This window comes from Oncorhynchus mykiss, chromosome 10 (genome assembly GCF_013265735.2).
Source record: "Oncorhynchus mykiss isolate Arlee chromosome 10, USDA_OmykA_1.1, whole genome shotgun sequence".
Lineage (NCBI taxonomy): Eukaryota > Metazoa > Chordata > Actinopteri > Salmoniformes > Salmonidae > Oncorhynchus > Oncorhynchus mykiss.
The window spans coordinates 62309260-62453438 of NC_048574.1; the positions used below are offsets into that span (position 1 = coordinate 62309260).

Below are 144179 nucleotides of genomic sequence, written 5' to 3' on the forward strand. Positions count from 1 at the left end.
CTCCGGCTCCTGGCTCAGAGAACTTACCAGTATTTCATCAGAGCCAGAGGAAGGATCATTCGTGTGGAGATGGTGATCGTGACACGTTAGACAATGGCAGTGATGATCCGTCTTGTTCTTACGCTACAGAGATGGACCCTGACAACATGCTCTTGGGTTTAGAGACACAGACTGATTTGTCTAGAGGACACTGGAATCAGTACAGTAGTAGTGTATACTCTGAAGGGGGCCTAGATAAGAAAGGGGAGGGTCTGGTCGTAGATGAATTGACTGTGAAAGTGGAGGGCGACGTTCCTCCCACATGGATTGGAGATGGTCACCTTGGAGACGGACACTCACAGGGCAGAGATTTCTTAGATTACAGGGAAAGCTTGGAGACAAATTCACTTGTTGCGACCCACTCCACTTTACAAGCATTCAGGGATCGCGACCTAGTGTCCATGTCGATGGGGCCTTCCGATTCACACAGCCGTGTTCTTTTTGATCAGAAATTGAACTTAAACGACAGGGCTAGAGTCCAGGCTCAGGGAGAGGAAGCCACATCAGAAAATAGTAAAGAGAAACGGTTCCTCTGCATGTTCTGTAACAAAGGCTTCAGCTGCCTCCAGAAGGTGGAGATCCACCAGAGGGTCCACACAGGGGAAAAACCTTTCAGCTGTACCCAGTGTCATATGCGCTTTGCCCAGACTGGTGACCTGAAGAGGCACCAGAGGGTCCACACAGGGGAGAAACCATTTGGCTGCCACCTGTGCCGGGCTAGTTTCTCCCACTCCTCCAGCCTGAAAAGGCACCAGAGGGTCCACACAGGGGAGAAACCTTACAGCTGCCCCCAGTGTGAGAAAAGGTTCTCCCACCAGCACCATTTGAAGATGCACCTGAAGGTCCACACGGGAGAGAGGTCGTTTGCCTGTACGCACTGCGGGAAAAGTTTCTCCGAGAGGAGTTACCTCAGAATACACCAGCAGAAAAAACATTCCACTCTATAACGTAGAAAGTAACCGTTCTACTCGATAGATTCTGAAGTTTATGTCAAACTCTGCATTAAAGACGAAGATGAATTTATTGTTGTCAACCGAAAAGACCCACAGGTGCATTTGGTATATGAGAGTTACAGATTTCACTGTTGAATATTCCTGAGTAGAATATTGCGTCCAGATATTGTGTGATTATATAAGGCATATACACTGCTTTTGGAAAGTATTCAGACCCCTTGACTTTTTCCACATTTTGTTTCATTACAGCCTTATTCTATAATGGATTAAATAAATAAAAAATCCTCAGCAATCTACAAACAATACCCCATAATGCGAAAACAGAAATACCTTATTTACATAAGTATTCAGACCCTTTGCTATGGGAAATTGAGCTCAGGTGCATCATGTTTCAATTAATCATCAAGTTCTACAACTTGATTGGAGTCCACCTATGGTAAAGTAAATTGATTGGACATGATTTGGCAAGGCACACACTTGTCTGTATAAGGTCACACAGTTGACAGAGCATGTCAGAGCAAAACCAAGCCATGAGGTCGAAGGATTTGTCTGTAGAGCTTCAAGACAGGATTATGTCGAGGTGCAGATCTGGGGAAGGGTACCAAAACATTTCTGCAGCATTGAAGGTCTCCAAGAACACAGTGGCCTCCATACTTCTTAATAAATGAAGAAGTTTAAAACCACCAAGACTCTTCCTGGTGCTGGCTGCCTGGCCAACCTGAGGAGAAGGGCCTTGGTCTGGGATATGACCAAAAACGCGATGGTCACTGACAGAGCTATAGAGTTCCTTTGTGGAGATGGGAGAACCTTCCAGAAGGACAACCATCTCTGCAGCACTCCACCAATCAGGCCTTTATGGTAGAATGGCCATCGGAAACCACTCTTCAGTAAAAGGCACATGACAGCCCGCTTGGAGTTTGCCAAAAGGCACCTAAAGACTCTCCGACCAGAAACAAGATTATCTGGTCTGATGAAATTAAAATTGAACTCTTTGGCCTGAATGCCAAGTGTCACGTCTGGAGGAAACCTGGCACCATCCGTACAGTGAAGCATGGTGGTGGCAGCATGCTTTGGGGGTGTTTTTCAGCGGCAGGAACTGGGAGACTAGTCAGGATCGAGGCAAAAATGACTGGAGCAAAGTACAGAGAGATCCTTGATGAAAACCTACTCCAGAGTGCTCAGGACCTCAGATTGGGGCGAAGGTTCACCTTCCAACAGGTCAACGACCCTAAGCACACAGCCAAGACAATGCAGGAGTGGCTTCGGGACAAGTCTCTGAATGTCCTTGGAGTGGTCCAGCCAGAGCCCGGACTTGAACCCGATCGATCATCTATGTAGAAACCTGAAAATAGCTGTGCAGCAACACTCCCCATCCAACCTGACAGAGCTTGAGAGGATCTGCAGAGAAGAATGGGAGAAAATCCCCAAATACGGTGTGCCATGCTTGTAGCGGCATACCCAAGAAGACTCTAGGCTGTAATTGGTGCCAAAAATGCTTCAACAAAGTACTGAGTAAAGGGTCTGAATACTTATGTAAATGTGATATTTCAGTTTTTTATTTTTTATAAATTAGCAAAAATGTTAAACTGTTTTCGCTTTGTAATTTTGGGGTTAAGGGGTCTGAATACTTTCCGAAGGCACTGTAAGCCTAAAAGGTATGTTGCATATTGTGTTTGTACTATAAGCTATATGATGTTCACAAATGCCTGTTTCATTACTTCCATTCAACTATTGTTTTGACACTTTTTAATAAGAAAATTAATGCAATTCATCAAGTTCATGCAGATTTTTTGTTCAAAGCATGTTGGTGTGGTGCATTTAAGACTTGTTGATGTGTAATGTTTGGTCATTCGGACTTACACCCAACAGCGCTTTATAGCCATTATAGACTTACTAAATATACCTACACACACATACACACTAACAAACACCTACGCTTCACTTCAAAATAGTTCAGTCATGTTTGTCTGATGGTGACTTTTGACTTATCATAGCTGACTTATTTTTATCCACAACATCATCTTTACAGCGCCTTCAGTAAGTATTCAGACCCCTTTTACTTTTTCCATATTTTGTTGTGTTAATGGCTGAATTTAAAATGGATTAAATTGAGTTTTCTTGTCACTGGCCTACACACAATACTGCATGATGTCAAAGTGGAATTTTGTTTTTAGAAATATTTACAAAATGAAAAGTCTTGAGTCAATTAGTATTCAACCCCTTTGTTATGGCAAGCCAAAATAAGTTCAGGAGTAAACATTTGCTTAACAAATCACATAAGTTGCATGGACTCACTCTATGCAATAATAGCGTTTAACATGATTTTTGAATTAGTACCTCTCTATACCCAACACATACAGTTATCTGTAATGTCCCTCAGTCGGGCAGTGAATTTCAAACACAGATTAAACCACAAAGATTAGGGAGGTTTTCCAATGCCTCTGAAAGAAGGGAACCTATTGGTAGATGGGTAAAACATTTAAAAAGCAGACATTGAATATCCCTTTCAGCATGGGGAAGTTATTAATTACACTTTTGATGGTGTATCAATACACCCAGTCACTACAATGAGACAGGAAGGAAAATTCTTAATAAATATTTTAATTGGCAACATATACATAACATTTGTATTTTATATGTATAACTTTGCCTATTATCTCTGGTTTCTAACATACAGTAGGCCACCAAATTATTGTCAAAGAAATCTAATCAGATTAAATTAAATGTATTTATAAAGCCCTTCTTACATCAGCTGATATATAAAAGTGCTGTACAGAAACCCAGCCTAAAACCCCAAACAGCAAGCAATGCAGGTGTAGAAGCACGGTGGCTAGGAAAAACTCCCTAGAAAGGCCAGAACCTAGGAAGAAACCTAGAGAGGAACCAGGCTATGAGGGGTGGCCATTCCTCTTCTGGCTGTGCCGGGTGGAGATTATAACAGAACATGGCCAAGATGTTCAAATGTTCATAGATGACCAGCAGGGTCAAATATTAATAATCACAGTGGTTGTCGAGAGTGCAACAGGTCAGCACCTCAGGAGTAAATGTCAGTTGGCTTTTCATAGCATCTCTACCACTCCTGCTGTCTCTAGAGAGTTGAAAACAGCAGGTCTGGGACATGTAGCACGTCCAGTAAACAGGTCAGGGTTCCATAGCCGGAGGCAGAACAGTTGAAACTGGAGCAGCAGCACGGCCAAGTGGACTGGGGACAGCAAGGAGTCATTAGGCCAGGTAGTCCTGAGGCATGGTCCTAGGGCTCAGGTCCCCTGAGTGAGAGAGAGAGAAAGAAAGAAAGAGAGAGAATTAGCGAGAGCATACTTAAATTCACACAGGACCCTGGATAAGACAGGAGAAATACTCCAGATATAACAGACTGACCCTAGACCCCCGACACAAACTACTGCAGCATAAATAATGGAGGCTGAGACAGGAGGGGTTGGGAGACACTGTGGCCCCATCCGACAATACCCCATATCCTTGGACAGGCCCCCACACCACTTGAGGGAAAGCTTCAACCACCAACTTACCATCCAGAGACAAGGCCGAGTATAGCCCACAAAGATCTTCGCCACGGCACAACCCAAGTGGGGGCGCCAACCCAGACAGGAAGATCACGTCAGTGACTCAACCCACTCAAGTGACACACCCCTCCTAGGGATGGCATGGAAGAGCACCAGTAAGCCAGTGACTCAGCCCCTGTAATAGGGTTACAGACAGAGAATCCCAGTGAAGAGAGGGGAACCGGCCAGGCAGAGACAGCAAGGGTGGATCGTTGCTCCAGTGCCTTTCCGTTTACCTTCACACTCCTGGGCCAGACTACACTCAATCATAGGACTTACTGAAGAGATGAGTCTTCAATAAAGACTAAGGTTGAGCCCGAGTCTGCGTCTCTCACATGGGTAGGCAGACCATTCCATAGAAAATGGAGCTCTATAGGAGAAAGCCCTGCCTCTAGCTGTTTGCTTAGAAATTCTAGAGACAATTAGGAGGCCTGCGTCTTGTGACCATAGCATACGTGTAGGCATGTACGGCAGGACCAAATCAGAGAGATAGGTAGGAGCAAGCCCATGTAATGCTTTGTAGGTTAGCAGTAAAACCTTGAAATCAGCCCTTGCCTGAACAGGAAGCCAGTGTAGAGAGGCTAGCACTGGAGTAATATGATCAAATTTTTTGGTTCTAGTCAAGATTCAAGCAGCCATGTTTAGCACTACCTGAAGTTTATTTTGTGCTTTATACGGGCAACCGGAAAGTAGAGCATTGCAGTAGTCTAACCTATAAGTGACAAAAGCATGGATGACTTATTCTGCATCATTTTTGGACAGAAAGTTTCAGATTTTTGCAATGTTACGTACAGTGCCTTGCGAAAGTATTCGGCCCCCTTGAACTTTGCGACCTTTTGCCACATTTCAGGCTTCAAACATAAAGATATAAAACTGTATTTTTTTGTGAAGAATCAACAACAAGTGGGACACAATCATGAAGTGGAACGACATTTATTGGATATTTCAAACTTTTTTAACAAATCAAAAACTGAAAAATTGGGCGTGCAAAATTATTCAGCCCCCTTAAGTTAATACTTTGTAGCGCCACCTTTTGCTGCGATTACAGCTGTAAGTCGCTTGGGGTATGTCTCTATCAGTTTTGCACATCGAGAGACTGACATTTTTTCCCATTCCTCCTTGCAAAACAGCTCGAGCTCAGTGAGGTTGGATGGAGAGCATTTGTGAACAGCAGTTTTCAGTTCTTTCCACAGATTCTCGATTGGATTCAGGTCTGGACTTTGACTTGGCCATTCTAACACCTGGATATGTTTATTTTTGAACCATTCCATTGTAGATTTTGCTTTATGTTTTGGATCATTGTCTTGTTGGAAGACAAATCTCCGTCCCAGTCTCAGGTCTTTTGCAGACTCCATCAGGTTTTCTTCCAGAATGGTCCTGTATTTGGCTCCATCCATCTTCCCATCAATTTTAACCATCTTCCCTGTCCCTGCTGAAGAAAAGCAGGCCCAAACCATGATGCTGCCACCACCATGTTTGACAGTGGGGATGGTGTGTTCAGCTGTGTTGCTTTTACGCCAAACATAACGTTTTGCATTGTTGCCAAAAAGTTACATTTTGGTTTCATCTGACCAGAGCACCTTCTTCCACATGTTTGGTGTGTCTCCCAGGTGGCTTGTGGCAAACTTTAAACAACACTATTTATGGATATCTTAAAGAAATGGCTTTCTTCTTGCCACTCTTCCATAAAGGCCAGATTTGTGCAATATACGACTGATTGTTGTCCTATGGACAGAGTCTCCCACCTCAGCTGTAGATCTCTGCAGTTCATCCAGAGTGATCATGGGCCTCTTGGCTGCATCTCTGATCAGTCTTCTCCTTGTATGAGCTGAAAGTTTAGAGGAACGGCCAGGTCTTGGTAGATTTTCAGTGGTCTGATACTCCTTCAATTTCAATATTATCGCTTGCACAGTGCTCCTTGGGATGTTTAAAGCTTGGGAAATCTTTTTGTATCCAAATCCGGCTTTAAACTTCTTCACAACAGTATCTCGGACCTGCCTGGTGTGTTCCTTGTTCTTCATGATGCTCTCTGCGCTTTTAACGGACCTCTGAGACTATCACAGTGCAGGTGCATTTATACGGAGACTTGAATACACATAGGTGGATTGTATTTATCATCATTAGTCATTTAGGTCAACGTTGGATCATTCAGAGATCCTCACTGAACTTCTGGAGAGAGTTTGCTGCACTGAAAGTAAAGGGGCTGAATAATTTTGCACGCCCAATTTTTCAGTTTTTGATTTGTTAAAAAAGTTTGAAATATCCAATAAATGTCGTTCCACTTCATGATTGTGTCCCACTTGTTGTTGATTCATCACAAAAAAAATACAGTTTTATATCTTTATGTTTGAAGCCTGAAATGTGGCAAAAGGTCGCAAAGTTCAAGGGGGCCAAATACTTTCGCAAGGCACTGTAGGTGGAAAAAAGCTGTCCTTGAAACAGTCTTGATATGTTCGCCAAAAGAGAGATCAGGGTCCAGTGTAACGCCGAGGTCCTTCACAGTTTTATTTGAGACGACTGTACAACCTCCAAGGTTAATTATCAGATTCAACAGAAGATCTCTTTGTTTCTTGGGACCTAGAACAAGCATCTATGTTTTGTCCGTCCACTTCCTTATGTCTGAAACACAGGCTTCCAGCGAGGGCAATTTTGGGGCTTCACCATGTTTCATTGAAATGTACAGCTGTGTGTCATCCGCATAGCAGTGAATGTTAACATTATGTTTCCGAATGACACCACCAAGAGGTAAAATATATAGTGAAAACAATAGTGGTCCTAAAACGGAACCTTGGGGAACACCCAAATTTACAGTTGATTTGTCAGAGGACAAACCATCCACAGAGACAAACTGATATCTTTCCGACAGATCTAAACCAGGCCAGAACTTGTCCGTGTAGACCAATTTGGGTTTCCAAAAGAATGTGGTGATCGATGGTATCAAAAGCAGCACTAAGGTCTACGAGTACGAGGACAGATGCAGAGCCTCAATGCGAATCAATGCTTCAGAACCAAAATGTTGCATGGCTTGATTGTTGTCCAATGACCAGTCATCAGCATTAGCGCTCAAAGGCAGGCAGCATATCCAGATTAGTCTCAAGAGAGCACTTGTTTAATTTTCTCCGGTTTTGCATGGCAAAAACAGAGTAGGCCAGACCTATGTTTATATTATCCATATAAAAGTTATGCATATATATACAGTTTAGCAATCTATTAACATACTACGGACGCATCTTTGTCAGAACAATAGGGTAAAGCCGCATGGTGTTCAGATAGTCCTAGTTTGGGTGGCTACTGGTTATATGTCTGAAGATAGCTGTAACTTTGCACTACCTTAAATATTGTGTGATGAAAATGTAACATTCTCTTGAATTTATTAACATATTTGTGAGGAAGAAAGGGGCTACCCAGTGGTCAACATGCACTCCTGCAGGAAGCCCACCAAAGTGATAGCTCGCGGTGCAGACAGACCATGCATTCCATCTGTCTCCTGCAACCTCTGCTGCATACAGGTAGGGTAAGCAGGGACGTTGCCAGAATTTTGGGGCCCCGGGGAGAAAAAAAAATACTGACCCCTAACATAGAGATCAGATTGTTTCAGATTAAAAGAACATACTGAACAATATGTGTTATTAAATGTACTAATTATAAGCTTCTGCTGCTCCATACTACAATTATGCAGATTCTTGTTTCCACCTTCATCGTTTGCCTAAATGAACACTATTGCAAACATTTCTGGTTCTTAACGTTAACAAAAGCTGTGTCATACTTTTGTCTGTGTCATGAGATTTTTATGATACATCATTATAAATAACTACACAATTGGTGACTTTTTTATATGGTATTGTCCGTTTGAATGAAAAAATGACCAATGATCCATGTTTCAGACTAAAATATTTATTACCAATTCTTATAAACAAGGCTAACCCTCTTCTGCCCTATGTATAATTCCTAAATATATGCCTAAATAACATACCCAAAATAAAAATAAATCCTGAACTACCTGGACTGCAGGCATAAATGTGGTGCCTACAGAGAACATGCATCTGTGAAACGGCAACTGTATTGTCAAGACATTATGTGGGCATTCCTGAGTAAGTTCAACAGGAGATAAACCATAGCAGAACATACTCTGAAACAGTATTTTGCCCATCCCCGGGCAGGCTTGGGTCGAACAGGTTAAGGCATTTTACCTTGTGTTTGTTCCCTGTAAACAGGGAGGTTACACTGCACTAAGAGCCCAGCATCAAGCCTTCTTGTGAGCAAACTCATTCATAATGTCTTCAAAGATTTTTTTTTCTAGCCAACTGGTTTTCAATTGAAAGGATGGCAAGGCTGTTCAACCTGTCTTGGCACATTGTAGATCTTAGATAGTTCTTTATAAGTTTCAGCTTACTGAAGGCACGTTCACCTCCAGCAACTGTTACAGGCATTGTCAGTTAGGATCACCACTTTATTTTAAGAATGTAAAATGCCAGAATAATAGTAGAGAGAATTATTTATTTGAGCTTTCATTTCTTTCATCACATTCCCAGTGGGTCAGAAGTTTACATACAGTCAATTCGTATTTGGTAGCGTTGCCTTTAAATTGTTTAACTTGGGTCAAATGTTTTGGGTAGCCTTCCACAAGCTTCCCACAATAAGTTGGGTGAATTTTGGCCCATTCCTCCTGACAGAGCTGGTGTAACTGAGTCAGGTTTGTAGGCCTCCTTGCTCGCACATGCTTTTTCAATTCTGTTCAGTTCTGTTCACAAATTTTCTATGGGATTGAGGTCAGGGCTTTGTTGTCCTTAAGCCATTTTGCCACAACTTTGTAAGTATGTTTGGGGTCATTGTCCATTTGGAAGACCCATTTGCAACCAAGCTTTAACTTCCTGACTGATGTCTTGAGGTGTTGCTTCAATATATCCACATCCACAAAACATCAATTTTCTTCCTCATGATGCCTATCTATTTTGTGAAGTGCACCAGTCCCTCCTGCAGCAAAGCATCACCACAACATGATGCTGCCACCCCTGTGCTTCACAGTTGGGAGGGTGTTCTTCGGCTTGCAAGCCTCCCCCTTTTCCCTCCAAACATAACAATGGTCATTATGGTCAAACAGTTCTATTTTTGTTTCATCAGACCAGAGGTAGTTTCCCCAAAAAGTACAATCTTTGTAGTTGAAAACCGTTTTTTTTTATGGCGGTTTTGGAGCAGTGGTTTCTTCCTTGCTGAGCGGCCTTTCAGGTTATGTCGATATAGGACTCGTTTTACTGTGGATATAGATACTTTGTACCTGTTTCCTCCAGCATCTTCACAAGGTCCTTTGCTGTTGTTCTGGGATTGATTTGCACTTTTCGCACCAAAGTACGTTCATCTCTAGGAGACAGAACGCGTCTCCTCCCTGAGCGGTATGACGGACGCAGTTTATACTTGCGTACTATTGTTTGTACAGATGAATGTGGTACCTTCAGGCATTTGGAAATTGCTCCCAAGGATGAACCAGACTTGTGGGAGTTTACAATTTTTTTCTGAGGTCTTGGCTGATTTCTTTTGATTTTCCCATGATGTCAAGCAAAGAGGCACTGAGTTTGAAGGTAGGCCTTGAAATACATTCACAGGCACACCTCCAATTGACTCAAACAATGTCAATTAGTCTATCAGAAGCTTCTAAAGCCATGACATAATTTTCTGGAATTTTGCAAGCTGTTTAAAGGCATAATCAACTGAGTGTATATAAAATTCTAACCCACTGGAATTGTGATGCAGTGAATTATAAGTGAAATAACTGTCTGTAAACAGTTGTTGGAAAAATGACTTGTCATGCACAAAGTAGATGTCCTAACCGACTTGCCCAAAACTATAGTTTGTTAACAAGAAATTAGTGGAGTGGTTGAAAAACTAGTTTTAATGACTCTAACCTAAGTGTATGTAAACTTCCGACTTCAACTGTATCTCACCAATAATACATTTAGCTCAGTATGGGAAATGTCTGGAGTTGCATCACATATAACCGAGTAATAGATTGCATCTTCTCTTTCATAAATTATTGTTTTCAAAACCCATTTGACCACATATTCCTATGAACTCGTTTTGGCTCTCAGGGCTGAGGTAATGAGTCAGTCGTGCTCTTTTCTTTTTGCCTCTGACTTTCTGTAAGTGCTCACGTAATAGCGGGTCATAATTTGACAACAGTTCCAGTAAGCCTAGGTAATGTCCATTATGCACATCATCAAGACTGAGTGATTTCCCCCAGAAGGGCAGATTCCTAGATGCTAAGTACAGTGTCACATCCAAAATCCTTTCTACAAGTGCTCTGTTTTTATACATTTCCGGCTGGATTTGATTCTGCAGCTGACTGTCTATACCTGTAGCTGTTGTTACGGTATGCTGAAGATTCCATGCATGATTTTATACAGTTCAGTTTGGGATGGTTGGGTAGAGGGATGGTTGGGTAGAGGGATGGTTGGGTAGAGGGATGGTTGGGTAGAGGGATGGTTGGGTAGAGGGATGGTTGGGTAGAGGGATGGTTGGGTAGAGGGATGGTTGGGTAGAGGGATGGTTGGGTAGAGGGATGGTTGGGTAGAGGGATGGTTGGGTAGAGGGATGGTTGGGTAGAGGGATGGTTGGGTAGAGGGATGGTTGGGTAGAGGTGCCTGATCTGATTATGTTTATACGTTTTAATTTTCATAGATAATTATTTTGTCTAACATTTTTACCCCCGGTAAAGCTATATAGAATTGGGTGAAATTGTAGGGAGCAAGGATTGTGGGATCCTGTATTTTCCATTATAGCTATTAGCATATATATGATTAAATATTATCTGATGTTGGTTGTGTGAGGTGTCTGCATTTGTGCACTGGAGCATCATTATGAGATTAAACAATTGCTTGCTACTTGCCTGTTTGTGTGTGACAAGAACTGAGTAACATGGTGTGACCTGCATGTTGCAAAGCAGATGCTTTGTCCTTGTGTTTGTATGTAACAATATTGAGCACATGGTGTAACTTGCTGTATCTTACAAAGTTGTGATAGGGAGGGGTGGTCATCACGAGGTTTAACTGAGATGGAAAAATACTGAACAACACAATAGCAGGAACTGAGCAACTGTTATAACTAGGGGGTGATACCAGAACAGTAGGAATCTATACATCGACGGAGGGAGGACTCCAAGAAGCGCCAGGAGGCGGGGACCCGCCTGAGCGCCTGCGATAGGCTGGGCAAGTTTAAACCACGCCCAGCCTCTACTGTGATAGGCCAACAGACGGGTTGGAACTATGTCTATCACAGTATAAGAACAACTGTTTACGTACATCCTGTCAGTTCTCTGTTCTGCCCTGCGTGGCATACCAGTGAGCCCGAATATACGAAAGTTGCATTTTCCATTTATTACTTATCTAATAAAAATACATAGCATAGGTGACTCATTGTCATATTTATCCTGATACCAGATTCGAATTGACGCAACTCTATAGTTGAAGTGTACCTATGATGAAAATTACAGGCCTCTCTCATCTTTTTAAGTGGGAGAACTTGCACCATTGGTGGCTGACTAAATACTTTTTTGCCCCACTGTATGTGCGTGCTCGGGGTCACGAGCTTAGAATAACTTATTTTTTGGGGGGGTCGTGGTTCAAAAAGTTTGAGACCACTGGGCTAGCGAACAACCACTGCTTTTAATCAGGGCAAGGGGACCGGAAACATGACCGAATACAAACAGTGTAACTATTCCCTCCGCAAGGTAATCAAACAAGCTAAGCGTCAGTATAGAGACAAAGTAGAATCTCAATTTAACGGCTCAGACACAAGAGGTATGTGGCAGGGTCTACAGTCAATCACGGATTACAAAAAGAAAACCAGCCCAGTCACGGACCAGGATGTCTTGCTCCCAGGCAGACTAAATAACTTTTTTGCCCGCTTTGAGGACAATACAGTGCCACTGACGCGGCCCGCAACTAAAACATGCGGACTCTCCTTCACTGCAGCCGACGTGAGGAAAACATTTAAACGTGTCAACCCTCGCAAGGCTGCAGGCCCAGACGGCATCCCCAGCTGCGCCCTCAGAGCATGCGCAGACCAGCTGGCTGGTGTGTTTACGGACGTATTCAATCAATCCCTATCCCAGTCTGTTGTTCCCACATGCTTCAAGAGGGCCACCATTGTTCCTGTTCCCAAGAAAGCTAAGGTAACTGAGCTAAACGACTTCCGCCCCGTAGCACTCACTTCCGTCATCATGAAGTGCTTTGAGAGACTAGTCAAGGACCATATCACCTCCACCCTACCTGACACCCTAGACCCACTCCAATTTGCTTACCGCCCAAATAGGTCCACAGACGATGCAATCTCAACCACACTGCACACTGCCCTAACCCATCTGGACAAGAGGAATACCTATGTGAGAATGCTGTTCATCGACTACAGCTCGGCATTTAACACCATAGTGCCCTCCAAGCTCGTCATCAAGCTCGAGACCCTGGGTCTCGACCCCGCCCTGTGCAACTGGGTACTGGACTTCCTGACGGGCCGCCCCCAGGTGGTGAGGATAGGCAACAACATTTCCACCCCGCTGATCCTCAACACTGGGGCCCCACAAGGGTGCGTTCTGAGCCCTCTCCTGTACTCCCTGTTCACCCACGACTGCGTGGCCACGCACGCCTCCAACTCAATCATCAAGTTTGCGGACGACACAACAGTGGTAGGCTTGATTACCAACAACGATGAGACGGCCTACAGGGAGGAGGTGAGGGCCCTCGGAGTGTGGTGTCAGGAAAATAACCTCACACTCAACGTCAACAAAACTAAGGAGATGATTGTGGACTTCAGGAAACAGCAGAGGGAACACCCCCCTATCCACATCGATGGAACAGTAGTGGAGAGGGTAGTAAGTTTTAAGTTCCTCGGCGTACACATCACAGACAAACTGAATTGGTCCACCCACACAGACAGCATCGTGAAGAAGGCGCAGCAAATTCGGCTTGTCACCAAAAGCACTCACAAACTTCTACAGATGCACAATCGAGAGCATCCTGTCGGGCTGTATCACCGCCTGGTACGGCAACTGCTCCGCCCACAACCGTAAGGCTCTCCAGAGGGTAGTGAGATCTGCACAACGCATCACCGGGGGCAAACTACCTGCCCTCCAGGACACCTACACCACCCGATGTCACAGGAAGGCCATAAAGATCATCAAGGACAACAACCACCCGAGCCACTGCCTGTTCACCCCGCTATCATCCAGAAGGCGAGGTCAGTACAGGTGCATCAAAGCTGGGACCGAGAGACTGAAAAACAGCTTCTATCTCAAGGCCATCAGACTGTTAAACAGCCACCACTAACATTGAGTGGCTGCTGCCAACACACTGACTCAACTCCAGCCACTTTAATCATGGGAATTGATGGGAAATGATGTAAAATATATCACTAGCCACTTTAAACAATGCTACCTCATATAATGTTTACATACCCTACATTATTCATCTCATATGTATATGTATATACTGTACTCTATATCATCTACTGCATCTTTATGTAATACATGTATCACTAGCCCCTTTAACTATGCCACTTTGTTTACATACTCATCTCATATGTATATACTGTACTCGATACCATCTACTGTATCTTGCCTATGCTGCTCTGTACCATCACTCATTCATATATCTTTATGTACATATTCTTTATCCCCTTACACTTGTGTCTATAAGGTAGTAGTTTTGGAATTGTTAGCTAGATTACTTGTTGGTTATTACTGCATTGTCGGAACTAGAAGCACAAGCATTTCGCTACATTCGCATTAACATCTGCTAACCATGTGTATGTGACAAATAAAATTTGATTTGATTTGATATTGCTGATTTGCGGTACAGCTATATAGGATTGGGGGAAATTGTAGGGAGCAAGGATGCAAACTGGATGCAAACTAGTCACCTTTCGGCGAAATGTGAGGGGTTTACTTTTACTTTTTTATTTTATTTTTTCCTTCTATTTTTAAAGCAAAACACCGCGAACTCATGTCGGGAAAAGAAAAAAGGCGAAACTGACCACACCCTCCTTCCTTGCTCCTGGCCTGCCCTGCCTCTTCCACCAATCCAATTGTTTCTTATGGACAGAAAAGAGCAGAGGCTCTGAGCTGTCTGATCAGGTCCATTGTCTACTTACTTACTTGCAACCGAAAGGTGAAGGAGGAAGTGTGGTGGAACAAGTATTGTTAGCGTTGTGAAGTATCTTGCTACAGTAGCTGGATCGAATTCTCCGTTAGCAAGTTGACATGTATGTTTCAGTGCAAAAATAAACCTCACCTTTTTTGGCCCTCACCAGTCATCCCTGAGGGAGTGAGGATTGCCATAAATATATGTGCAGCTCCAAATAAATGGGGGGAGAGAGAGGGATGTTTATTTCATTTAAGGTACAGTTGAAGTCGGAAGTTTACATACACTTAGATTGGAGTCGTTAAAACTAATTTTTCAACCACACTACACAAATTCCTTGTTAACATACAAATGTAATCATTCATCCTGATGATAATGTTGTCTATTGACCTCTGGTACCTTAGCATTAGGTTCCCAAAGTGGGGTTTGCATGCAAAAGTTAGATCATTGAGTTGTTGAAAATAAATTATGCAGCTATTGATGTATAGCCTACCTGCCACTTATGAAACATGGTCAAATGAGTTATGTTTATTTTGAAAAGAAACACTGTCAAGCCTTCAACTGAGCCATTGCAATTTTGAATTTTCTTCAGGTGATTTCCATATGGCTGACTCCAATAATTTTCCTCATGGATAAGGGCATTTCATTTGATTTTATATTCATAACATTGATTTCAAATATTTTTCACCTGGCGAGCCAGCTCCTACTTTACCTTGCTACCACAATGTGCACTGTGACTGACAAAGGTAAGAATTGTTGTGGATATTAAAGTTCTGAGTTTATATGTCATGTGTTAGATATGATTTAATTACCAAAGCTAGTCAATGTTAAATGATGCCTGTAAAGCAATATGCTGCCTGTTACTAGCTAGCTAGCGTTCTAGGTTTTTTATTTGTCTTTTGTTATTCTTTTTAATGCAAAGCAAAGCTGTCATCAAGGCAAAGGGTGGCTACTTTGAAGAATCTCAAATAGAAAATATATTTTGATTTGTGTAACACCTTTCTGGTTACTACAGGATTCCATATGTGTTATTTAATCGTTTTTATGTCTTCACTATTATTCTACAATGTAGAAAATAGTTTTAAAAAATAAAGAAAAACCCTAGAATGTGTAGGCGTGTCCAAACTTATATATATATATATATATATATATATATATATATACACACACACACACAAATATATGGGTGATTGGAAATTATGCACACAATTACATTGATGGAATCTACTACAAAAAAAATCTTGTTTACTGACTCTGTCTCTGGAATGTCATAGCAAAGAGGTGTGAATACTTATGTAAATAAGATACAGTCATTATGGGATATTGTGTGTAGATGAGTGAGAAACTAAATCAATTTAATAATTAAAAAAAAACATTACCCTTTGTCAAATGCAATTTTCTTGTTGTGTCTGCTTATTTTTGTCAATTACAAACTATGTAACTTGGTGCAGTTGCTATGCTGAGAGAACATCAAGCCAATAATTACATTGGCATGTAGAAATTATGTCATCTAGTGCAGGACTCCAATATTAGCAGGCAGAACTTAGGCAATATTTAGACTGTCCAGTTTGAAGAGCTAAGACAGAAAGGCTATATAAGGAATGGAACATATATACAGCTGTCAGATGTGGGCGTTAACAAGCAAGAACTGAGATGAGAAGATAATAATGAAGAAAGATCAAGGAAAGCTATTTTCATATAGAGGGAGGGGACTCTATATGTTATGCAAAGACAGAATCCTATAAAGGCAGGACTCTATAATATGAGAATTTAGTATTTTCATGGAGGGGCTCGGCTTGGTTACGTATGTAATGGAGTCTTTCCATGGAGGGGCTCGGCTTGGTTACGTATGTAATGGAGTCTTTTCATGGAGGGGCTCGGCTTGGTTACGTATGTAATGGAGTCTTTTCATGGAGGGGCTCGGCTTGGTACGTATGTAATGGAGTCTTTTCATGGAGGGGCTCGGCTTGGTTACGTATGTAATGGAGTCTTTTCATGGAGGGGCTCGGCTTGGTTACGTATGTAATGGAGTCTTTTCATGGAGGGGCTCGGCTTGGTTACGTATGTAATGGAGTCTTTCCATGGAAGGGCTCGGCTTTGTTTCATTGAAATTAAAGTCTACTTTGAATTCACAGGTTCTAGGAAAAGTGGTATATTTCTGAGTCAATATTCCACAACACTACCTCTCTCAAAGAGTGCAGTGTATAAAGTCATAACATCTGCTGTCTCAGCCACTGCCTGTCACCAAGGGAGTACCCTAAGGCTCGATCGTAGGTGCCACGCCCTTCTCAATTTACATTAACAACATTGCTCAAGCAGTAGGAAGCTCTCTCATCCATTTATATGCAGATGATACAGTCTTATACTCTCTACCCTTAACCTTGTTCTGAACACCTCCAAAACAAAGGTAATGTGGTTTGGTAAGAACAATGTCCCTCTCCCCACCGGTGTGATTACTACCTCTGAGGGTTTAGAGCTTGAGGTAGTCACCTCATACAAGTACTTGGAAGTATGGCTAGATGGTACACTGTCCTTCTCTCAGCATACAGTGCCTTGCGAAAGTATTCGGCCCCCTTGAACTTTGCGACCTTTTGCCACATTTCAGGCTTCAAACATAAAGATATAAAACTGTATTTTTTTGTGAAGAATCAACAACAAGTGGGACACAATCATGAAGTGGAACAACATTTATTGGATATTTCAAACTTTTTTAACAAATCAAAAACTGAAAAATTGGGCGTGCAAAATTATTCAGCCCCCTTAAGTTAATACTTTGTAGCACCACCTTTTGCTGCGATTACAGCTGTAAGTCGCTTGGGGTATGTCTCCATCAGTTTTGCACATCGAGAGACTGACATTTTTTCCCATTCCTCCTTGCAAAACAGCTCAAGCTCAGTGAGGTTGGATGGAGAGCATTTGTGAACAGCAGTTTTCAGTTCTTTCCACAGATTCTCGATTGGATTCAGGTCTGGACTTTGACTTGGCCATTCTAACACCTGGATATGTTTATTATTGAACCATTCCATTGTAGATGTTGCTTTATGTTTTGGATCATTGTCTTGTTGGAAGACAAATCTCCGTCCCAGTCTCAGGTCTTTTGCAGACTCCATCAGGTTTTCTTCCAGAATGGTCCTGTATTTGGCTCCATCCATCTTCCCATCAATTTTAACCATCTTCCCTGTCCCTGCTGAAGAAAAGCAGGCCCAAACCATGATGCTGCCACCACCATGTTTGACAGTGGGGATGGTGTGTTCAGCTGTGTTGCTTTTACGCCAAACATAACGTTTTGCATTGTTGCCAAAAAGTTCAATTTTGGTTTCATCTGACCAGAGCACCTTCTTCCACATGTTTGGTGTGTCTCCCAGGTGGCTTGTGGCAAACTTTAAACGACACTTTTTATGGATATCTTTAAGAAATGGCTTTCTTCTTGCCACTCTTCCATAAAGGCCAGATTTGTGCAATATACGACTGATTGTTGTCCTATGGACAGAGTCTCCCATCTCAGCTGTAGATCTCTGCAGTTCATCCAGAGTGATCATGGGCCTCTTGGCTGCATCTCTGATCAGTCTTCTCCTTGTATGAGCTGAAAGTTTAGAGGGACGGCCAGGTCTTGGTAGATTTGCAGTGGTCTGATACTCCTTCCATTTCAATATTATTGCTTGCACAGTGCTCCTTGGGATGTTTAAAGCTTGGGAAATCTTTTTGTATCCAAATCCGGCTTTAAACTTCTTCACAACAGTATCTCGGACCTGCCTGGTGTGGTCCTTGTTCTTCATGATGCTCTCTGCGCTTTTAACGGACCTCTGAGACTATCACAGTGCAGGTGCATTTATACGGAGACTTGATTACACACAGGTGGATGGTATTTATCATCATTAGTCATTTAGGTCAACATTGGATCATTCAGAGATCCTCACTGAACTTCTGGAGAGAGTTTGCTGCACTGAAAGTAAAGGGGCTGAATAATTTTGCACACCCAATTTTTCAGTTTTTGATTTGTTAAAAAAGTTTGAAATATCCAATAAATGTCGTTCCACTTCATGATTGTGTCCCACTTGTTGTTGATTCTTCACAAAAAAAAACAGTTTTATATCTTTATGTTTGAAGCCTGAAATGTGGCAAAAGGTCGCAAAGTTCAAGGGGGCCGAATACTTTCGCAAGGCACTGTATATCAAAGCTGCAGGCTAAGGTTAAATCTAGACTTAGTTTCCTCTATCGTAATTGCTCCTCTTTCACCCCAGCTGCCAAACTAACCCTGATTCAGATGACCATCCTATCCATGCTAGACTTCGGAGACCTAATTTATAGATTGGCAGGTACATTTTGCCATCAGATTTGCCACCAATGCTCCTTATTGGACACATCACTGTACTCTATACTACTCTGTAAACTGTTCATCTCTGTAAACCCATTGCAAGACCTACTGGTTGATGCTTTTTTATAAAACCCTCTTAGGCCTCACTCCCCCCTATCTGAGATACCTACAGCAGCCCTCATCCTCCACATACAACACCCGTTCTGCCAGTCACATTCTATTAAAGGTCCCCAAAGCACACACATCCCTGGGTCGCTTCTCTTTTCAGTTCGCTGCAGCTAGCGACTGGAATGAGCTGCAACAAATACTCAAACTGGACCGTTTTATCTCCATCTCTTCATTCAAAGACTCAATCATGGACACTCTTACTGACCGTTGTGGCTGCTTTGTGTGTATTGTTGTCTCTAACTTATTGCCCTTTGTGCTGTTGTCTGTGCCCATTAATGTTTGTACCATATTTTGTGCTGCTATTATGTTGTGCTGCTGCCATGTTCTGTTGCTACCATGCTGTGTTTTCATGTGTTGCTGCCATGCTATGTTGTTGTCTTATGTCTCTCTTTATGTAGTGTGTGGAGTCTCTCTTGTCGTGATGTGTGTTGTGTACTATATTTATGTTTAATCCCATTCTCATCACCGCAGGAGGCCTTTTGATAGGTGTCATTGTAAATAAGAATTTGTTCTTAACTGACTTGCCTAGTTAAATAAAGGTTAAATAAAAATAATAATAAACACGGAGGTATTTATTAAGGAGTGTTGGAGGATTTGGCTATACTGACAAATCTATGGATATCATAATTGCATCTTTCATACAGGTAGGCCCACCTAAGAAATGGGCACCAACAAAGCCTTCTTGTAGTTGGTGAAATCGAATAAAAATGAAGACAATTGTTGAAATGAATTACTTTCAGCACCAATGGTTGTCCACTTCTTTTTCATGATGCCTTAGCCATTCCAAAGCTGTCTGCCCCTGTGCCATTTTAGTTGACTTTCTCCTGCACTCTCTCCTGGTTAATAAGTTAATGATTTAAAAGTGTCTTTCTCATGACATTGTAATATATTTGATATCCATGCTATTGTATAGGCTACAGAAAAACCACATAGGCTACTACTCTTTCAACCGTAGGCTACATCATTTATGTTCAATTCATTTGATGGGGCGTTGGTGGAGAGGCATTGACAAGCTAAATAATATTTTGCATCCCTGCCTTTGGCAAAGTGGGCACTGCTTATCATGGGGCGGCATCAGCGCTCACCTAAATAGTTCGCATGCCACTGGTTGAGAGAAGTTATCACTGTTTTGGGGCGGAATAATGTGAGGTGTTGTGTGTTGTTGGAGTTGCGTCTTGGTCAGTTTAGCACTGAAAATGCGGCCTTTAAACTGCCGCTCTAGGCGGCTGCCTAATGAGCGGGCCGGTGTTGTGCCGAAAATCTCCCAATGACAGAATCCCCCCCACCCCACACTCAATAATTCATTGCTGCGACTTGCTTGCTAGTTGACATTTCTGCTCTTCACTCCGTTGTCAGTTTAGCCTACATTTCACTGATCTTAGTAGCGGAAAGCATTTTTTACTTGTGTCCTTCAAGGCAGCTATCAATGATCCTGTCAGGCTGCGTTTAATTCATTTATTTTATTTTTTTATGGCGGTTTACTCGCGGGGGAGGCACTAGTAATGTCTGCAGTTTTCAGTTTGGCTATTTGTTTCAAGTGTATTCTTCTATGAATAAATCTCTTTGCCAAAATTCGTCATCTCTCCCATGTTTTATTCGACTAGTAGTTGTTCTGAAATGTTTATTGCTTGCCTACATTTTACTCCTTCCTCTATGTTGAATATAACACACATACATCAATTATTAATTTGCGCTGCCTATCCTGGTGTGGAGTTTGTTCTATAGAAAGTATATGACTGATGTGTGCCACGGAAAGTATTTTACTCTAGTGACAAAATTAAGGAAATTAGAAGGGGGGGCTACACTTAGCTATGTGTGTGGAAAAAATGTAATCACGGGAAAGACATTTAACTCGTTTTTGGATAGTCCGTTTGTAACTCCACACATTACTTGTAGCTTTATAGTGTGTTGTTGGTTGGTTTAATGTTTAATGGTTTAATGTTAAGGTTGGTAACTAGCTAGCACTCCCGTGGCTAACGTTAGCGCCTTCATGAAAAGGGGCTTGAGTGAAGAACAATATTACGTTTTTTAAAATAGTGAGAATAATTGGGAGCTGGCAATGTAATCTTTAGACATGTTGTAGTTTTCTTAAATTTAGTTTTGTAATGGACTAAAACAAGCAGACAACAAAATTCCGTGTGAAAAATGTCAAGTTTTTGCTGTGAGACATTTAGGTAACCAAGGTAACCACAGGTTGTTTTCACCATAGGCGGGCGGTGCCCACAACGTTCTATTTAAAACCGACTGGCACTATACCAGAGAAGAAGAAGTAAACGGAAGTGAACAGTGACCATGAACAATTTACACGTTAGAGGTTTTATTGTTGTTATGAATACGTTTATTAACATAATGGAACCCAAAATATCACTAATTTAACTACACAGCATCACATACGTACCCCATCTAGTGTTTAATTTGCGTTGAAGACAGGACTTGGTTGATGGATGCCATCTATGTAACGCTAACTAGTTGCTAAGTAACGTTACGCTAGCTAACAATGGCTAACTGTATGGTTTTTCACACACAAATAGCATCCATCATGGAGGTGCTAGCGAACGCAGCTGTGGTAGAGATCTGTAAACTCGTAGATGACGACTATGCAGTGTTTCGTTTGGAAATTACTCAAAGCCAGAAAGAAAACAGGTCATTGCAAAGGAAACTACAACTACTGGAACTGAAGGTGGCACGGGAGCGCGCCGTTGCTATTCCCAGTAGTGTCAAGATCCTTGACCGACACAGAAGAATGGCAAGAGGTACATTTTGCCCCCATTCCGCTCTGTGTTCAGATGTATTATCCAGAATTGGGTCTTGGTCAGTTATTGGATGGTGTGAAATAATTCCCCTGATTAGTAAACTATCTTGTGCAAAGACATAATATAATATTCTAAACAGATTCTTGATTTACTGCGTTTTCTATTTACTCAATGAAAACAATGTTATACATGGAATATAATACACAGATCAATAAATATTATATCAATAAGGGATACCTTATATCCTTGCCAATTGTAGACAGCTTCAATAGTGTACGATATACTGCTAACCTAACCACCTCTTTTCCCCCAATCATTCTCTCAGGTGAAAGATATCTCACTGGAGGCCACAAGAGCTTAGTGAAGCCAGCGGGACACAATACATGCAGAGATGACCAACCAATCACTGTTGATGAGGGGAGTGGAACCTCAACCCAGAATGTTATCGTGATAGAGGTTAGTGTAATAGTGTTACATTAAATTACAGTGCATCATATGTGACCAGTTTATTCCAGAAAGGCTCCCCTCATCTATTCACTTGCTTACATGTACATCCTCATTTATCTGCCATAGGGGAGCTTGTGAGACTTCCTTACGATATTGTTATCCAACTTAACTCATGTACCGTTTTTAATCTTCTGGTGTCAGTCTACAGAGGCTGCAGGTCCTGGGGTCAAGCAGGAGAGGTCTGAAGGAAAGCAGGACCCATGGCACAGTAGAGACATCCAGAATGGAGTGGCTGGAGCGCCCCCTGTAGCCACAGAAAACCCCACCACTACGCAGCCCAGGACCCGACACAGCATCACGGAGGTCAGTGGAATGCCGAGCGACGTCCTCAAGTCAGAGACAGAAACCGAGACTTTAACTGTAACACAAATGCAATTACACAGAGGATCTGACCACAGATCAGACCCAGAGAGACTGGGCCTGGGGAGACTGGGCTGTCCTCCTGACTCAGAGTATTTACCTGTATTTCACCAGAGCCAGAGGACTGTTCATTCCCATGGTGATGGTGACTCGTTAGACACTGGAGGTGATGGTCCGTCTTGTTCTTACGCTACAGAGATGGACCCTAGCAACATGCCCTTGGATTTAGAGAGACAGACTAATCTGTCTAGAGGGGACTGGAACCGGTACAGTAGTAGTGTATACTCTGAAGGTTGCCTAGATGAGAAAGGGGAGGTTATAGTGGTAGATGAAGTGACTGTGAAAGTGGAGGGCGACGTTCCTCCCACATGGAATGCAGATAGTCACCTAGGAGATGGACTCACACAAGACAGAGATTTCTTAGATTACAGGGAAAGCTTAGAGACAAGTCCAAATGTCGCTACCCACTCCCCTTTACATACGTTCAGGGATTGCAACTCAGTGTCCAGATCGATGGGGCCTACTGATCCACACCGCCTCGTCCTTTTCGATAAGGGATTGAACTCAAATTACAGAGCTAGAGACCAGGCTCGGGGTGGGGGAGCAACATCAGGCAAAAGTAAAGAGAAACGTTTCCTCTGCATGTTCTGTAACAAAGGCTTCAGCTGCCCCCAGAAGGTGGAGATTCACCAGCGGGTCCACACAGGGGTGAAACCCTTCAGCTGTACCCAGTGCCCCATGGCCTTCGCTCAAGCTGGTGACCTGAAGAGGCACCAGAGGGTCCACACGGGGGAGAAACCCTTCAGCTGTACCCAGTGTCACATGGCCTTTGCTCAGGCTGGTCACCTGAAGAGACACCAGAGGGTCCACACAGGGGAGAAATAATACAGCTGACCCCGTTGTCAGAAGAGATTCTTACGCCAGCTGAAGATGCACCTGAAGGTCCACATGGGAGAAAGGCCATTTGCCTGTACTCACTGCGGGGAGAGGTTCTCCAGGAGGAGCTACCTCAGGATACACCAGCAGAAAAAACATTCCACTCTATAACATAGAAAGCAACCATTCCACTCAATAGCTTCTGACGGTTGTATCAAACCCTGCATTAAAGACAAAGATGAACTGTCATTGTTGTCATCACGAAAAATATCCACAGACGCATTTGGTATTACGAGAGTTACAGATTTCAGTGTAGAATATTGCATCCAGACATTGTGTGATATATAAGGCATATATAGGGCTGGGAGATTCAAATTCATGTTTTAACGCAATGTTTCAAATGCATGTATCGCAAAAATTTTGTTTTTATTTTTAGATATTTTTTGCGTTCTACAGTGCCTTCAGAAAGTATTCATACCCATTAACTTATTCCATATTTTGTTACAGCCTGAATTAAAATAATACATCTCGACCATCTACACAACACCCCATAATGAAAAAGTGAAAACATGTTTTTAGAAATTTTTGCAAATACAGATATCAAATTTACAACATTACTTGTTAAGCACATTTTTACTCCTGAACTTATTTAGGCTTGCCATAACAAAGAGGTTGAATACTTATTGACTCAAGACATTTCAGCTATTCATTTTTAATACATTTGTAATCATTTCTAAAAACAATTTCACTTTGACATTATGGGGTATTGTGTGTAGGCCAGTGACACACAGTCTTAACGTTCAGGCTGTAACGCAACAAAATGTGGAAAAAGTCAAGCGGTGTGAATACTTTCTGAAGGCACTGTCTTTTTAGTCTCGTGTCCTTCGCTCCTTCTGGCTGTGTGCACTGTGCACCTTCCCACTCCTACACAGACACCAAGCCCCTCCGATGCCACTCACAACAACGATGATAGATAACTTAACCTTTCTGACTACCCATTTTTTTCTCTCAAAATTGTAGACAGAGCAGATCCTACTAAAATGAGAGTATCAATGAACATGATTGTGGAAAATTCAGTTCTGTCGTGTGCTCGGCATTGTGTTACTACCGCTAGCAGTATTTTAGCCACAGTGTGTTTTATAAATGTGCAATGAGCATTAAAAAAGGAATTGGCAATTTGTTCTCATTCTGAGAAATAAGCATCTTCTTATGCAGGTAACCCACTTGATTTCAACATCTAATTAAAGTGAACAGGCTGTTGTTCAAACAGTTGGAGATGGACAGGAGGGTGCCATCACAACAGTTCAACCTTGGTAGCAAGCAAATAGATCCAAGTTAACCAATAAACTTGGATTTGAAGTTAGCTAGACTTTAAATCTAAATATTAGCTGGCTACTCACTAGCACGTGGGCTTGTGCTTGAGAGATTGTTTATGAGACCTGTGTTCATTTTCTATAATGCCTGCTACAAGAGGCTAGTCATTATTAGTGAATGTGGATGGTTCTGGTAAAAGGTTATCAAAAATGGCATTTTCATGGACTTGAAAGCTAGGTTAGTGATTATTGCAACAACAAAAAAAGCAGTTTAAACTATTTTGATAAAATAATTACATTATTAGTGGGTCTTATGGTTGTGGAAGGCATGTAATTTAGCCTACAGTAGGTATAATTTTACAAGCCCTGATTTATTTATGACTGTTTGAAATTAATTGTATTAAACTTTAATTGTGCAACAAAGATTATTTAAAGAGAACTTTAGAAAATTGAGATCAATGAACCAAAAGTTTGAAAGATTCGAGCGGATTTTTAAGCCATATTGCCCAGCCCTAGGCATATATAAGCCTAAAAAGTATGTTATGTAATTGTGTTTGTACTGTGTGTTCACAAATGCCTATTTCATTACTTCCATTCAACTACTTAATTTCTTTCCCAAGACACTTTTAATGAGGAAATGAATGGAGTTTATCATGCAGATTTCTAGTTGAGACGTTTGTATGTGTGGTTTTCATATGGTGTATTTAAAACTTGTGTGTTTTAATAAACACAAAATGGGACTTTTCATGCAGACTTTCATTGAGACTCTCTTTAGTATAAATCACATCTGATCTCACCCTATTCTGCATACACCTGACAGCGCTTTATAACCATTATACACTTACTAAATATACCTACACATACCCACACAATAACAAACACCTACTGTACACGTCAACATAGTTTAGTCAGGTTTGTCTGATGGCTACTTTTGACTTATAGCTGACTTGTTTTTACCCACAACATATTTATGTCCACCATGATGGTTTTAACAATAATTAAGTAATTCTGTAATTACAGTATAGGACTCAAACGTAGAGGGGATGGGTGAACACTCCATGTTGAAAGTGTGTTTTATCTGTGTGTGCATAACTGAGGGAGTGTATGTCTGTGTATCACCTGTCTCTTCCAGGAGGAGGAGGGTCCAGAGGTGCTGCTGGTGAAGGAGGAGGGGTGTGAGGAGAGTCTGGGGAACCCTGAGGGGACCATGGTCATGGAGGACAACCAGACTACACCTCCCACTGAACCCACAGAGGAACCAGCTGAGCAGCACAGGATCACACACAGTCTCACTGAGGTGAGCCCTCTGTAAACTACTGTCTGCATGTTTATGTCATGGCTCGTATCCACAAAGCCCCTCAGAGCAGGATAGCTAGGATCAGTTTAGCCTTTTAGATTATAATGAATAAAGCTATGTAGACAGAGCGGCACCAGAACATCCAATTGTAATATATTTTGTAGTTGGTTCAAGTTTCCTTAAAACAAAAAGTGGATTTACCTAGTTCGAGGGAGACCAAAGGAACCTCAAGAGTTACTCAAACCCATTCACAGGGTTGGTTATCTCATGTTTCTATACTTTAACAACAAAGTTAGTTAAGGTGGGAGTTTGTGTAGTTGAGCTTTGTAAACAAAAATGAGTCATGAAGTGATCCATGAGACTTTAATGAGGACCAGCCAATTTGATACAGGATGCAGAGGTGTATATTAAAACTGTCACCTGTGATAAAACGAATGGAGCTATTGTAGACCGCATCTGAAGGTTTAAAACTAGTGGCTGCTGCAATCTTGTAAAGGGTGGCACCAAAGTCAAGAACTGTCAGGAAAGTTGACTGTGCAATCTGCTTTCTGCTATTTAGGGAAAGGAAAGATCTATTTCTAAAAAAAAGAATCCCACTTTCAATCTTATCTTTTTAACTAGCTCATCTATAACTTTCTTTAAACGTTCAATCTCTGTCAATCAAAATGCCCGACTATCTAGAGGGACAATCCAGGAGGAATAACATTGTTGTGGCTGGCATACCAGTGTACACAAAGTGAGAAAATGATCGCTGAAAATCTGCAGATGGATCAAAAGAAGATTGATGTGGAGCCACGCCCACAGTTCTGGAAAACCTGTAACCAGCCTAGGTGACAGACCCAGGCTGATAGTGGTCAAGTTCCTATGGTTCAAGGACAAGATGGCTGTTCTGGAGAGAGCCAGGAACTTGAGAGGAACCAACATCTTCCTCAACGAGGACTGTGCGCCAGAGGCAGAAATAACTTATCCCAGCTATGAAAGCTGCAAGATAGCGTGGGGACATTGCTTACATCTGCTACGAGAAGCTCATTGTCCACAGTGAGAGCCAAGCTTCCGGGTCAGTAGCTTCAGCAACACATCACACACACGCCCACACCAACTGTCACTCACAAGTGCCTGATTGACTGACTCTTAGTTAAACAATGTTATTATTTTTCTCTCCATATTATGTCCATCTCAGTTAAGCTACCCAGGAAAGGGCTAAGGATAGCCCATATTAATTACAGTGCCTCCAGACAGTATTAATACCTATTGACCTATTCCACATTTTGTTGTTACACCCTGAATTCAAAATGGATTAAATATTTTTCCATGTGCACACACTCTCCCATAATGACAAAAAGAAAACATGTTTTTAGAAATTTTTTGCAAATGTATTGAAGATGAAATACGGAAATAACTCATTTACAGAACTATTCACACCCCTGAGTCAATACTTTGTAGAAGCACTTTTGGCAGAGATTATAGCTGTGCGTCTTTCTGGATAAGTCTCTAAGAGTATTTATTTAGTGCTTTGTTTCAAACAGGATGCATGTTTTGGAATATTTTTTATTCTGTACATGCTTCTTTCTTTTCACTGTCAATTAGGTTAGTATTGTGGAGTAACTACAATGTTGTTGTTTTAAAGTCACCATTGGCCTCGTGGTTACATACCTGAGTCGTTTCCTTCTTCTCCGGCAACTGAGTTAGGAAGAACATATGTATCTTGTAGTGACTGGGTGTATTGATACACCGTCTAAAGTGTAATTAATAACTTCCCCATGCTCAAAGGGATATTCAATGTTTGCTTTTTTAAAATTTATACCCATCTATCAACAGGTTCTTTGTGAGGCATTGGAATATCTCCCTGGTCTTTGTGGTTGAATCTGTTTGAAATTCACTGCTTGACTGAGGGACCTTACAGATGTATGTGTGGGGTACAGAGATGACACAGTCATTAAAAAAATAATGTGAAACACTATTATTGCATACAGTGTCTTGTATAAGCAGTTCCAATAATGTCCACTTCACTTTCATGGGCATATCACATCAGCCAGCCTCCTCCCCTACCAGCCCTCACTCACCTGCTTCTCTCTGTCCGCTCTTCCTGTGCGTCTGTTCCTCTGTATGTACAGTGTATTCCTTCCTCCCATTCCTCCAGCTAAATCACAGGTAGGCCTTTGCAAATATGAGCAAATCAGCCATTCTATGCAGTAGTCTATTATACACTGTGAGGTTAAGTTCAATGTGTTGTATTGAATTATGAATTTCAGTGACATGTTTTGAGATACTTTTGAAAAATGTGAACCGATGCACAGGATGCTAAGCAACTGATTTTTTTTCCTTCCCCACCATGGTATTGCGATACTTGGCCTGGTAATGTATCGTTTGTAAAATGTTGGTATAGTGACAACACTAGTTCAAATAAATTATGCAAAAAAGGTGGCAAAAAAAGTCAGGCTCCTCAGATGATTGGTTGACATACTGTAAATGTAGATATATATATATTTTTTTTTACACAACTTAACAAAAAATGAAATTGTTACCAAACCTAGATAAATTACATGAAACGCAATGGGAAAAAACTTGAGTACCTTAAATGATATCAAGGGCAGAAATCCCAAATTCTTCTCCATCGTTCATTTTGATGGGTCATTTATAACAAAACCTTTCGATATTGCCAATCATTTCAATGACTAACCAGGGCATACAAACTACAATCTGTCTCCTTAATTAGCCTAGTGTGCATGTGGGCCCAGATGGTGAACATGCGCACTAGGCCCGAGCTCGTTATCCCTGGCTAAACCGTTCTTATACCTCAGTGGGCTAGATTAGCTGGCTAGCTGAACTATGCCAAACTTCATAAATACTACACCCTCAACTTTAAAACTCCTTTGCTAGTGATACAATCATGTAACTAAGAAATTAGCTGGGGAAAAACTTAAATTATGTATTGTTTTGTTGAATAGTGTGGTGGTTTATTTCTGTATTATCAAATTAGTAGAGACAAACTTATCCCACAAGTCAGAGTTATACTTAAACTACATCTTTAATATTAAGAGCTTTGCAATAGCAATGACTTTCAACGATTCACCATTTTCTAATGATCCGTTGAGAGTGACAACACAACAAGAGTGACAAAACAGCACGATGGTAAAGGATATCATTGCTACTTAACATGGATGCAAGTTAAGTTTTGAGATCAACCGGCATCATCATCATCAGCTGGACGTTTCTGACTGGTCTTGGAACTGTGACAACGGGCAGCCTCCCCCCGCTCGGCTCGATGGGATATGTAGTGATTTTGCCAACACAGCAAGATATTAACAGTCCTGCACTCAACATTTTTTCAACTGACTATTGCATTTCTTGATTAAATCTGACTATATTGGTATAATGAGTAATCCAGGAATGTCACAAGTTAATTGACACATGAAAACTTGCGTAAATAGCAACTCTACAGATCGCTATGACTACAATGAATGGCTAAATTACTTCCGGACACTCTTATGGTCAAGTCATAATGACAGAGTTGTTGTGAAGATGGGGAGGGGTATGTCTGTTGTGTTTTTGACACAAATCAACTGTACTGTAAAAATCAACTGTTAAGGTTCTGATTACTGTCTGGTAAAATGGTCAAGTGCAGCAAAGAAAGACCTAGCAAAGCTGCAGCTGGCTCAAAACAGAGCAGCACACCTCTCCCTTAACTGCACGTACAGAACTAACGTCAACAACATGCATGCCAGTCTTTCATGGTTGAGGGTTTTATTTTTGAAAATGTTATATAAGTCAGTTAAGAACAAATTCTTATTTACAATGACGGCCAAATCCTCCCAACCCGGATGACAATGGGCCAATTGTGCGCCGTCCCTATGAGACTCCCGATCACGGCCGGTTGTGATACAGCCCGGGATCGGACCAGGGTCTGTAGTGACGCCTCTAGCACTGAGATGCAATGCCTTAGACCGCTGCGCCACTCGGGAGCCCTAAAGGGTTGACGAGAGAGAATATTACTGTGATGAAAATTCCAGATTGCATAATCAAATAACATTCAGCTCACACACCCATACATACCCCACAAGGCATGCCACCACAGGTCTCTTTAGTCCAAGTGCAAAACGAATTCACGGCAATCCGCAGTATTATACTGAGCCATAATCGCATGGTACTCCCACCTCCAATTACTCAAGCATCTCATTGACCGGTGTGGACAGTGGCGACAAACATACAGACACACCATTTTTTTGTTGTATTGTTTGTATATCGAATTTTACATTTGTGTGACTGTCCTTGTCTATCACTGTATAAGTGTTTTGTTACTTGTCTTCCTTTGTGTTTTTTGTGGACCCCAGGAAGAGTTGCTGCTGCTTCTGCAAAAACTGATGGGGATCCAAATACATAAGTTTTGTCTGCATACATGCCTTTCAATGATACACCCAACCCAAATAGTGCCAACTAAAGCCAACCTTTACTATTGCAGTCAGTAGACATGGAGGATGGGAAGCCTGATCTGCTGCTGGTCAAACAGGAGACAATAGAAGATGGACCAGAGAGCATTGACCTGCTGAGTGGACTAAAGATGGGGGAGCAAGGTAAGAGAGAAATACATATAACCTACATACAGTAATAGATCTTCAATGGGAATAGTGATGCACCTGGCTATTATTTTGCCCATAGAACTCCATATGTAGAGTTTCCTTTGCCATATTTTTTAAACTCTATTTTGTAACCTCTTCCTGCAGGTGGTTGGCTGGAGGCTAACAAAGGACACTGGGTGGCCATCTTGGATTCCCAGACCAGTGCAGCCAATGTCCCAGGTGATGACATCAGTGGATGGGACAGCGTCCTCAACTCTGGGCTGGGGAACAACACTGTTATCCACAACCGGAAACGAACAGTCAAACACAAAATAAAATCCGGATTTAGTCTCCATGACAACAGATTGGCTGCGACCAGGACGAAGCATAGATTTGGTCTGCGGGGACGAGGAGGTGTCAGTATGCAGCTGGAGAGAACAGACTCTGCTAGCGATGCTCCGTCCTGCTCCTATAGTTGTGATTCAGAGATACTGATGGCGCCTCAGGTTAACTCCCTAACAGGTGATGCCTTCAACCTGCCTTCTCTAGGATCTATCAATTGGATCATGGACCCTGCAACAACACAGACACTCCCTGGCCTTCATCCTCCTCACACTCCTCTAATAAACCAGATCTCAGACAATGCCAGTGCCTCAACGGTAAATGGCTACACAAGCCCGTTAACAATTGACCGTAGTAGAGATGGCATCAGTAAAGGTGGCGGCGCCAAAGAGAAGCGCTTCCCGTGTTCATTCTGTGGGAAAGCCTTCAGTTTCCCCCAACAGGTGGCAATCCACCAGAGGATGCACATGGGGGAGAAACGGTTCGGCTGCCACCTGTGCCGGGCAGTTTCTCCCACTTGTCCAACCTAAAGAAGCACCAGAGGGTCCACACAGGGGAGAAACCCTACAGCTGCCACAGTGTGAGAATAAGTTCTCCCACCAGCACCAGCTGAAGATGCGTCTGAAGTTCCACAAGGGAGAGAGGCCGTTTGCCTGTACGCACTGCAGGAAGAGGTTCTCAGAGAGGAGCTACCTCAGGATACACCAACAGGAAATGCACACGGCCCATGAAGAGTATAATGACATGTATTAGTACTCGTTAGTAGTGACATGTATTAGTACTAGTTCGTTTTTAGTTAATTCTGTTGGTTTTGGATGTAGTAGGGAGCTGGATGAGGTGAACTGAGGAAATAATGAGTATGATGAAGCAGAATAGATGATATGGTGATGGTGTCTGTAAAAATGCTTCACCGATGAAGTATCAACTTTGTCCTGTTTGATACTGGTGTTTTATAGTGAGATGATGACAGTGCCTTAATTCATGTTTACTTGACATGAAGTAGTGAAAATGTATGTAGTGTGCAATTCCATGGTAACAGAGTGACACTGATAATCAATCAATCAAATGTATATATTTATAAAGCCCTTTATACATCAGCTGATGTCACAAAGTGCTTATACAGAAACCCAGCCTAAAACACCAAACGGCAAGCAATGCAGATGTTGAAGCACAGTGGCTAGGAAACACTCCCTAGTAAGGCAGGAACCTAGGAAGAAACCAGGCTTTGAGGGGTCCTCTTCTTGCTGAGCCGGGTTGAGATTATAACAGTACATGGCCAAGATGTTCAAATGTTCATAGATGACCAGCAGGGTCAAATAATAATAATCATCACAGTGGTTGTAGAGGGTGCAACAGGTCAGCACCTCAGTAAATTTTCATAGCCGAGCATTCAGAGTTATAGACAGCAGATGCGATAGAGAGAGTCGAAAACAGCAGGTCCGGGACAAGGTAGCACGTCCGGTGAACAGGTCAGGGTTCCATAGCCGCAGGCAGAACAGATGACACTGGAGCAGCAGCACAACAGGGCTGGCTCAGGTCCTCCGGGAGGGGGAATTAGAGGAAGCATACGTAAATTCACACAGGACACCGGATAAGACAGGAGAAATACTCCAGATATAACAGACTGACCCTAGACCCCTGACACAAACTATTGCAGCATAAATGCTGAGATGAACTTTTTCACTTTAAAATGTATGCCAAGCAAAAACCATTGATTGCCAAGTTTAACAAACCATACACCTATATGCAGAAGTCTACTTTTAACAATTGCCTGACAATTTTACTGAAACACATTTACTTGAGGAACAGGGCAGATGCAAAGTTTGGTAAAAGAATGACAGTGAAATAGACACGGGCTGGAAAGCGGTTTTAACCAATGATTGCTTAGTCGGGAGTTAGCACATGGTAATCGTTCTCATGCTTTATTGTTTAATTAAACAAGGGGTGGGTCTAATCCTGGATGCTGATTGGTTAAAACTGCGTTCCAGCCCGTGTCTATTTCACAAGATACCACCGGCTAAGGCTATGATGTTGAAATGCCTATTTACTGTTCCATCTGATTGCACATTCAACTGTTTCATCAGCCCAGCCAGGCAATTTTATAAGCATCTAGACATTATCTCCCCTTTCTTTTGGCAGAGATTTGTATAAACTTTGCTGTCTGTCTCTCTGACCTTAGGGCACACGATAATCCTTGCGTTCGAGGGCCTTATTGCATTTATAAAATGGTTGCCAACATGTTTTCATTAAGTGTAAATTTGAGTAAAATAAAAATACATAAAGTACATTTGTTTAATTTCATCCTTGCAACAGATGATGTAGTCCCGGCAAAAGCCTGTTGTTAGTTATGAAGTTGCTAGCCAAACAGGTTGGTTGTTAATTATTTTGGGATGTTTTTGACCCATTCTATTCATTCCACGTCGCTGTGCTAAACAAATTATTGCTAGCAAGAAGAGGTTCAATGACGACAAGAACTTCAATAAATAATAATTTATAAATGGGCAAAAAGAACTCCATCAAAGAAAGATTTGTTAAATAGGCAAAATCCAGCTAACTGTCAAGTCAATGGTATAACGTTAGCTAGTTATGGAGGATATGTAGGCTAATGTTACTTATCCTTTGCTTGCTAGCTAGCCAGCCAAATACACACAATCACACCCAGCAGCTGAAATGACAAACTATAAACACGCATTAGCCCCTGCAGTAACGAGCCAAATGCTATGCTAGTAGCATGGGGATTATTTTTATTTTTTATATATATACTTTTTTCCAGGGGAGATTACGTTTATAAATTGACTGGCTGTGCTTTGATAAATCTAATGGAACTGTTAACCAGCATTACCAGTGGAATGCGGGGATTGTGGTGCTATAACGCCCAGCATCCAGGATCAAAACAACCTGTTTTATAAATCACATACATTCATAAATGCAATTGTTATCAGTAACTAATTGGTAGGTCTACCTTTACTTGCACGGAAGAGGTTGTTGAAAGAGTTACAATCTCCCGAATTAAACTCTACGGTACAGTTGAAGTCGGAAGTTTACATACACTTATGTTGGAGTTATTAAAACTATTTTTTCAACCACTCCACAAATTTCTTGTTAATAAACTATAGTTTTGGCAAGTCGGTTAGGACATCTACTTTGTGCATGACACAAGTCATTTTCCAACAATTGTTTACAGGCAGATTATTTCACTTATAATTCACTATCACAATTCCAGTGGGTCAGAAGTTTACATACACTAAGTTGACTGTGCCTTTAAACAGCTTGGAAAATTCCAGAAAATGATGTCATGACTTTAGAAGCTTCTGATAGGCTAATTGACATAATTTGAGTCATTTGGAGGTGTACCTGTGGATGTATTTCAAGGCCTACCTTCAAACTCAGTGCCTCTTTGCTTGACATCATGGGAAAATCAAAATAAATCAGCCAAGACCTCAGAATTTTTTTTTAGATGTCCACAAGTCTGGTTCATTCTTGGGAGCAATTTCCAAACGCCTGAAGGTACCACGTTCATCTGTACAAACAATAGTATGCAAGTATAAACACCATGGGACCATGCAGCCATCATACCGCTCAGGAAGGAGATGCATTCTGTCTCTTAGAGTTGATCGTACTTCAGTGCGAAAAGTGCAAATCAATCCTAGAACAACAGCAAAGGACCTTGTGAAGATGCTGAAGGAAACGGGTACAAAAGTTCCTATATCGACATAACCTGAAAGGTCGCTCAGCAAGGAAGAAGACACTGCTCCAAAACCACCATAAAAAAGCCGGACTACGGTTTGCAACTGCATGTGGGGACAAAGATCGTACTTTATGGAGAAATGTCCTCTGGTCTGATGAAACAATAATATAACTGTTTGGCCATAATGACCATCATTATGCTTGGAGGAAAAAGGGGGAGGCTTGCAAGCCGAAGAACACCATCCCAACTGTGAAGCACGGGGGTGGCACCATCATTTTGTGGGGATGCTTTGCTGCAGGAGGGACTGGTGCACATCATGAGGGAGGAACATTATGTGGATATATTGAAGCAACATCAGTTAGTTAAAGCTTGGTCGCAAAATGGTCTTCCAAATGGACAATCACCCCAAGCATACTTCCAAAGTTGTGGCAAAATGGCTTAAGGACAACAAAGTCAAGGTATTGGAGTGGCCCTCACAAATCCCTGACCTAAATCCCAGAGAACATTTGTGGGCAGAACTGAAAAAGCGTGTGCGAGCAAGGAGGCCTACAAACCTGACTCAGTTACACCAGCTCTGTCAGGAGGAATGGGCCAAAATTCACCCAACTTATTGTGGGAAGCTTGTGGAAGGCTAACCAAACAGTTTGACCCAAGTTAAACAATTTAAAGGCAATGCTACCAAATACTAATTGAGTGTATGTCAACTTCTGACCCACTGGGAATGTGATGAAAGAAATAAAAGCTGAAATAAATCACTCCACTATTATTCTGACTTTTCACATTCTTAAAATAAAGTGGTGATCCTGACTGACCTAAAACAGGGCATTTTTAATAGGATTAAATGTCAGGAATTGTGAAAAACTGAGTTTAAATGTATTTGGCTAAGATGTATGTAAATGTCCGACTTCAACTGTATATACAGTGCCTTGCGAAAGTATTCGGCCCCCTTGAACTTTGCGACCTTTTGCCACATTTCAGGCTTCAAACAAAGATATAAAACTGTATTTTTTTGTGAAGAATCAACAACAAGTGGGACACAATCATGAAGTGGAATGACATTTACTGGATATTTCAAACTTTTTTAACAAATCAAAAAACTGAAAAATTGGGCGTGCAGAATTATTCAGCCCCTTTACCTTCAGTGCAGCAAACTCTCTCCAGAAGTTCAGTGAGTATCTCTGAATGATCCAATGTTGACCTAAATGACTAATGATGATAAATACAATCCACCTGTGTGTAATCAAGTCTCCGTATAAATGCACCTGCACTGTGATAGTCTCAGAGGTCCGTTAAAAGCGCAGAGAGCATCATGAAGAACAAGGAACACACCAGGCAGGTCCGAGATACTGTTGTGAAGAAGTTTAAAGCCGGATTTGGATACAAAAAGATTTCCCAAGCTTTAAACATCCCAAGGAGCACTGTGCAAGCGATAATATTGAAATGGAAGGAGTATCAGACCACTGCAAATCTACCAAGACCTGGCCGTCCCTCTAAACTTTCAGCTCATACAAGGAGAAGACTGATCAGAGATGCAGCCAATAGGCCCATGATCACTCTGGATGAACTGCAGAGATCTACAGCTGAGGTGGGAGACTCTGTCCATAGGACAACAATATTGCACAAATCTGGCCTTTATGGAAGAGTGGCAAGAAGAAAGCCATTTCTTAAAGATATCCATAAAAAGTGTCGTTTAAAGTTTGCCACAAGCCACCTGGGAGACACACCAAACACGTGGAAGAAGGTGCTCTGGTCAGATGAAACCAAAATTGAACTTTTTGGCAACAATGCAAAACGTTATGTTTGGCGTAAAAGCAACACAGCTGAACACACCATCCCCACTGTCAAACATGGTGGTGGCAGCATCATGGTTTGGGCCTGCTTTTCTTCAGCAGGGACAGGGAAGATGGTTAAAATTGATGGGAAGATGGATGGAGCCAAATACAGGACCATTCTGGAAGAAAACCTGATGGAGTCTGCAAAAGACCTGAGACTGGGACGGAGATTTGTCTTCCAACAAGACAATGATCCAAAACATAAAGCAAAATCTACAATGGAATGGTTCAAAAATAAACATATCCAGGTGTTAGAATGGCCAAGTCAAAGTCCAGACCTGAATCCAATCGAGAATCTGTGGAAAGAACTGAAAACTGCTGTTCACAAATGCTCTCCATCCAACCTCACTGAGCTCGAGCTGTTTTGCAAGGAGGAATGGGAAAAAATGTCAGTCTCTCGATGTGCAAAACTGATAGAGACATACCCCAAGCGACTTACAGCTGTAATCGCAGCAAAAGGTGGCGCTACAAAGTATTAACTTAAGGGGGCTGAATAATTTTGCACGCCCAATTTTTCAGTTTTTGATTTGTTAAAAAAGTTTGAAATATCCAATAAATGTTGTTCCACTTCATGATTGTGTCCCACTTGTTGTTGATTCTTCACAAAAAATACAGTTTTATATCTTTATGTTTGAAGCCTGAAATGTGGCAAAAGGCTGCAAAGTTCAAGGGGGCCGAATACTTTCGCAAGGCACTGTACCTATCACATCCATAAACAGTCAACTTATTAAATCATAACCTCTTATGTCATTCTTAACAGTCGTAACCTCATGCATCTGCAAAAAACCCAGCCTTACTCATGCTTCAGTACTACACAAATTGGTTTAATTATTTATATACTAGCTAACTAAATATTAACAGGATAAACACACAAGGTGTAGATTATTGACTAGAAACATAATACGATGGAAACAGGTCCCTAGATGACTGATAACAATATGACAGCTTGTTACAGAGATGGGGGCGTGGGACTATTCTCACATTAAGCGTATACTTTGCACACGAACCGCCGCCCGTTTGGAATAAGAAATCATGAATGTATTTACGTGTGAGTGCCCTTGACCGCCATTTATCTCTGTTGGAACCAGGATGTGGGTTGGCCTTTCAGCGGCACGCTTGTAAGGCTCTGATAGTCCGAAAGGATCTGGACCCGTCTCTTCTACTGTTGTTCACTCTGGAAGATAGCCAGCCATGTCGACGGTTCCCATTGGTGATGGTAGGAGAATACAGTGATTTGAGATTCTTAGTAAGATGGGATGGTTTGAAGAGTAGGATGGTCCCACTTATATTCGCTTTTCTCTATCTGACTTAGGACAGCTAATCAGCCGTACAAGTGACTGTCTGGGAGATCAGCTTCTCGCCTTCACCTCGTGTTGATTATTCAAGGTTCAGGATTCAGACCACATGCACAGCTGCAACCTGGCAATCTTCTGGTCTGAAATGTTAATTCGTAGCCAGTTCTTTTATTCACTCTGGTCGAAACGGATGGTTCCATCAGTCTGACACGCTCTCTGACCTCACTCGGGGCGTGGCTACTTTTTTGTAAAGGATATGATCGCAAGTTCTCTTTTGACTCCTAAAATCACATTCATATCTTAAAAATACTTTCCTAATTTTTCATATATGCACAATGTATTGGATGGAAACTTGACAGATAAAGGGGATATACTTTCCAAGTTACAGTATTTCATCCACACCATTTTTCATTCCTTCCTTTTGTTCATACTGGAGGGGGATAGAGTCCCTGTCTCCTGTAATTTACAACAGGGTGCAAACTGTTAACCATCCCAGCAGCTCCCTCCCAAACCAGATGGGATGGCGTATCGCTGCAGAATGCTGTGGTAGCCATGCTGGTTGTGTGTCTTGAATTCTAAATAAATCAGACAGTGTCACTAGAAAAGCACCCCTACACCACCTCCTCCATGCTTCACGATGGGAACCACACATCAGTTCATCTACTCTGATTCTCACAAAGACACAGCGGTTGGAACCAGAAATCTCCAATTTGGTCCATCTCCAATGGACATTTGGTCTAATGTCCATTGCTCGTGTTCCTTGGCCCAAGCAAGTCTCTTCTTCTTATTGGTGTCCTTTAGTAGTGGTTTCTTTGCAGTAACTCGGCCATGAAGGCCTGATTCACACATTCTTCTCTAAACAGTTGATGTTGAGATGTCTTATTTTAACTCTAAAGCATTTATTTTGGTTGCAATTTCTGAGGCTGGTAACTCTAATGAATTTATCCTCTGCAGCAGAGGTAACTCTGAGTTTCATCGTAGCGCTTAAACGGTTTTGCGACTGCACCTGAAGAAACATTCAAAGTTCTTGAAATGTTCCAGGTTTGACTAACCTTCATGTCTTAAAGTAATGATGGACTGTCATTTCTCTTTGCTTATTTGAGCTGTTCTTGCCATAATATGGACATGGTATTTTATCAAATAGGGCAATATCCTGTATACCACCCCTACCTTGTCACAACACAACTGTTTGGCTCAAACGCAATAAGAAATTCCACAAATTAACAGTTAAGAAGGCACACCTTAAATGAAATGCATTCCAGGTGACTCGTGACTCATGAATCTGGTTGAGAGAATGCGATGCTGTCATCAAGGTAATGGGTGGATACTTTGAAGAATCTCAAATATAAAACATATTTAGATTTGTTTAACACTTTTTTCTTACCACATGATTCCATGTGTTATTTCATAGTTTTGATGTCTTCACTATTGTCTACAATACTGTAGAAACTAGTAAAACTAAAGAAAAACCCTGGAATGAGTAATGTTGTTAGTGGCCGGTGACATAAGGTTCAGCCAGTAGTTGGACAGTCGAGGAGGGAGGGCTGGGGGCTAGGGAGAAGAGGAGACTGGGGGCAATGGGTTGGTTTTCCTGTGAGGCCTGCTTTTTATTTTACATCCATGAGCTTATCAGTAGAAAAGATAATTACATTTGACAAAATCAATGGCAACACTAGCTATTCTCTCATGGAACTTGAAAGTCCTTAATAGTTCGATCAAACGTTCCAGCTATCCTAGCAAAAAAAAAACATATTGATATTGCAATGCTCCAAGTAATACACCTGCACCAAAAAGACACGCGTATAATAGAGAACCATTTGGCTGCTTTTTCATCAGCCCCAAACAAAACTAAGAGTGTAATCATATCGTTTCAAACTCAAAATCACCATACTTGCTAAAGGAGAAGACCAAGAAGGCAGAATCACATCACAATCACATTCAGATGAAAAGCGTGCCCAGAGTAAACTGCCTGCTACTCAGGCCCAGAAGGGAAGATATGCATATTATAAGTAGATTTGGATAGAACACTCTGAAGTTTCTAAAACTGTTTGAATGATGTCTGTGAGTATAACAGAACTCATATTGCAGGCAAAAACCTGAGAAAAAATCCAACCAGGAAGTAGGAAATCTGAGGTTGGTAGGTTTAAGTCTTTGCCTATCCAAGATAGTGTAAATTTGGTCCGATTGCACTTCCTAAGGCTTCCACTAGATGTCAACAGTCTTTAGGACCTTGTTTCAGGCTTCTACTGTGAAGGGGGAGAGAATACGAGCTGTTTGACTAAGGAGTCTGGCAGAATGCCATGAGCTAAGTCAGGCGCGCGGCCGTGAGAGCGAGCTCTGTTCCTTTTCATTTCTAAAGACAAAGGAATTGTCCGGTTGAAACATTAAAGATTTATGATAAAAACATCCTAAAGATTGATTCCATACATTGTTTGACATGTTTCTACAAACTGTAATGGAACTGTTTTGACTTTGTCTGGACCTAGTGCTCGTGCCTTGTGAATTTGGATTTATGAACTAAACGCGCGAACAAAAAGGAGACATTTGGACATAAATTATGGACTTTATCGACCAAGACAAACATTTATTGTGGACCTGGGATTCCTGGGAGTGCATTCCGATGAAGATCATCAAAGGTAAGTGAATATTTATAATGCTATTTCTGACTTCTGTTGACTACACAACATGGCGGGTATCTGTATGGCTTGTTTTGGTCGCTGAGCGCTGTACTCAGATTATTCCATGGTGTGCATTCGCTGTAAAGCTTTTTTGAAATCTGACACAGCGGTTGCATTAAGGAGTAGTATATCTTTAAATCCATGCATAACACTTGCATTTTCATCAACATTTATGATGAGTATATCTGTAAATTGATGTGGCTCTCTGCAAAATCACCGGATGTTTTGGAGGCAAAACATTACTGAACATAACGCGCCAATGTAAACTGAGATTTTTGGATATAAATATGAACTTTATCAAACAAAACATACATGTATTGTGTAACATGAAGTCGTATGAGTGCCATCTGATGAATATCATCAAAGGTTAGTGATTAATTTTCTCTATTTCTGCTTATTGTGACTCCTCTCTTTGGCTGGAAAATGGCTGTGTTTTTCTGTGACTACTGCTGACCTAACAAAGTCAGATGGCCGGGGTGGGCCGTCATTCGAAATAAGAATTTGTTCTTATCTTACTTGCCTAGTTAAGTAAAGGCAAAATAAAAAAATCTCTCTCCATGAACTCAAAAGGGCATTGGATAACATGAAGAAAGGCAAATCACCTGGTTGGGACGGTATTCCTCCTGAGGTCTATTAATTTTGTAACCAATTAGGTCCACTGTTACTTTTATTGGAAAAAAAAGGTAAGGACGTCACCAAATGTTCTTACCATCGCCACGATCTTTGATACACACAGACAAACAATTTTGTCATACAGTCTCAACTTTCTTACCCAAATTGATACATCTGGACCAAAGCAGGTTTTAAAAAAAACTATTATACTCAGATAACCGCCGTCATTCATCACATATCTTAAATGCTTTATCAGAAAGCAAAGCTTCTTGGGCAGTTCTATTTTCGACACAGAAAAAGCTTTTGATAGAATAGAATGGTCATATCTTGGGTCGGTTTTGGAACATATGGGACTTGGGTCCAATTTCATTAATATGATTAAAATACTATATACCAATCCCTCAGCCATAGTAATAACAGGCAATATCTGCTCTGTTCCGTTCAGAAAAGCTAGAAGTAGCAGACAAGGTGATCCCATCTCACCTCTGCTATTTTCTTCTATGGAGCCCTTGGCCCAGGCAATTTGACAATCAAATGAAATTACACCAATATCTCTAAATATATATGCCAATGATATCTTACTTAATCTAGACAATGTATCTCAATCCCTCCCAAATGCTTTGAAGATCATAGACAAATTCAGCTCCATCTAAAGTTATACAGTGCATTCGGAAAATATTCAGACCCCTCCCCTTTTTCCTCATTTTGTTACAGCCTTATTCTAAAATTGATTAAAAAAAATAATAATTTAACTCAATCTACACACAATTCCCCATAATGACAAGGCAAAAACAGGTTTTTAGAAATGTTTTTTTATTTTATTCTTCAAAACATAGTATTCAGACCCTTTGCAATGAGACTCGAAATTGAGCTCAGGTGCATCCTGTTTCCATTGATCATCCTTACTATTTTTCTACAACTTGATTGGAGTCCACCTGTGGTAAATTCAATTGATTGGACATGATTTGGAAAGGCACACACCTGTCTATATAAAGCTCCCAGTGTGACAGTGTGGATGCCAGAGCAAAAACCAAGCCATGAGGTTATAGGAATTGTCCATAGAGCTCCGGGACAAGATTGTGTCAAGGCACAGATCTGGGGAAGGGTACCAAAAGCATTGAAGGTCCCCAATGACGGCCTACCCCGGCCACCTAAAGGACTCTCAGACACAAGATTCTCTGGTCTGATGAAACTCTTTGGCCTGATTGAACTCTTTGGCCTGAATGCCAAGTGTCACATCTGGAGGAAACCTGGCACCACCCCTACAGTGAAGCATTGTGGTGGCAGCATCATGCTGTGGGGTTGTTTTTCAGGATCAACTGAAAGATGAACAGAGCAAAATACAGAGATATCCTTGAACAAAAACCTGCTCCAGCGCACTCAGGACCTCAGACTGGGGCGAAGGTTTACCTTCCAAGAGGTCAACAGCCAAAAAAATGCATGAGTGGCTTCGGGACAAGTCTCTGAATGTCCTTGAGGGGCCCGGACTTGAACCCGATCGAACATCTCTGGAGAGACCTGAAAATAGCTGTGCAGCGACGCTCCCCTTCAAACCTGACAGAAATTGAGAGGATCTGCAGAGAAAAATGGGAGAAACTCCCCAAAAATGGTGGGCCAAGCTTAATGCATACCTAAGAAGACTTGAGGCTGTAATCGCAGCCAAAGGTCCACCAATAAAGTACTGAGTAAAGGGTATGAATATTTATGTAAAGGTGAAAATGTATACAAATGTATAAGGCTGTAACATAACAAAATGCGGAAAAAGTGAAGGGGTCTGAATACTTTCCAAAAGCACTGTAAGCATACTTTTATTTCACCTTTATTTAACCAGGTAGGCCAGTTGAAAACAAGTTCACATTTCCATCTGCAATCTGGCCAAGATAAAGCAAAGCAGTGCGACAAAAACCACAACACAGAGTTACACTTGGGATAAACAAACGTACAGTCAATAACACAATAGAAAAATCTGTAAACAGTGTGTGCAAATGAAGTAAGGAGGTATGGCAATAAATAGGCCAATAGTGCTTAATGTGAGTCTGGAAGGAGTTTATATAGTCTAGCCAGACACCTAGGTATTTATAGTTGTCCACATATTCTAGGTCAGAATCTTCCAGAGTAGTGATGCTAGTCGGGCGGGCGGGTGCGGGCAGCGAACGGTTGAAGAGCATGCATTTAATTTTACTAGCCTTTAAGAGCAGTTGGAGGCCACGGAAGGAGTGTTGTATGACGTTGAAGCTTGTTTTGAGGTTTGTTAATAACACAGCGTCAGTGCCAGATGTATACAGAATGGTGTTGTCTGCGTAGAGGTGGATCAAAGAATCACCCACAGCAAGAGCGACATCATTGATATATACAGAGAAAAGAGTCGGCCCGAGAATTGAACCCTGTGGCACCCCCATAGAGACTGCAAGAGGTCCGGACAACAGGCCCTCCGATTTGACACACTGAACTCTATCTGAGAAATAGTTAGTGAACCAGGCGAAGCAGTCATTAGAGTAACCAAGGCCGTTGAGTCTGCCGATAAGAATACGGTGATTGACAGAGTCGAAAGCCTTGTCCAGGTCAATGAAGATGGCTGCACAGTACTGTCTCTTATCGATGGCGGTTATGATATCGATTAAGAACCTTGAGCATGGCTGAGGTGCACCCGTGACCAGCTCGGAAACCAGATTGCAAATCAGAGAAGGTACGGCGGGATTTGAAATGGTCGGTGATCTGTTAGTTCACTTGGTTTTCGAAGACTTTAAAAAAGGCAGGGCAGGATGGATATAGGTCTGTAACAGTTTGGGTCTAGAGTGTCTCCCCCTTTGAAGAGGGGGATGACTACGGCCGCTTTCCAATCTTTAGGAATCTCAGACGATACAAAAGAGAGGTTGAACAGAGTATTAATAGGGGTTGCGACAATGGCGGACAGATACTTTTTGGAAAAGAGGGTCCAGATTGTCTAGCCCAGCTGATTCGTAGGGATCCAGATTTTGCAGCTCTTTCAGAACATCAGCTGTCAGGATTTGGGTAAAAGAGAAGGGGCGGGCCTTGGACCAGTTGCTGTAGGATGCAGAGTTGTTGGCCAGGGTGGGGATAGCCTCAGTGCAGTGGACAGCTGGGAGGAGGTACTCTTATTCTCCATGGACTTTAGTGTTCCAAAACATTTGGGAATTATTGCTGCAAAGATGCACATTTCTGTTTGAAAATGCTAGCCTTAGCTTTCCTAACTGACTGTGTGTATTGGTTCCTGACTTCCTTGAAAAGTTGAATATCGCGGGGGCTATTCAATGCTAGTGCAGTACGCCACAGGGTGTTTTTGTGCTGGCCAAGGGCAGTCAAATCTGGAGTGTACCAAGGGCTATACCAAACATGAGAAAAATAAGAAACCCACACACTGCTCTTGAAAGTAACACTGCTCTTTAATAAGCTTTAAGTGTCGCCCTCACAGCCTTCAGAGCTTTTTGTGAGTTGTTTAAATTAGCACCCTTATGTAGACACAGCCCCACCCACATCCGTTCCACGCATCGAATAGGTTTGGAGTCGAGGGAAAACAAATTAGTGATACCAAATATAACAATGTGCATTTCATAAATATTCAAATAAAGTGTGAAAATAAAACATATCTGTAAAACCACAATAAGGACTTCGACCTACCAAGCAAGCTTTCATAAATCATTGGGTACAGCGCAAGAAAAACATACATCATTGGGTACAGCGCAAGAAAAACGTCAGAGTAATCTGAAATGGGGGCATAATTCATATTCACATTTACACATTAGGAGATTATAACTTTGTACATACTGTATATAGCAGTCTTTTGGAGGGTGAAAATCCAAAATACGGGTCGGAAAAGACGAGTGAATTCTACTAAATCAAATGCCGAAATTAGTATGCAGTTTAATTAAGTATATAGTACGCTTGTGTTGGTATTCGGACATAACCACTGATCATAGGACTGTTGATGTGTAATGTAATAAGTAGTACCGTATTTCAGAGAACAGTGCGCATGGATTTAACCACGCCTTTAGAGCTATGACGACAACCAATAATATCATTTATCTTCTGTGTAAAGGGAAGTTAAGTGATAACAATTTCCACGTTAGCGTGTTTGTTGTTATTTTGACGTTTATTAACAACCTGGAACTCAAACTCGTTTAACTGCACAGCGTCACATACTTAACTCGGTGAGTCTATAATTCACGTTGGAGACAGTACTCGATGTTATTTTTCTAGGTAACGCTAGCTGGCTAACTTCGTAGTTAACGTTAGCTAACATGGCTAACTGTGTAGTTTTTCACACTCAAATAGCCTCCATTATGGAGGTGTTAGCGAATGCAGCCGTGGCAGAGGTCTGTAAACTCATAGACGACGACTATGCAGTGTTTCGTTTGGAAATGTCTCAAAGCCAAAAAGAAAACCGGGGATTGCGGAGGAAACTACAGATGCTGGAACTGAAGGTGGCACGGGAGCGTCGTCCCAGTAGTGTCAAGATCCTCGATCGATACAGAGGAATGGCAAGAGGTACATTTTGCAGAAGGCAGAGGCTGCGGGGCCCATCGCCCCGTTCCCCTCTGCGCATGTGTTCAGATGTGTTACCCACAATTGTGTCTTGGTCCTAGAGAATGATAGTGGACTCAAAAGCTTGTTAGCATGAGCAGCGCCATTGAGTACTTTCACCGTTCTGAAGCAGTAAACTGGGTGGGACTTCATGAGTTACGGAAGGATCACATTATTCCATTCAGGTATTTTTGACTAGCCAATGAATTCTACTCATGAGTAAAAATTCCATAACTGCAGGTGCCAGTAAATCGCCAACTTTGGCTTTATACCTGTTCAAACAACACAATACAGGTGGCAGTATGCACGCTTTCAGTTTGTTTACCAATTCATAGAAGTAGTAGGAAAAAAAAATGGACAACTTCAAAATGGAGATGGTCTTCAATCAAATTGTATTTGTCACATGCATCGACTACAACAGGTGTAGACTTTACTGTGAAATACATGCTTACAAGTGCTTCCCAATGACAGAGTAAAAAAAAAAAGAAGCAAAATACAAATTGTAACACGAGGAATAAAATACACAAGATTGTACATAGAGTAGCTATGTACATAGCTATGTACATAGAGTATCAGTACCATATCACCAAACATATTTATAACTAACCAAAGATAAGATGTCGTTTTACAGTGGGAACAAGCAAGGAGGTGGGCCAAGCAATACCTAGCAAGATACTATTGGCACGTTGTAGTATGTATATTTTTAGTTTTTATTTAACCTTTATTTAACTAGGCAAGTCAGTTAAGAACACATTCTTATTTACAATGACGGCCAAACCCGGACGACGCTGGGCCAATTGTGCACAATTGCTTCTTGTGCCTTAGACCGCTGCGCCTCCTCTAAAATGTGCGTGTGCACAAACTCAATGACGTTGCACTCCTAAACAATGCTTCTTTTTTTACTTTAGCAAATAATCAAGTCTATAAAACTTAGTGCACTGTGTTTGTAAAATATTGTAGTTTTGGGTACAGAAAATTGAGAGAAGACATTTCATCTATGAGAAAATGTGCAGAATGTCAGCCCAGTTTCATCCTTTCCCACTACCCGCAACTGGACTTCCTCTCACTACCAAAATTGGTGGTGGGAAAACGTTCTAAACGGATGCTTCAGCTTTATAGCCCCTGTGACCTGTCTGGGTTACCCCTTCTGTCTGTGATATCACTGTGCAGGGGTACGAGGTATTTGAGGCAGTTATGTACATAAAGGCAGGGTAATGTGACTAGGTATCAGGATAGATAATAAGCGTAAAATAAATTACAGATTAGCAGCAGTATATGATGTGTGGGTTTGTAGTGTATGTGAATGTGTGCAAGGTCTTTGATCTCCACCCTGTAAGCTGTCTCATCGCCGGCCTACCACGGTCGCATCGTCAGCAAATGTGAAGTTGGTATTGGAGTTGTGCGTGGCCGTGCAGTTGTACGTGAACAGGGTTTAAAGGAAGGGACTAAGCACACACACCTGGGTGGCCCCCATGTTGAGGGTCAGCGTGGCGAAGGTGTTCTTGCCTACCCTCACCACCAAGGGCCAGGCAGTCTAGGATCCAGTTTCAGAGAGGGGTGTTCAGTCGCAGGGTCCCAAGCTTGGAGAGGACTTTGTCATTGAACACTGAGCTGTAGTCTATGAACAGAATTCTCACATAGTTATTGCCCCTCTTGGGAGAGAGCAGTGTGAAGTGCAACTGAGATTGCGTCATCTGTGGATCTGTTGCGTGTTGCGGCGGTATGCGAATTGGCGTGTGTCCAGGGTATCTGGGTTGATGGTGTTGATATGTCATGTCCAGCCTTTCAAAGCACTCATAATTACAGATGTGAGTGCCGTGGGACCATAGTCATTTAGGCAGGTTACCTTGGAGTTCTTGGGAACAGGGACAATTGTGGTCCGTTTGAAACGTTGAGATCAAATCTTATTGATCACATACACAGGTTTAGCAGATGTTATTGCAGGCTTGTATTCCTAGCTCCAACAGTAATATCTAACAATACATACTAATCTAAAAGTAAAATAATGGAATTAAGAAATACACTGCTCAAAAAAATAAAGGGAACACTAAAATAACATCCTAGATCTGAATGAATTAAATATTCTTATTGAATACTTTTTTCATTACATAGTTGAATGTGCTGACAACAAAATCACACAAATTATCAATGGAAATAAAATTTATCAACCCATGGAGGTCTGGATTTGGAGTCACACTCAAAATTAAAGTGGAAAACCACACTACAGGCTGATCCAACTTAAAAAAAGAAAAAATGAGGTTCAGTAGTGTGTGTGGCCTCCACGTGCCTGTATGACCTCCCTACAATGCCTGGGCATGCTCCTGATGAGGTGGCGGATGGTCTCCCGAGGGATCTCCTCCCAGACCTGGACTAAAGCATCCGCCAACTCCTGGACAGTCTGTGGTGCAACGTGGCATTGGTGGATGGAGCGAGACATGATGTCCCAGATGTGCTCAATTGGATTCAGGTCTGGGGAACGGGCGGACCAGTCCATAGCATCAATGCCTTCCTCTTGCAGGAACTGCTGACACACTCCAGCCACACGAGGTCTAGCATTGTCTTGCATTAGGAGGAACCCAGGGCCAACCGCACCAGCATATGGTCTCACAAGGGGTCTGAGGATCTCATCTCGGTACCTAATGGCAGTCAGGCTACCTCTGGCGAGCACATGGAGGGCTGTGCGGTGACCAAAACATCAGCCAGGAAGCATAGGAACTGAGAAGTGGTCTGTCGTCCCCACCTGCAGAACCACTCCTTTATTGGGGGTGTCTTGCTAATTGCCTATAATTTCCACCTGTTGTCTATTCCATTTGCACAACAGCATGTGAAATGTATTGTCAATCAGTGTTGCTTCCTAAGTGGACAGTTTTATTTCACAGAAGTGTGATTGACTTGGAGTTACATTGTGTTAAGTGTTCCCTTTATTTTTTTTGAGCAGTGTATAAGGACGTGCAATGTCGGAGTCCGGAGTATGAATATATATACAGTACCAGTAAAAAGTTTGGACACCTTCTCATTCCAGGGTTTTTCTTTATTTGTACTATTTTCTACATTGTAGAATAACAGTGAAGACATCAAAACTATGAAATAACACATGGTATCATGTAGTAACCAAAAAAGTTAAATCAAAATATTTTAATCAGATTTTCTTCAAAGTAGCCACCTTTTTTGCCTTGACAGCTTTTCACACATTCTCTCAACCAGCTTCATGAGGTAGTCACCTGGAATGCATTTCAATTAACAGGTGTTCCTTGTTAAGTTAATTTGTGGAATTTCTTTGCTTCTTAATGTGTTTTGAGCCAATCAGATGTTGTGACAAGGTAGGTGTGGTATACAGAAAATAGCCCTATTTGGTAAAATACCAAGTCCATATTGTGGCAAGAACAGCTCAAATAAGCAAAGATAAACAGTCCATTATTACTTTAAGACATGAAGGTCAGCCAATACGGAAAATGAAGAACTTAAGGTTTATTCAAATGCTGTCACAAAAAGCATCAAGCACTATGGTGAAACTGGCTCTCATGAGGACCGCCACAGGAAAGAAAGACCCAGAGTTACTTTGCTGCAGAGGATAAGCTCATTAGAGTTACCAGCCTCAGAAATGGCAGCCCAAATAAATGCTTCAGAGTTCAAGTAACAGACACATCTCAACATCAACTGTTCAGAGGAGACACTGAATCCGGCCTTCGTGGTCAAATTTCTGCAAAGACGCCATTACTAGAGGACACCAATAACAGGAAGAGACTTGCTTGGCCCAAGGAAAACACCAGCAATGGACATTAGACCTGAAGAAAGCTGTCCTTTAGTCTGATGAGTCCAAATTAGATTTTTTTGTTCCAACCGAAGTGTCTTTGTGATGCGGAGAGTAGGTGAACAGATTCTCAGCATGTGTGGTTCCCACCGTGAAGCACAGAGGTGGTGGTGTGGGGGTGCTTTGCTGGTGACAGTCTGATTTTTTTTAAATTTAGAATTCAAGGCACACTTAACCAGCATGGCTACTATAGCATTCTGCAGTGATACACCATCCCACCTGGTTTGCGCTTAGTGGGACTATCATTTTGCTTTTCAACAGGACAATGATCCAAAACACACCTCCAGGCTGTGTAAGCGCTATTTGACCAAGAAGGAGAGTGATGGAGTGCTGCATCAGATGACCTGGCCTCCACAATCACCCGACCTCAACCCAATTGAAATGTTTACGGATGAGTTATACCGCAGAGTGAAGGAAAAGAAGCCAACAAGTGCTCAGCATATGTGGGAACTCCTTCAAGACTGTTGGAAAAGCATTCCAGGTGAAGCTGATTTGAGAAAATGCCAAGAGTGTGCAAAGCTGTCATCAAGGCAAGGGTTTCATCAGCTGTCTGGGTAAAGAGGCCGGATGTGGAATCCTGGGCTGGATTCAAAACTGCACATTTTAGAGGGGCCTTTTTAATTGTCCCCAGCACAAGGTGCACCTGTGTAATCATGCTGTTTCATCAGCTTCTTGATTTGCCACACCTGTCAGGTGGATGGATTATTTTGGCAAAAGAGATAGTAACAGGGATGTAAACAGCATTGAGAGAAATAAGCTTTTGGTGTGTATGGAACATTTGTTTTAGTTTTTTTCAGCTCATGAAACATGACCAACACTTTCATATGTTGCGTTTTATATTTTTGTTCAGTGTATATATGAATGTATGTGATGGGATGTATAGATATTATGGACAGTATGCGGATAGAATATCTGAAGAATACGTGGCTAGAATAGTATATGTACAGGAATAGTTGAATAGGATGAACTTGACTAGAATACACTATACATATGAAAAACAGTATGTAAACATTTAAAGTGACCAGTGTTCCATGTCTGTGTACTCAGGGCAGCTGCCTCTAAGATGTAGGGATGAGTAACCGGGTGGTAGCCGGCTAGTGACCGTGACTAAGTTCAGGGCAGGGTACTACATGGAGGCCGGCTAGTGATGGCTATTTAGTAGTCTGATGGCCTTGAGATTGAAACTGCTTCTGTCTCTCGGTCCAAGCTTTGCTGCACCTGTACTGACCTCGCCGTCTGGATGATAGTGGGTGAACAAGCCGTTGTCCTTGATGAAATTCTTGGCCTTCTGTGACACCGGGTGCTGTAGATGTCCTGAAGGGCCAGCACTGTGCTCCCGGTGATACGTTGGGCTGACCACACCATCCTCTGGAGAGCCCTGCAGTTGCGGTCAGTGCAGTTGCCGTACCAGGCTGTGATACACCCCAACAGGATGCTCTCAACTGTGCTTGTGTAAAAGTTTGAGGATCTTAGCCAAGCCAAATTTCTTCAGCCTCCTGAGGTTGAAGAGGCGCTGTTGCACCTACTTCACCACACTGTCTGTTTGGGTGGACCATTTCAGTTTGTCAGTGACATGTACGCCGAGGAACTTGAAGCTTTTCACCTTCTCCACTGCGGCCCCATGGATGTGGATGGGGGCATGCTCCCTCTGCTGTCTCCTGAAGTCTACGATAAGGTCCTTAGTTTTGTTTAGGGAGAGGTTATTTTCTTGGCACCTCTACGCCAGGGCCCTCACCTCCCTGTAGGCTGTCTCGTTGTTGTTGGTGATCAGGCCTACTGCTGGTTTGTCATCTGCAAACTTGATGATTGAGTTGGAGGCTTGAGTGGCCACGCAGTTATGGGTAAACAGGGAGTACAGGAGGGGGCACAGCATGCACCCTTGTGGGGCCCCTCTGTTGAGGATCAGCATAGTGGTGGTGTTGTTGCCTACCTTCACCACCTGGGGGCAGCCCATCTAACACTAGGACCCAGTTACACAGGGTGGGTTTCAGACCCAGGGCCCCGAGCTACATGATGAGCTTGGAGCGTACTATGGTGTTGAAGGCTGAGCTGTAGTCAATGAACAGCATTCTTACATACAGTTGAAGTTGGAAGTTCATACACCTTAGCAAAATACTCAGTTTCACAATTCCTGACATTTAATCCCAGTAAAAATGCCCTGTATTAGGCCAGTTAGGATCCACACTTTATTTTAAGAATGTGAAATGTCAGAATAATAGTAAAGCGATTTCAGCTTTTATTTCTTTCATCACATTCCCAGGGGGTCAGAAGTTTACATACATTCAATTAGTATTTGGTAGCATTGCCTTTTAAATTGTTTAACTTGGGTCAAATGTTCTGGGTAGCCTTCCACAAGCTTCCTCAAGCCATTTTGCCACAACTTTGGAGTATGCTTGGGGTCATTGTCCATTTGGAAGACCCATTTGCGACCAAGCTTTAATTTCCTAACTGATGTCTTAATGTTACATCAATATATCCACACAATTTTCCTACCTCATGATGCCATCTATTTTGTGAGTGCACCAGTCCCTCCTGCAGCAAAGCACCCCCACAGCATGCTGCCACCCCCGTGCTTCACGGTTGGGATGGTGTTCTTTGGCTTGCAACCCCCCCCCTTTTCCTCCAAACATAACGATGGTCATTATAGCCAAACAGTTCTATTTTTGTTTCATAAGAAAAAAGTACCATCTTTGTCCCCATGTGTAGTTGCAAACCGTAGTTTGACATTTTATGGCGGTTTTGGAGCAGTGGCCTCTTTTTCGTGCTGAGCTGCCTTTTCAGGTTATGTCAATAAAGGACTCGTTTTACTGTGGATATAGATACTTTAGCTCTAACTTGAGCCCAGTGCTGCTATTGCTGGAAATCCATTGGTTTTGGTTTGGATACGTTCATATGGTCACTTTGGGGACGACGTCATCTATGCACTTATTGGTAATCTCCTCAATGCTATTGGATGAATCCGGGAACATATCTCAGTCTGTACTACAATGGCATTGCCCATGCTCTCACTGACCCATAATGGGACGTTTATCTAAGTCTATGGTTAATGTTTGGATAGTGTGCAATACTTACCCTGATTACTTAGCTATCTTACACAATTTGTTTTATTTTACTAGGCAGGTCAATTAAGACAATTCTTATTGCACAAAGACAGTATCATATTCTAACCACATTTCCTATTGTCATACTTTTAAAATATGATGCATGGAACATAATCAATAGTGTATGAAGTTTTTAGAAGTGCTACCTTACATTTTTGCCAAATGTATACTGTCATTAGTGTACAATATACTGTTGAGCATTGAGAGTAGCTAACCTAACATACTTTTCCCTCAATCATTGTCTCAGGTGAAGGACATCTCACTGGAGGCCACAGGAGCTTTGTGAAGCCAGTGGGACACAATACATGGAGAGATGACCAACCAATCACTGTTGATGAGGGGAGTGGAACCTCAACCCAGAACGTTATCGTGATAGAGGTTAGTGTCATAGAGTTACATCAAAATTACAGTACATCGAATGTGGCCAGTTTTTCAGAAAGGCTCTCCTCAGCTATTCATGTTCATCCTTATTTATCTGTCATAAGAGCTTGTGAGTTCACTACGACATTGTTAACTAATTCAACTCATGTGCCGGTAATAAACCTCTCTTGTCAGGCTGCAGAGGCTAGAGGTCCTGGGGTCAAGCAGGAGAGGTCTGAAGGAGTGGAGGACCCACGGCACAGCAGAGACATCCAGACAGTAGAAACCACTGGAGTAGCGCCCCCTGTAGCCACGGAAGACCTACACACCGCTGCTGCGCCCAAGCCTAGGACACGACGCAGCATCATGGAGGTCAGTGGACCGGCAAACGCCGTCCTCAAGTCAGAGACAGACACCGAGACTTTAACTGTAACACAAAGGCTTTCACACACAGGATCTGACCACAGGTCAGATCCAGACAGACTGAGGCCACTGGGCTGTTCCCCTGCTCCCAGTTCAGAGTATTTACTTTACGGTAACCCAAGTCCGAGGATGGTTCATTCCCATCGGGACTCCGGTGGAGCATTAGAGATTGGCAGTGATCCGTCTTGTTCTTACGCTACAGAGATGGACCCTGACAACATGACCTTGGGTTTAGAGACACACACTGATCTGTCTAGAGGAAACTGGAACCAGTACAGTAGTAGTGTATACTCTGAAGGGTGTCTAGATAAGAAAGGGGAAGTTGTTATCAATGATGTGAAAGTGGAGGGCAACGCTCCTCTGACATGGAATGTAGACAACACTCATTTAGGAGAAGGACACTCACAAGGCAAACATTTCTTAGGTTACAGGGGAAGCTTAAAGACAAATGTTGCCACCCACTCCCCTTTACAGACGTTCAGGGATCACAACCCAGTATCCACGTCAATGTCACCTTCGGATTCACACGGCCGCGTCCTTTTCGATCAGGTATTGAATTCAAAGGACCAAATGGCCAAGGCTCGGGGAGCAACATCAGGCAATCGTAAAGAGAAACGGTTCCTCTGCATGTTCTGTAACAAAGGCTTCAGCTGCCTCCAGAATGTGGAGATCCACCAGAGGGTCCACACAGGGGAGAAACCCTTCAGCTGCCCCCAGTGTGAGAAGAAGTTTTCCCAGGCTGGTGACCTGAAGAGGCACCAGAGGGTCCACACAGGGGAGAAACCATACAGCTGCCCCCAGTGTGACATGCGCTTTGCCCTGGCTGGCAACCTGAAGAGGCACCAGAGAGTCCACACGGGAGAAACCATTCTGCTGTACCCAATGTGACATGCACTTTGCCCTGGCTGGCAACCTGAAGATGCACCTGAAGGTCCACATGGGAGATTCTCAGAGGAGCCTCAGAATACACCAGCAGAAAAACCATTCCACTCTAACATAGAAAGTAACCATTCTACTCGATAGCTTCTGCTGTTTAGATCAAACACTGCATTAAATATAAATGTATTGACAGCAGAAAATATCCAGACGCATTTGCAATAATGAGTAACAGATTTCAGTGTTGAATATTCCTGAATAGAATATTGCAACCCGATATGATATATAAGCGATAAAAAGTATGTTACATAGTGATTCTACTGTGTAGGCTATTTGATTCACAAATGCCTATTTCATTACTTCCATTCAACTACTTTTTTCCTAAGACACTTTTAATGAGAAAATGAATGCAGTTTATCAAGTTCATGCAGATTTTACATTAAGTTATTTAGCAGATCTTATCCAGAGCGACTTAAAAGCAGTGCATTCATCTTAAGATCGCTGGGTGAGAACCACATGTCACAGTTGCAGCAGGTCACTGTTTTGATGTTCTTTGCACTCCATGGAGTTGTCAATCAACCGTGATGTGGTCTTGGAGCTGGCAGGCCTTCCCTGGGAGGAAGAGCAGCTCCATCTTGTTGAGCTTGAGGTGGTGGGCCGACATCCAAGCTGAGATGTCTGCCAGGTACGCAGAGAGACCCGTGTGTGTGTACCCGTGTATTTAAAAACTTGTTTATGTTGAATAAACACAAAATGGGACTTTTCAGTGAGATTGTTTAGTATACATCACATCTGCTCTCACCCTATTCTTCATACACACAAACGCACTTTATAACCAATTAGGGCTGGGAATAGCCAGGGACCTCCATGATACAATGTGCCGATATGATTAAATATTGATTTCATTGCGATTCCATGGTCCAAACAGATCTCACCATAAGTCGTTGCAGAGGGACAAGAGAGAACACTTTATTTTGATCAGTCATGGAAATAAGTGGTGAAAACAAATTGGGCTCCCTATTTTAAAAAAATTATATGGAGAACAAAATATGGAAGCGAAACACCTAGAGTACACAAGTAGTTTAGTCAGGTTTGTCTGATGACTTATCATTGCTGACTCATATTTACGTCCACCATGATGGGTTTAACCTGTACGGAATTGGTGTCCCCAAAGTGTGCTAATGTGACTACAATTACGTTGTATACAACAGCCAACTTTCCGGGGACATAGACATGTCTTATATGGGCAGAAAGCTTATTCTTGTTAATCTAACTGCTGTGTCCAATTAACAGTAGCTATTAGTGAAAAAACAACATGCTATTTTTTGAGGCGAGTGCACAACAAAACACTTATCATGGCAACTGGTTTGATATTCACCTTAAGATAATTACATTTTGTAATCTTGCTCTGATTTTTCATCCCGAGGGTCCCAGAGAAAATGTAGCGTTGTTTTGTTTGATAAAATTCATTTTTATGTTAACGTAGGAACTTGGTCTACAGTTTGACCCAACTGCTGTCTCTGGCTCCACACCCACCCTGCCCGGTCATCTAGATGAGTGAAAGTTAATGATGCATCATTTATGACATTCCTGTGTAAACATAACACTTTTTGCAATTTGTATGTTCTCTATAGTGATGTACTTATTTGGTACATTTGGACAAACTCCTGGCAGACCTGGTGCGGTAATTGAATTCTTCACTGGATCAGTCTGAAACTTTGCACATACTGCTGTCATCTGGTGGCCAAAATCTACATTACACCTAGACTCCTAACTGAAAGTATGGGCGTTCTCTTGCATTTCAAAGATTGAACAACATTTTTGTTTTATTAGATCTAATATGTTATGTTCTCCTACATTAATTTCACATTTCCACAAACTTCAGTGTTTCCTTTCAAATGGTATCAACAATATGCATGTCCTGAGCTACAGGCAGCTAGATTTTGGTATGTCATTTAAGGAAAAAATATATATTTTTAAAAAGGGTACGAACCCTTAACAACAATGAAGTAATTATGTAAATACAGTATAGGACTCAAACGTAGTGGCGATGGGTAAACACTCCATGTTGAAAGTGTGTTTATCTGTGTGTACATACCTGAGGGAGTGTATGTTTGTCTGTGTTATCTGTCTCTTTCAGGAGGAGGAGGGTCCAGAGGTGCTGCTGGTGAAGGAGGAGGGGTGTGAGGAGGGTCTGGGGAACCCTGAGGGGACCATGGTCATGGAGGACAACCAGACTACACCACCACCTGAACCCACAGAGGAACTAGCTGAGCAGCACAGGACCACACACAGTCTCACTGAGGTGAGCCCACTGAACTACTGTCTGAATGGTATTAGGTCAGGGCCCGTATCCACAAAGCCTCTCAGAGCAGGAGAGCTGATCTAGGAGCATTTTTTATTATAATGAATAAAGCTATGTAGACAGATGGGGACCTGATATTAGATCAGCACTCTTACGCTGAGATGCTTTGTGGATACGGTCTTGTGTCAAGTAATCAAATGAACACATTTGCATAGTACTCATAGAAATCCCTCATTACCCAATCAGAAGATGCTCCATAGCAGGGTGCTCATATCAGATTTCTTGATCCAACATCCTCTCACTCTGTATCTCTTACAGTCAGTAGACATGGAGGATGGGAAGCCTGATCTGCTGCTGGTCAAAGAGGAGACAATAGAAGATGGACCAGAGAGCATTGGTCTGCTGAGTGGACTAAAGATGGGGGAGCAAGGTAAAGGAGAAATACATATAGCCTACATACAGTAATAGATCTTGAATGGGAATAGTGATGCACCTGGATATCATTTGAAACGCATAATGTATGAACTGAACATCTCCAAAATGTTGACTTCTCCGCCATGTTTGTAAAGTCTATTTTCTAACCTCTTCCTACAGGTGGTTGGCTGGAGGCTAACAGAGGAGACTGGGTGGCCATCTTGAATTCCCAGACTCAGATGGGTGCAGCCAAGGTCCCAGGGGACATCACCGAGCAAGCCAGGACCAGAGACAACATAGTGGAGGTCAGTGGATTTGACAACGTCCTCAACTCTGGGCTGGGGAACAACATTGTAAACCACAACACAACATCTGAACTTAGTCTCCATGACAACAGACTGGCTGAGACCAGGGCAAGGCGTAGATTTGGTCCACGGGGACGAGGAAGTGTCCGTATGCGGCAGAAGAGAACAGACACCGGCTCGGCTAACGATGCTCCGTCCTGTTCCTATAGTTGTGATTCAGAGAGGCTGATGGTGCCTCAGGTTAACCCCCTAACAGGTGCTGCCTTCAGCCTGCCTTCTATAGGATCTATCAACTGGAACATGGACCCTGCGACAACACAGACACTCCCTGGCCTTCGTCCTCCTCACACTCTCCTAATGTTAAACCAGACCTCAGACAATGCCAGTGGCTCAACACTAAATGGCTACAGAAGACCATTGACAAATTACAGTAGTTGTAACTCTATCAGTAGATCTAGTGGCAAAGAGAAGCGCTTCCCATGTTCGTTCTGTGGGAAAGCCTTCAGTTTCCCCAAACAGGTGGAGATCCACCAGAGGATTCACACGGGAGAGAAACCGTTCGGCTGCCACCAGTGCCGGGCCAGTTTTTCACATTTGTCCAGCCTGAAGAGGCACCAGAGGGTCCACACAGGGGAGAAACCATTCGGCTGCCACATGTGCCGGGCCAGTTTTTCACACTCGTCCAACCTGAAGAGACACCAGAGAGTCCACAGAGGGGAGAAATCCTACAACTTCCCCAGTGTGAGAAGAGGTTCTCCCACCAGCACCAGCTGAAGATACATCTGAAGATCCACACGAGAGAGAGGCCATTCACCTGTACGCACTGTGGGAAGGAAGAAGTTTTCAGAGAGGAGGTACTTCAGGATACACCAGCAGAAAATGCACACGGCCCATGTATAGTGTATAGCCCTCAAACTCAACTCTTGACCTGGAACCCAGTTCCATTGCGTTTTTGAATTGTTCTCCTCTAATCAGGCACTGATTTAGACCTGGGACACCCAGTTATTTGCGGTCACGAGTCATTACAGCAGTCAAATTCCACGTGACCATTTTCTCATGGTAATTAGGCTTCTGATCATTAGTAGCCTACCAAACTTGCTAAACTGCCTGGTGCTCAGCATTCGATTGTCCCTCTTATCACACTGACAGCAATGCAAATGTCATTGAAAATCGAATCAAACACTTAATGAGAGCTTATGTTGCGCAACATTTCTATAGGCTATGCAATTGCAGGGGGAGAGTGATGGCCTCTATTAAAAAGAGGATCCCATCAGCTTTCTATAGGCTAGGCCTACTATGTTTATTTCTTAACTTTCCTAATATTAAGCACATTGCTTCTCTTTACAACAGGAGTATAGCCTACCTGGCTGACATGAAAATGAACCACGGGAAAAGCATCTACCATTAGCTATTCTTTTCCTCCTGACCCTGTTTTAAGACGGGTGCATGATAATGGTCCATTCCAAATCAAAACTCATTTCACACACATTATTTAGCATATGTAAAAAAACAGATTAAATCAAGAATAGTCTGATGGATGACAATATTAATGTTTGACTTGTGAATGATGCGCATTCCTTTTTTTTTTTAGACTTTTTCGAATCATAGGCACACACCTCATGTAGCCTAGCCCATAGGCTTGGATATAAGGTTTGATTCACAACTAAAGTGGCAAAATAACTTCTTAAAATTACACATATTAATCACGTTACAAGGGGTGTAGAGCCTAACTGGCATACATACACAGCGCGTGAGTGTCAAGATTCTAAAAAGCACCTTTAATAAAAGCATTACATGCATAATTGCATTTGCTATGAGAATGTTTTCCCGCTAATGGAGTATTCACGCTTAGCCAACTGCTGTGTGCGCATTTCTGCGCTTATAATGTGACGAAAAAGCCTTAGGTTATCAACATTAAGCTAATTGTTCTGATCTTTTTTGTCAGCCACATTGCTTAAAAAATCTAATTAAATTTACACTAGTAGCTGTATTAATTTGGGATCTATTGCATCCCACAACTGTCCCAGACTGTTTGGAATTTTTATTTTTCGCAGAATAGAAATGGGTCAACTTTTGTACTATGGGGGAATAGTAGATTTACATAGGCCAGTGCTTTTGCTGTTCGTTGGCTGACCAAGTAAATGTAGACAGTTCCTCCAATATCTTCAATATGCGCCTCGGAATTGAATAAGGACATGCACAGTTGCGTCCCCGATGTGTCGGTCTCCACTTGTAGCCTGTGAGAAAGACCCGATCACGTGACGGAGAGCCGCTTCAGAGCACTGTGGTTGTTTGTTTCTCCTCATTTGGTAATACAGAAATTCATTTCACACACCAGAGTTATACTTAAACTACATCTTTAATAATAAGAGCTTTGCAATAGCATTGACTTTCAATGAATCCCTATTTCTAATGAACTGTTGAGTGACAACACAAGTACAAAGATCTTTTATAGCCAAGATACACCCCTCTCAACCTACATGACGCACAACCGATACATAGAATGGTCACAAGGTTTAGATTTGTATGAAAGGTATCTATAATACATAGCAGACAGCAACTGCTGTGTCAACAGTTTTTTGTATAGACCAGTGTCTGGCCCCCCTACTCCAAACTGGAACTGTCTCTTCCTGGTACGGTATAGAACAAAAACACCAACTCATCCAATGGCATAACTCAATTGTCAACTCTAGATACTGCCATCTCAATTAAAAGCCCTTGACCCCACTCCTGGACAAGCTCACTGAGGGGAGTGAGTCTCTAGGTCATATACTATCCCAGGATAAGTGCAACATCAGAGAGGACATACAATGGTTCCATACACCCCCCCCCCCCCCCCAATGCCAAAGGAGGGAGTGACTTGCGCACAGACAAGTAATTGGTACCCCATTAATCACGCCATCCCTTCACATGGTTTAAGAATAGGAAGACACATTCACATATGAAGACAATGTTCCATCCTGTCCTCTTCCCTTTCTGATATTCTGCATAGCACCAGAAACGTGTAAAAGACAAGCCTGACCTCTCCCCTCTCTGGGCCCCAAGTGACTGAGCCCCAGCTGAGGTAAGAAGTGCAACTGCCAACACCAGAGTCCAAAGGGATACATTCTGATTCATTCGCCACAGCACCCAACCAGGAGAAGGGAATTATTTCCAGCCCAAGGCATGTTTTTTTTTTTTCAGGAGGCATTACAGCCACACAAAGGGTATGCCCCCGGGAAATTCGAGGCATTATCAAGTGCTTGCCAAATTGTAATTGAGAGGCAGCTAAACAGTGTACATCCTGCACACAAAAAAATGAAAGCAGAGCTCATGCCTTTCATACACATTTCTTGTCAAATCCTCATTAGTTGCACCATGCAGCCTTATAATGTATATCACATTTACTTAAATAACGCTAAATTAAGCAAATCAAAATCAAATCAAATCAAATTTATTTTATATAGCCCTTCGTACATCAGCTGATATCTCAAAGTGCTGTACAGAAACCCAGCCTAAAACCCCAAACAGCAAGCAATGCAGGTGAAGAAGCACGGTGGCTAGGAAAAACTCACTAGAAAGGCCAAAACCTAGGAAGAAACCTAGAGAGGAACCAGGCTATGTGGGGTGGCCAGTCCTCTTCTGGCTGTGCCGGGTGGAGATTATAACAAAACATGGTCAAGATGTTCAAATGTTCATAAATGACCAGCATGGTCGAATAATAATAAGGCAGAATAGTTGAAACTGGAGCAGCAGCACAGTCAGGTGGACTGGGGACAGCAAGGAGTCATCATGTCAGGTAGTCCTGGGGCATGGTCCTAGGGCTCAGGTCCTCCGAGAGAGAGAAAGAAAGAGAGAATTAGAGAGAGCATATGTGGGATGGCCAGTCCTCTTCTGGCTGTGCCGGGTGGAGATTATAACAGAACATGGCCAAGATGTTCAAATGTTCATAAATGATCAGCATGGTCGAATAATAATAAGGCAGAACAGTTGAAACTGGAGCAGCAGCACAGCCAGGTGGACTGGGGACAGCAAGGAGTCATCATGTCAGGTAGTCCTGGGGCATGGTCCTAGGGCTCAGGTCCTCCGAGAGAGAGAAAGAGAGAAGGAGAGAATTAGAGAACGCACACTTAGATTCACACAGGACACCGAATAGGACAGGAGAAGTACTCCAGATATAACAAACTGACCCTAGCCCCCCGACACATAAACTACTGCAGCATAAATTAAGCATATGAGTACCTGTTTCTTTAGGTTGGTACTGGTGTTTTATAGTGAGATAATGCCTTTATTTACTTGACAAAGTAGTGAAGATGTAAGAATTTCCAAGGTATTCTAAAATTCATTTTATCCAAGCGAGGGTACCAGATTATAGGAAAGGTAGGGTTTGGTGAGAAAGTAATTCTACTTACATGTGTCATTTTGCAGACACTCTTATCCAGAGTTACTTACAATTAGTGTATTCATCTTAAACGGCTGCATTGGGCCTTTATCTCAATGTCAAGTGCCTAAGTGTAGGCTTGGGCGGTATGCTGGGGCATTTGGAAATGGGCATGGAATGTTTTTTTCAATACCATTAACTATTTTATGTAATTAAAGTACTGTACTTCACACTGACTGATTTGGTTATTTTTTTGTAATCATCTTTTTATTAGAATGCACCACACAGACTAAGTGCAATAACATGAATAAAGAGCAAAATCTTATACAAAAAGGCAGTCATAAAAATATATACAAACATAACAATTATAACATGGGCATTTATGGGAGGTTTTCTACATAGGACCACAATGGGGCGGCAGGGTAGCCTAGTGGTTAGAGCGTTGGACTAGTAACCGGAAGGTTGCAAGTTCAAACCCCCGAGCTGACAAGGTACAAATCGGTCGTTCTGCCCCTGAACAGGCTGTCATTGAAAATAAAATATTTGACTTGCCTAGTTAAATAAAGGTAAAAAATGAAGACCAGATTTGACATCAGACCTCTGTAAATCAAAAGGTAAGTTTCTCTAGGAGGTAGGATAGCAGAAGCTTGAGAATGCCAAATTCTCACAGATGGTACTTCAGGTGTGGACCATAATAACAATATGCATTTTTTTGGCTAAGTATTCAAGTCTGTAGAGTAGAGCAAAAAACTTTGGTGAAAAAGCAACATTGTCTGGATGTGTAAGTTCAAGTTCATAAGACTGGATTCTGCTGCAGTACAAAAAAAAACATACATGAAGGTTCCAGTATCCTGTTTACATTTGAAACAAATGTGATACATTCTGTGAAGGCGGACAAGTGTAAAGTAGGTTCTATGAAAGATTTGAAATGTATCTCGTATGCTTATGGAGGAGCATTTGGGGTAAACCCTTTCGCAGATAGAAGCCCATTCTTCCTCACCAAATGCATGTCCAATGTCTCTCCCAAACATGTCTCAACGCATCATAGGATGAGGCACTTCTGTTCGATAAAATAGAATATGTCAGAGATTAAACCTCTCCGAACAGTAGGATTTGTAAATAGTTTTTCAACTTCAGTCATTTGAAAACGTAGTTCGACTTTCTTCTGACCCTCTGAAGTGTCTCAGTTGTAGGTACTTAAAAAAATATTTGTTGTGTAAGTCAAACTCAGTTTTTATTGGTGGGAACAATTTAAGAGTGTCCTGAGTAAATAAAAAGGTATGAGGTCAGCAATACTCTTCAACTTCCAGTCCAGAAGTCCAATACTCCTTATCTGACAATTTTACAATACACTTAACTTGGAAGGATGCAAGGAGGTACCTGCAGATTCCAAACATCACTCTGGTCACCGATTGCCCTGAATCCAGATTCTCCTGAAAAAAAAGACATAGATGGCAGGGGATATTTTGGAATAAATAATTTAGCTGACGAAGAACATTAATCCTGCCAAAAAGAGTTTGGTAGGGTAGACCAGTTAATCCAATCCTGTTTTATCTTTGTGAGCAAAGGTATATAATTTGGAGTCCCATATGTCCAAGTATATTAAGCCTGTTTCAGTCAATTTTTTGGCAAGTTGGTTAGGACATCTACTTTGTGCATGACGCAAGTAATTTTTACAATTGTTTAAGGCATTGCCTTAATAGTTTCCCTAACCTCTTCAGGCGTAAAGGGAGCATTTAGTCTACTTCTGTGCTCATCTGATCTAGTGGGCAGGGTTATCTTATTCAGTCATTTTGTTGTTCAATCTTGTACATTGTGAAGTATAAAGAGATTTATAGAAGTCGCAAAACGTATTCTTGATAAGAAATAGAGCCATTTGCCATTCTTAGACTTAGAGCTTTCATTTTGTTAATTTTTAAGTTGGTGTGCAAGTAGATGGCTCGGACGGTTACCAAACTCATATTGTTGCTTGGTAAAAAAGTTTTTTTTTTAAACGTTTTATGCCCTACATAGTTTGGCCTCAGCACAAGCTAGTGAATTCTAGTTTGCCTGGGTTGGTTGTTAATGAAGAAGTTCTAAATGCTTTACTTCAGCCTCCATTTTTTTCCCCTATTTTCAATTCTAAGCTTCTTGATCAGAGAGGCTTGGGAAATGATATGACCCATTTTGGTTGCTTTAACAGCAGCCCAGATAGTTGCAGCTGAGACAGGAGAGAGTTGGTTGTCGAGCCAGTGATGTGATAATTTATCACAGAGCAGAATCCTTCATTGTTAAACAGAGAGTCTCCAATATCTCATTTTGGGAATTGTTTTGCCAATTTCACTATCTATATACACTGGGGCATGGTCGGAAATTACTATAGAATCAATAGCACATGACTGGACAACAAGAGGGCATGAAAAATAGTCCAATCTAGAATATGAATGATGGGGTCTAGAGTAGAAAGTATAGTCTCTGACATTAGGATTTAGCTCTCTCCATACGTCTACTAAACCACATAAATCACAAATGTTTCGAGATTGGAGCAGTTGATGCTTTATCCAATTTACCCAAAGTACAATTAAAATCTCCTGAAATAAGCCATAGTCCCTTGCATTGTTGGTTAAATAAAATCATGTCAGACATACATTTGGAGGAGTCTGTTTGGGGCATATACATTTAGTATAGTAATATGTTGACCAAGTATATTACCTGTAATCAAAATAAATCGTCCTGCAGGATCTGTATCTTGGTGCTCAAATATAAAATGTGACATTTGAGGATGGCAGTGCCTCTTGTTTGAACTAAAATAACAAAAGTACACCTGGCCCACCCAGTCCCTCTTCAGTTTAGCATGTTCTGTTGAAGATAAATGGGTCTCCTGTAGCATAGCAATTGAAAGCCTTTCCTTTTTTAAGAATGTTAGAATTTGCTTCCTCTTTACCACATACCCACTGCCCCGTACATTCCAGGAGACTGCTTTAAATTAACTATTTGTGTTACAGTATTCAAGAATAACTTAACCCAGACCGAGTAGTGCATCACAAAAAATAAACAATTAACCCTAAACCAAAATATAAAAATAACGTTTAGAAAAACCCCACTGCCGAATCCAAATGAAACGACAGACCCCACAAACAGTACCTACTGTTTTCTGTCACTTTTCTAACAGGAAGCCCACTAAGGGTTTTTAAGAAAGAAAAAAAAAAGTTTCACCATGTTGACATAAATTAACAATGTGGATGAAAAAGGAATAACCTAAAATCTTAAATTGTCATAAGCATTATTGCACTCGTATGCACGTGCCCGAATAGACACACCATACAATCACATGTAGCCTAGCCTATATAATAAAAAATATTTACTTTAGGCCTGCAATTTTGTATATGAATATAGCCTAGTAAATACGCCCCTTTGCCTACCTTGAGGCCCGACTAAATGAGCAAATTAACAGGAACGTCATTGGGATTTGGCTTATTCCTTCATAAAAAAAAAAATAACCTCACTAGTTCTATAAATTAAAAGCTTCGTTATATTACACCATAACACTTATTAACGATTACTTTGAATACCATTGCATGGTAGACGGGTAGGTTCCGTCCCGAGGTATTCAGCCATCTATCTATATGTGGTGCATTATTTTTGCTAGGGAAAATAAGTTACTCACGTCCATGTCTATACACTGACCATGGGTGCACCCTAATAACACAACTAGCAACCTTTCACGGCTCTGGGTTCTATGCCGCCGTAGAGTGGATATTGTCCCGGTAGAAGGTGAGCGCAGACTGGGGCATCTTCAATGTGTGGCTTGCCCCCTGGAAAGTAATCCTCAATTTAGCCGGGTGTATCAGGCCAAATCTGACTCCTACCTTGTGAAGGTGGGCTTTCACATCTTTGTATGCAGCTCTGCGTCTTCCCAGATCCACAGAGTAATCTGGGAAGAAATGGATCCGCTTGCCATTGTAGTTCAGTTGTCCTCTTTTGCGTGAGGTCCGAATAATTTTCTCTTTGGTCTGGAAGTAATGTAGGCGGACCAGCATTGCTCTGGAAGGGCAACCGGGCTGTGGTTTTACCGCTAGAGGGTGATGCGCCCTGTCGATGACTGGGGGCCGGTCAAACGTCTCTCCGCCGAGGACGTCTTGCAGGAAAATGGCCATAAAGTCAGTAGGATTGCGCCCTTCAGTGATTCCGATCACGCGTATGTTCCGTCTTTGGGAAAGGTTTTCCTGTTCATCTAGACTAACCTTCTAACTTCACGTTCTCGGGGGTAAGCTCGTCATTTTTGGATTCCAATTCGTTAAGCTGTTTATCTGTCGGTCAACGACATTTCCATATCCTTTTTTTTTTGTGCAAAAGTTATTTGTTGTTGACTGGACTTCTGTCATAATTTCTGCTCGTAGACTTGACACAGAGGAACGAAGTTCAGTCATGAAATCAGAGCGTAGTGTAGCCATTTCTGCACGGATGGTGACTAGCATCTCCATAACGTTAGCATCCGCCATCATGTTGCTAGTCCTCACCGTGTCTTCTTGTTTATCGTTTTGTTTTCCCGGGTCCAGACATATCCAATAATGTCACCCGAATGTTGCTAGTAGGAGTGCAAAACTTGTTCTCGCTTTGATACATAATTTTATTTTTTAACTAGGCAAGTCAGTTAAGAACAAATTCTTATGTTCAATGATGGCCTAGGAACAGTGGGTTAACTGCCTGTTCAGGGGCAGAACGACAGATTTGTACCTTGTCAGCTCGGGGATTTGAACTTGCAACCTTTTGGTTACTAGTCCAACACTCTAACCACTACCCTGCCGCCCCAAATATCGGCCCTTAGCGGAGAGGCCTCGGAACACGTCTTTACTTAGCCACAACGCAGGAGTGGTTCGGAACAAGTCTCAATGTCCTTGAGTGGCCCAGCCGGACTTGAACCAGATAAAACATGTGTCATGGCCTTGCAGCCGGATACCAATTAGTTGCTGGCAGTTAAGATGCTTTCACTGGTGCAGCTGTAGAACTTTGAGAATCTGCCAAATCTTTTCAGGTTCCTGAGGGGGAAGAGGCGTTGTATTGTCAACACCACTGTTGGTGTGTGTGGACCATGTTATTTCCTTATGTAACAGTATAACCTGGGCTCGAACCAGCCACCCTTGAAGCATCGTTACCCATAGCTCCACAAAAGCAGGGGCCCTTGCAGAGCAAGGGGAACAACTACTTCAAGGTCTCAGAGCAAGTGACGTCACCGATTGAAACGCTATTAGCGCGCATCACCGCTAACTAGCTAGCCATTTCACATCGGTTACACTTAGTGATGTGATATTTGACTAATGGTATGTAAAAAAATAGATTTACTTACTTTGATAGGTTCACACCTTTGCCCACGAAGCAGCCAATCTTTTGGAGCCGGTTTTGGTCAAAACGCTGTGTTTGCGCCAGCCGAAAATAAAGCCCTGAATGTGTAGCTAACTTAATAAAACAGTACCGCATTTCAAAGAACAGCGCGCTGCCATCATACCCTTTTCATTTAACCACACCCTTTGAGCTATGACCCACGCCAATAAGATCCTTTCTCTTCAATGTAAACGGAAGTGAACAGTGACCGAGTACAAGTTCCACTTCAGCGTTTTTATTTAGGTTATTTAGACGTTCATCAACACCATGTAACTCAAAATATTACTAATTTAACTGCACGGCAAAACATACTTACCCACAGGTGGTGTTTAATTCACGTTGGAGACAGGACTTAATATATTTTATCTAGTTAACGCTAGCAAGGAGCTAACAATGGCTAACTGTATGGTTTATCACACTCAAATAGCCTCCATCATGGAGGTGCTAGCGAATGCAGCTGTGGCGGAGATCTGTAAACTCGTAGACGACGACTATGCAGTGTTTCGTTTGGAAATGTCTCAAAGCCAGAAAGAAAACAGGGCAATGCGGAGGAAACTACAGCTACTGGAACTAAAGATGGCACGGGAGCGCGCAGAGCGCGTCCTCGCCAGTCGTCCCAGTAGTGTCAAGATCCTCGACCGATACAGAGGAATGGCAAAAGGTACATTTAGCAGAACGCTGAGGCTGCGGGACCGTGTCCCCATTCTCCTCTGCGCGCGTGACTTTAGATGCGTTAACCACATTATGGTTAACTGTTTTATTAACCACATTATGGTTAACCAGAATTGGGTCTTGGTCATTTGTTGGATAATATGCAACTTAGATATTTTGCACAAATCAATTTTTATTTGTCACACACATGGTTAGCAGATGTTAATGCGAGTGTAGCGAAATGCTTGTGCTTCTAGTTCCGACAGTGCAGTAATATCTAACAAGTAATCTAACAATTCTCCAACAACTACCTAATACACACATCTAAAGGGCTAAACTGAGAATATGTACATGTAAGTATATGGATGAGCAGCAAAGGCAAGGTGCAAAAGATGGTATAAAATACAGTATATACATGTGATATGAGTAATGTAAGATATGTAAACATTATTAAAGTGGCATTATTTAGAGTGGCATTGTATAAAGTGACTAGTGATCCATTTATTAAAGTGGCCAGTGATTGGGTCTCAATGTAGGCAGCAACCTCTCTGAGTTAGTGATTGCTGTTTAGCAGTCTGATTGCCTTGAGACACCAAAGACACAATATAATATTCTAACCTTATTTTCTGCATTTTCTATTTGATGCATTGAACATAATCAATTGACCTATAAATAGTATGTCAAGAAGTTAGTATGCCAATTCTAGACCGTGTCCACAGTGTACAATATAGCATTGACAGTAGCTAACCTAACCACCTCTTTTCCCTCAATCACTGTCTCAGGTGAAGGACATCTCACTGGAGGCCACAGGGGCTTGGTGAAGCCAGCGGGACACAATACATGGAGAGAAGACCAACCAATCACTGTTGATGAGGGGACTGGAACCTCAACCCAGCACATTATTGTGATAGAGGTCAGTGGAATAGTGTTGCATTAACAATGAGTTACTTTGTAAATGAAATGTGTCCTGATTTTTTTTCTTCTTCAGAAACACTCCCCTCAGCTATTCACTTGCTTACATCGTTCCATTTGATTTCAATCACTTTCTGACTGCACCCCTTTTTGATTTGAACAGCACTTTCCATACACATTCAGGAGATAGTTGACCCAAAGTTGACCCATTTTGCATACCCCACCATACCATGGGACATCCATGTCTTTACTACTGGGGAAAAAATGACAGTTGAGTATAATATCATTTTAAAGCTTACATGCAGGGTGGTAATTCAACTTAGACCCTAATTTACATAATTGGCTGTGTTTGTGTTGTGCCCGCCATCAGTTGAGACACAGCATACTCTTGAAAACATGGCGGGTATCATTTGAATTCTAGAAATAGAATTGACCTCTCCATTCAGACCACTGCAATTTAGCTGGTACACCATTGACATTTTAATTAGAAGTTGCTACCACTATTTTGCCGTAATTTCCTGTCCTAAAGAGGAAATGCACATTTAAGTTCCACCTCCGAAAAATTACAAAGGCTACTTCATTAAAATGACAGGCTGGGGCACTGACAAATAGGGCACTGTCAGTGTAGCTACCTAGCATGCTAAACGTATCTAGCTAGCTAATGTTATTTGTTGATGCTGTTTTTGATTTTCTTACTACACCATATTCAAAATATTAGCCAGCTGGCTCTGTGTCTGGTTCTGGAGCTGAATTTGTCATAACCATTTATTTAGGGAAAACATTAGAGAAAACATCACAGATGGAAACCACTGGCCTATCTTTGACTTTGTCATCTTCCATAAATTGTCGCCGCAAATCCGCTATAGAAATAGTTAGAAATAATAAGATGAAACTCCGGTAATATGAATAACTATTGAACGATAGCTGTTATGCGTTTTTCTACATTGTTATGGACACGTTTCAACCTTTGGTAGCTAGGTAGGCTGCTGGTATGTTTCGGCTGCTGCTATAGGGGCGGCAGGGTAGCCTAGTGGTTAGAGCGTTGGACTAGTAACCGGAAGGTTGCGAGTTCAAACCCCCGAGCTGTCGTTCTGCCCCTGAACAGGCAGTTAACCCACTGTTCCTAGGCCGTCATTGAAAATAAGAATTTGTTCTTAACTGACTTGCCTGGTTAAATAAAGGTAAAATAAAAAAATTAAAAAAATAGCAAAGCTCGTGCTCATGGGAAGTGAAAGTATAGGCTACAATGACTTTGTTCATTGACAAAACTAGCCTGTGAACAAAATAATTTAAATAGCCAAGAAACACTTCAGAATCACTTCAGTCGACTTTTGTCTACAGCTTTTCTAAAAATGTACATTTCACTCAGCTCTAAACGTGGGCACAGCTTCCAGCCAGGAAGGACGAGGTGGAATAGGCTATATAGCATTTGTAGTTCTTTGACTTTGTGCGACTTTAATGTACCAGCTATGAAACAAAACAGCGGAAGTACTTTGAAAACAGCTACTGCAGCATTTATTTTACTACAAATGTGATCATACTTTACTGTTTTTATTCACAAATGCAAGTGAAATGCTCGCACTGTTGAGCCCTGACCACCCGCCTACGCGAGTGTTCATTTTCGGCCTAGCATGTTAGTGGTCAAAACCATTCATTTTGCGGCGACGGGTTGGCATAATGCTATCATATCACGCAATTATACCATTTATAAAATGTTCAGATATATGTATATTTAATACAGACACAAGGCTGTGTGTCTCATCTCAGTGGCAAATAATTAATTTGAATAATTTTGCAGCTGTTTCTGATTAAGGAACAATGCCATGCTGGTGGGTGGTAACATTCAAATAAAACCAGCCCTGAAATGAAGCGTAGTTTGAAAAGCGTTTGTATGTCATATCATAAGAAAACACACCGCATTCACATGGATTTTCACAAAGTGGGCAGCTCAGATGTCAGCTCAGATGTTCACATATATCATATTTTGACTAAAACGATGACTTATTGACTTAAATCGTTGTGCAAAATCATGGGTAAGCTGTGGCCATCATCTTTCAGCTCTAAAAGGTTTTTCTACTGGTGTGGGCATTTAAACCTCCAATTACTACCACAAAGATAGCCGCCGGTCAATTCACAGTTCAATGTCAACTAAAGTAAGAATATCTATTCTGTCATCTATATTTCTATGATTTCAATAGGTTTCCTATGGATGATTCACAGTATAATATAAAACATCTTATATTCCCATTCAAGTCAAAATTCTCTTGGTATCTTTTTGGTACCAATTGAAAGTTGAAATTGTATTTCCATTTTAGTACATTTATCAGTCAGAACATGACACCCACCACCCTGTTTTCAAGAGCATGCTGTGCCTCAACTGATGACAGGCACAACACAAACATCTTAGATGATGTAAAATAGTCTAAGCTACAACGTATGCAAGAAAAGTTGACTTTTTTTATAGATATTTGGTGTTAAAGGAAAACATTTACATTTTTCAAGATATCAAAAAAATAGACAACCCTGTTTGTAAAGCTTTTAAATTATATCAAACTCAACCGTTTATCTTTTCCAGTGATTAAGACATGGATGTCTCATGGTATGGTGGGGAAAGCAAAATGGGTCAACTTTGGGCACCTCTATCTCCTGAATGTTTTGGCACTCAGGTCCAAAAAGTCACTTTCTGACCACTTCTACCATGGAACGTTTCATTCAAATCAAAAGGTAGTGCGGTCAAAAAGTAATTGAAATCAAATGGAACGACCCATAAGGGAGCTTGTGAGACATCCCTACGACATTGTCATTTTTGTCTTTTGGCCAATCACGTCACATCTTTTCACATCAGATCCTTTTCCTAGCTGATCTCATTGGTCAAAAGACCAATTGGAGGGGGAAAAAAAATATCAGAATTGGGCTGCTGTCTAAACGCAGCCTTCTTGTGTCAAGTCTGCAGATGCAGAGGCTGTAGGTCCTGGGGTCAAGCAGGAGAGGTCTGAAGGAAGGGAGCTACAACACAGCAGAGACATCCAGACTGGAGCAGTGGCTGGAGTAGCATCCCCTGTAGCCACGGAGGACTCTACCACCGCCCCAGCGCAGCCCAGGACGCGACGCAGCATCACGGAGGTCAGTGGAACGCTGAACGCCGTCCTCAAGTCAGAGACCGACACAGAGACTTTAACTGTAACACAAAGGCTTTTGCACACAGGATCTGACCACAGATCAGACCCAGAGAGACTGGGGCCACTGGGCTGTCCTGCTCCCGGCTCAGAGTATTTACTTTACGGTAACCACTTAGGTGACATGTTAGAGACTGGCAATGATCCGTCTTGTTCTTACGCTACAGGGATGGACCCTGGCAACATGCCCTTGGGTTTAGAGACACACACTGATCTGTCTAGAGAGGACTGGAACCAGTACACTAGTAGTGTATACTCTGAAGGGTGCGTAAAGGGTCTGGTCGTAGATAAAGTGACTGTGAAAGTGGAGGGCGACGCTCCTCCCACATGGAATGCAGATAGTCACATAGGAGACAGACACTCACAGGGCAGAGATTTCTTAGAAAACGGGGAAAGTTTAGAGACAAATCCAAATGTCGCGACCCACTCCCCTTTACACGCATTCAGTGGTCACGACCCAGTGTCCACATCGATGGGGCCTTCGGATTCAAACAACCGTGTCGATCAAATATTGAACTCAAACGACAGGGCTAGAGCCCAGGCTCCGGGAGGGGGAGCAACGTCAGGCAATATTAAAGATAAACGGTTCCTCTACAAGTTCTGTAACAAAGGCTTCAGCTGCACCCAGAAGTCGGAGATACATCAGAGGGTCCACACAGGTGAGAAACCTTTCATCTGTACCCAGTGTCACATGCGCTTTGCCCAAGCTGGCACCCTGAAGAGGCACCAGAGGGTCCACACAGGGGAGAAACCCTTCAAATGTACCCAGTGTCACATGTGCTTCGCCCAGGCTGGTGACCTGAAGAGGCACCAGAGGGTCCACACAGGGGAGAAACCCTTTAGGTGCCCCCAGTGTGAGAAGAGGTTCTCCCGCCAGGACCAGCTGAAGATGCACCTGAAGATCCACATGGAAGAAAGGCTGTTTGCGTAGCTACCTCAGGGTACACCAGCAGAAAAAAACATTCCACTCTATAACATAGAACAGGGGTAGGCAACCCTGGTCCTGGAGGGCTATAGGCACTTCATTTTTTGTTTTAACTGACCTGGAAGCCCAGGTGTGTTGAATTTAGGCAATCACTGATCAATTAGCTTAGTTGATCAGGTGTGGTGCCTAGTTGTATCAACCCTGACAAAGACCGTAACCATTTCTACTTGATACTTTAGCTTCTGACATTTAGATCAAAAACCTGCATTAAAGACAAAGCTGAATTGTCATTGTTGTCAACAGAACATATCCACAGATGCATTTGGAATAACAAGACTAACCGATTTTACTGTTGAATATTCCTTAGTAGAATATTACAACCAAAACATTGTGTGATTTCTAAGGCATATATAAGCCGTAAAAGTCTGTTACATGTAGTGTTTGTACTGTGTAGGATATATGATGTTTCATTACTTCCATTCAACTACTACCATTTTTTTCCCACAACACTTTTTAATGAGAAAATTCATGTTGATTTTTTTCGTTGAGATGTGTATGTGTGGTTTTCATATGTTTATGTACCTGTATACATACGGGTTGAAAGTGGCAGATTTGGGCACTGATAAGCACCTAAATTGTAACGACGGTGTCTGTACAGTAACATGCAATAAATGACGTCAGTGCTCAGGCTCTGTATGGGTTTTGACTGACAGCTGTTCTGAACTTGAGCACAACACGTGACAAGTTGCACCCATCCCTCCCACTAAATGTGCAACTTTTTGTTGTTGTCTGAATGAAGGAAATGCTGAAAATTAAGAGGACTCTATCTATTTTGAAAGAGGAGATGTTAAGGATTATAATAAATACAGCTTTGACTTCATACAAGCAAACCAAACACTAAGTCAAAATGTGCACTTCACATTTCCATATGATAAAACTCATGTCATATACACAGTGTGAACACATTAGGAACACTGTCCATGACAGACCGACCAGGTGAAAGCTTTGATTCCTTATTGTTAAATCGACTTCAATCAGTGTCGATGAAGGAGGTTAAAGAAGGATTTGAAAAGCCTTGAGATGTGGATTATGTTTGTGTGTCATTCAGAAGGTGAATAGGCAAGACAAAATATTTAAATACACAGTGTATGGTAGGTGCCCGGCGCACCCGTTTGAGTGTGTCAAGAACTGCAACGCTGCTGGGTTTTTCACGCTCAACAGTTTCCCTTGTGTATCAAGAATGGTCCAACACCCAAAGGAGATCCAACCAACTTGACACAACTGTGGGGAGCATTAGAGTCATGTGCCAGCATCCCTGTGGAACACTTGACACCTTGCAGAGTCCATGCACAGACGAATTGAGACTGTTCTGAGGGCAAAAAGGGTTGCAACTCAACAGTAGGAAGGCTTTCCTAATGTCTTGTACACTGTTTACAGTGTCAATGTTTATGATCCCTACGTTTGATGTACAGTTACAAGATGACATGGTGTCAGAACCTGTTCTGAACATAATGAGTCTATTAGCCACGGAACACGCGCCTGAATGCACTCATGACTCCTTTCTATGCTCACCAAAATGACCATCTGTTTCTCTGAATTGTCTTGTGAAAGCCTAACACTGTAATATCGTATTTTATAATTTAGCGAATGATGTTGGCAATAGAACAAGCTTTCAAATGATGCCCACCTCATCCAGATTGCCATTTTAAAATGGTCCGGTTTTTTGGATTGCGACAACAAGTGTGCTTGCTGCAGTTCCTCAACGGCACAGCTAGGAGAGCAACAAAAAAATCACCTTGCAGTTGGAGACTGTTCTTTGAGTCATACAAATGCATTGAAATGACTTAGGAACTGTGCACACTTTGGAGAGGTGTGTTGCCACTTGGAGACACCAGTTAGTCCTCTCACTCAAACCCTTGTCATTTTTCTGTCTTACGTTGCACCTACCCCACATGTTCCAGGCATATTCTTGTCCTGTTACTGAATGAATCAAGAGTATTTCATGATTTCGCTATCAACAAATGCGGTGAGAAGTTCAGTAAATGTAAAATGCACATCAAATCAACAGTGGAATGTTGCGATTCAGTATTGTGTTAGGTGAACTGTTGTGTCCTCTACTTTGGACACAACAGTTTCCATAATCTCAAAACTGTTCCCTTTCAATTGCTACCATGCTTATGCATTTCATATTTCTTCTGTAAGAAACATTTCAATTGATCCCTATCATTATACAGTGCCTTCAGAAAGTATTCATACCCCTTGACTTATTCCACATTTTGTTGTTACAGCTTGAATTCAAAATATATATATATTTTCTCACCCATCTACACACAATACCCCATAATGACAAAGTGAAAACATGTTTTCCAAAATGTTAGCAAATGTATTAAAAATGAAATACAGACATAACTCATTTACATATGTATTCACACCCTTGAGTCAATACTTTGTGGAAGCAAGTGATTGCAGCTTTGAGTCTTTCTGGGTCATTTTCTAAGAGCTTTCCACAACTGGATCGTGCAACATTTTCCCATTTTATTTTTGAAGCTCTGTCAAATTGGTTGTTGAGCTTTGCTAGATATGCATTTTCAGGTTTTGACAGATTTTCAAGTAGATTTACAAAACTGTAACTCAGGCACTCGGGAACATTCACTGTCTTTTTGGTTAGGAACTCCAGTGTAGATTTGGCATTATGCTTTAGGTTGTTGTCCTGTTGAAAGGTGAATTAATCTCCCAGTATCTGGTGGAAACTAGGCACTTGCCCAGTCCTTAGTGATGGCAAGCATACCCAAAACATGATGCAGCCACCACTATGCTTGAAAATATAGAGAGTGGTACTTGGTAATGTGTTGTACTGGATTTGCTCCAAACATAACACTTTGTATTCAGGACAAAAAGCAAACACATTGACACATTTTTTGCAGTATTACTTTACTGCCTTGTTGCAAACTGCATGCATGTTTTGGAATAGGTTTTATTCTTTACAGACTTCCTTCTTTTCACTCTGTCAATTAGGTTAGTACTGTGGAGTAACTACAATGTTGTTCATCCATCCTCAGTTTTCTCCTATCACAGCCATTAAACTCCAAATAGTTTTTAAAGGCACCATTGGCCTCATGGTGAAATCCCGAGAGGATTCCTTCCTCCCCGGCAACTGAGTTAGGAAGGACGGACGCCTGTATCTTTGGAGTGACTGGGTGTATTTATACACCATCCAAAGTGTAATTTAATAAATTCACCATGTTCAAAAGGATATTCAATGTCTGCTTCTTTTTTTTTAACCTATCTATCTACCAATAGGTGCCCTTCTTTGCGAGTCATTGGAAAACCTGTGGGGTACTGAGAGTTCAAAAATCATGTTTACATACAGAGTCTATGCAACTTATGTGACTTGTTAATTAAGCAAATGTGAACTCATTAACTTATTTAGGCTTGCCATAACAAAGTGGTTAAATACTTATTCACTCAAGACATTTCAGATTTTAATTTTTTATTGATTTTGTAAGAATTTCTAAAAACATAATTCCACTTTGACATTATGGGGTATTTGTATGTAGGTCAGTGACAAAAAAAATCTACATTTGATACATTTGGCATTCAGGCTGTAATACAACAAATTGTGGAAAATGACTACTTTCTGGAGGCTCTGTAGGCCGTGTAAAAGGGTTAATAAACACAAAATGGGACTTTTCATTGAAACTCCCTTTAGTAAATGACTGAACACACCCTATGCTGCATACACTAACAGCACTTTATAACCAATAAACACTTAGTAAATATACCTACACATTCCCACACACTAACAAACACCTACTGTACACATAAAAATAGTTTTGTAAGGTTTGTCTGATGTCTTTTGACTTAACATAGCTGACTTATTTTAACCCACAGCATTATATTTATGTCCACCATGATGGGTTTAACAACAATGAAGTCATCCTGTAACTACAGTATAGGACTCAAACATAGTGGGGATGGGTAAACACTCCATGTTGACTGTGTTTATTATCTGTGTGTACGTACCTGAGGGAGTGTATGTCTGTGTAATCTGTATCACCTGTCTTCCAGGAGGAGGAGGGTCCAGAGGTGCTGCTGGTGAAGGAGGAGGGGTGTGAGGAGAGTCTGGGGAACCCCGAGGGGACCATGGTCATGGAGGACAACCAGACTACACCTCCTCCTGAACCCACAGAGGAGCCAGCTGAGCAGTACAGGACCACACACAGTCTCACTGAGGTGAGCCCACTGTAAACTACTGTCTGAATGGTATTAAGTCAGGGCCTGTATCCACAAAGTGTCTCAGAGGAGAGCTGTGGTATCATGCCTTTGAATCATCCAAGTATTAGTGTCAACTAATCAAATCAACTAACATGTTTAGATAGTATTTATAGCAATCCTTCATTGTCCAATCAGAAGATGCTCCACAGCAGGATGCTCCTATCAGATTTCTTGATCCAACATCCTCTCATTCTGTATCTCTTACAGTCAGTAGACATGGAGGATGGGAAGCCTGATCTGCTGCTGGTCAAAGAGGAGACTATAGAAGACGGACCAGAGAGCATTGATCTGCTGAGTGGACTAAAGATGGGGGAGCAAGGTAAGGGAGAAATACATATAGCCTACATACAGTAATAGATATTCAATGGGAATAGTGATGCACCTGGATATTGTTTTTTTTTCTTAATTTTCTTCATTCAAATGTTTTTATCAATACAGCTTATGTTTACATACAAAAACACACATTATAATGTGTGTACTTGACCAGGTAATTGACAAAAAAACAACATATGTAGAGTTCTCTGACATGTTTGTAAAGTCTATTTTGCAACCTCTTCCTGCAGGTGGTTGGCTGGAAGCTAACAGAGGAGACTGGGTGACCATCTTAGATTCCCAGTCCCAGACTGGTGCAGCCAAGGGCCCGGGGGACGACATCACTGAGCAGGCCAGAACCAGAGGCGACATAGTGGAGGTCAGTGGGAAGGGACAGCGTCCTCAACTCTGGGCTTGGGAACAACACTGTTAACCAGAAACAGACAGTTGAACACAAAACAACAACCAAACTGACAACAGACTGGGTGAGGTGTCGATTTGAGGTGTGTCTGTATGCAGGGGGAGAGAACAGACACAGACTGGGCTAGCGATGCTCCGTCCTGCTCCTATAGTTGTGATTCAGAGACACTGATGGCACCTCAGGTTAACCACCTAACAGGTGCTGCCTTCAGCCTGCCTTCTATAGGATCTATCAACTGGAACATGGACCCTGTGACAACACAGACACTCCCTGGCCTTCGTCCTCCTCACACTCCTCTAATGTTAAACCAGACCTCAGACAATGCCTCAACACTAAATGGCTTCACAAGCCCATTGATAAATAACAGTAGGAAAGGGAACGCCTTTAGTTTCTCCTTCTGTTCTGTGGAACCAAAATATTATACTTCATTCTTGAATCAACAAATCAAATCAAATGTATTTATATAGCCCTTCATACATCAGCTGATATCTCAAAGTGCTGTACAGAAACCCAGCCTAAAACCCCAAACAGCAAGCAATGTAGGTGTAGAAGCACGGCGGCTAGGAAAAACTCCCTAGAAAGGCCAAAACCTAGGAAGAAACCTAGAGAGGAACCAGGCTCTGTGGGGTGGCCAGTCCTCTTCTGGCTGTGCCGGGTGGTGATTATAACAGTACATGGCCAAGATGTTCAAATGTTCATAAATGACCAGCATGGTCCAATAATAATAAGGCAGAACTGTTGAAACTGGAGCAGCAGCATGGCCAGGTGGACTGGGGACAGCAAGGAGTCATCATGTCAGGTAGTCCTGAGGCATGGTCCTAGGGCTCAGGTCCTCCGAGAGAGAGAAAGAAAGAGAGAAATAGAGAGAGCACACTTAAATTCACACAGGACACCGAATAGGACAGGAGAAGTACTTGGGGGGGCGCCAACCCAGACAGGATGATCACATCAGTGACTCAACCCACTCAGGTGACGCACCACTGCCAGGGACGGTATGAGAGAGCCCCAGTAAGCCAGTGACACACATTATTTATTTATAATAAACTCAAATGGCTCCATATTGTTAGGTACTTGAATCACAGTGTTAAATGGCTAAACTGTGCTTAACATTTAATCATTTCATGTCATGTTTTTCTGTGTACAGCAAAGAGCTTCTTATATAAACCTTTATGTTCTTCTGTACAATTTGTGTTTACAGTCTGCAGTCCATGAAGACCTGCTGATATCCGGTGTTGCTGACGGGAGAGACTGGACCTCTGAAGCACCTGGTCACAAACCCTGGCCACGGATCAGAACCCTGGATCAGGAGCCGTTGCTCTTCCTTCCCAAGTCAGGACCAGGACCGAACCACGAAGGACCGAGACTCCACCACCAGCACACCGAACACAACCAGTGGACAGGTGGACTGAACAACCTCAGTCCTGGTGGTCATCAGAGAGACGGAGGCTCCAGTCAGGAATCCAGTCTGCAGCCCAGACCCTTCTCTTCACAGTCTCAGTGCAGGGATGAAGCAGGGCCTGGGGCTGATAGAGATAGACCCTCCTGTTCCTATGATACAAACACCACAGTATCCATGATGAACAGAGCAGGTCACCCTGGGCTTCAGCCTTCACAGAGAGTGGTGGGAGACCCCCCTGGTGGTAGTCTATCAGCAAGTGTGTCTTCTCCTTCAGGGTCTTGTTTAATGCCTGGTGACTGGGTTCATAGAAATCCTGGACCTGGGTCTAGCCTTCCTCAGTTACCTCATGGTTACCCCACCAATACAGACAGGGTCAGAATGGGTGTTCATCACAAGAGGTACCTAGCCTATAACACAGCACACAATCCCAACAACACCCAAACAATGGCTAGAGGTCAAGGTAGGAGCGCAAAGACCAACCACCTGGGGGTGGTGGCTCCTGCTTCTACCTCTGGTGTCATTGGGTCACAATGTGGTAGGCCGAGTGTTAGGACAGACGCTGACAAGCCGTATGCCTGTCCCACGTGTGGGAAGCGTTTTGCTAAGGTGAACTATGTGAAGCAGCACCAGACTGTTCACACCAAGGAGAGGCCCTTCATGTGTAAGCTGTGTTACAAGAGCTTTTCCTTCCTTAGTAACCTCATCAGACATAGGAGTGTCCACAATGGGGAGAAATCATAGCAGTGTAGCTTGAGATGTAGGCTATATAGGGGATGTCTGGGACCTATTCTTTAGCTTAAATATTCCAGTTATCATGTGAAGTGTCCTGGGTACGCTCACATGATACAGACTTGTTTGGTGTGTTGGCATAGTAAATAACGCTGTAATTGAAGTGTAACACTATCAGTTCGTACGTAAACTCACTCTGGCTATCTACTCCGATTTAATGACTGGTGTCAGTAAACATTGGCAAAAAAAACGTCATTAAATTGTTGCCAGCAGCACAGTTACAGTCACCAACGCTCCAGATAACATGGAAACAGCCTAATCAGCTCTGCTATTGCAAATAAAATTGTCAGAGTGAGGTGTTATCTTATTTGTTTCTGGAAGTAGCTAGCAAGCTAGCCAACTTCAGCCAGTTAGCATGAGTGCTTTACTGCCGGCTTGACTGCCGTTGTGAAGTCAGACGCACGGATCAACGTGTCCCAGTGTGCGAGCAGAATTGAGGAACGGACAATTTGCCAATGCTCTGAATTTACGTACGAACACACCCTATATTCACCCTCTGAATTTGGTTTTGCCTAAATTCCATTCATAACAAATATAATGTCCCTCGTTTTTATAACACGCCTAGTCTGTGTACCAGTCTTTTTTAGCTAACTTTCTACTCCATGTCATTGCCAAAGAGACTGGCCTTTCTGACGTTTCAACAAATCAGGATCAACTCCTCTGTTATTAACCTCCAGATGATTGTATAATTTTCATATTTGAAAATGGCAGGAGATTGGCCTTTCTGCAATCTCAACATTTAATAATATGCAGCTGGATTTACAGCGGAGTTGCTCATTGGTTGTTGGAAATAACATTCATATTTCCCACGACATGTGGAGCCTCAAATATAAATATAACGTCAAAATCTAAAATGTTGCTGTTCGCTATGTAATAGGCTTTGTGTCTGGAATTTCAGTATGTATTTAGTTTGAGAGTTTAGATTTGAGCTAACAATTTAGCAGACTGGTTACTTCTAGACAAACAAAGAACGATTGCTTAGCAACCGGATACCAGCGTGTTCTGTGGGGGTAAAAAGCGACAGTTTCAATATTTAGATAATATTTGTGATTGGAGGATAGCTGTGAGGGTTATCTAATCAGGATCCACTCATCTTTTAACCTCCAGCTCATGATAGAATGTTCATATTTGAAAATGGCAGGAGTGGAATGTTAGTTAAAGAGACTGGTACTCAGGCTATAACACCCCCGCCAAAACATTATTTGATATAGTCAGGTGGTACCTGTTTATGTGCTATAATTAGGTGATCAAATCTGTTAATAAATGAGAATTCATGTTGTCCTTTTGATGTATTGATTTTGATTTGCTTGTTTATAATTTAGAATTAAAATGGCATAAGACTCCTTGGCTTCCTTCTAACCTCTAGGTTTCTGTTCTTGCCACAGATGGGATCTAGCCAGTCATTCGTTTTTAGGTCAATTACTGACTGCGCTGAGCTTGGAAAGGGTTTCCACTATATTCCACAACCACAAAGTAAAGATTGCCTATATCGTGGAAGTTCATGAAAACAAAAATGTACTTTTTGGTCTTTAAGTGATACAGTGAATTATAAGTGAAATAATCTGTCTGTAAACAATTGTTGGAAAAATGACTTGTGTCATGCAAAAAGTAGATGCCCTAACCGACTTGCCAAAATTATAGTTTGTTGAGAAGAAACTTGTGGAGTGGTTGAAAAAACGAGTTTTAATGACTCCAACATAAGTGTATGTAATCTTTCGACTTCAATTGTATGTACAGTGGGGCAAAAAAGTATTTGGTCAGCCACCAATTGTGCAAGTTCTCCCACTTAAAAAGATGAGAGAGGCCTGTAATTCATCATAGGTACACTTTAACTATGATGGACAAAATGACAAAAAAAATCCAGAAAATCACATTGTAGGATTTTTTATGAATTTATTTGCAAATTATGGTGGAAAATAAGTATTTGGTCACCTACAAACAAGCAAGATTTCTGGCTCTCACAGACCTGTAACTTCTTCTTTAAGAGGCTCCTCTGTCCTCCATTTGTTACCTGTATTAATGGTACCTGTTTGAACTTGTTATCAGTATAAAAGACACCTGTCCACAACCTGAAACAGTCACACTCCAAACTCCACTATGGCCAAGACCAAAGAGCTGTCAAAGGACACCAGAAACAAAAATTGTAGACCTGCACCAGGCTGGGAAGACTGAATCTGCAATAGGTAAACAGCTTGGTTTGAAAAAATCAACTGTGGGAGCAATTATTAGGAAATGGAAGACATACAAGACCACTGATAATCTCCCTCAATCTGGGGCTCCAAGCAAGATCTCACCCCGTGGGGTCAAAATGATCACAAGAACAGTGAGCAAAAATCCCAGAACCACACGGGGGGACCTAGTGAATGACCTGCAGAGAGCTGGGACCAAAGTAACAAAGCCTACCATCAGTAACACACTACGCCGCCAGGGACTCAAATCCTGCAGTGCCAGACGTGTCCCCCTGCTTAAGCCAGTACATGTCCAGGCCTGTCTGAAGTTTGCTAGAGAGCATTTGGATGATCCCGAAGAAGATTGGGAGAATGTCATATGGTCAAATGAAACCAAAATATAACTTTTTGGTAAAAACTCAACTCGTCGTGTTTGGAGGACAAAGAATGCTGAGTTGCATCCAAAGAACACCATACCTACTGTGAAGCATGGGGGTGGAAACATCATGCTTTGGGGCTGTTTTTCTGGAAAGGGACCAGGACGACTGATCCGTGTAAAGGAAAGAATGAATGGGGCCATGTATCGTGAGATTTTGAGTGAAAACCTCCTTCCATTAGCAAGGGCATTGAAGATGAAATGTGTCTGGGTCTTTCAGCATGACAATGATCCCAAACACACTGCCCGGGCGACGAAGGAGTGGCTTCGTAAGAAGCATTTCAAGGTCCTGGAGTGGCCTAGCCAGTCTCCAGATCTCAACCCCATAGAAAATCTTTGGAGGGAGTTGAAAGTCCGTGTTGCCCAGCAACAGCCCCAAAACATCACTGCTCTAGAGGAGATCTGCATGGAGGAATGGGCCAAAATACCAGCAACAGTGTGTGAAAACCTTGTGAAGACTTACAGAAAACATTTGACCTCTGTCATTGCCAACAAAGGGTATATAACAAAGTATTGAGATAAACTTTTGTTATTGACCAAATACTTATTTTCCACCATAATTTGATAATAAATTCATAAAAAATCCTACAATGTGATTTTCTGGATTTTTTTTCAAATGTTGTCTGTCATAGTTGAAGTGTACCTATGATGAACATTACAGGCCTCTCATCTTTTTAAGTGGGAGAACTTGCATAATTGGTGGCTGACTAAATACTTTTTTGCCCCACTGTATATATATATATATATATATATATATATACTGCTCAAAAAAATAAAGGGAACACTAAAATAACACATCCTAGATCTGAATGAATGAAATATTCTTATTAAATACTTTTTTCTTTACATAGTTGAATGTGCTGACAACAAAATCACACAAAAATTATCAATGGAAATCAAATTTATCAACCCATGGAGGTCTGGATTTGGAGTCACACTCAAAATTAAAGTGGAAAACCACACTACAGGCGGAACCAAGTTTGATGTAATGTCCTTAAAACAAGTCAAAATGAGGCTCAGTAGTGTGTGTGGCCTCCACGTGCCTGTATGACCTCCCTACAACGCCTGGGCATGCTCCTGATGAGGTGGCAGATGGTCTCCTGAGGGATCTCCTCCCAGACCTGGACTAAAGCATCCGCCAACTCCTGGTCAGTCTGTGGTGGATGGAGCGAGACATGATGTCCCAGATGTGCTCAATTGGATTCAGGTCCGGGGAACGGGTGGGCCAGTCCATAGCATCAATGCCTTCCTCTTGCAGGAACTGCTGACACACTCCAGCCACATGAGGTCTAGCATTGTCTTGCATTAGGAGGAACCCAGGGCCAACCGCACCAGCATATGGTCTCACAAGGGGTCTGAGGATCTCATCTCGGTACCTAATGGCAGTCAGGCAACCTCTGGCGAGCACATGGAGGGCTGTGCGGCCCCCCAAAGAAATGCCACCCCACACCATGACTGACCCATCGCCATACCGGTCATGCTGGAGGATGTTGCAGGCAGCAGAAGGTTCTCCACAGTGTCTCCAGACTGTTACGTCTGTCACATGTGCTCAGTGTGAACCTGCTTTCATCTGTGAAGAGCACAGGGCGCCAGTGGCGAATTTGCCAATCTTGGTGTTCTCTGGCAAATGTCAAACGTCCTGCACGGTGTTGGGCTGTAAGCACAACCCCCACCTGTGGACGTCGGGCCCTCATACCACCCTCATGGAGTCTGTTTCTGACCGTTTGAGCAGACACATGCACATTTGTGGCCTGCTGGAGATCATTTTGCAAGGCTCTGGCAGTGCTCCTCCTGCTCCTCCTTGCACAAAGGCGGAGGTAGCGGTCCTGCAGCTGGGTTGTTGCACCCCTACGGCCTCCTCCACGTCTCCTGATGTACTGGCCTGTCTCCTGGTGGCGCCTCCATGCTCTGGACACTACGCTGACAGACACAGCAAACCTTCTTGCCATAGCTCGCATTGATGTGGCATCCTGGATGAGCTGCACTACCTGAGCCACTTGTGTGGGTTGTAGACTCCCTCTCATGCTACCACTAGAGTGAAAGCACCGCCAGCATTCAAAGGTGACCAAAACATCAGCCACGAAGCATAGGAACTGAGAAGTGGTCTGTGGTTACCACCTGCAGAACCACTCCTTTATTGGGGGTGTCTTGCTAATTGCCTATAATTTCCACCTGTTGTCTATTCCATTTGCACAACAGCATGTGAAATTTATTGTCAATCAGTGTTGCTTCCTAAGTGGACAGTTTGATTTCACAGAAGTGTGATTGACTTGGAGTTACATTGTGTTGTTTAAGTGTTCCCTTTATTTTTTTGAACAGTGTATATACACTATACATAGTACCAGTCGAAAGTTTGAAAACACCTACTCATTCAAGGGTTTTTCTTTATTTGTACTATGTTCTACATTGTATAATAACAGTGAAGACATCAAAACTATGAAATAACACATGGAAACATGTAGTAAACAGAAAAGTGTTAAACAAATCAAAATATATTTTATATTTGAGATTCTTCAAAGTAGCTACCCTTTACCTTGATGGCAGCTTTCCACACTCTTGGCATTCTCTCAACCAGCTTCATGAGGTAGTCACCTGGAATGCATTTCAATTAACAGGTGTTCCTTGTTAAGTTTTGGAATTTCTTTCCTTCTTAATGCTTTTGAGCCAATCAGTTGTGTTTTGACAAGGTAGGGCTGGTATAGAGAAGATTTGGTAAAAGACCAAGTCCATATTATGGCAAGAACAGCTCAAATAAGTAAAGAGCAATGACAGTTCATCATGACTTTTCGACATGAAGTCAGTCAATCAGGAACATTTCAAGAACTTTAAAAGTTTCTTCAAGTGCAGTCGCAAAAACCATGAAGGCACCATGATGAAACTGGCTCTCATGAGGACCGCTACAGGAAAGGAAGATCCCTTCAGGAGTCTCCACAATGGGGAGAAATCATAGCAGTGTGGTTTGAGCTTTGAGATGCTGCTGCCTACATACATACTTGAAACCATTGCCCACATTAATAAATGGAACACTAGTCACTTTAATAATGCCACTTTAATAATGTTTACGTATCTTGCATTACTAATGTTCAAAAGTTTGGAGTCACTTAGAAATGTCCTTGTTTGAAAGAAAATGTTTAAAAAATTGTCCATTAAAATAACATCAAATTGGTCAGAAATACAGTGTAGACATTGTTAATGTTGTAAATGACTATTGTAGCTGGAAATGGCAGATTTTTTATGGAATATCTACTTATGGGTACAGAGGCCCATTCTCAGCAAAAATCACTCCTGTGTTCCAATGGCATGTTGTGTTAGCTAATCCAAGTTTATCATTTTAAAAGACTAATTGATTATTAGAAAAACCTTTTGCAATTATGTTAGCACAGCTGAAAACTGTTGTCCTGATTAAAGAAGCAATAAAACTGGCCTTCTTTAGACTAGTTGAGTATCTGGAGCATCAGCATTTGTGAGTTCGATTACAGGCTCAAATTAGTCAGAAACAAAGAGCTTTCTTCTGAAACGCGTCAGTCTATTCTTGTTCTGAGAAATTCCATGCGAGAAATTACCAAGAAACTGAAGATCTTGTACAATGCTGTGTACTACTCCCTTCTCAGAACAGCACAAACGGTCTCTAAATAGAATAGAAAGAGGAGTGGGAGGCCCCGGAGTACAACTGAGCAAGAGGACAAGTACATTAGAGTGTCTAGTTTGAGAAACAGATGCCTCACAAGTCCTCAACTGGCAGAATCCTGAAATAGTACCCGTAAAACACCAGCCTCAACGTCAACAGTGAAGAGGCGACTCCGGGATGCTGGCCTTCTAGTCAGAGTTGCAAAGAAAAAGTCATATCTCAGACTGGCCAATAAAAACAAAAGATTAAGATGGGCAAAATAACACAGACATTGGAAGATTGAAAAAAAAGTGTTATGGACAGACTAATCTATGTTTGAGGTGTTTATATCACAAAGACCATTTGTGAGATGCAGAAAAAATGAAAAGATGCTGGAGGAGTGCTTGACACCATCTGTCAAGCATGGTGGAGGCAATGTGATGGTCTGGGGGTGCTTTGGTGGTAGTAAAGTGGGAGATTTGTACGGGGTAATAAAAGGGATCTTGAAGAAGGAAGGCTATCACTCCATTTTGCAATGCCATGCCATACCCTGTGGGGAGCACTTACTTGGAGACAATTTCCTTCTGCAACAGGACAATGACCCAAAGCACAACTCCAAACTATGCAATAACTATTTAGGGAAGAAGCAGCCAGCTGGTATTCTGTCTATAATGGAGTGGCCAGCACAGTCCCGGATCTCAACCCTATTGAGCTGTTGTGGGAGCAGCTTGACTGTATGGTACGTAAGAAGTGCCATCAAGCCAATCCAATTTGTGGGAGGTGCTTCAGGAAGCATGGGATGAAATCTCTTCAGATTACCTTAACAAATTGACAACTGGAATGGCAAAGGTCTGCAAGGCTGTAATTGCTGCAAATGGAGGATTCTTTGACGAAAGCAAAGTTTGAAGGACACAATTATTATTTCAATTAAAAATCATTATTTATAACCATGTCAACGTCTTGACTATATTTCCTATTCATTGTGCAACTCATTTCATGGAAAACAAGGACATTTCTAAGTGACAACAAACTTTTGAACGGTAGTGTATATACTGTATTCTACACTATCTATTGCATCTTAGCCTATGCGCTCTGACATTGCTCATCCATATATTTATATATTCTCATTCCATTCCTTTACTTAGATTTGTGTGTATTAGGTATTTGTTGCGGAATTGTTAGACATTACTTGTTAGATATTGCTGCAGTCGGAACTAGAAGCACAAGTATTTCACTACACTCGCAATATCATCTGCTTACCATGTGTATGTGACCCATACATTTGATTTTATTTGATTTACAAAGGGGATATCTGATATTCTTTAGCTGACATGTTATAGTTATCATGTGAAGTGTCTTGGGGTAAAAAAGGGTAATTAACCACACCTCATTAACCCTTTGCTAACATGTCATTTGAAACAGGCTTGAGTAAATGTTTTTTAGAGACGGTCAACTTCGGCTAGAACAAGGACAGTTGAACACTTACCTTACTGAGGTGATGTAGATGGAATAGTCATTCGTGGGTCGTTCCATCTGATTTCAATCACTTTTTAACTGCACCCCTTTTTGATTTGAATGAAGCTTTCTATGCATCTTTACACATGGTAGAAGAGGTCAGAAAGGGACTTTTTGGACCTGATTGCCAAAACATTTGATAGAGGTGATAGAGGTGCTTAAAGTTGATCCATTTTGCATATCCCACCATACCAAAAAAAGTCATTGAAATCAAATGGAACGGCCCGCCATTCATTTCTACTCTATTCTTGCTAACACACTGTTCTCTCTAAACAAGTCTGCACTCGGCTTGAAAGATACTGATCATAGGAGATTGTATGTGAATGTAATAAGCAGTACCTATTGAATTTGCTGATAGCTTCTTTGTTGAGGAAAAATGGACTTACTATGACTGAGATATGTGGTTGTCCTACCTAGCTATCTGAAGATGAATGTACTAACTGTAGGTCTCTCTGGATAAGATTATCTGCTAAATGACTCAAATGTACCTTATGATGCCAACCAATAAGATTCTTTCTCTTCAGTGTAAAGGGGCGCACCACTTAGTGTGATGCAGACCCGGTGGAGAACGCAAGGCTGAAGTGACCCTGTTGGTACTTTAGAGTTCTGATACAGAGTTATTACCTGATAAAGTAATGTTAGGATACGTAAGTTATCCGGTGAGAGCTTTTGTCCTGAACCCCCTACAGTGGGACAAAGGAGTGTGTAGTTTTGATACAGAGTTATTACCTGATAAAGTAATGTTAGAATATGTAAGTTATCCGGTGAGAGCTTTTGTTCTGAACCCACTACAGTGGGATAAAGGAGTGTGTGTCAATTGTTGGGGTGCCCATGTTGATGGGGATCAGAAATGTCCTGTGCGAGTGAGACAGGTTGAGGTTGCCAGGTATGAGGCAGTGAGGAAAGTAGAGGATGGAGGGCTAAGGGTGAGGGAGCCTGAGAGGATTCCTGTGAGTAGTAAGCCAGTACAGAGTGACCCCAACAGTTTGTGCTTTAGTAAGGTTGGCTTCTTGGTGTTTATTGCTATGGTCATTAATTGTACAGCAAAGACGTAACGGAAATCCCAGAAGATTGATTTTGTAGTAGCAGCTGCAGGGAAGTTTTTGGGTGTCAGAGATTTTAGTGCAGAAGAACTTCAGGGAATTTTGAGAGAAAGGGTTCCATCCACCCAGGCCTGTGAACAAAATGTGTACTTAACACTCCGACCTGTGAAGGGCAGCATAAGGCAACAAAGTATCCAGTCAGAAGGTGTTGTTTGCTGAGGCAGTGAAGATGGGTCAAGCGTGAAGGATCCTAAGAGGCTCCCGTTGAGTAGTAGACTTTTGCCAGAACAGAGCAATAGGCCTACGAACGAAAGGCACGGTTGGCTTTTCAATGTTCAATTCCATGGTTATCAACTGTACTGCAGGAATGGAATGTAAATCACAGAAAATAGGTGTTGTGGTGGCAGCTGCAGAGAAGTGCTTGGGATTAGGATAATTTACTACAGAAGAGTTACACGGTGTGTTGAATGGTAGTGTTCTGTCCTCTCAGGCTGTCGGCGGGGTGTAGGATCAGATAGGGTCAACATAGTGGAATGGGGGGTGGGTTTTTAATGAATGTTGGGTTAGTTGGCAAGGTTTTTCCTTTGAACTTTTCCCATTTATACTCCAGTCCAGTTGATGGCGGTAATGCAACGTTAATATTGGATGCCAACCGGAATTAAAAAGATGTTGTCTGCCGGAAAACCACACCAAGAAAAAATCGTAAACGGAAGTGAACAATAATTTCCAAGTTAGCGTTTTATTGTTGTATTTAGACGTTTATTAACACCCTAGAACTCTACATATGACTAATTTAACTGCACAGCATCACATCCTTACCCAAGTTAGTGTTTAATTTGCGTTGGAAACAGGACTTAAATTATAGGTTTTATATAAGTAACGCTAGCTAGCAGTTAACGCTAACAATGGCTAACTGTATGGTTTTTCACACTCAAATAGCCTCCATTATGGAGGTGCTAGCGAATGCAGCCGTGGCAGATATCTGTAAACTCGTAGACGACGACTATGCAGTGTTTCGTTTGGAAATAACTCAAAGCCAGAAAGAAAACGGGGCACTGAGGAGGAAACTACAGCTACTGGAAATGAAGGTGGCACGGGAGCGCGCAGAGAGGACAATGATGCGAGAGCGCATCGTCCCAGGGAGTACTACGAGTAGTGTCAAGATCCTGGACCGATACAGAGGAATGGCAAGAGGTACATTTAGCATAACATGTACAGTTCAGTACCTGTCGCCACGTTCCCCTCTGCACATGTGTTCAGATGCGTCTTGGTCAGTTTTTTGGCTTGAATGCAATAATTCCCCTGATTATTTAGCTACCTTACGATAGACACAATTTCATATTCTAACCATATTCTTGATTAACTGCATTTCCTATTATTTACTCAATGAAAACAGTATGATGCATGTAACATAATACATCAGTCAATAAATAGTATATCATGAAGTTATGAGAAGTGTTACCTTACATCCTTGCCAATGTCAATTGTAGACAGTGTCAAAACTGTGAATAGTGTATAATATAGCATTGAGCATTGACAGTAGCTAAAATAACCACCTCTTTTCCTCCAATCACTCTCAGGTGAAGGACATCTCACTGGAGGCCACAGGATCTCTGTGAAGCCAGGAGGACACAATACATGGAGAGATGACCAACCAATCACTGTTGATGAGGGGAGTGGAATCTCAACCCAGCATGTTATCATGATAGAGGTCAGTGTAATAGTGTTGCATTGCAAATTACAGTTACTTTGTAAATCAAATGTGGCTCATTTATTTCAGAAAGGCTTCCCTCAGGAATTCACTTGCTTACTTGTACATCATCATTTATCTGCCATAGTGGAGCTTGTGAGACTTCCTCGCAACATATTTATAAAATTCTACTCATGTACTGGTAATAACCTCCTCGCTTCTTATCAGTCTGCAGATGCAGAAGCTGCTGGTCCTGGGGTCAAGCTGGAGAGGTCTGAAGGAGAGGATGACCCACGACACAGCAGAGACATCCAGACTGGAGCACCCCCTGTAGCAACGGATGATTCCACCATTTCCCCAGCGCAGCACAGGACCCGACGTAGCGTCACGGAGGTCAGTGGAACGCCAAACACCGTACTCAAGTCCGAGACCGACACAGAGACTTTAATGGGGCTGGGGCAACTGGGCTGTCCTCCTGCTCCCCGCTCAGAGAATTTACTTTACGGTAACCCGAGCCCGGTTCTATCCCATCAGGACTCAGGTGATGCATTACAGACTGGCAATGATCCGTCCTGTTCATACGCTACAGAGACTGAGATCATACCTGGTGACACATCTGTGGACTTAGATACACAGACTAATCCAATGAGAGGTGACTGGAACCGGTACAGTAGTAGTGTATACTCTGAAGGGTGCCTAAATAAGAAACGGGAGGTTATAGTCTTAGATGACATGATTGTGAAAGTGGAGGACGACACTCCTCTGACATGGAATGCAAACAAAACTCACTTAGGGGGACACTCGCAGGGCAACACCAGTGACTTCTTAGACTACAGGGAAAGCTTAGAGACAAATTCAAATGTCGCAACCCACTCCCCTTTACATGCGTTCAGGGATCACGACACAGTGTCTACGTCAATGGGGCCTTCCGATTCACATGGCCGCGTCCTTTTCGATCAGGTATTGAACTCAAACGACAGGGCTAGAGCCCAGGCTCAAGGAGGGCGACCCACATCAGGCAATAGTAAAGAGAAACGGTTCCTCTGCATGTTCTGTCACAAAGGCTTCAGTTGCCTCCAGAAGGTGGAGAGTCACCAGAGGGTCCACACGGGGGAGAAATCCTTCAGCTGTACCCAGTGTGAGAAGAGGTTCTCCCACCAGCACCACCTGAAAAGGCACCAGAGGGTCCACACAGGGGAGAAACCCTACAGCTGCCCCCAGTGTGAGAAGAGGTTCTCCCGCCAGGACCAGCTGAAGATGCACCTAAAGGTCCACACGGGAGAAAGGCCATTCGCCTGTACACACTGCGGGAAAAGGTTCTCAGAGAGGAGCTACCTTAGGACACACCAGCAGAAAAACCATTCCACTCTATAACATAGAAAATAACCATTCCACTCGATAGCTTCTGACATTTAGATCAAACCCTGCATTAAAGACAAAGATTCATTTTCATTGTCGCCATCAGAAAAGATTCACAGATGCATTTGGAATAACAAGAGTAACAGATTTCAGTGTTGAATGTTCCTCGGTAGAATATTGCATCCAGACATTGTGATATATGCACTGCTCAAAAAAATAAAGGGAACATTAAAATAACACATCCTAGATCTGAATGAATTAAATATTTGTATTAAATACTTTTTTCTTTACATAGTTGAATGTGCTGACAACAAAGTCACACAAAAATTATCAATGGAAATCAAATTTATCAACGCATGGAGGTCTGGATTTGGAGTCACACTCAAAATTAAAGTGGAAAACGACACTACAGGCTGATCCAACTTTGATGTAATGTCCTTAAAACAAGTCAAAATGAGGCTCAGTAGTGTGTGTGGCCTCCACGTGCCTGTATGACCTCCCTACAACGCCTGGGCATGCTCCTGATGAGGTGGCGGATGGTCTCCTGAGGGATCTCCTCCCAGACCTGGACTAAAGCATCCGCCAACTCCTGGACAGTCTGTGGTGCAACGTGGCGTTGGTGGATGGAGCGAGACATGATGTCCCAGATGTGCTCAATTGGATTCAGGTCTGGTGAACGGGCGGACCAGTACATAGCATCAATGCCTTCCTCTTGCAGGAACTGCTGACACACTCCAGCCACATGAGGTCTAGCATTGTCTTGCATTAGGAGGAACCCAGGACCAACCACACCAGCATATGGTCTCACAAGGGGTCTGAGGATCTCCTCTCGGTACCTAATGGCAGTCAGGCTACCTCTGGCGAGCACATGGAGGGCTGTGCGGCCCCCCAAAGAAATGCCACACCACACCATGACTGACCCACCGCCAAACCAGTCATGCTGGAGGATGTTGCAGGCAGCAGAACGTTCTCCACAGCGTCTCCAGACTGTCACGTCTGTCACATGTGCTCAGTGTGAACCTGCTTTAATCTGTGAAGAGCACAGGGCGCCAGTGGCGAATTTGCCAATCTTGGTGTTCTCTGGCAAATGCCAAACGTCCTGCACGGTGTTGGGCTGTAAGCACAACCCCCACCTGTGGATGTCGGGCCCTCATACCACCCTCATGGAGGCTGTTTCTGACCGTTTGAGCAGACACATGCACATTTGTGGCCTGCTGGAGGTAATTTTGCAGGGCTCTGGCAGTGCTCCTCCTTGCACAAAGGCGGAGGTAGCGGTCCTGCTGCTGGGTTGTTGCCCTCCTACGGCCTCCTCCACATCTCCTGATGTACTGGCCTGTCTCCTGGTAGCGCCTCCATGCTCTGGACACTACGCTGACAGACACAGCAAACCTTCTTGCCACATCTCGCATTGATGTGCCATCCTGGATGAGCTGCACTACCTGAGCCACTTGTGTGGGTTGTAGACTCCGTCTCATGCTGCCACTAGAGTGAAAGCACCGCCAGCATTCAAAAGTGACCAAAACATCAGCCAGGAAGCATAGGAACTGAGAAGTGGTCTGTGGTCCCCACTTGCAGAACCACTCCTTTATTGGGAGTGTCTTGCTAAATGCCTATAATTTCCACCTGTTGTCTATCCCATTTGCACAACAGCATGTGCAATTTATTGTCCATCAGTGTTGCTTCCTAAGTGGACAGTTTGATTTCACAGAAGTGTGATTGACTTGGAGTTACATTGTGTTGTTTAAGTGTTCCCTTTATTTTTTTGAGCAGTGTATATCACAATGTGACAATTTATATCACAATATATACAAGCCTAAAAAGTATGTTACATAGTGGGTTTGTACTGTGGAGGATATATAATGTTCATAAATGCCTATTTCATTACTTTCATTCAACTACTTAATTTTTTTCCAAAAACACTTTGAGAAAATGAATGCAGTATCAAGCTCATGCAGACTTTTAGTTGTGACGTGTATATGTGGTTTTCATATGGTGTATTTAAATCATGTTTATGTTTAATAAACATATAATGGGACTTTTCATGAAGACTTTTATTCACCCCTTTGATTTCTTCAAATTGTATAATAAAGTATGATTAAAATGGATTGAATTGTCTTTTTTTCCCCCCTTTTTCGTGGTATCCAATTGGTGGTAGTAGTTAGTCTTGTCTCATCTCTGCAACTCCCGTACGGACTCAGGAGAGATGAAGGTCGAGAGCCATGTGTCCTCCGAAACACAACCCAACCAAGTGGGCATTCTTGACACTTATGCCCACTTAACCTAGAAGCCAGCCGCACCAATATGTCGGAGGAAACACCATACACCTGGTAACCGTGTCAGCGTGCACTGCGCTCAGGCCCACCACAGGAGTCGCTAGTGCGCGATGGGACAAGGATATCCCTGCCGGCCAAACCCTCCCCTAACCTGTAAGAGCTTTGCACACCTGGATTGTGCAATATTTGCCCATTATTATTTTCTAAGTTCTGCAAGCTCTGTCAAGGAGTAGAGGATCATGGCTAGACTGCCATTTAAGTCTTACTGTACATTTCCAAGCAGATTTAATTCAAAACTGTAACTTGCCTCTCAGGAACATTCCCTGTCTTCATGGTAACCAACTCCAATGTAGATTTGGCCTTGTGTTGTAGATTATTGTCCTGCTGAAAGGTAAATTCCTCTCCCAGTGTCTGGTGACAAGCAGCCCCCCCCCCCCCCCCCCCCCAAAAAAAAATCCTGTGCCTAGCTCCATCCCGTTTCTTTTCATCCTGAAAAACCCTGTTTTTGCCGATGTCCAGCATACCCATACCATGATGCAGTCACCACAACGCTTGAAAATAAGGAGGCGGTTACTCAGTGATGTGTTGGATGTGCCCCAAACATAAGGCTTTGCATTTAAGCAAAAATAGTAATATTACTGTTGTGCCTTGTTGCATACAGGATGCATGTTTTGGAGAAGAAAAAAAAATGTTTTTATTCTTTTCACTCTGTCATTTAGGTCATTATTGTGGAGTCACTACAATGTTGTTGATCCATCCTCAGTTTTCTTCTATCACAGCCATTGAACTCCGTAGCTGTTTTAAAATCACCAATGGCCTCATGGTGACATCCCGGAGCAGTTTCCTTCCTTTCCTGCAGCTCAGTGGAGAAGGACAACTGCATCTTTGATATGTTTGAGTGGTTTAATACATCATCCACAGCATAACCCTTACAAAAAAAGATTGCAGTCAGAGTGCAGTATAACTGCAGTATGCTGCAAATACTGCGACCAAAATACTTATCTTTTTACTGCAGTAATTTTGCAATGCAACTGCTGTTAGAGTGCAGTATAACTTAATATAATTAAGTTATTCTTCAATTACTGTGTCCAAAATACCACAGTCAACTGCAGTTATTGCACTTTTACTGTAGTTTCAAAACTGCAAATCTTTTTTTGTAAAGAAATTAACTTAAGCATGCTTAATTAAATAGATATTCAATGTCTGATTTGTTATTGTTACCCATCTACAAACCACTGCCTTTCTTTAAGGCTTTTGAAAAGCTCCCTGGTCTTTGTAGTTGAATCTGTGCTTTACTTGACTGAGGGACCTTGCAGATGTTGTGTATGTATGGGGGACAGCGGAAGGTGTAGTCATTCAAAAATCATGTCAACCCCTGTTATTTAACCAAGTCTATGTAACTGAGTATGTGATTTGTTAAAAGTCAACTGCCCCTCAGGCCATTTAAAAACAACCATTATTTCTAGTGTCAATATCTGGGTTTGGCGGATGCCAGGAGAATGCTACCTGCCCCAATGCATAGTGCTAACTGTAAAATTTGGTGGAGGTGGGAATAATGGTCTGGGGATGATTTTAATGGTTTGGGCTAGGCCCCTTAGTTTCAGTGAAGGGAAATCTTAACGCTACAGCATACTAGACGATTCTGTGCTTCCAACTTTGTGGCAACAGTTTTTGGGAAGGCCTTTTCCTGTTTCAGCATGATAATGCCCCCATGCACAAAGCGAGGTCGATACAGAAATGGTTTGTCGAGATCGGTGTGGAAGAACTTGACTGGTCTGCAGAGCCCTGACCTCAACCCCATCAAACACCTTAGGGATGAATTGGAGGCCTAATTGTCCAACATCAGTGCCTGACTTCACTAATGCACTTGTGGCTGAATGGAAGCAATTCCCTGCAGCAATGTTCCAACATCTAGTTGAAAGCCTTCACAGAAAAGTGGAGGCTGTTATAGATACAACTGGGGACCAACTCAATATTAATGCCCAAGGTTTTGGAATGAGATGTTCCACGAGCAAGTGTCCAAATACTTTTGGTCATGTAGTGTATTGAAATGTGTAATTCGCACTCTGACCTGAGAAAGGCAGCAATACAGCATCTAGTCTGCTGGAAACGCAAATGAAGAAGAGCGTAAACGGAAGTAAACAATGACCAAGAAGCACTTCCACGTCAGCGTTTTTATTGTTATTTTCGACGTTTATTAACACGAGGGAACTCAAAATATGACAAATTTAACTGCACAGCATCACATACTTACCCGATGTTGTATTTAATTCGCGTTGGTTACAGGACTTGGTTGATAGACGTTATATAGGTAACGCTAGCCAGCTAACGTTAGCTAAAAGTAACAATGGCTAACTGTATGGTTTTTCACTCTCAAATAGCCTCCATCATGGAGGTGCTAGCGAATTCAGCCGTGGCAGATATCTGTAAACTCGTAGACGACGACTATGCAGTGTTTCGTTTGGAAATAACTCAAAGCCAGAAAGAAAACAGGGCATTGCGGAGGAAACTTCAGCTAATGGAACTGAAGGTGGCACGGGAGCGCGCAGAAAGGAAAATCCGAGAGCGCGCCCTCGCCAGTCGTCCCAGTAGTGTCAAGATCCTCGATCGATACAGAGGAATGGCAAGAGGTACATTTTGCAGAAGGCCGATGCTTCGGGGCCTGTCGCCCGGTTCTCCTCTGCAAGTGTGTGTTCAGATGTGTTGTCCAGAATTTGGTCTTGGACAGTTTTTGGATAGTATGCAATACTTCCCCTTATTACTTACCTATCATCCACAACTTTTTTATTTGAGCTTTGTTTGTTTTACTAGGCAGGCCAATTATGAACAAATTATTCTTGCACAAAGACAAGATCATATTCCAAGTAGATTATTGATCTACTGAATGTCCTATTATCATACTCAAAAAGAATGTGACGCATGGAACATAAATCAATAAATAGTATATCAAGAAGTCATAAGAAGTGTTACTTTACATCCTTGCCAATTGTAGACAGTGTCAATAATGTACACTATACAATTGAGCATTGACAGTACATCATTTAACCACCCCTTTTACCCAATCATTTTCTCAGGTGAAGGACATCTCACTGGAGGCCACAGGAGCTTTGCGAAGCCAGCGGGACACAACGCGTGGAGAGATGACCAACCAATCACTGTTGATGAGGGGAGTGGAACCTCAACCCAGCATGTTATTGTGATAGAGGTTAGTGTAATAGAGTTGCATTAAACGTTACAGTACATCAAATTTGGCCCGTTTTATTTCAGAAAGGCTCCACATAGCTATTAATTTGCATACATGTACATCCTAATGTATCTGCCATAGGGGAGCTTGTTAAACCTCGTCTATTAGCGTCTCATCAGGAACACTAAAAAGTACTTCAACATTTTTCTATATGATGATATGAAAAATAATTGTCTTAACATTAACAATGATTCATATTTGTGCATATTTAAGTGATATTAAATGTGGATTTAAAACAGAATCTATATATGGTGTTATTTCATGGGGGACTGAGGTCTATATACAGGAACACTTCCTCCTCCACCTACTCTATTGGTCCCAATGCAATACACTGTAGGCCTATGAATTACATATTGGCTTATAGAGAAATAAACTATTCTATGTGCAGAGGTAAAATTCAGGTTGGGAGTACTCAGTATGTTCTGTAGAAACCACCTTCCAATGCCCCAAGTCCTTCTGTTCACCCAATCCAGAATTCCTTACAATCAAGTGCCGGCCATTTTACCTACCAAGAGAATTCTCGTCAGTTATAGTCACAGCTGTGTACATTCACCCTCAAGCAGACGCCAAGACGGCTATCAAGGAACTTCACTGGACAAAATGCAAACTGGAAACCATACATCCTAAGGCTGCATTTATTGTAGCTGGGGATTTTATCAAAGCAAATTTGAGAACAAGTCTACCTAAATTCTTCCAGCATATTGACTGTGCTACACGCATGCTCAATACCCTCGACCACTGCTTTTCTAGTTTCCGTGATGCATACAAAGCCCTCCCCCGCCGTCCCTTTGGCAAATCTGACCACGGCACCATCTTGCTCCTTCCGTCTTATAGGCAGAAACTCAAACGGGATGTACCAGTGACGAGAACCATTCAATGCTGGTCCGACCAATCGGAAGCAACGCTTCAAGTTTGTTCTGATCACGTGGACTGGAATATGTTCCGGTCAGCCTCCGAGAACAACATCGACCTATTCGCTGACTCAGTGAGTGCGTTTATAAAAAAGTGCATTGGAGATGTGGTACCCACTGTGACTATTAAAACCTACCCTAAACAGAAACGGTGGATTGATGGCGGCATTGCACAAAACTGAAAGCGCGATCCACCGCATTTAACCATGGAAAAAGGTCTGGGAATATGTCTGAATATAAACAGTGTAGCTATTCCGTCCGCAAGGCAATCAAACATGTGAAATACCAGTACAAGGACAAGGTGGAGTCGCAATTCTACGGCTCAGACAGAAGACGCATGTGGCAGGGTCTACAGAAAATAACGGACTACAAAAAGAGATCCAAACCACGCCACGGACACTGACGTCACGCTTCCAGACAAACTGGAAGTTGTGACGTCGGTGTCCGTGACGTGTATTATCCGCTTTGAGGATAATACCGTGTCACCGTCGTGGCCCGCTAAAAAGGACTGCCACCCCACCCCCCCGACACGAGTAAAACATTTAAATGTGTTAACCCTCGAAAGGCTGCTGGCCCAGATGGCATACCGAGCCACATCTTCAAAGCATTCCCAGACCAGCTGGCTGGTGTGTTCAATCGCTCACTATCCCAGTCTATTGTCCTCACATGCTTAAAGATGGCTAACATTGTTCCAGTACCCAAGAAAGCAAAGATAACTGAACTAAATGACTACCGCCTCGTAGGACTCACTTCTGTCTTCATGAAGTGCTTTGAGAGACTAGTCAAGGATCAAATCACCTCCACCTTACCGGCCACCCTAGACCCACTTCAGTTTGCATACCGCCCCAACAGGTCCACAGATGACGCAATCGCCATCACACTGCACACTGCCCTATCCCATCTGGACAAAAGGAATATCTATGTAAGAATGCTGTTCATTGACTACAGCTTAGCATTCAACACCATAGTACCCTCCAAGCTCATCATCAAGCTGGAGGCCCTGGGTCTCAACCCGTCCTGTGCAATTGTGTCCTGGACTTTCTGACGGGCCACCCTGAGGTGGTGACGGTAGGAAACAACATCTCCACTTCGCTGACCCTCAACACTGGGGCCCCACAAGTGTGCGTGCTCAGCCCCCTCCTGTACTCCCTGTTCACCCACAACTGCATGGCCATGCACGCCTCCAACTTAATCACCAAGTTTGCAGACGACACAATAGTAGTGGGCTTGATTACCAACAAAGAAGAGACAGCCTACATGGAGGAGGTGAGTGCACTCAGGAGTGTGGTGTCATGAAAACAACTCTTACTCAACGTCAACAAAACACAGGGGATGATCGTGGACTTCAGGAAACAGCAGAGGGAGCACCCCCCTATCCACATCGAAGGGACAGCAGTGGAAAGGTGGAATGTTTTAAGTTCCTCAGCGTACACATCACAGACAAACTGAAATGGTCAGACAGTGTGGTGAAGAAGGCGCAACAGCACCTCTTCAACCTCAGGAGGCTAAAGAAATTTGGCTTGTCACCTAAAACCCTCACCAACTTTTACAGATGCACAATTGAGAGCATCCTGTCGGGCTGTATCACAGCCTGGTACCGGAAACTGCACCGCCCTCAACCACAAGGCTCTCCAGAGGGTGGTGCGGTCTGCACAACGTGTCACCGGGGGCGAACTACCTGCCCTCCATGACACCTACAGCACCTGATGTCACAGGAATGCCAAAAAGGACAACTACTACCCGAGCCACAGCCTGTTCACACACTGACATCCACAATTGACGGTCCATCAGCAGGCAATTAAGTATGCTAGGCAGCCTGTTTCAGTGTTCGTTTTTTTTAAGTATGCTAAGCAGTGAGAGGGTTTTGTTCATGCAGGAACAGTCATGTGTGCTTTCTTTAGAGAACAGTGTAGGTTCAAAGGAAGATTAAACAAATATCACGAAATGCCTCACTCAAATCAATATCAAATGGTATTGATATTATATAAAATTATCGATATTGGTGCCCACCACTACGATTTCCTCATCTGATAACCCTCTACTACAAATTTGTCTCTATGTGGTAGTATTCATTCCCAATATCTTGGGTGGCTGCACCACTGACACTCTTGGAGACCTCTTTATCCTCAAAAGTGTGTACATTTTGCATATTAAGTTGGCATTCTCTGAGCAGTTGACATTCGCTCATTTGAACTCTCTACAGACAGTAGGTTTTGTAGCTGGGCCTCATATACATTCTCTGTTTGTACCATTTTGTTTAATTTCACCTTGTCACTAGCAATAGAATGTCTAAATATGACCTCTATTCTTGTCCCAAATATGACTAAGATTTGACACTACGTTTAGTGACAAACAGTTTTCCAATCTTTTCATTATGCTGCATAACAGAATGTATTGCCATTGAAATAGCATGGTAACCAAAAAATGTATTTAAAAAAATGTATGATTAACTTTCTGGTCCTCCCCAACATCCCTGCCACCCCCATACAATTTGTTTCAGATTTGGTGGTTCAACAGCATTATTTTAATTTCTCATCTGTTGTGTCAAGTTATTCAGATCTATGCATTTATCAGTACGGTCTAGAGGTTGACCGATTAATCGGAATGGCCGATTTAATTAGGGCTGATTTCAAGTTTTCATAACAATCGGAAATCGTTATTTTTGGACACCGATTGTGCCGATTATTTTTTTTATTTTTTTTACACTTTTTATTTAATCTTTATTTAACTAGGCAAGTCAGTTAAGAACACATTATTATTTTCAATGACGGCCTAGGAACGGAAGGTTAACTGCCTCGTTCAGGGGCAGAACGACAGATTTTTTACCTTGCCAGCTCGGGGGATTCAATCTTGCAACCTTACAGTTAACTAGTCCAACGCGAATTTTACGTAATTATGACATAACATTGAAGGTTGTGCAATGTAACAGGAATATTTAGATTTATGGATGCCACCCGTTAGATAAAATACGGAACGGTTCCGTATTTCACTGAAAGAATAAACGTCTTGTTTTCGAGATGATAGTTTCTGGATTCAACCATATTAATGACCTAAGGCTCACATTTGTGTGTGTTATTATGTTATAATTAAGTCTATGATTCGATAGAGCAGTCTGACTGAGCGATGGTAGGCACCAACAGGCTCATAAGCATTCATTCAAACAGCACTTTCATGCGTTTTGCCAGCAGCTCTGCTGTTTATGACTTCAAGCCTATCAACTCCCGAGATTAGGCTGGTGTAAAGATGTGATGTGAAATGGCTAGCTAGTTAGCGGGGTGCGCGCTAATAGCGTTTCAAACGTCACTCGCTCTGAGACTTGGAGTAGTTGTTCCCCTTGCTCTGCATGGGTAACGCTGCTTCGATGTGGTGGCTGTTGTAGTTGTGCTGCTGGTTCGAGCCCAGGGAGGAGCGAGGAGAGGTACGGAAGCTATACTGTTACACTGGCAATACTAAAGTGCCTATAAGAACAACCAATAGTCAAAGGTATATGAAATACAAATGGTATAGAGAGAAATAGTCCTATAATTCCTATAATAACTACAACCTAAAACTTTTTACCTGGGAATATTGAAAACTCGTCTTAAAAGGAACCACCAGCTTTCATATGTTCTCATGTTCTGAGCAAGGGACTTAAACTTTAGCTTTCTTACATGGCACATATTACACTTTTACTTTCTTCTCCAACACTTGGTTTTTGTATTATTTACACCAAATTGAACATGTTTCATTATTTATTTGAGGCTAAATTTATTTTATTGATGTATTATATTAAGTTAAAAATAAGTGTTCATTCAGTATTGTTGTAATTGTCATTATTACAAATACATTTTTAAAAATCTGCCGATTAATCGGCACCGGCCTTTTTTTTGGTCCTCCAATAATCGGTGTCGGCTTTGAAAAATCATAATACGGTCCTCTCCACAGTTAACTATCACCACAGACAACAGTGTCAAAATCAATCAGTACAGTTAAATCCTACAATAGCACTAGGTCCACCCTTTACCAGTCCCTCCACAGATACAGTATATTGCATATTATGGACAAATCAAAAATGATTTTCTGAAGAAGCCTTTGACTTGCCTCGTGAAGTGCCACCATACACAGCACAGCCGTTAGTTAGACAGCACAAAAAGGTTTACATCAGCAAGAGCAGGGAAGGCCAGGGCTCATGATTGGAATATCACTTGCAGTGTAGCCTAGTTTTTATTTACAACATCCCAGCAGCGCAAAAACTCGTTAGAAAAGTTAGACGTATAACTTTTCCCTGTGCTTCTCCGAGCACTTTGTATGGCCTAGGCCTATAGCCTGTTATAAACTGGGTGGTTCGAGCCCTGAAAGCTGATTGGCTGAAAGCCATGGTATATCAGACTGTATACCACGGGTATGACAAAACATTTATTTTTACTGCTCTAATTACGTTGGTAACCAGTTTATCATAGCAATAAGGCACTTCGGGGGTTTGTGATATATGGCCAATATACCACGGCTAAGGGCTGTGTCCTAGCATCCCGCGTTGCATCGTGCCTAAGAACAGCCCTTAGCCATGGTATATTGGCCATATACCACCCCCTCCATATACCACAGCCCCTACAGTTTATCAAGTTCATGCACATTTTTTTGTTGAGACGGGTATGTGTGGTTTTCATATGGTGTCATTTAAAACTTGTTTGTTTAATGAACACAAAATGGGATGTTTTAATCAGACTTTCATTGGGACTCTATTTAGTATGCATCACATCTGATCTCAGTCTATTCTGCATAAACATGACAGCGCTATATAACCAATATACACTTAAATATAAAAAATATATCCACACACTAACACCTACTGTACACGTCAAAATGTAACCCACAACATCTTATGTCCACCATGATGGGTTTAACAATGAAGTCATTCTGTAACTACAGTATAGGACTCAAACAGTGGGGATGGGTAAGCACTCCATGTTGAAAGTGTTTATTATCTGTGTTTACGTACCTGAGGGAGTGTATGTCTGTATCACCTGTCTCTTCCAGGAGGAGGAGAGTCCAGAGGTGCTGCTGGTGAAGGAGGAGGGGTGTGAGGAGGGTCTGGGGAACCCTGAGGGGACCATGGTCATGGAGGACAACCAGACAACACCTCCTCCTGAACCCACAGAGGAACCAGCTGAGCAGCACAGGACCACACACAGTCTCACTGAGGTGAGCCCACTGTAAACTACTGTCTGAATGGTATTAGGTCAGGATCTGTATCCACAAAGATCAGAGTGCTGATCTAGGATCAGTTTTGTCTTTGCCTTTTAGATCTTAATGAATAAGACTATATAGACAAGTGGGGATCAGCACTCTTACTCTTAGATGCTTTGTGGTGTTAGGTTCTTATTTTCAGAGTAAATAACTCAAAGGACACTAGAGAAGCTTAACCAAACAGCTGGATTCAGACAAAAGACATTTCACACAAGCACTGATATTTAACCCTTTCTCCTAGGCTGAGTCTCCTCCTACCCATCTGTACAAACATTGTTCTTTACTGCTAGGCAGGACACTAGTGATATGGGCCATAAACTTCTATTTCTCCCTAAAGCTGACCTGACCTCAACCCCCCTCCGTCACTAAGCCATGGCTCTTTTCCCTTATCAATGCCTGCCACATGTAATCGCTTCTCTGCACTCAACACATTCCAAGCTTAATTGCACACACTATATACCTTCCTCCTATAACCCTTAACTTCTGGTGTAGACCCTCTAAACTTCAGCACTCCGTCAGTGACATGAATAAGTATATTTCACATTCTCAAAACCCAACAGTGGATACGGGCCCAGGTCTTGATTAATTTTGTCTTAAGTGTGGGACCATGTCTTTGAATTATCAAACCATTAAAGACTGTCAACTAATCAAATCAATTAACACGTTTGCATAGTACTCATAGCAATCCCTCATTCTTGATCCAACATCCTCTCACTCTGTATCTCTTACAGTCAGTAGACATGGAGGATGGGAAGCCTGATCTGCTGCTGGTCAAAGAGGAGACAGTAGAAGACGGACCAGAGAGCATTGATCTGCTGAGTGGACTAAAGATGGGGGAGCAAGGTAAGAGAGAAATACATATAGCCTACATACAGTAATAGATATTCAATGGGAATAGTGGTGCACTTACATAAAATGAAATCAATGCAATTTTATGTTTACATAAAAAAACACAACGTATGAACTTGACCAGGTAATTGACCAAAAAAAAAACATATGTAAAGTTCTCTCTGCCATGTTTATTTTATAACCTCTTTCTGCAGGTGGTTGGTTGGAGGATGACAGAGGAGACTGGGCGGCCATCTTGGATTCCCAGACCCAGACAGGTGCAGCCAAGGGCCCGCGGGACAACATAGTGGAGGTCAGTGGATGGGACAGCGTCCTCAACTTTGGGCTGGGGAACAACACTGTTAACCACAACCAGAAACAGACAGTAGAACACAAAACCACATCTGAACTTAGTCTCCATGACAACAGACTTGCTGAGACCAGGGCGAGGCGTGGATTTGGTCTGCGGGGACGGGGAGGTGTCCGTAAGGGGTAGGAGAGAACAGACACAGACTCTGCTAGCGATGCTCCGTCCTGCTCCTATAGTTGGGATTCAGAGAGACTGATGACTCCTCAGGTTAACCCCCTAACAGCCTGCCTTCTATAGGATCTATCAACTGGAACATGGACCCTGTGACATCACAGACACTACCTGGCCTTCGTTCTCCTCACACTCTCCTATTGTTAAACCAGACCTCAGACAATGCCAGGTGCTCAACACTAAATGGATACACAAGCCCATTGACAAATGACAGTAGTAGTAACACTGTCAGTAGATCTGGTGGAAAAGAGAAGCGCTTCCCGTGGGAAAGTCTTCATTTTCCCTAAACAGGTGGAGCTCCACCAAAGGCTACACATGGGGGAGAAATCATTCGGCTGCCACCTGTGCCAGGCCAGTTTCTCCCGCTCGTTCAACCTGAAGAGGCACCAGAGGGTCCACACGGGGGAGAAAACCTACAGCTGCACCCAGTGTGAGAAGAGGTTCTCCCACCTGAAGATCATCTTAAGGTCCATACAGGAGAAAGAATGTTTGCCTGTACGCACTGCAGGAAGAGGTTGTCAGAGAGGAGCTACCTCAGGATACACCAGCAGAAAATGCTCATGGCCAATGTATAGTATAGTGTATAGTGACATGTAATGTAGTACTAGTTAGTTTGTAGTTAATTATGTTGGTTTTGGATGTATAAGGAACTGGAAGAGCTGAACTGAGGGAAAAGATGAGTATGATGACATAAACCCCACTGATCTCATGAGCCTTATTAATACATACCCCAGTCCTTATTCCCTGTCCCCTCATCACTAACTGCAATGACTGCCTTTCCTTTTCCCTGGATTCCCTCGCTCCCCTCAAAACCTGCTCAGTCTCTTTCATCCACTGCTCCCTGGTACGCCGCCGAGATACGCCAGTTAAAAGCCAGTGGACGGCTGCAAGAGGACTGGTCTGGTACGTCCTTCTCAAGCACAAACAGATCACCTGTTAAAATATAAAAGAACGCCCTCTCAGCTGCAAGAACATCTTACTACTCCGACCTCATCAACTCTGGTAAAAACAACCAAAAAGTCCCCTTCTCCACAGCGAACCGCCTACTTCAGCCTCCTGACAGCTTCCCTGCAGACTCCTCCCCTGAACAGTGCTACAAGTTCCTGAAAATCCATGACATCCACCACCACCTACTTACACCAGTACAACCTCAGCATCCCCATAGATAGTTTCCCGGTCCCTCTGTCAACACAAGTCAAAAGCCTCGGTGTCACTCTGGACCGAAACCCTCATCCATGCCCTCGTCACTTCCCGTTTGGACTATTGCAACACTCTGCCTCCCAAACTCACCAACCGACTTCAACTGGTCCAGAACTCTGCTGCCAGAATCCTCACCTGCGCCAGATCAACCGATCACATCACACCAATCCTCATCAATCCACACTGGCTCCCTGTTCAATCCCGTATTAACTTTAAGACAGACACCTACAAAGCACCCCACAACCTGGCACCCACCTACCTCTCTGACCTTCACCCAGCACGTGCCCCTTCTGCTCCTCCTCTGCTGGTTTCCATGTCACCCCCCATTCACAGGTCAAATAGGGGGTGCTTATATTTGTCCTGTTTCACTGCATGTATTAGAGGTTAACCAGTGTTAGATGTGAAATGGAAATATGTTTGTTTTTTTTATATCTGAGACACTCTGGGAGAGTGAGGTCACAGCCAGGGATCAGCCATTATTGACGGCAATACTGGGGCAATTAGGAATCATTTCCTCGCTCATCGACAGATTTTTCAACTAGTCTGCTGAAGGATTCGAACCAACAACATTTTCGGTTACTGGCCCAATACTCTTAAATGCTAGAATACCTGCCGCCTCTCCACCATGGTTGCCTGAACCTTCAACTGCTCTGCCTCAGGCTCTGGAATGCACCCCCCCCCCCCCCCCACACATACAATATGAAGACACAGTATTCTCATTCAAAAACCTCCTAAAAACACATCTCTTCAAGGATGCCTATTGCCTGCGGTCTGTCATTGACTCTGTCCTACTTAACCCCCCGACCCCTGTGTCTTCTCAGTATAGCTACAGTGCCTTGAAAGTATTCAGTTAACACCCCTTGACTTTTTCCACATTTTTGTTGTTACACAATTACATTGGCCTACAGACACAATACCCCATAATGTCAAAGTGGAATTAAGTATTCAACCCTTTTATGTCAAGCCTAAATACAGTTAAAGTCAGAAGTTTACATACACTTAGGTTGCAGTCATTAACTCGTTTTTCAACCACTCCACAAATTTCTTGTAAACAAAGTATAGTTTTGGCAAGTCAGTTAGGAAATCTACCTTGTGCATGACACAAGTCATTTTTCCAACAATTGTTTACAGACAGACTATTTCACTTATAATTCACTGTATCACAATTCCAGTGGGTCAGAAGTTTACATACACTATGTTGACTGTGCCTTTAAACAGCTTAGAAAATTCCAGAAAAAGATGTCATGGCTTTAGAAGCTTCTAATAGGCTAATTGACATAATTTGTATTTCAAGGCCTACCTTCAAACTCAGTGCCTCTTTGCTTGACATCATGGGAAAATCAAAAGAAATCAGCCAAGACCTCAGAAAAAAATTGTAGACCTCCACAAGTCTGTTTCATTCTTGGGAGCAATTTCTAAATGCCTGAAGGTACCACGTTCATCTGTACAAACAAAAGTACGCAAGTATAAACACCATGGAACCACACAGCCGTCATACCGCTCAGGAAGGAGACGTGTTCTGTCTCCTAGAGATGAACGTACTTAGGTGCGAAAAGTGCAAATCAATCCCAGAACAACAGCAAAGGACCTTGTGAAGATGCTGGAGGAAACAGGTACAAAAGTATCTATATCCACAGTAAAAACGAGTCCTATATCGACATAACCTGAAAGGCCGCTCAGCAAGGAAGAAACCACTGCTCCAAAACCGACATAAAAAAAACAGACTAGGTTTGCAACTGCACATGGGGACAAAGATCATACATTTTGTCCTCAGGCCTGATGAAACAAAAATATAACTTTTTGGCAGTAATGACCATCGTTATGTTTGGAGGAAAAAGGGGAGGTTTGCAAGCCGAAGAACACCATCCCAACCGTGAAGCACGGGGGTGACAGCATCATGTTGTGGGGGTGCTTTGCTGCAGGAGGGACTGGTGCACTTCACAAAATAGATGGCATCATGAGGCAGGAAAATTATGTAGATATATTGAAGCAACATCTCAAGACATCAGTTAAAGTTAAAGTTTGGTCACAAATTGGTCTTCCAAATGGACAATGACCCCAAGCATACTTCAAAGTTGTGGCAAAATGGCTTAAGGACAACACAGTCAATGTATTGGAGTGGCCATCACAAAGCCCTGACCTCAATCCTCTAGAAAATTTGTGGGCAGAACTGAAAAAGCGTTTGCGAGCAAGGAGTCGTACAAACCTGACTCAGTTACACCATCTGTCAGGAGGCATGGGCCAAAATTCACCCAATTTATTGTGGGAAGCTTGTGGAAGGCTACCTGAAATGTTTTACCCAAGTTAAACAATTTAAAGGCAATGCTACCAAATACTAATTGAGTGTATGTCAACTTCTGACCCACTGGGAATGTGATGAAAGAAATAAAAGCTGAAATAAATCACTCTCTACTATTATTCTGACATTTCACATTCTTAAAATAGTGGTTACCCTAACTGACCTAAGACCTAAGAATTCCTACTAGGATTACATGTCAGGAATTGTGACAAACTGAGTTTAAATGTATTTGGCTAAGGTGTATGTAAACCTCCGACTTCAACTGTATGTAAGGTGTATGTAAACCTCCGACTTCAATACAGGAACTCAAATCCTTCTGTTCACCTGATTTAGAATTCCTCACAATCAAATGTAGACCGCATTATCTACCAAGAGAATTCTCTTCGATGATAATCACAGCCGTATATATCCCCCCCCAAGCAGACACATCGATGGCTCTGAACAAACTTTATTTAACTCTTTGCAAACTGGAAACCATTCATCCGGAGGCTGCATTCATTGTAGCTGGGGATTTTAACAAGGCTAATCTGAAAACAAGACTCCCTAAATTTTATCAGCATATCGATTGCGCAACCAGGGGTGGAAAGACCTTGGATCATTGTTACTCTAACTTCCGCGACGCATATAAGGCCCTGCCCCGCCCCCCTTTCGGAAAAGCTGACCACGACTCCATTTTGTTGATCCCTGCCTACAGACAGAAACTAAAACAGGAGGCTCCCACGCTGAGGTCTGTCCAACGCTGGTCCGACCAAGCTGACTCCACACTCCAAGACTGCTTCCACCACGCGGACTGGGACATGTTTCGTATTGCGTCAGACAACAACATTGACGAATACGCTGATTCGGTGTGTGAGTTCATTAGAACGTGCGTTGAAGATGTCGTTCCCATAGCAACGATTAAAACATTCCCTAACCAGAAACCGTGGATTGATGGCAGCATTCGCGTGAAACTGAAAGCGCGAACCACTGCTTTTAATCAGGGCAAGGTGTCTGGTAACATGACCGAATACAAACAGTGCAGCTATTCCCTCCGCAAGGCTATCAAACAAGCTAAGCGTCAGTACAGAGACAAAGTAGAATCTCAATTCAACGGCTCAGACACAAGAGGCATGTGGCAGGGTCTACAGTCAATCACGGACTACAGGAAGAAATCCAGCCCAGTCACGGACCAGGATGTCCTGCTCCCAGGCAGACTAAATAACTTTTTTGCCCGCTTTGAGGACAATACAGTGCCACTGACACGGCCTGCAACGAAAACATGCGGTCAGTAAGACATTTAAACGTGTTAACCCTCGCAAGGCTGCAGGCCCAGACGGCATCCCCAGCCGCGCCCTCAGAGCATGCGCAGACCAGCTGGCCGGTGTGTTTACGGACATATTCAATCAATCCCTATACCAGTCTGCTGTTCCCACATGCTTCAAGAGGGCCACCATTGTTCCTGTTCCCAAGAAAGCTAAGGTAACTGAGCTAAACGACTACCGCCCCGTAGCACTCACTTCCGTCATCATGAAGTGCTTTGAGAGACTAGTCAAGGACCATATCACCTCCACCCTACCTGACACCCTAGACCCACTCCAATTTGCTTACCGCCCAAATAGGTCCACAGACGATGCAATCTCAACCACACTGCACACCGCCCTAACCCATCTGGACAAGAGGAATACCTATGTGAGAATGCTGTTCATTGACTACAGCTCGGCATTCAACACCATAGTACCCTCCAAGCTCGTCATCAAGCTCGAGACCCTGGGTCTCGACCCCGCCCTGTGCAACTGGGTACTGGACTTCCTGACGGGCCGCCCCCAGGTGGTGAGGGTAGGCAACAACATCTCCTCCCCGCTGATCCGCAACACTGGGGCCCCACAAGGGTGCGTTCTGAGCCCTCTCTTGTACTCCCTGTTCACCCACGACTGCGTGGCCACGCACGCCTCCAACTCAATCATCAAGTTTGCGGACGACACGACAGTGGTAGGCTTGATTACCAACAACAACGAGACGGCCTACAGGGAGGAGGTGAGGGCCCTCGGAGTGTGGTGTCAGGAAAATAACCTCACACTCAACGTCAACAAAACTAAGGAGATGATTGTGGACTTCAGGAAACAGCAGAGGGAACACCCCCCTATCCACATCGATGGAACAGTAGTGGAGAGGGTAGCAAGTTTTAAGTTCCTCGGCATACACATCACAGACAAACTGAATTGGTCCACTCACACAGACAGCATCGTGAAGAAGGCGCAGCAGCGCCTCTTCAACCTCAGGAGGCTGAAGAAATTCGTCTTGTCACCAAAAGCACTCACAAACTTCTACAGATGCACAATCGAGAGCATCCTGGCGGGCTGTATCACCGCCTGGTACGGCAACTGCTCCGCCCTCAACCGTAAGGCTCTCCAGAGGGTGGTGAGGTCTGCACAACGCATCACCGGGGGCAAACTACCTGCCCTCCAGGACACCTACACCACCCGATGTCACAGGAAGGCCATAAAGATCATCAAGGACATCAACCACCCGAGCCACTGCCTGTTCACCCCGCTATCATCCAGAAGGCGAGGTCAGTACAGGTGCATCAAAGCTGGGACCGAGAGACTGAAAAACAGCTTCTATCTCAAGGCCATCAGACTGTTAAACAGCCACCACTAACATTGAGTGGCTGCTGCCAACACACTGACACTGACTCAACTCCAGCCACTTTAATAATGGGAATTGATGGGAAATGATGTAAATATATCACTAGCCACTTTAAACAATGCTACCTTATATAATGTTACTTACCCTACATTATTCATCTCATATGCATACGTATATACTGTACTCTATATCATCGACTGTATCCTTATGTAATACATGTATCACTAGCCACTTTAACTATGCCACTTTGTTTACATACTCATCTCATATGTATATACTGTACTCGATACCATCTACTGTATCTTGCCTATGCTGCTCTGTACCATCACTCATTCATATATCCTTATGTACATATTCTTTATCCCCTTACACTGTGTACAAGACAGTAGTTTTGGAATTGTTAGTTAGATTACTTGTTGGTTATTACTGCATTGTCGGAACTAGAAGCACAAGCATTTCGCTACACTCGCATTAACATCTGCTAACCATGTGTATGTGACAAATAAAATTTGATTTGATTTGATTTGAACTGTAAGTTCAAGAGTAAACAGTCGCTTAACAAGTCACATAATACCTTGATTTTTTAATGGCCAGCTCATCTCTGTACTTCACACATACAATTTTCTGTAAGGTCCTTCAGCCGTGCAGTGAATTTCAAACACAGATTCAACCACAAAGAGTGGGGAGGTTTTCCAATGCCTCACAAAGAAGGGCAGCTATTGACAGATGGGTAAAAAAAATAAATAAAATCAGACGTTGAATATCCCTTTGAGCGTGAGGAAGTTATTAATTACACTTTGGATGGTGTATCAATACACCCAGTCACTACAAAGATACATGCGTCCTTCCTAACTCAGTTGCCGTAGAGGAAGGATACCTCTCGGGAATTTCACCATGAAGCCAATGGTGACTTAATAAGAGTTACAGAGTTTAATGGCTGTGATAAGAAAAACCAGAGGATGGATGAACAACATTGTAGTTACTCCACAATACTAACCTAATAGACAGAGTGAGAAGATGGAAGCCTGTACAGAATACAAATATTCCATAACATGCATCCTGTTTGCAACAAAGCATTGAAGTAATACTGCATAATACAAACTGTTGTGTTTGGGGCAAATCCAATACAGTACATTATTGAGTACCACTCTCCATATTTTCAAGCATTGTGGTGGCTGCATCATGTTATGGGTATGCTTGTAATCGTGAAGGACTGGGGAGTTTCAGGATAAAAATAAATGGAATAGAGCTAAGCACAGGCAAAGTCCTAGAGGAAAACCTGGTTCAGTCTGCTTTCCACCAGACAACTTTCTGCAGGACAATGACCTAAAACAAGGCTAAATCTACACTGGCGTTACTTACCAAGAAGACAATGAATGTTCCTGAGTGGAAAATTAATGTTCCTACTTGAAAGTCTACGGCAAGACCTGAAACGGATTGTCTAGCAATGATCAACAACCAATTTGACAGAGCTTGAAGAATTTTGAAAAGATAAATGGGCAAATGTTGCACAGTCCAGGTGTGAAAAGCTCTGCAAGACTTACCCAGAAACACTCACAGCTGTAATCTTTGCCAAAGGTGCTTCTACAAAGCATTGACTCGGGGGTGTGAATACTTATGTAAATTACATTTCTGTACTTCATTTTTAATACATTTGCAAAAATGTCACACTTTTGTCACTGTCATTATGGGGTATTGTGTGTAGATGGGTGAGATTTTAATTTATTTAATTCATTCGATTTTTTTGCGCATTATAAAAAATAAATAAAAATAACACATTTACATTAGTATTCAGACCCATTGCTAGGAGACTCGAAATTGTGCTCAGGTGCATCCTGTTTCCATTGATCATCCTTGACATGTTTCCACAACTTGATTGGAGTCCACCTGTCGTAAATTCAATTGATTGGACATGATTTGGAAAGGCACGCACCTGTCTATGTAAGGTCCCACAGTTGACGGTGCATGTCAGAGCAAAAACCAAGCCATGAGGTCAAAGGAATTGTCGGTAGACAAGATTGCTTCCAGGCACAGATCTGGGGAAGGGTACCAAAACATTTCTGCAGCATCGAAGTTCCCCAAAAACACAGTGACCTCCATCATTCTTAAGTAGAAGAAGTTTGGAACCACCAAGACCCTTCCTAGAGCTGGCCAGGGCTAACTGAGCAATCAGGGGAGAATGGCCTTGGTCAGGGAGGTGGCCAAGAACCTGATGGTCACTCTGACAGAGATCCAGAGTTCCTCTGTGGAGATGGGAAACCTTACAGAAGGATACCATCTCTGCAGCGCTCCACCAATCAGGCCTTTATGGTAGACTGGCCAGAGCTACTTTTCAGTAAAAAGGCACATGACAGCTTGCTTGGAGTTTGCCAAAAGGCACCGAAAAGGACTCTCAGACCATGAGAAACAAGAGTCTCTGGTCTGATGAAACCAAGAGTAAACTCTTTGGCCTAAATGCCAAGCGTCACATATGGAGGAAACCTGGAACCGTCCCTACGGTGAAGCATGGTGGTGGCAGCATCGTGCTATGGGGAAATATGAACAGAGCAAAGTACAGAGAGATCCTAGATGAAAACCTGATCGAAAGCACTCAGGACCTTGGACTGAGGCAAAGGTAAACCTTCCAACAGGACAACGACCCTAAGCACACAGCCAAGACAACACAGGAGTGCCTTCGGGACAAGTCTCTGAATGTCCTTGAGGGGCCCAGCCAGAGCCCGGACTTCAACCTGATCGAACATCTTTGAAGAGACCTGAAAGAGACCTGAAAACAGCTTTGCAGTGACGCTCCCCATCCAACCTGACAGAGCTTGAGAAGATCTGCAGAGAAGAATGGGAGAAATTCCCCAAATACAGGTGTGCCAAGCTTGTAGTGTCATACCCAAGACTCAAGACTGTAATCGCTGCCAAAGGTGCTTCAACCAAGTACTAGGTAAAGGGTCTGAATATTTCTGTTACTTATTTTTTATTTGCAAAAAAATTACGGGGTATTATGGGTTATTGTGTGTAGATTAATGAGGGGAAAAAACAAATTTAATCAATTTTAGAATAATGCTGTAACGTAACAAAATGTGGAAAATGTCAAAAGTTCTGAATACTTTCCTAATGCACTATATGTGTCCCACTAACCCGCACCCCAAACCGTATTCGTATCCTCTACCCAATCCCTCCCTCTTTTTATCTGACCTGTTTCATCTGGTCCTTTATTTAAATATTAATTGGATTGATGCACTTGATTTTATGATCTTTCGTACAGCACTTTATTTAATGTAGGCCTACTTTTAATGTAAGATTTCACTGAAAGGCATCTGCCAAATATAATGTATTATTATGATGATGAGGCAGAGTAGATTATATGGTGATGGTTGGTGTGATGGTTTCTGTGAAAATGCTTCACGGATGAAGAGTGACAACCTTAGGTTGATACTGGTGTTTTATAGTCAAATAATGATAGTGCCTTAATTAATGTTTACTTGACATGGAGTAGTAAAGTAAAGATGTGTGTACTGTAATGTTGAACCTTTTCCTAAGTATTCTAAAATTCATTTTATCAACGCAAGGGTACCAGATTTACAGAAAAGGTCAAGTGTTACTATAGTGACAAAAGTTATTCTACTTGTCACATATAATTTTGTGCAATAAAAGTACTGTACTTCATGTTATGTGAGTATGTGTGACCATTTTGTTAAATACAACGTTAACTAGGTGTCGGCTGCCTTGGCTATTTTTGTATCATTGCAGGGACTGAATTTCCCTTATCTCTCTCTAGTAGTTCGTCGGTTTCGACGATGACGACTCGTGGATGTCATTTCTGTTGTGGGTTCTTGATTGGCTCAGGAGTCCGTTTTGAAGAGCAGACTGAAGCATGAGGGACAGACGTGCCTCTGGTGGTGTTGTGAGCGCGGTTGTGCGGGTATGACGCTTTTCTCTGGCTGCAGATAGTTGTTTCTGTCCCGCTCAAAGTAGTCTACTGCGGTGAGCGTTTGAGTGCCAGATGGATCGGGTAGAGGAAATGTGGTGAGCGTTTGAGTGCCAGATGGATCGGGTAGAGGAAATGTCTGTGAGTTGGCTGGGCTGGATATTGCAGAAGTTGAGGTTCTGTTTTTGGTAGCCTCAATGCTGGTGCTGTTAGCTTTCTGCAGTACCTCCAGGTTGGAGACCTTGCTTTGCCACCGGATACCCATAATTGATCTCAGAGATTGTGTATGGAATGTCTCCAGCTGTTTGAAGTGGCGACTGTACAGGGTTCAAGTTTCACAACCATACAACAGAGTTATGATGACTACCACATTGTAGATTTTCACTTTTGTGGAAAGAGTGATGTTGTTATCCTGTTCCTCAGCCTTCCCAATGACTGGCTTGCTTTCTGAATTCTGCTAGTTATTTCTTGGTCAAGTGAGCCGTCCTTGGAGATGGTGCTCCCCAGATATGTGAAGTGGGCGACATTCTGGAGCTCGGATCCACTTAGGTGGATGCTGGAGACCACTGGGTTGGACAGGGTTGATGGTTGATGATTACAGTTTTTTCCCAAGCTTTATCAAAGTTGTCTGATAAATACTGGAGGTCTGCCTCTGTGTGCGCAAGTAGGGCACAGTCATCAGCATAGAGGGTTCTTGTGGTTTGGTCTTTGCTCTTAGCCTGCACAGGTTGTAGATTGAACCATCATCCCTGTATCTGATGTAGATTCTTTGTTAAGGTCCTTCGTGGCGAGATTGAGGACAACAGTGAAAGAAGTTGAACAGCATCAGGCTCAAGATAAATCCTTGCTTGATGCCATTGGAGATGGGAAAAGCTTCAGAGATATCACCACCACAGTGGATCTGGCCTTGCATCATGATGGAGTACATGGATACTGTTGACTAGTTTTTGCGGGCAGACAAATTTGTGGAGGATCTTCCATAATCCCCCTGTTCACCGTGTCAAAAGCCTTGGGTGAGATCTATGAACATGTAGTAGAGGTCCATCTTTTGCTCAATACATTTTTCTTGTATTTGCCTGATGATAAATATCATGTCCACTGTGACCAGGCCTGAATCCACATTGCGCTTCTGGGAGGTTGTCTTCTGAGAGGTTCACCTATTGAGGATGACTCAGAATGACTCGATACCATGGGGATAGCTTTTTCATTTTCCTCAAGTGTAGGTGGTTCGTCCAGGTGATGTTGGATGGCCTTTTGGGGCATCGGGTTTATGGTTGTGGGGTTGACAGTGGATGGTCTGTTCAGGAGATTGCTTAAGTGTTCCACACACCTCTGCAATACTTGTTTCGTCTCTGAGGAGGGTTTTGCCATCTGCTGATCTGAGGTGATGTGCAAGACTTCACCGGTCCCTAAATGGTTTTCAGGCATTCAAATAACTGTTTGGTGCAGTGTGTGTCTGCATACATTTGTGTGCATTCTGCTAGTCCCATTCACCATTGATCTTGCATCGATCTGAGCTGTTTCTGCAGTCTTTGCTGCAAGTGTTTGAACTTGTTTCTCTAGGAGGCAGATTGGGGGTTGTTTTGTAAAGACAATGCAGTGTTCTTTTCCTTCAGGAGCATCGTGATTTCGTCATCTTTGTCATTGAACCAGTCTTGGTGGGTTCTCTTTTTAGTGCCAAGGAGTTTTGTTGCTGATTCCTGTACAGTCTCTTTGAACTCCCATTTTTCCGAAGGGGTATCCGTGGGGTTGATGTAGATTGCATGTTGAGTATCCAAGCTGCCTTGCAACTGAGCCTTGCGGTGTGCATCTTGCAGCTTCCCTGGGAAGGGTGTAGATTTTTATGTGCCGTCTTGGGTGGTTTGGCACGGTGTGTATACCAAGGATCACTCTCACCATTCTATGTGCAGCACTCTTCGCCACGCATGGCTGTTGTAATCTTCACATCCTTAATGTCGGTCTGTCGCACAATGATATAATCCATCAGGTGCCAGTACTTGGATCTTTGGTGCATTCATGTAGTTTTGTACTTGTCTGTTTGCCCAACGATGGTGTTTATGGTGGCGAGGCTATGCTCTGAGTATTTGCTCAGGAGTAGGAGCCCATTTCCACTCATGGTTCCCACTCCATCTTTGCTAATCACTCCTTGCCAGTTGGTGCTCTCTTTCCCCACCCTGGCATTGAAGTCTCCAGCAATGATTAGTTTGTCACTCCAGGGAGTTGTTGGATGAGTATAACTGCTCTTTCACATTGGCAGGGCTTGGTAATGTAGGTGCATTGGTACTGATTATTGTAGCATGCCTGGTCTTGTTGAGGAATCCTGATTTTCATTAGCCTCTCATTTATTCCGGAGGGTAAGTCTTACAGGTGCCTGTGAAGGTTGGTTCTTATGGCACGTCCCAACCCCTGTATTTAGTCTTCATCGTTTGGTTCCCCTTTCCAGAAAAACACTCAGCGATGGTGCCATCGTCAGCTTACCTTGTTTCACTCAGAGCTGCTATGTCGATCTTACATCTGCTCAGTTCTCTGGACAGCAAGGGAGTTCTTCTCTCGTGATGTGTGACAGTTTTTTGTCCATTCATTGTTTAACTGGTTTTCCTTTTTTGTTTATATTGCTTGTTTATTTATAAAAAAAATTAACCCCTTTTTCTCCCCAATTTTGTGTTATCCAATTGGTAGTTTCAGTCCATACAGACTCGGGAGAGGAGAAGGTCGAGAGCCGTGTGTACTCCAAAACACAATCAAGCCGCACTGCTTCTTGACACAATGCCCAGTTAACCCGGAAGCCAGGTGCACAAGTGTGTCTGAGGAAACACCATACACCTGGCAAGCGTATCAGCGTGCATTGCACCCAGCCTGCCACAGCAGTCTCTAGTGCACGATGAGACAAGGACATCCCGGCTGGCCAAACCCACTCCTAACCCGGATGATGCTGGGCCAATTGTGCGTCGCCCCATGCGTCTCCCGGTTGCAGCCGGCTGCGACAGAGTCTGCACTCTGCGCCACTCTGGAGGCCCATTGCTTGTGTTTCTACCATTTGGGGGATGATCTTCCAGCCACAGTAAGCTGGCCAGATTCAGTAGGGCAGTCAATTTCTAAGACACCTTTTCTAGCCCCTTCCCTAGGTTAGGTTGAACAGTGCTGTCCTAAAAAGGGCTGCTCAGATATCCAAGGTGCTGCTGAACATTTTCTCTGTCCTGGTTACGAAGATGAGTGGCCAATATCCTGGACCGCCAACATACAGGTTCGTGGCTATGACTGCCAGTGAACATCTCTCCCTGTCCCTTCGCCATTCCTCCACTGCTGTAGGGCTGTGGTGTAAGCACGAGATACCTGTGCGTGAGTTGATTATAGTGGGAGAGCTGTTGCGCTGGGACAGTGCCACTCTCTCTGCATCCAAAGCTAGGACCCTGAGTTGCCCGCACAGTTATTTTCAGGACTCTCCAGAGATGTTTGACCGGGTTCAAGTCTGGGCTCTGGCTGGGCCCCTCAAGGAGATTCAGAGACTTGTCCCGAATCCACTCCTGCATTGTCTTTGCTGTGTGCTTAGGGAACCTTCGCCCCAGTCTGAGGTCCTGAGCGCTCTAGAACAGGTTTTCATCAAGGATCTCTCTGTACTTGGCTCCGTTCATCTTTTCCTCGATCCTGACCAGTCTCCCAGTCCCTGCCGCTGAAAAGCATCCCCACAACATGATGCTGCCACCACCATGCTTCAACATAGGGTTGGTGCCAGGTTTCCTCCAGACGTGACACTTGGCATTCAGACCAAAGAGTTCAATCTTGGTTTCATCACACCGGAGAGTCCTTTAGGTGCCTTTTGGAAAACTCCAAGCGGGCTGTCATGTGCCTTTTACTGAGGAGTGGCTTCCGTCTGACCACTCTACCGTAAAGGCCTGATTGGTGGAGTGCTGCAGAGATGGTTGTCCTTCTGGAAGGTTCTCCACACAGGAACTCTGGAGCTCTGTCAGAGTGACCATCAGGTTCTTGGCCACGTCCCTGACCAAGGCCCTTCTCCCCCGATTGCTCAGTTTGGCAGGTTGGCCAGCTCTAGGAAGCGTCTTGGTGGTGCCAAACTACTTCTATTCAAGAATGATGGAGGCCACTGTGTTCTTGGGGACCTTCAATGCTGCAGACATTTTTTGAGCACCCTTCCCCAGATCTGTGCCTCGACACAATCCTGTTTCGGAGCTTTATGGAGAATTCCTTCGACCTCATGGCTTGTTTTTTGTTCTGACATGCCCTGTCAACTGTGGGACCTTATATATATATATATTTATATACAGTGCCTTGCGAAAGTATTCGGCCCCCTTGAACTTTGCGACCTTTTGCCACATTTCAGGCTTCAAACATAAAGATATAAAACTGTATTTTTTTGTGAAGAATCAACAACAAGTGGGACACAATCATGAAGTGGAACGACATTTATTGGATATTTCAAACTTTTTTAACAAATCAAAAACTGAAAAATTGGCTGTGCAAAATTATTCAGCCCCCTTAAGTTAATACTTTGTAGCGCCACCTTTTGCTGCGATTACAGCTGTAAGTCGCTTGGGGTATGTCTCTATCAGTTTTGCACATCGAGAGACTGACATTTTTTCCCATTCCTCCTTGCAAAACAGCTCGAGCTCAGTGAGGTTGGATGGAGAGCATTTGTGAACAGCAGTTTTCAGTTCTTTCCACAGATTCTCGATTGGATTCAGGTCTGGACTTTGACTTGGCCATTCTAACACCTGGATATGTTTATTTTTGAACCATTCCATTGTAGATTTTGCTTTATGTTTTGGATCATTGTCTTGTTGGAAGACAAATCTCCGTCCCAGTCTCAGGTCTTTTGCAGACTCCATCAGGTTTTCTTCCAGAATGGTCCTGTATTTGGCTCCATCCATCTTCCCATCAATTTTAACCATCTTCCCTGTCCCTGCTGAAGAAAAGCAGGCCCAAACCATGATGCTGCCACCACCATGTTTGACAGTGGGGATGGTGTGTTAAGCTGTGTTGCTTTTACGCCAAACATAACATTTTGCATTGTTGCCAAAAAGTTCAATTTTGGTTTCATCTGACCAGAGCACCTTCTTCCACATGTTTGGTGTGTCTCCCAGGTGGCTTGTGGCAAACTTTAAACGACACTTTTTATGGATATCTTTAAGAAATGGCTTTCTTCTTGCCACTCTTCCATAAAGGCCAGATTTGTGCAATATACGACTGATTGTTGTCCTATGGACAGAGTTTCCCACCTCAGCTGTAGATCTCTGCAGTTCATCCAGAGTGATCATGGGCCTCTTGGCTGCATCTCTGATCAGTCTTCTCCTTGTATGAGCTGAAAGTTTAGAGGGACGGCCAGGTCTTGGTAGATTTGCAGTGGTCTGATACTCCTTCCATTTCAATATTATCGCTTGCACAGTGCTCCTTGGGATGTTTAAAGCTTGGGAAATCTTTTTGTATCCAAATCCGGCTTTAAACTTCTTCACAACAGTATCTCGGACCTGCCTGGTGTGTTCCTTGTTCTTCATGATGCTCTCTGCGCTTTTAACGGACCTCTGAGACTATCACAGTGCAGGTGCATTTATACGGAGACTTGATTACACACAGGTGGATTGTATTTATCATCATTAGTCATTTAGGTCAACATTGGATCATTCAGAGATCCTCACTGAACTTCTGGAGAGAGTTTGCTGCACTGAAAGTAAAGGGGCTGAATAATTTTGCACGCCCAATTTTTCAGTTTTTGATTTGTTAAAAAATTTGAAATATCCAATAAATGTCGTTCCACTTCATGATTGTGTCCCACTTGTTGTTGATTCTTCACAAAAAAAAACAGTTTTATATCTTTATGTTTGAAGCCTGAAATGTGGCAAAAGGTCGCAAAGTTCAAGGGGGCCGAATACTCTCGCAAGGCACTGTATATGTATATATATGACAGGTATGTTCCTTTCCAAATCATGTCCGAGCAATTGAATTTGCCACAGGTGGACTCAAATCAAGTTGTAGAAACATCTCATGGATGATCAATGGAAACAGGATGCCACTGAGCTCAATTTTGAGTGCCATAGCAAATGGTCTGAATACGTATGTAAATAAGGTATTTCTGTTTTTGTTTTTTATAAATGTGCAAACATTTCTAGAAATCTGTTTTGGCTTTGTCATCATGGCGTAGTGTGTATAGACTGAGGACTTTTATTTATTTAATCCATTTAAAATAAGGCTGTAAAATAACAAAATGTGGAGAAAGGGAAGGGGTCTGTATACTTTTTGAATGCACTGCACATGGCTCCTCCTTTTGCTACACAGAGTTGCTTGGGGTTAGCCAGCGGCAGTAGCTGAAAGCAGAAAGTAGCAAGCAACAAGCAGGCAGGCGGCAATCACTAACTACCACTACACTATGGCACTAGACGCATCACACACATGCAAAGTACTTATGTGAGTGTTTGTATTTAATTTCAACAAAATGGTCAAAGTTAACAATGTGTTGACTGACTTGGTTATTTTTGTATCATTGCAGGGACTGAGTTTCCATTATACTTAATATGGCAATTTTTTTATGATAAACTCCAATGGCTCCATATTGTTGGGTACTTGAATCACAGTGTTTAGAGATGGGCTTGACTGTGGTTAACATTTTATAATATCATGTCATGTTTCTGTGTCTACAATAAAGAGTTTCTTATATAAACCTTTTATTTGCTCTTCTGTACAATTTGTGTTTACAGTCTGCGGTCCATGAGGACCTGCTGATATCCAGTGTTGCTGGCGGGAGAGACTGGACCTCTGAAGCGGCGTGTCACAAAACCTGGCCCCTGATCAGGATCCTGGATCAGGAGCCGTCGCTCTTCCTCCCCGAGTCAGAACCGGAACCGAACCGCGAGGGACAGAGACTCCACCACCACACAGAACACAACCAGTGGACAGGTGGACTGAACAACCTCAGTCCTGATGGTCATCAGAGAGACGGAGGCTCCAGTCAGGGATCCAGTCTGCAGCCCAGACCCTTCTCTTCACAGTCTCAGTGCAGGGATGAAGCAGGGCCTGGGGCTGATAGAGATAGACCCTCCTGTTCCTATGATAAAAACACCACAGTATCCATGATGAACAGAGCAGGTCACCCTGGGCTTCAGTCTTCACAGAGAGTGGTGGGAGACCCCCCTGGTGGTAGTCTATCAGCAAGTTTGTCTTCTCCTTCAGGGTCTTGTCTAATGCCTAGTGACTGGGTTCATAGAAATCCTGGGCCTGGGTCTAGCCTTCCTCAGTTACCTCATGGTTACCCCACCAATACAGACCGGGTCAGGATGGGCATTCACCACGAGAAGTATTTAGCCTATAACATAGCACACAATCCCAGCAACACCCAAACAATGGCAAGTGGTCAAGGAGGGAGCTCAAAAACTCCTGCTTCTACCTCCTCTGGTGTCATTGGGTCACAACGTGGGAGGCCGAATATTAGGACTGACTGCGACAAGCCGTACAGCTGCGCCACATGTGGGAAGCACTTTACTAGGGCAAACTATTTGAAGGAGCATCAGACCGTTCACACTAAGGAGAGGCCTTTCAAGTGCAAACTATGTTACAAGAGCTTCCCCTTCCGGAGTAACCTCATCAGACATAGGAGTGTCCACAATGGGGAGAAATCGTAGCAGTGGGGCTTGAGATGTACACAGGGGATGTCAGGAAACCATTCTTTAGCTGACATAGTTATATTGTGAAGTGTCTTGGGGTAAAAAGGGTAATTAACCACATACCCCTCATTAACCCTTTGTTAACTTGTCATTTGAAACAGGCTTGTGTAAATGCATGTTTTTAGAGAGAGACCATAAACCTAGGCTAAAACAAGAACAGTTGAAAATGTACCTTGCTGAGGTGATGATGGAATAAAGTTGATCTATAACTTTCTACTCTATTCTTGTTAACACACTGTTCTTTCTAAACAAATTGCTCGCAGCTTGAAAGATACTGAAAATAGCAGATTTTACATGTATTATAAGAAGCAGTACTGTATTTCAAAGAACAGCGTACCTTTTTAATTTAGCCACACCCTTTGAGCTTTGACGGCAACCAATGAGATCCTTTCTTTTCAGTGTTAAACGGAAGTGATGTGTCTTGATTTGTCTAGTTCTCTCTGGCCTTTTCTTATTTGGGCAAAAGTCCGTCCTTTGCAGTAGTGTAGGATATATGCAGTTATACACCTATACCCACTTATTTTTCAGTGTGCATTGAGTATACTCGCTTCTTAATCCCCACGATGCGTATCAAAGTAGTGCAGTGGAGGTATACGCTGCATCAATAAGGCTGATGGAACAGATCACAATGTTTAGCATAAAATGTTGATAAACTATTATTGCTTCACATTTTAGGTGCAGCAATGTGCACACGGCGTTAGGCCTAAGTGCGAATGTTCAAAAATGCAATTTGCGGGAAAACACTTTTCTAATATGTGCACTGCACATGCAAGTGATTTGATGGACAGATGGTTTGTTTAGAAATGTAAAAAAAGGGGAGCTCTAAAGATGCAACAACTATCATGGGTTGCTAATATGACAAGGATAATGCCTTGGCTGCTAGACAATGAAAGAAAGAAAACCAATAGAACTGGAGAATATGATGAAGTTGCTATAAAATAATTGACTCCCTGTTTATATGGTGGGATTTTCGCTGTGTTACTTTAAATCAAGGTAAGACATGCCTCATAATATGACAAAACGTCCACGTTTCAAACAATTAAGGGACAGGAAAATAGGAACAGCACTGTTCGTAATCAGATACGTCATCAGAGCGCGCAACAGAACATTGTACTGTCTACACTCGGTTTGTTGTTTATGTTAAAACATTTTAATTAAATAAATTTTAACCAGAACTAAAGTTTTGTTGCTAAGGATTCCACGATGCGGTTAGCCGTTAAGGCTGGGACTGCAAGTTTGTGTTCCTTTTTTTTTTGCGTGTGTTCTGCGAGTGCTAGGTGGCTGTACTGCAGACACCTGTCGTCGTTGGGGGAAAGACTTGTTATCTTTTTGTAAAACAACTGGTTACAGTAAAGAGCCAACCTGGATATTAAGGAGATCCTGAGGGAAATCGACGATTACCAACAGCTTTACGCTATAGAGGAACAACCTACTCCATCATGGAAAGATCCGACTACCTCACAAAATAACACAAAGGAAAGAAAAACAGATTAATCTACAGACACGGACAATTTGCTTACCGTTGAAGTAGAGGCTAGTGCTCTGGCTGGAATCCATGTAACACTGGAAAAGTTGTGTGAGGAGGTAGCAGGGCTAAAGGGGAGTTTGGAATTCAGCCAGAGGGAAATTATCACGCTCCAAAGAGAAAACAAGACACTCACAGCCAAGGTTAAAAATCCACGATTCCAACAAGGATGGTCTATTCAGGGAAAACAGGGTGATGGAGTCACTACTAGACATATAAAGTCGTAGCATGCGTGAACAAATTTTTTTTCCCAGGATTCCTGAGGACCCATCCAATAATCCAGAGAATTCATGCAATCCGCCTTGAAACTTCCTATAGAGACTGTAAACAAGGTGGCTTTCCACCGAGTACACAGACTTGGAGCTCAGAGCGACAAGACCAAGGGTCCCCGACCGATCATCGCATAATTTGAGCACTACCAACAAAAGGAGCTGATCAAAAGCAGGGGAAGGGAGCTTAAAGGGACCAAATTCGGTCTCAATGACCAATTTCCAAGGGAGATAAACGAATGTCGTAAGAGACTGTATCCAGTACAAAAACAACAAAGGGAGAAGGGTAAGTGTGTCTTTATCATTATGGACAAACTCTTTATAGATGGACAGCTATTCCGAGACAGCTCCATAACTCCATGACTGTACTAAATTCTACAGGGACTTCAGGTTACGAAAGAAAAGAAGGTATGGGAACTGTAAAAATATCTGAACATTATGAAGTGGATATGAACACACACGTACTCAATTACATGCTTGCTTACACATGGATTTATACACACACACACCTAATCTCGCTCACTTCTCACCCTCTCTTTTCTCTTCTCTCCCTCTTGTCAAACTGTTTTATAATTTAATGTGTTTATTGTTTGTATATCTTTTTAATGTATTTGTCTACAAGTTTATATACGTTTACAACAAGCAAGGTGAAGATATCAGAATTGGGGCATTAAGGAATAATAACATATTGTACGAAATACATTTGTACTGTAGTGAAGCCATCTCTAGAGGAATGCAAGGTTTCACATGATCATGAAAGAGATGTCAATTGGTATGGAAATGCTGGGATGTGTTTTTCAATTATGTTCAAGGTAATTATGATGCAACTATGACGGTGATATGATATGGATTACAATTATCATAATTAATATTAAGGCTATACACACTACATGTTACACACAGACACTCAACCATGCAAATTGGCAGAGTTATTATTTATTTGGACCTCACACATTATAGTCTTACACAGACATTGTACACACATCATAAATCACATCCAATATCATACACATCAACCTACTCAGATTTACTACACACATAATACCTTGTTTCAATTTTCTAACATCTGTGGTATTGGCTCACAGGCAAACAGGTAAGGGAATAAAACAAATATTGCTAGAACCTATTTCTTGAATTCTAAATATCAGACATTTGAAAGCTCTTTGACCTTCATAATACCTCTGATGGCAGTAACTTTACAAGCACTAATTATGGTAAATTTAGCCTGAGAATAGTATCTAGTTATGGTAAAGGGTGAAATAAGTATAGCCAGAGATAATTGTAATAGTTTAGCAGATTATAAAAAAAGATCTGTCTTTACATGGCAAAAAAAAGAAGGAATATAACATATACTGTTTACAGGAAACTCACTCTACATCCTTAGATGAAGTTGTTTACAGGAAACTCACTCTACATCCTTAGATGAAGTTGTTTACAGGAAACTCACTCTACATCCTTAGATGAAGTTGCGTGGAAAAGGGAATGGGGTGGTGAAATAATTTTCTGTCATGGACAAAAGGACTTGAAGGGTGTGATGATATTAATTAACAAACATTTCAATCTGAATGTGCAAATAGTCGGGAATCATTCGCAAGGAAGGCAGAACCTTTTGAATATGAAAGTTGACAAAAAAGAGATTTGGCTCATTAATCTGTGTGGTTCAAATCAGGATTAAATATAAAAGCACTAAACCTCTCTAAAAGCTTCACTTATTCAAAAGTTTTACTTGAACGCTAAATGGTTCTCAAGTAGATTACTAAGAAAAGCTCATCCATTGTTTAAAAATGTCCTTTTTGCCTTTGTGCAGATTGCCATGTTTCATTTGTGACGACCCCCCCATTCTGTCTGCCGAATTCTTTCTCTTTGCTCTCATTTTTCTTAATTAATTGAAAATTGTACTTTTTTCAAAGTATCTCTCTTTTTCAAACAAGCATTGCAGAGCTGGCTACAATGTCAATTTCATCCCCCTGAAAAGATAGAACAAATATTACAACAAATATTATGGCTGAACTCAAATGTGCTGGTTGATAAAATACCTATATTTATGGGAAAGATGTTTGAAAAGGGTATTGTGTTCTTAAATTATATTGTAAATTGGAATGGTAGAGTTATGTCCTTCATGGAGTAATCAGAATTGTACGGGAAGGTCTGCTCAATCCAAGAGTACAACCAAATGTTAACTAGCTACAAAGTAGCCTATGCCTACTGTGACTACCCTTCCACTCTTGTCTGCCGAATTCTTTCTCTTTGCTCTCGTTTTTCTTAATAGGATGTCGGTGGGCGGAGCCGGGAGAGTCGTCAGCAAAATGGGACACCTGGGCTCGGTTGTGTCCCGGGATAAATACACCTCTTCCACATTCATTGAGGAGACGCTCTCCATGCAGACACACTGTTAGATTTTGGTTGTGGCATTTTGTGGCCGTTTTGTTTGTTTGCTTCAACACCCCTCATTATCACATTAATGCACGCAACCACTCACTTACACTACTGATTACTGACTACACACACCGTTGTTAATTGTATTTACGTTACTTCAGTTAATAAATATATTTTTGTTTTTCCTAATCTCTACCGTCTCCCTTTTTGTTATGGACTTCGAGCCGGTTCGTGACACTACCTGGCAGAATGATTATTTGCTTCAAATCAGTGGACATTTGTTTTGCAAACTCCTCTCATGTGCTACAGAAATGCCACTAATCAAACAGTGCTAGGTGCCTGTGCGCTTCAATTAAAGGGTAACTACACTCAAAAAACAACATTTCATAGTCTGTAAATCTGTAAACTCGTAGACGATGACAATGGAGTGTTTCGTTTGGAAATAATCAATGCCAGAAAGAAAACGGGGCATCGCGGAGGAAACTATAGCTACTAGAACTAAAGGTCGCAAGGGAGCGCGCAGAGAGGACAATGCGAGAGTGTCCTAGCCAGTCGTCCCAGGCCTAGATCCTCGACTGATACAGAGGAAGGGAAAGAAGTACATTTTGCAGAAGGCTGAGGCTGTGCGGCCTGACGCCGTTATTATATTGCGCAATCCCTGTCGCACATTCCTATAAGAGAATGAGATAATACTTACAGAACCCTGTGATTTTCTATTTTAAATGTCGTTGTCGCAGGAAATTCGTAATTGCAAGTACATTCAGAAATATGTAATTTAATTTCTAAAGCTTGTATCATAATGCATGAAATGTCAATGTAACTTGAATACATTCAATAAGATTTGCAAGCATAATTTATTTTCAGAATTATTACAAGTCCATTTACTACGACTATGAATATTCTGTGTGAATCAAAAATACACTTGCAGATTGTTTATCTGCACGCATGCAGAGTTCTGTCACTGTTGTCACATTACCAAGAGAGTCTTAAGCTTATAGAAAGTTTAGTACATTTGTAGAGAGATTCATAATAAAAAATACAACTGGTTTGAGCAGCTTTGGGGGCAGGACCTTTTACTCCTGACCAATCAACCAAAACCACAGCCGCCTATTGCTGCAACCATTGGCTGAATTGTTCTATCAATCAAATCTCAGGAAGTAGTTAAAAGATAATTCATTGCGCCTTGATCAGTATGGATCCTTGATGCAAAGCCGTAGACACAGAAGACATGATCCCACAGTTTACGAGCTACTTGCTTGGCTGTCTGGTTTCTGCATGGCCATGCATGGGCAAGTTTAGTGAAGTGGTCAGTCACCACCAGAACATGAACTGAGTTATTCTTACTGTCTTCCGCTGTCCAAAAATCCAAACACACCAACTCCATGGGAGAGCAAGTTTTGATGCTCTCTAACGGGGCTCTGGCCGCTGGCTCTGGAGTCTTTGCTAGAACGCATCTCTGGCAGCAGCGCACATACTCCTTGATGTCTCTCTCCATTGCAGGCCAGAAAAATATCTGTCTGGCCAGAGCTAGAGTTCTAGCTTGGCCTTGATGTCCTGCAAGGTCGTGAATGCCAGTCATCGCTTTGAGTCTCAACACCTCTGGCAAGACATACTGGAACCTTCTCCGGTTTGTGCGACTCTCCTTAATGACACGATACAGAATCAAGGATCTCTCTTAGGATCAATCGATCCCACTGTTTCATCAGCAACAACACTTTAGAAGAAACATTGTATCGATCTCGTCTGGTGGGCCGTTTCTTATTGAAGACGAAAGGGATGACCTTGGAAGTCACAGAGTCTTGCAGCTGGAGATCTCGAAGTTCCTTGTGCGAGAGTTCAGGCAAAGTGTCAATACCAGGAGAAAGCAGCCGTTGGGTGTTGGAACCAAGCTGGATTGCTTGCATCCCCGTTGAACATTCCCAGTCAATATGGAGCTGACATATGGCCTTCACTTCAGCAGTGGTCAAAGAGGTTATCTCCTGGGGATAAGAAGCCCAACGGAAGGCATCTTGGACATCATCATTCAGTGTCCCAACAGCCTCAGACAGAAGTGCTTGGTAGGACTCCCTCATCAGTCTCTGCGCAACAGTCACTGCAAAGGGATCACGGCTCAGTGCATCTGCTACTGTATTCTTGCTGCCTGGGATACGCTTCAAATCAAAGTTGTACGGTGCCAGCTTGGCAACCCATTTTTGCTCGCAAGCGACCAGCTTGGGTTTTGTCATGATGTACGTTAACGGGTTACTATCTGTCCAGACAGTGAACTCGTGCCCCTTAAGCCAGTGACTGAATTTCTCACACACACTCCATTTCAGTGCTAGAAATTCAAGTCTGTGTGCCGGGTACCTTCTCTGCGACCTACTCAGTGTCTTGCTCGCAAATGCTATGGGCCTTGCCTTATCTTCACCTTCAGGTACTTGGCAAAGCACAGCCCCAAGACCATCCAAGGAAGCGTCAGTGAAGAGAATGAACGGCCTCTCGAAATCAGGGTGAGCTAGCATGACAATTCAAAAGAGCATCATTCAGCTTCTGGAATGCAACGACACACTCCTCAGTCCAATCCGATAGCGTCAGCTTCCGGAAAATCCCACTGTTGCCCTTCTTCCCATCTCTTCCTCTTCTCTTTTGACCCCCAGTGAGTGCAAACAAAGGTCTGGCTATAGCAGAACAGTCAGGAATGAAGTGCTGGTAATATAATACCATACCCAAGAAGGATTTCAGCCTCCGAGCAGAGGGAGTGCATCCATCTGCCTCCATCAGCTGAGCTTGGCTCATCTTGGCAATGGCCTCCACCTTCTCAGGATCCACTGACACACCATCCTCTTTAATGATATGTCCGAGGAATTTCACTGTTCTTCGTAGAAAGTGGCATTTTTTGGGTGCTAGCTTGAGATTGTTGGCTCTTAGACGGCTAAACACAACTTCAAGTCGCTGTAGAGCCTGTTCCTCGGTGGGTGCAAAGACCAACAAGTCATCTAAGTAACAAAGGAGATTTGAGAAGTTTAGGTCCCCAAATATACTCAACATCATTCTCATGAAAGAGGCCGGGCTGTTACACAGACCTTGTGGCATGCGATTGTACTCATAAAGTCCCATCGGTGTGGTAAAGGCTGTGTACTTCTTGTCCTCTTCGTGAACTGGAATGTTATAAAATCCTGAGGTCAAGTCCATGGTGCTGAAAAATGCACTGCCACCAAGGGCTGCGAGGCAATCTGCTTGATGAGGAAGAGATGAGCGTCCTTCACCGTTTGTGCATTCATCCACCTGAAGTCAGTGCTTAACCTCAGACTCCCGTCTTTCTTCCATACCATGACTAAAGGGGAGGCATACTCACTAACTGACTTGCGTATAAGACCTACTTCTTCCATATCTGTCAATACCTTCCTCAGCTTCAGGTAATGAGCAGGCGGAACTCTTCTGTATGGTAGCCGGAAGGGTCTGTCATCAACCAGGTGGATACGGTGAACATAACCCCTGGCTTCTCCGCAGTCCAGATTATGTCTTGAGAAGATGTCTTCATATTTTGTGATGGTATTCACAAGCTTTTCCTTCCACTGGTCAGCTACCTGGCATCCATCAATGTCAATGTCTACTAATCCTAGATCAGACAGTCTTTGTTTCAGATTGTGGCAGCCATTGTCATCCTGCTTCTGTTCCATTGGGGTTTTCCTCACTTCATGAAGGCCCTGAAAGATTGTTGCATCCTCAACAGCCAAGCATGTAGCTCATCTGCCAACTTCATGTTACGTCTTAGGGTGAGATGTTTGTCAGAACAGTTTACTACCTTTAAAGGGACCCAGCCATCTCCCCACATGGGTGTAATAACTCTACCCACGAGTATGTTTCTGGGCATGACCTTTGACCTGGTAGGTTCGACTATTACAGTGCTGCCTGGAGACAATGCCACATTTTTAGGAAGTTTACCCCAAACTAAGTGTTCAGTCTTGGGCGAAAGAGTCACAGCTTGAGTGAGCTTCACTGTCCCAATCTTGCCATTGACTTGCTGTCCCTTCCATCTTGTGACACTTGTCATCATCTGCAGAAACTGCTCACCCTCTGGTGAGTGGGTCTGGCCATCCATGTTGTTGACGAGCTTCCAGTATTCGTCAGTGCCTTTCATCTCATGCAATAGATGCTTAATGACATTCGATCCCAGGATGAGATCATCACGCTGTCCAGGAACAACTAGAGTGGGCACTTTAACATCAATCCCATAGATTTGCATCTCCAAATCATAGAAACACTTTGTTGAGGTCTTCTTCCCCCCACACCCCACTAATACTAACTCTGTGGGAGGCTGATAATGCTGAGGAAGGGCACCTGCTTCCAAAAGTCTCTGCACCGCATGTTCACTTAATGTACAGGCCACAGACTCAGTGTCAAGCATGCCCTTAAGCTGCACTTTCCCATGTACAGACACAGAGGTGTAAAACAAATCTGAAAAAGCCTCAACTTTTTGTGAACCTAACATAACAATTTTCTCTCCTTCTTTCGCATCAGAGCACAAAATCTCATACGTTTTCTCAAGATCATCAAATTCTTTCTTGGGGGTAGACAGTTGAACACCCACATTTCCCCCCTTCACCTGTGGGCGTGTCGGTTTAACGGTTGCTGATGTGGTGGTGAGTTTCTCTGCTGTTGTGGTGGGCGTCTCTCACCACCGGGATTGGCATAGCGTTCCCCCGGTTTAGGACAATTTGACTTCCAATGATCTGGGGAAATGCACCGGAGGCACAGGTTCTCATGTCTACAGTGCATCACAGTGGAGTGATCTGTTGAGCCACAAACCCTGCATTCCCTACGCCTGAAGGGCTGGGTGGGGAAAGATGGTGCCTTGGCCTGTGTCTGTGAAACCATAACGGATGGTATGCTCTTCTCTAAGGTACGTTCAAGCAGGTGAATGAGTCCATCGATACTTGCACTCTGCCCATCTTGTTTGGCGCTTGATGTGAGAGAAGTGTCACTGCACGTACCAGCATTGACCCCGCCTTCACATGGAATTATCTGGGGATGTACTGTTATTTGCTTTGAGGATACAGCGGTAGATTGACACATGGTGGCCTTCCTGCGGCGTTCATGTTCATAGATTCTCTCCTGTACTTCACTCGCAGTCCATTTCTCAGCAGACTTGTATTGGAATACTGCTGCCAGTTTGGGGTCAGGGCAGTATGTTACAAACATCCTAACGACATCAGAGTTGGAGCTGTCAATCTTCTTACCTTGTCTCTTAAGGCCCTCGTCAGCGACATCTACGGCCTTGTTCAATCGAACCCAGTACTCCATAACAGCCTCTCCGGATACAGGTTTAGTATTGTAAAAATCAGCCAAGGGCATGCATGAATAGGCCAATTCACTGAAATTCTGTTTCAGAATGTCAAATACAATCTCTGGCTTCTTTGTAGGATCAACGGTTGTCTCATTGCGTACATTTATCTTTACCATGTCTCTTGCTTTGCCAGATAATCGACTAATCATCTCATCTGATTGTTCCCCAACAGGACATCCCTTCCTCCTCAAGTATATTCTCATCAACTCCTCCCATTCATGAATGGAGCATTTGTCTGTACCATCTCCTCTATATGTAGGAGGTTCCTTTATGTCTGATTGCATGATGAACTTAATTTGACTGAGATCTACATATCCTACTGACTCTGAATGATGATCACTTATCTTTTCTGTACTTACTGGTGGCTCATAAGTACTGGACCTGCCACTCTGTAGTTCTTCCCTAATGGAGCTCCCTATTTCCCAGGCTAGCTGAGTGACCAGCTCAGCTAGACCATCTACAGGGGCATTTGGATTAACACTAGATGAAGGGCTTTCATCCAATTTTTTTGTGGAGCAAAACATGGGGGAACCTCCTGCACCTACACAATTTACAGGGGTTTGATCAGAGTATGAGAAAAACCTTCCCCTCCCAGCAGTGAATTTGGGTTCATCACCATTATAAGATGCCATGCCACTAAAGTTACGTTAAAAAATATGTTGATGAACACACTTCTATGTTGGTTAACGATAAACAGCGCTCTCAATACATCGTTGTCAGAAAAAAATAAACAGGAAAAAAAGACTGTAGTTCCGATTTTTGCCACAAGGCGGCAAGAGTACCTCAATGATATAATTAGTCTCTAGAGCAGCAGCGCCGCGGTGCCCAGACACATTAAAGATACAGCCGTCCTGCTGAACTGAGGACTGGGTGGAAGGAAACTGCCGGGCATGAAACTGCTCAGGGATTTCACCATTAGGGCATTGGTCATTTTAAAACAGAGTTCAATGAATGTGATGGGAGAAAACTGAGGATGGTTCAACAACATTGTAATGACTCCACAATCAATTAAATGATAGTGTGAAAAGAAGAACACAAATATACAGAATATGATTATTCCAAAACATGCATCTTGTATGCAACAAGGCTGCAAAAAAGGAATACACTTTTTGGCATGAACGCAAAGCCTTATGTTTGGGGCAAATCCACACAACCCATCACTGAGTAACTGCCTCCTTATTTTCAAAAAGGTGGTGGCTGCATCATGGTATGGGAATGCTTGACATTGACAAAAAGTTTTTCAGGATAAAATGAAACGGATACAGTTAAGCACTGGCAAAATACTGCTTCAGTCTTTACACCAGAGACTGGGAAAGGATTTTATTGCTGATTGTTGACAAAAAATGACAATTAAATCCATTTTAATCGCACTTTGTAACACAAAAAAATGTAAAGAAATCCTTGTGGTATGAATACTTTTGCAAGACATTGTATAAGCCTAAAAAAAACTGTTATATATTGTGTTTGTACTGTGTAGGCCACTGGTTTTGCCAAATCCAAATCGAACCAGGTTGTCTCAGTTGTGACCAAATATTCACATTGTGAAAAATAATTGCCAAAATACAATCTGGAAAATGATATTTAATGCTATATTGATAGTAAATGTAGCAATTATATGACAAAGGAACAACATTCCTACCTCTTTCATTGTCAATAATTGCAATGGGCCTATATTTGTCCATAATGTTAATAAGCTGACTGGTTTGAGACCACTAAATCAACCAACATAGTGCTGCTATTAATACATACCCCAGTCCTTATTCCCAGTCCCTTCATCACTAACTGCAATGACTGCCTTTCCTCCTCCCTGGATTCCCTCGCTCCCCTCAAAACCTGCTCAGTCTCCTTCACCCACTGCTCCCTGGTATGCCGCCGAGATACACCAGTTAAAAGCCAGTGGACGGCTGCAAGAGGACTGGTCTGGTACGTCCTTCTCAAGCACAAACAGATCACCTGTTAAAATATAAAAGAACGCCCTCTCAGCTGCAAGAACATCTTACTATTCCGACATCATCAACTCTGGTAAAAACAACCAAAAAGTCCCCTTCTCCACAGCGAACCGCCTACTTCAGCCTCCTGAAAACTTCCCTGCAGACCCCTCCCCCAAACAGCGCCACAAGTTCAGTACTTCCCTCCCGTCCTCACTGGCATAATAAACTCCTCCTTCACCACTGCCATCATACCCTCCATCCTCAAAAAGCTGACCGCTGACCCCGATGTCCTGAACAACTTTGTTCCCATCTCAAACCTTACCTTCCTCTCCAAAATATTGGAGCAGGTTGTGGCCACTCAACTTCAATAACCTTCACAAACCATTCCATTACGGTTTCCGCTCCAAACACAGCACTGAAACAGCCCTGGTCAAAAATCACCAACGACCTCCTTCGTGCAGCTGACTCAGGACTGCTATCCATCCTGATTCTCATCCACCAGAGTACAGCCTTCGATACCCTCTCCCGTCCACTCCTCATGGAATGTCTGGCTGGTCTTGGTGTCATGGGTGTTGCACTCTCCTGGTTTTTCTCCTACCTCACTGACCGCCAACAGTTTGTGCAACTGAAATATCACAGATCAAGTTCAATTCTGCTATGCTGATGACACCCAACTCTACCTCTCCACCAAACCCCCCACTCCCCTCCCTCCCACATCAGCTGCCTTCAAGACATTCGGAGCTGGATAATCATGAATCTAAAACTTACCAGTAACAAGACAGAGGTCAAGCTCATCCGCTACAAATCCACTCTCTCCAAAACATCACAACTTCCGCTATAGATGGTTTCCCTGGGCTCTGCCAACACAAGTCAAACGCCTCCTGGACAGTTCCCTCTCATTCAACCCCAAATAAAAACCATCGCCAGGACAGCATTCTTTCACCTCTGCAATATCTCCAGGCTCCACCCCTCACTGTCACACTCCAGCACCTAAACCCTCATCACTATTGCAACACCCTCCCACCCAAACTCACCAACAGACTTCCACTGGTCCAGAACTCTGCTGCACCAGATCAACAGAACACATCACACCAATCCACACTGACTCCCTGTGTAATTCCATATTAACTTTAAGACACTCCTCCCCACCCACAACCTGGCACCCACCTACCTCTCTGACCTTCTCCTAGCCTATGCCCCCGCTTGCTCCCCCTCGGCTGGTCTCCTTGTCACCCCCAAATTTACCTCTCCACCATGGGTGCCCAGGCTGCTGTGCACCCAGCCTCTAGAATGCACTCCCCTCACACATAGAACATCCAAACCCCCCCCCAAATACTTGTGAAACGGTAACTTTTACTGTCTACTAGCTCTCGAAAACTCAAGGCCGCATTCAATCTTCTCCCTACAGTTTTCAGCCATGGACTGCCTCATGTGAACTACAATCCTGCTGACGCTGTTTCAACATCATCACTTGTGATATGGCTTTCGAAAAACATGGTCCTTACCTTTCACAAGCAAGAAAGGTTCACTTACTCTAGCACAGATCCATACAGCTATGGGGGCCTCCATCAGACCAAACTACAGTTCCCGAGTTAGATTACACACAGGTGTTCAGAACATGCTAGATAGCTAATTAGCACAGGTGGTCTCCGCTTGTCTTCTGGCTGTTTTCCATAAAACAAGCGCTGTAACATGGGAGATATGGCCGTGTGGGAACACTATCAATGTGTGTATCAATTGAACTTTTAGTTTTAATACAATTGTTCTACCTGATATTAAAGATAAGGTCCTTATGCTTCCAAAAACGTACCGCAAGTGACGCGTGTTAATGTTCAAACTGGGCATCAGGGCTCTTAATTAACAAAACTTCCCCATACAGAAGATGCCTTAGTACAATGACTTGTGTAATGTCATGGAACTGAGAGTTGTGATAAATGGCTAACTGCCTGCCAGACAAGTCAAAATGACTCTGCTGGCTTACATAGCAATAAAGCTACATTTTAAAAACATATTTTGCATCCATTTGGGTGCGATACCATTTGGGTCCGATACAGACCAGACCCACTCTGATTCACCCTCATCTCTGACATAGTTTGGGTCGACCCACCTCGGATTCAAATTGGAATAGATTTTCAAAAAATGACTGGGCCCTGTAGGTGTTGGATGGGAATTTCACAGATCCAATTCGGTTCAGATCGCAATTTCGGGATATGAGAAGACCTCTAATGAGTAAGGTTAGATGGTGGTGAAAACTATTTTTCCATTTCCCTTTTCCCATTTTTATTTGCTTTTTGTAACAAAATGTGCAATTCACACTCCGACCTGTGGAATGCAGCAAACCCCAATACAGTGTCTAGTCTGTGGGAAACACACACGAAGAAGTTAATGGACACGAACAGTGACCAAGAATAATTAACACGTTAGCCTTTTTATTGTTGTTATTTAAACGTTTATTAACACCCTGGAACTCAAAATCTGACTAATTTAACTGCAAAGTATCACATGCTTACCGCATGTTGTGTTTAATTTGCGTTGGTTACAGGACTTGGTTGATAGATGTTATCTAGGTAACGCTAGTTAACTGCTAACAATGGCTAACTCTAACTGTATGATTTTTCACACTCAAATAGCCTCCATCATGGAGGTGCTAGCGAATTCAGCCGTGGCAGAGATCTGTAAACTAGTAGATGACGACTATGCAGTGTTTCGTTTAGAAATAACTCAAGGCCAGAAAGAAAACAGGGCATTGCGGAGGAAACTACTGGAAGTTAAGGTGGCACGGGAGCGCGCAGAGAAGACATTACGAGAGCGCGTCCTCGCCAGTCGTCCCAGTAGTGTCAAGATCCTCGACCGATACAGAGGAATGGCAAGAGGTACATTTTGCAGAAGGCCGAGGCTGCCCTTCACGTTGCCTTTCGCAACGTTCCGCTATGTACCTGTGTAGATGTATTACCCAGAATTGGGTCTTGGTCAGTTTTTAGATAGTATGCAACAATTCCTCTTATTATCTATCATGTTCTAACAAGAATCTTGATTTACTATTATTTACTCAATGAAAACAATGTGATGCATCGAACATAATACAGCGATCAATAAATAGTATATCAAGAAGTTATGAGTGTTACCTTACATCCTTGCCAATGGTAGACAGTATTAATAGTGTTACAATATAGTGTTGAGCATTGACAGTAGCTAACCTAACCACCTCTTTTCCTCCAATCACTCTTTCAGGTGAAGGACATCTCACTGGAGGCCACAGGAGCTTTGTGAAGCCAGCGGGACACAACACATGGAGAGATGACCAACCAATCACTGTTGATGATGTGAGCGGAACCTCAACCCAGCACGTTATCTTGATAGAGGTTAATGTAAATGTGCTGCATTACAAATAATTACAGTTACTTGTTATCCAATTCAACTCATGTGCCGGTAATAACCTCATCTCTTCATGTGTCAGTCTGCAGATGTAGAGGCTGCAGCTCCTGGAGGATCATCTCTGGTCAAGCAGGAGAGGATTGAAGGAGAGGAGGACCCACAACACAGCAGAGACATCCAGACTGGAGCAGCGGCTGTACTAGTGCCCCCTGTAGCCACGGATCACTTATCCACCACCGTGCCCCAGCCCAGGACGCGATGCAGCATCACGGAGGTCAGTGGAACGCCGAACGCCACCCTCAAGTCAGAGACAGACACCAAGACTTTAACTGTAACACAAAGGCTTTTACACACAAGATCTGACCACAGGCTAGACCCAGAGAGACAGGAGCTGGGGAGACTGGGCTGTCCACTTGCTCCTGGATCAGAGTATTTACTTTACGGTAACCCGAGACCGAGGACGGTTCATTCCCATCGGGACTCTGGTAACACGTTAGAGACTGGCAATGATCCGTCTTGTTCTTACTCTACAGAGATGGACCCTGGCAACATGCCCTTGGGTTTAGAGACACAGACTGATCTGTCTAGAGGAGACTGGAACCAGTACAGTAGTAGTGTATACTCTAAAGGGTGCCAAGATGAGAAAGGGGAGGGTCTGGTCGTAGATGAGGTGACTGTGAAAGTGGAGGGGGATGCTCCTCTGGCATGGAATGTAGACGAGACTCACTTAGGAGAAGGAAACTCACAGGGCAGAGATTTCTTAGATTACAGGGGAAGCTTAAAGACAAATCTAAATGTCGCCACCCACTCCCCTTTACACACGTTCAGGGATCGCGACCCAGTGTCCACTTCGATGGGGCCTTCCGATTCACACGGCAGCGTCTTTTTTGATCAGGTTTTGAACTCAAACGACACGGCTAGAGCCCAGGCTCAGGGAGGGGGAACAACATCAAGCAATAGTAAAGAGAAACGGTTCCTCTGCATGTTCTGTAACAAAGGCTTCAGCTGCCCTCAGAAGGTGGAAATTCACCAGAGGGTCCACACTGGGGAGAAACCCTTCAGCTGTACCCAGTGTCACATGCGCTTCGCCCTGGCTGGCAACCTGAAGAGACATCAGAGGGTTCACACAGGGGAGAAACCCTTCAGCTGCCCCCAGTGTGAGAAGAGGTTCTCCCAGGCTGGTGACCTGAAGAGGCACCAGAGGGTCCACACAGGGGAGAAACCCTTCAGCTGTACCCAGTGTGACATGCGCTTCGCCCTGGCTGGCAACCTGAAGATGCACCTGAAGGTCCACACGGGAGAAAAGCAGTTTGCCTGTACACACTGCGGGAAGAGCTTCTCAGAGAGGAGCTACCTCAGTATACACCAGCAGAAAAACCATTCCACTCTATAACATAGAAAGTAACTGTTCCACTCGATATCCTCTGAAGTTTAGATGAAACCCTGCGCAAAGAGAAATTGGTATTGTTGTCAGTGGAAAAGATCCACGGATTCTTTTGGAATGATGAGTGTAACAGATTTCAGTGTTGAATATTGCATCCAGGCATTGTGTGATATACACTGAGTGTATGAAACTTTAAGAACACCTTCCTAATAATGAGTTGTACCACCCCCTTTTGCCCTCAGCACAGACGCAATTCGTCGGGACATGGACTTTACAAGATGTCGAAAGCATTTCCCAGGGATGCTGGCCCACATTTGTGTCAAGTTTTTTTGTGGTGGACCATTCTTGATACACATAGACAAACGCATCAGCGTTGCCGTTCTTGACACAAACCAGTGTACCTACATACCCCATTTAAAGGCACTTAAATATTTTGTCTTGCCCATTACCTGTCTCAATTGCCTCGAGGCTTAACATTCCTTCTTTAACTGTTCTCCTCCCCTTCATCTACACTGATTGAAGTAGATTTAACAAATTACATCAATAAGGGATCATAGCTTTCAGCTGGATTCACCTGGTCAGTCTATCAGAGCTTTTTGTTCATAATGTTTTTTACACTCAGTGTATAAGCCTAATGAGTCTCTTACATATTGTGTTTGTACTGTGTAGGATATATAATGTTCACAAATGCCTATTTCATTACTTCCATTCAACTACTTTATTTTCCACCCAAAAAACTCCCTAGTCCTTGCCAATGACAAGCATACCCATAACATGATGCAGCCACCACTATGCTTGAAAATAGTGGTACTCGGTGATATGTTGTGTTTGATTTGCCCCAAACAAAATGCTTTGTATTCAGGGCAAAGTTTATTACTGAAGTGCCATGTTGCAAACAGGGTGCATGTTTTGGAATATATATTTTTTTCTGTACAAGCTTTCTTCTTTTCGCTCTGTCATTTAGGTTAATATTATGGAGTAACTACAATGTTGTTGATCTATCCTCTGTTTTCTCCTATCACAACCATTAAACTCTTTAACTGTTTTAAAATCACCATTGGCCTCATGGTTAAATCCCAGAGCAGTTTCCTTCCTCTCTGGCACCTGAGTTAGGAAGGACGCCTGTTGCTTTGTCGTGACTGGGTGTATTGATGCACCATCCAAAGTGTAGTTAATAACTTCATCATGCTCAAAGAGATATTCAGCGTCTGCTTTTTTATTTTACAATTCTACCAATAGGTGCCCTTCTTTGCAAGGCATTGAAAAAACCTCCCTGGTCTTCATGGTTGATTCTGTGCTTGAAATTCACTACTCGATTGAGGGACCTTACAGATCAATCAATCAATCAAATTTATTTATGAAGCCCTTTTAACATCAGCCGATGTCACAAAGTGCTTTACAGAAACCCAGCCTAAAACCCCAAACAGCAAGCAATGCAAATGTAGAAGCACGGTGGCTAGGAAAAACTCCCTAGAAAGGCCAAAACCTAGGAAGAAACCAGGCTTTGAGGGGTCCTCTTCTGGCTGGGCCGGGTGGAGATTTTAACAGTACATGGCCAAGATGTTCAAATGTTCATAGATGACCGGTAGAGAGAGAGTCGAAAACAGCAGGTCTGGGACAGGTAGCACGTCCAGTGAACGGGTCAAGGTTCCATAGCCGCAGGCAGAACAGTTTAAACTGGAGCAGCAGCACGACCAGGTGGACTGGGGACAGCAAGGAGTCATCGGGCCAGGTAGTCCTAAGGCATGGTACTGGGGCTCAGGTCCTCAGGGAGAAAAGAGAAAGAGAGAGAGAATTAGAGGGAGCATACTTAAATTCACACAGTACACCAGATAAGACAGGAGAAATACGCCAGATATAACAGACTGTCCCTAGACCCCCGACACAAACTACTGCAGCATAAATACTGGAGGCTGAGACAGGAGGGGTCGGGAGACACTGTGGCCCTTCAAATCACCAACTTACTACCCTGAGACAAGGCCGGGTATAGCCCACGAAGATCTCACCAACGGCACGAACCCGAGGGGGGCGCCAACCCAGACAGGAAGATCACATCAGTGACTCAACCCACTCAAGTGACGCAACCCTCCTTGGGACAACATGGAAGAGCACCAGTAAGCCAGTGACTCAGCCCCTGTAATAGGGTTAGAGGCAGAGAATCCCAGTGGAGAGAGGGGAACCGGCCAGATAGAGACAGCAAGGGCGGTTTGTTGCTCCAGAGCCTTTCCGTTCACCTTCACATTCCTGGGCCAGACTATACTCAATCATATGACCCACTGAAGAGATGAGTCTTCAGTAAAGACTTAAAGGTTGAGACCGAGTCTGCGTCTCTCACAAGGGTAGGCAGACCATTCCATAAAAATGGAGCTCTAGGAGAAAGCCCTGCTTCCAGCTGTTTGCTTAGAAATTCTAGGGACAATTAGGAGGCCTGCGTCTTGTGACCGTAGCGTATGTGTAGGTATGTACGGCAGGACCAAATCAGAAAGATAGGTAGGAGCAAGCCCATGTAATGCTTTGTAGGTTAGCAGTAAAACCTTGAAATCAACCCTTGCCTTAACAGGAAGCCCGTGTAGGGAAGCTAGCACTGGAGTAATATGATACATATTTTTGGTTCTAGTCAGGATTCTAGCAGCCGTATTTAGCACTGAAGTTTATTTAGTGCTTTATCCGGGTAGCCGGAAAGTAGAGCATTGCAGTAGTCTAACCTAGTCGTAACAAAAGCATGGATTCATTTTTCTGCATCATTTTTGGACAGAAAGTTTCTGATTTTTGCAATGTTACGTAGATGGAAAAAAGCTGTCCTTGAAACAGTCTTGATATGTTCGTCAAAAGAGAGATCAGGGTCCAGAGCAACGCCGAAGTCCTTCACAGTTTTATTTGAGACGACTGGACAACCATCAAGATTAATTGTCAGATTCAACAGAAGATCTCTTTTGTTTCTTGGGACCTAGAACAAGCATCTCTGTTTTGTCCGAGTTTAAAAGTAGAAAGTTTGCAGCCATCCACTTCCTTATGTCTGAAACACAGGTCCTCCGAGAGAGAGAAAGAAAGAGAGAATTAGAGAGAGCATACTTAAATTCACACAGGACACCGGATAAGACAGGAGAAGTACTCCAGATATAACAAACTGACCCTAGCCCCCGACACATAAACTACTGCAGCATAAATACTGGAGGCTGAGACAGGAGGGGTCAGGAGACACTGTGGCCCCATCCGATGATACCCCAGGACAGGGCCAAACAGGAATGATATAACCCCACCCACTTTGCCAAAGCACAGCCCCCACACCACTAGACGGATATCTTCAACATAATATCAGAGCCCTTTCAAAGCAACAAAACAAATATAACTTTGCAAGATTGAGTCTGTGATTGTATTGTTGGCAGAGCACATAGGAGTAGAATTCTATTGACTGGTAGCCCACAAGCATAGGACTGGACTATGCATTTGGGGCACAGGGGCACAAACCTCGGGGGGATTGCGGAGAATCAGTTAACTTACTCCATTTCAACACATTTTGTCATGGTGCAGAGAGAAAAATGTGCAGGTTTATAATGCTATTCTACACATTTTGTCATGAGGCATAGATACAAAAAAAAATGTGTTGCTGTTTTATAGCTCATCTCATGCTTTTGTTCACATTTTGCCATGAGGCTGAGATAAATAAGTCTAATGTGTGGTTAGGCCACAGAGTAGACGAATACCGGACTGCACTCTGGTCAAAAAGTGATGAGACACAGAAGCCCTGGTCAAGGTGTTTTAATGATGAAACCGAGTCTACATGTGGTCTGTGGGGGGGGGGGGGGGGGGGGGGGGGACAGGATAGAAGATCAAATTACTACAATGTAAATTCAATAAACAATATTACAATGCAATATGTAGAAATCGCTCTGCCATTTATTGGTTGCTAAAATTCTAATAGTTCTCCTCATTTCAGTTTCGGTGACAAAACAAGCAATGTATAGTGTAGAGAATCATTGTACCATCTAAACCGCTGTGAAATACCTTTTCAATAACCAAACATATTGTGTATTCAGTAAGACACAAAAAAACGGGAAGCATAGATATAGTGCATAGAGAACAGATCTACAGTGTCTTAGACTTGCGTTCAATGAGAATGACACATCTAACACTCACATTTCTATGTGAATTTGGTCGCGTTGCCCAAAAAGTTACGTATTGCACCTTTAAATAGTAGTGTCAGCAATCTCTAGACACAATTTACAATAAGAGAAAAATAACACACCATAATTCCTTACAGGAGAATTAACATTAGCTAAACCAACTGGAATAGGCTAGTCACATAATAGTACAAAATGGCAAGAGAACTGGTGAAGAAAGTTCCCCCTCTACACACAAATGACTTGTTTTTACATATAACAACAGGAATATTATAAAAGTGAAATAAGTATCTGTTCTGTCTTACATTTGGTCAAAAACGTACAAATATCCCTGCAAAGGAAAAACAGTCTGGTCTCCACGAAAGCTGACTGAAAACCGAGAAATAACTTCTAATTCTGTTTTTATACTAACTGGTTACCATGGTGAATAATCCAATAATAATTGGTAGGAAACAAAGATTTTTACCGGAATCTCTACATTAAAAATACTGTCGGATCAATAAAATGTCCTTGTAGGTCTAGTTAAAAAAAAAAAACACCACATAGGCTAATGTAGGCTATATTGGCTCAGAACAGGGCAGCATGGCGGGCCCTTGGATGTACACAGAGAGCTAACATTAATAATATGCATGTCAATCTCTCCTGGCTCAAAGTGGAGGAGAGATTCACTTCATCACTACTTGTATTTGTGAGAGGTATTGACATCTGTCTGTTTGAACTACTGGCACACAGCTCGGACACCCATGCATACCTCACAAGACATGCCACCAGAGATTTCTTCACAATCCCCAAGTCCAGAACAGACTATGGGAGGCACACAGTACTACATAGAGCCATGACTACGTGGAACTCTGTCTACATCAAGGAACTGATGCGAAAAGTCAAATTTGATTTAAAAAAACAGATAAGAATACACCTTATGGGACAGCGAAGAGACATGGGCACACATTTTTTTTTGTGGGCCTAGGAACAGTGGGTTAATAACTGCCTTGTTCAAAGGCAGAACAACAGATCCTTGTCAGCTCTGGGACTTGATCTTGCAACCCTTCGGTTACAAGTCCAACGCGCTAACCACTAGGCTTCCTGCCGCCATAAACACATACACACATGATAACATACGCACTACACACACACACACACACGTACACATGGATTTTGTGTTGTAGATATGTAGTAGTGGAGTAGGGGCCTGAGGGCACACACTTAGTGTGTTGTGAAATCTGTTTTGAATGTATTATAATGTTTTTTGACTGCCTTCATTTAGCTGGACCCTAGGAAGAGGCAGCAGCTAATTGGGATCCATAATAAATTCAAATATCATAAAAATCA

General features: G+C 42.8%; 6 protein-coding genes across 14 annotated transcripts in view; all 6 read left to right on the forward strand.

Annotated features, from left to right (window-relative positions):
* Positions 1 to 1309, forward strand: part of LOC110534476 (zinc finger protein 418-like) — a 12645-nt gene extending 11336 nt beyond the window's left edge. The window contains exon 2 of the mRNA XM_021619348.2: positions 1 to 1309. This exon is cut by the window's left edge and continues 298 nt beyond it. Within this exon, the coding sequence (XP_021475023.2) occupies positions 1 to 986 (986 nt within the window). The 3' untranslated portion in view covers positions 987 to 1309.
* Positions 1310 to 21106: 19797 nt separating this feature from the next.
* LOC110534477 lies at positions 21107 to 81348 on the forward strand. Of its 3 annotated transcripts, none has more exons than XM_021619349.2 (7): positions 21107 to 21915; positions 22241 to 22371; positions 22564 to 22725; positions 56525 to 56689; positions 57008 to 57119; positions 77632 to 77759; positions 79000 to 81348. In XM_021619349.2, exons 1-7 carry the CDS (start codon positions 21660 to 21662, stop codon positions 79939 to 79941), a joined length of 1896 nt encoding a protein of 631 aa, XP_021475024.2. In that variant the 5' UTR covers positions 21107 to 21659; the 3' UTR covers positions 79942 to 81348. The 3 variants fall into 3 exon arrangements, with proteins under 3 accessions (XP_021475024.2, XP_036790361.1, XP_036790360.1); XM_036934465.1 differs by lacking the exons at positions 21107 to 21915; positions 22241 to 22371; positions 22564 to 22725 and adding exons at positions 45300 to 45777; positions 52973 to 53103; positions 53281 to 53457; XM_036934466.1 differs by lacking the exons at positions 21107 to 21915; positions 22241 to 22371; positions 22564 to 22725 and adding exons at positions 45299 to 45777; positions 52973 to 53103.
* Positions 22732 to 25898, forward strand: LOC118936891 (zinc finger protein 300-like). Its single transcript, XM_036934534.1, is given in 1 exon segment — positions 22732 to 25898. A coding segment is annotated over 1 exon segment (1095 nt). The 5' UTR covers positions 22732 to 22734; the 3' UTR covers positions 23830 to 25898.
* An 8080-nt stretch (positions 81349 to 89428) lies between the features above and the next one.
* LOC110534616 (oocyte zinc finger protein XlCOF7.1-like) overlaps positions 89429 to 144179 on the forward strand; it is a 1104347-nt gene continuing 1049596 nt past the window's right edge. The window contains exons 1-3 of one of the 5 annotated variants that reach the window (XM_021619579.2): positions 89433 to 89952; positions 90339 to 90469; positions 90677 to 92130. In XM_021619579.2, coding sequence (XP_021475254.2) covers positions 89664 to 89952; positions 90339 to 90469; positions 90677 to 91822 — 1566 coding nt within the window. In that variant the 5' untranslated portion in view covers positions 89433 to 89663 and the 3' untranslated portion in view covers positions 91823 to 92130. Of the gene's footprint in view, positions 89953 to 90338; positions 90470 to 90676; positions 92131 to 144179 lie in introns of those variants that run through there. The other 4 variants (XM_036934458.1, XM_036934449.1, XM_036934446.1 and 1 more) reach the window with 4 other exon arrangements.
* Positions 104187 to 122764, forward strand: LOC110534686 (zinc finger protein 250). The gene is made up of 3 exons (XM_021619618.2): positions 104187 to 104304; positions 104505 to 104602; positions 121581 to 122764. Exons 1-3 carry the CDS (start codon positions 104202 to 104204, stop codon positions 122499 to 122501), a joined length of 1122 nt encoding a protein of 373 aa, XP_021475293.2. The 5' UTR covers positions 104187 to 104201; the 3' UTR covers positions 122502 to 122764.
* LOC110534674 (zinc finger protein 69 homolog) lies at positions 136317 to 139783 on the forward strand. Of its 3 annotated transcripts, none has more exons than XM_021619603.2 (3): positions 136317 to 136843; positions 137202 to 137338; positions 137428 to 139783. In XM_021619603.2, the coding sequence occupies exons 1-3, from the start codon at positions 136561 to 136563 to the stop codon at positions 138736 to 138738; spliced, it is 1731 nt and encodes a 576-aa protein (XP_021475278.2). In that variant the 5' UTR covers positions 136317 to 136560; the 3' UTR covers positions 138739 to 139783. The 3 variants fall into 3 exon arrangements, with proteins under 3 accessions (XP_021475278.2, XP_021475279.2, XP_036790393.1); XM_021619604.2 differs by having other exon boundaries at positions 137202 to 137332; XM_036934498.1 differs by having other exon boundaries at positions 137202 to 137293.

Coding starts and splice junctions, on each gene's coding strand:
- LOC110534477 (XM_036934465.1), top strand. CDS start 45,531: ATGGCTAACTGTGTAGTTTTTCACACTCAAATAGCCTCCATTATGGAG. Junction 53,104..53,280: donor AGAACGTTATCGTGATAGAG/GTTAGTGTCATA, acceptor CTCTCTTGTCAG/GCTGCAGAGGCTAGAGGTCC. Junction 57,120..77,631: donor ACTAAAGATGGGGGAGCAAG/GTAAAGGAGAAA, acceptor CTCTTCCTGCAG/GTGGTTGGCTGGAAGCTAAC.
- LOC110534686 (XM_021619618.2), top strand. CDS start 104,202: ATGGAGGATGGGAAGCCTGATCTGCTGCTGGTCAAAGAGGAGACAGTA. Junction 104,305..104,504: donor ACTAAAGATGGGGGAGCAAG/GTAAGAGAGAAA, acceptor CTCTTTCTGCAG/GTGGTTGGTTGGAGGATGAC. Junction 104,603..121,580: donor CGCGGGACAACATAGTGGAG/GTCAGTGGATGG, acceptor TTGTGTTTACAG/TCTGCGGTCCATGAGGACCT.
- LOC110534674 (XM_021619603.2), top strand. CDS start 136,561: ATGGCTAACTCTAACTGTATGATTTTTCACACTCAAATAGCCTCCATC. Junction 136,844..137,201: donor ATACAGAGGAATGGCAAGAG/GTACATTTTGCA, acceptor TCACTCTTTCAG/GTGAAGGACATCTCACTGGA. Junction 137,339..137,427: donor TTATCTTGATAGAGGTTAAT/GTAAATGTGCTG, acceptor TTCATGTGTCAG/TCTGCAGATGTAGAGGCTGC.